Consider the following 121,896-nt stretch of genomic DNA (forward strand, 5'->3'; position numbering starts at 1 on the left):
CATGTATTGCAGATGCACTTTGAGACACTGGCATATAAACCCAATGATGCATTTAAAAGATAGTCTTTCCAGCTAATAAATTGCTAGTGGTCCCAGTGAGGCTTTCAAGCGGTATGTGTTTACAAGGCAATGATTAAAATGTATTTCAGGAGCTACACAACATGATTCAGCATATATTTATTCAGAAGAACTTCCTATACACTCCTGAATAAGGCTTTCCACAGAGTAATAACTACTGCTGAATTTCGGAGTTTTAGTAGGTAGTATTTTTTTTAGCAGTCTGACTCTTTTTTTCTTAAATTTCTGATTCAGGAATCTGTTCATCTGGTGATATATACAAATCCTATCCTTTGCTACTAACTACAGAAAAATATACAGGTATAGGTTTTCACACCAATAACTGTTTAGTGTTGAGCTTTGGGATTTAGCAATCATGGTCCAGACAACAGATTTCCGTAACCACGATTGCCAATGACATTTCAGGAAATCGGTTGTCTAGACCACAGTCACTAAACCCTGAAGCTGAACATTGCCCAAGCCACAGAAAAATCTATTAACACAGAGTAATTGTGTTGCATGAAAATCTGGGCATGGATTCAATTTATGCATATTAGAAGACTGTCTAAAGCATAGACAATCAGGTATTTTTGATCACATCTAGGGCTTCCAATGATACTATTTCTTCTTCATTCAGTTTCAAATACTTGGGAACAAAGTACAATGTTAATTGTTCACTTTCTGAAATAAACTCCATTTGTTTATACATTCATGCACCTGTGCATACCAAATCCAACTTAGTTAGCTGTCCAGGTTAAATCTGTATTCCAGAAGAATTGGGAGTGGGACATTCACTGCATGGTGTTTTATTCTACACAAATTTGGGCTGTCCAACTCTGTCATAGTGACTCTGGATGGCTTACAAAAATAAAACCCCAATACAAAATCCAGTAAACCCTCCCATCCCTTGTAACAACAAACTAATTGCTTGGTGGACTCCATATCACCTGGGGTCTCCAAGATTGTTAGCAGAATCATGTCTTCAGGACTTTTCAAAAGAATGTCAAAGTGGAGGTCAATCTTACTTCCACAGGGATGATGTTCTACAGGGTGGGAGCCACCTTCTTCTTGGTCTCTTTAAGAGAGATGATCTCTCTAAGAGAGACAAGATCACTAGATGATCTACTTAAGAGAGATGACCTGTAATATTCCATTTTCCCACTCTGGTGGATCAGGCAGATATGACTGGGAAAGGACGGTTCCTCAAATAACTTAGGGCCCAGGCTGGGTATATCTTTAAAGGTGACAACCAACACCTTGAACTGGAACCAGAAGCAAACTGGCAGCCAATGCAACTCCTGTAAGAAAAGTGACACATGTGCAAATCTAGAATTGCACAGAATCATGCAGGCTGTCACATTTTGAACCAATTGGCTTCCAGATACTTTTCAAAGGCAGCTTCAAGTAGAGTGCACTGCAATAGTCAGGACTATATCATAATTTTACACTGATTGACATTAATAAAAATATACTGACAAATATTCATATTTCATTATCTAATGTGGCTATAATAGGATTAATAAATTCTAATATCTTTAAGTTGTGATCAAAAATATTTGTACTATCCATAGTTTAACACAGGCATGTCAAACTCACGATGTCACGTGACATCGCACGACGTGTCGCGACTTTTTCCCCATTGCCGGCATTATTTTTTGTAATCCATGATTTCTATTTGATGTGCTGTGTGAACACTGCCTCTCCATGCAAAGCTTTTAAGAATATGATATCAAATAAGACAAATATTATACTGCAGTATTAATTTCTGACAATTCTAACATTCATTCTGTACTTTGGATTAGTAGTGAGGAGACTGTTGCACTGCTTTCAGTAGTGCTTCAAGGAAAAGGATCTCTATAGTCTTCTTGTTCAGCAGAAGTAAAAGACTCCCAAATGCACCAAGACAATTTAAATCAGGGGTGTCAAACTCAATTTCATTGAGGGCCGCATCAGCATTGCGGTTGCCCTCAGGGGGCCGGGTGGGTATGGCCAGGGTGGGCGTGGCCTACTGCGTGGGTGTGGCTAGAGTGCGTATGGCCTACTGGGTGGGCATGGCCAGCTCTACATAGTTCGCATCAAGGGTGCCTATGGGGGCCTGGGCAGGAGTGGGACAGATCTGGGGGTCTCTGGCAGAAGGAGGGCCAAGGCAGTGGGGGCCATTCCCTCACTGTTTCCAGGATGGCTTCGTGGGCCACATGAAACCACTTCGCGGGCCGGATCCGGCCCCTGGGCCTTGTGTTTGACATGTCTGATTTACATCATTGTGATATGATTGAAATTATGTGCAAATCATAAGCTTAAGATTATGTGTCTAAAACTATATATTGGTGCCACTCAGTTTCCAAATGATTTATGAGTCATACACCTAATGTTCAGAAATACTTTAAAGCATTTTTAGATAAAGTCTGCTTCTCCCAATAGAATAAACCAATTTAGTAATAAAATTGGGTTATGCATAAACATTTCTGTCATTTATTTATTCACTTGGTTTCCTATACCACTTCAGTCCAAAAGGATTTTGAACAGATTACATTCTCCTTTCAGTAAGAATATATTTTAAAGTATAGCAAAATAACCACTTACCATTACAACTAAAATTCCCAAAATGCTGAGAAACTCTCAAACATCAAAGCACAACTCATCGAGGGGGCTCACAGCTCATACTAGTTCCATTCCCAGCATTCTCTTAAAAAGCCCAGTTTTAATAGCTTTCCAGAAGCTCAGTGGAGTGAGAGCCAGTATGATCTGTGGTTGCAAAGATTTGTAGTGGGGTGCCTCAGGGCTCTGTTCTAGGCCCAGTGCTCTTCAACATCTTCATCAATGATTTGGATGAGGGGATAGATGGGGCACTCATCAAATTTGCAGACAACACCAAGCTGGCAGGAATAGCCAACACTCCAAAAGATAGGCTTAAGATACAGGAGGATCTGGACAGACTTGAACATTGGGCACTATCTAACAAAATGAAATTCAATGGTGAAAAAAGTAAGGTTCTACATTTAGGCAGAAAAAATCAAATGCACAGGTACAGTACAGGTGGTACCTTGCTCGATAGTAGTAACTGTGAGAGAGATCTCAGAGTCCTAGTGGACAATCACTTAAATATGAGCCAGCAGTGTGCTGCAGCTGCCAAAAAACCCAACACAGTGCTAGGCTCCATTAACAGAAGGAGAGAATCAAGATCACATGAAGTATTAATACTACTTTATAATGCCTTGGTAAGGCCACACTTGAAATACTACATCCAGTTTTGGTCACCTTGATGTAAAAAAAGATGTTGAGACTCTATAAGAGTATAGAGAAGAGCAACAAAGATGATTATGGGACTGGAGGCTAAAACATATAAGGAACGGTTGCTGGAATTGTTTATATCTAGTTTAATGAAGAGAAGGATGAGGGGTGACATGATAGCAGTGTTCCAATATCTCAGGGGCTGCCACAAAGAAGAGGGAGACAAGCTATTCTCCAAAGCGCCTGAAGGGAGGACAAGAAGCAATGGATGGAAACTAATCAAGGAGAGAAGCAACCTAGAACTGAGGAGAAACTTCCTGACAGTTAGAACAATTAACCAGTGGAACAACCTGCCTCTAGAAGCTGTGAATGCTCCAACACTGGAAGTTTTTAAGAAGAAACTGGACAATCATTCCTCAAGCAATTGCATTCTGGAAAAGTTGAGGTTCCTGGGTGGTCTTCCAGGGCAATCCAGTGTATTACTAATGCTGTTGAGTCTTACACATTGCTGGCACTTTAAGAAAATCGAATATCCTTCCAGACATTAATTTGCCACATAATTAATCCGACATTGATTTTTTTACTAGAAGAGCCTTTCACATAAAATATTATAACTCATCCATAAACTAAAAAATACCACAAATTTACAATCTAAACCACTTTTATTTTTTAAAGATCCATTAAATCCACATGATTTACTGCAGGTAAAAAAACCCCAGGTTGGGTGTCTTAACATAAAATACATCTTGCAAAAATGTAACTCATGGGATAACATTTGCCATCCACAAACACAGAGCATTTCATCTATTTCACAAAAAAGTGGGCCTTTTCATCCATATCTTCAGAAGGCTATGTCTTTGCCTCCTGCCCATCTCTTCCCTTTTTAAAGAACCAAGGAATATACTGCAGACCAGAACATGATACAGCAGCCATGAAGACCTTGGAGAAGATTTTCATCCATCCATCAACGCCGTGATGCATCTTTACTAACAAGGACCAGAATCATGCAAGCCATAGTATTCCCTACAACACTCTATCGAAGTGAAAGTTGAGACCTTAAAGAAGCAGAATAGGAAGAGTATTGACAGTTTTGAACTTTGCTGTTGGAGAAGATTCCAGAGTAGGGGTCCCCAACTCCCAGTCTGTGGACTGGTAGCAGGCTGCGGCACGCCAGCAATCGGTCCACACAAATAAGCAAAGCCCTATCCATGGAATGCAGGCAGAACACAAAACCACGCCCTCTACGGTCTGTGGAAAAACCTTTCTCCACAGAACTGGTCCCTGGTGCCCAAAAGGTTGTTGACCTCTGTTCCAGAGTATACTGTGGACAGCCAAGAAAACAAAGCAATGCACCCTTGAACAAATCAACCCAGAGTTCTCATTCAAGGCCTTAATGAGCAGACTCACATTAGCCTACTTAGGACATATTATGTGAAGACTTAGCTCTCTGGAGAAGGCTTTAATGCTGGGAAAGGTAGAACAGAGGATGACCAGCAGCAAGGCAGATGGACTCAATTACAATGACAATGAGTGCACCATTGGGAAACTTGAGGGAACAGGTTAAGTAAAAAGATTATTGGAGAAAATATATCTGGTCTCTAAGAGTCAAACATGACTTGATGGCACATATAGTGGCAAATATCTGTAGCTCAGGTATAGGATGAGGGTGAAGGTTCATTCTCGGAGCTTGAAGGTTGGTTTCCAAACGTTTTGTTACCAGGCTAGGTAACATCTTCAGAGGTGTTTAGTGGATGTCTGTGTCAGTGTTTTACTTATAGAAGGGTTTCAGGTGTGGGAGTGTCCAGTGAGGGTCCTCATCACAAGCCTCTCTCATGACTCACAACTGGTCCATCACAAGACCCTCACTGGACACTCCCACACCTGAAACCCTTCTATAAGTAAACAGTGCTGAAGATGTTACCTAGCCTGGTAACAAAACCTTCGGAAACCAATCCTCAAGTTCCGAGAACGAACCTTCACCCTCACCACCGTAAGATTTTGATAAAATCCAGCAAAGATCTTATAAATTGGCTTCATGCCCTAAGGTGGTTTGTTAGTACAAACCCAACTAAAGGTATTTAATTCTGCAAACCGGGATTAAGCAAATCATTGATCATGGCGCAATGTTACCAATAACACATCCCAAAGTAAACCTGTTCTACAGCCTAAAACAGGTTGAATTTCAATTCTACGTCAAATGACATTGCCACCAGACTTGGCACCTGATTTATCTGCACCAAGGCTGAACCGGCGCCCCAACCGAGCGCAGCAGGCGGAACGGAGGGGCGCCGCAGCCGAAACGGCCGTGGAGAGCAAGGGGAGGTAAGACGGGCGGAGGGATAGCAGCGGAATGAGGACGTTTCCAATAGAGTTGCAATACAAGCCGGTCATTCCGGGTTTTTCATACCTTCGCGGGCACGTTTGAATTCAAGAGTTGGCACAAAACACAGTTGCAAGAAACAAGGTAGGGGAACAACGACAGAGGGCGGGCAAGCCCCGCGCGAGCGAGCGAGCGCTGCAGCCACGAGCAAGGAATCGCAAACTCAATCCGGCGTTGATTTGGAAACAGGTCCCGATGCCTTACTCAAAAGTTCTGGCCCCGAGTAAGGATTACTACACAATTGCAAACAGGACAAACACTCGCAAGGTCGTCTTCCTCGTCTACGTGCAGAGGGTCAGGACGAGTACCCCCAACTAAGCACAACAACATCGAAGAAAGGCGCCGCGGAACGCGCGACGGAATCCCTTCCCCGGATAAACTTGCAACCAGGGAAAAGAGGGAGCCGCCGACGGACTCCGCGACCCACCGAGCAAGTTTTTATTAATTCTCCTCCGCAGCCCCGCGGCGCCGCCCCTCCCGAGCGGACCACGTGTCACAGGGGCTGCCGCGCAGGCTCCGTGATTGCTCCTCCTCTCCGCCCGCCCCCCCCCCGCCCTCCCGAGAAGTCTGGCCGGAGCGGTGGATGAAAATGGCGGCCGCGAAGGCGGCTGGGGCAGACGGCGGAGGAGGCGGTGGTGGTGGGAGCCGCTGAGTCGGGGCCGGGGTCGAGAGCCCAGTCGGGAGTGGCGGAGGCTCCGGGCGGCCGCGAGAGACTCGCGCGGTGAGTGGGAGGGTCGAAAGCACAAGAAGGGCTGGATGGGGAGGGGAGGCATCTGCGGGCTATGGCATTTTTCCCCCCCCTCCTTTGCACCCCACACCGTCCCCGGCCCTTTGGAGTCGCGCGATTGAACTCTTGTTTACCCGCTACCCTCGCCTCCCATCTGTAGTGGTGGCTTCTTGGCCGAGCGCTCTCGTCGCTTGTCGCGTTCGGTTTGCTCGGAGTTGTTCCTTTTCTTCTCCTTCCCGGCTGAAAACCCAAACAAAGCTCTGGGGCCACAGGCGGAGGGGACCCCGCTCTGCGGCTCCGCTGAGCCCCGGGCTGTCTTCTTCGGATGACTTCTCTACTTTAGCCCTTCTTTCACACCCCGATGGTTCACTTTGGGCAGCCTCTTGCATATGCACTTGTAAGAAACGTCCAGCCTTTTATCTCCTTCTTCTTGGTGGGTGACATACACGCGTGTGTCCCAAAGCTCGTCCTTCTCCTTCCTTCTCTCTCTCTCTCTCTCTCTCTCTCTCTCTCTCTCTCTCTCTCTCTCTCTCTCTCTCTCTCTCTCTCTCTCTCTCTCTCTCTCTCTCTCTCTCTCTCTCTCTCTCTCTCTCTCTCTCTCTCTCTCTCTCTCTCTCTCTCTCTCTCTCTCTCTCTCTCTCTCTCTCTCTCTCTCTCTCTCTCTCTCTCTCTCTCTCTCTCTCTCTCTCTCTCTCTCTCTCTCTCTCTCTCTCTCTCTCTCTCTCTCTCTCTCTCTCTCCCCCTTTTTTTTTAGCATTCTTCAGTTTGGCTCCCCTGCCTGGTTCCCATTCTCTACTTTGCAGCAAAAGATACTCCACACTTTGCTACTGTAAGCTGAATTGCTGTGTGCACCGTCTTTCTCTTTTTCTGCTCCTCTTTCTCCCCCCCTCCCCACCCCCCGCTACCTTTTAGGGTACCTTGCTATTTAGAATGTCTGAATGTGAGTCTTGGGGTTTCAGGGCTTTGAAATTTGTGCTTGTGCAAGAACTTTACACATCCTTCGAATTCATACTGAAGTGCTGAACAGAAGCAGAAGAAATCCTCTCGGATAGGTATGATTTATAAAGAGTCTTGAAAAACTGACCCAGCAGTGAGGATCCAGTGATCAGCATTCCTTGGCTTGTTTGACCAGAACCTATCCTGTGAACACTTCTGTGGGACTTGCTTCCAAGTAATTGTCCGGAAAATTGTGTTTTAAATCTGTCTATGCTGCCCCTGCTGGCTAAATAAGCAAAGAGTAACCTCAAGTCCCACAAAGGGTGTATGATTTGTGTATTGAGCAAGTGCATCCATGCTCACTCCAACCCCTATGTAATTTTTTGCATTCTAGTGGACTTGACTCAGATGCCCAGTTTTCTATTTGTAAATTATAGTTTCTGCTGATCTTTGCAGAGATATAAGAATGAAATTGCACACTGTATTTTTCACCTTGGGATGAATCTTGCAAAATTAAGTGTGGTTTTCCTGGTGAATCTGTATATTTTTTTTCTGCCTGTAGTACAATAAAAGCTTTTCTAACCAATCTTTGATATGGCCTGATTATTCTTTTCCTTTGGAGGCCCATTGCTTCTTTGGGGGTTTTGTGTGTGGTGGTTGGGGGGTCCCCCCCTTCAAATCAGTGTTAACTCTTAGTGACTGCCTGAAATAGTCCTGAAGTTTTCCTGGCAAGATTTGTAGATGTATTAGGAAAATGTAAATAATAGAACAGAATGGGTAAAGTAGCTTCAGCATCATTGAAAACTGCTGAAGAATGGGTGTACTGTACTGTCTTTAATATATAAATTGTCAGGCTTAGAATTATTAGCAGTTGTTAGCATCACTGATTAAAAGTTAAGACAGAGGCTGAATCAATAAACTTACTCATTTGAAAGGAACCACTAAACTCCATATCTGGAAATTTATGCCTAGCCACTTACAGTATTGTTTGCAAAGGGAGATTGTTTCTTGCTTTTGTCACATATTGGTTTTCTGAAGTCCCCAACTGAAGATTCTTGCATTTCTGGTTTTGGCCTCAACAGTTCCAGTTTCTTGCCATGGATCAACTAACTTTGTGTAGAAGATGCAATTAAATCTGTCTCCAGTATTCTGCAGGTACTTTCCCATTGACAAATATAGATATCTGTGAACTAGTTCCATATTTGTTTTAAGGATAGCTTTTTCTTTTGCTATTTTTGCACAAACTGTCAGATTCTCCTTGAAAAATAATATAGATAAGTGGACTATTATTCTCTTAGTTTCCAGAGGAGTTGCACACATGCGTGCTGGAGATGATAGATATTTGGAATATAATAGTGATGAGAGAGCTCATTTCTTGAACTAGATTTTTGTTGCAACCTATTTTTTCTGTAATTTGTCCAGTAATGGACACCATAATAAGTAGAATTTTTCATGTACTGTAACCAATTAATAGATTTGTCCTGTATCAAAAACTATTGCATGTGAGTAATTTGTACCAATTTCAAAGCATTTGTTTACTGATAGCAATTTCTTCTGTATTACAAATGTACTTTAAGAGATTTTTATATTAAAACTTGAAATAAAGTTATTATCTGAAGATATTTTTGCAAATATTAATCCTATTGCTTACATGTAAATAGTAATGATCCATTCAAAACAGGGAAGTTTTTATATATCTAGTATTTTTTTCACATTCTAGTTCTTGTTTATTAAAGTATAGTTAATATTTCCTAGAGTAGAATTTGGTGTCATGAAGTTTATAATAGTGGACTTCATATTGAAGAGAAACACTCAGTGCATCTTAAAAGCATTTAAAACCTTCGCTCAGTTCAGAAATGATACCAAACAGCTTCTTCTTAATTCTGCTGTGGTTTTTGGTCTGGGTTTTTTCCCCCCTATATGTTACAATTAGAATTCTTTAGGCTACACTAATAATTTAGTCAATTCAGTTTATGTGGCAACCCATCTCACCATTGTGACCCTGGATGGCTAACAGCAGTTAAAAAGACACAACCAAGAGTAAAAATAATTAAGAGGCATTCCCTTAAAACCCATGATTTTAAAAGAGACAAAACCGTTGATGCAAAACTTGTACTTTTGTACTTGTATCCTGATATCAGGGTTAGGGTTAGGGTATAGTATATGTCATGTTTTTGTGTTGTGATGTTACAATATATTTCATAACTTAACTTAACATTTGGGTGCCAATGGTTGTAACCATGGCTCAGAGTAAAGTAACATATTAATATTTAGAGGTCATAAAAAATCCTAACTGGCAAACTCTAGACTGTGTTTCCACTTATAATAAACTATGCACTAGGAAAGGTAGGAAACTAGAAAAGGAAAGAAGGAAAGGAGAGTAAGAAATTATAACAATTTTGGGAATTGATACATGTCAATTGGCATTCTTACTTCAAAAGTCTTCTGGATTTTCTGAAGCTTAAAATATGAAACTAGTTGTGATAGAATGGGATTGTCAACAGTTCATACTGTTGAAAAATGATGCCATATAATATGTTACTCCATTGCAATATTACATAATGCACCCTGCAATAAGGATAAGCAACTTGTTCAGTTAGTAGATTGCATTAGAAGATTTTGCATGAATAATATATGCCATTCTATATGTAGATTTTGTTTGCAATTCTGTAGATTAGAAATTTATTTTAAATACTTGTTTCCTTTTAGGATTTTAATCTCAGAGTAGGTAAGGCTACAAGTTATCTGTTGTTGGCCCAGCAAGCTCAAGGAATAATAATAAAGCTACACACTTGCCTTGAATAGCAGTTCTGATATCTGAATGAAATGCTGATGTCACTGAGCTGAGTGCAGAGGTGGGGTTCTTCATTTGTCTATATCAGGGGTGTCAAACTGCTGGCCCGCAGGCTGGATGCATCATGCCGAAGCCGCGCCCACCCCATTACCAGCAATGGGGAAAAAGTTGTGATACGTCGCGACATGTCACGTGATATTGTGGGTTTAACACCCCTGATCTTTTTTTTTTTATTGAAAAGTTTTAAAATACAGTTTTCCTTTAAGAATCTTAAACACCCCTGATCTATATAGAGTGCTGTTCCTAACAGTACAACTAATAGGTGATACTTTTCACATCTATAGCTTTCTGTCGTGGAGTAAAGTTCAGTAACAAGCAAGTGTGACAGTGAAAGGTACTTTTTAGTGATTCAAACTTCCTTCTGTAATAACTTTGCAACCTGCCAGAACTGTTCAAGGGAATTTTCATAATGTGACATTTTGAAGAAAGCATGCCTCATGATGTGACAATTTGCAATAGACATGTTGAAGCATAAGTGTGCAGTAAGTGAAAGCCAGGATGGTGAGCTTAGGCCAGTTACTCTCCATGGTTGTTGTGGGGAAAATAGGAGGAAGGTGGATAGGTTTGCTGCTTTGAGTTATTTGTTTTTAAAAAAAGGCAGGATACAAATAATTAAATAGATAAATATCCAGAATGATTCAAAATTATAATATGAGAAGAATTGAACCTGAAGTTTCATTGTTGATGAGAAAATGTGAACAGAACTGTCCCTTATATAAGTTATTACATTGGTTTAAATTATGCTTTAGGTCAATATCTTTTTTAAAAAATATTTTGTTTTTTCTACCATTCTGTTTTAATTGGAACAATCTGGACTTTGATGGGGAATTAATTTTAATTAATTACCTTATATATACATATACCATTGCAGTGTTGCAATTAGGCATGCCATTTGTTGCTAGTTGATTTTAAAGTTGATAGTGACACATGGAATATAAGACTTGTTTTCACAAGTGATCTCAGAATACATGTACCAACATGCTGCATTATTGTGTTGTCAGATCTGGAGCCTGTCTAGTTTTCTTGAAAATCAGTGTGTAGAAGTGAATAAAGTGTTTAGTCAGACAGCAGTTAATAGCCCAAGTTAACTTTATTTATGATTATGCTGCTCAGTAGAATGGTTAAATGCTGTTTGAAGTTACGACAGCCATGACCTGGATGACCGAGAATCTCCATGGACAGGAACTTACTTCTTCAGAAATGGTGATTATGGCCCATAAAATGTCATGCATTCCCCCTTCCTGCAATCAGATGACCACATTTCAGGTGCTTGGCAACTGACTCACACATTAATGACCACTTGCAGCATCCAACAGTCACATGATCAAAATTTGCAGCTTTTTTTTTTTTTTGCTATTTTGGGTCCCCCCCCCCCCGGTTTTCTGGCAAAATTCACCCATTTGGGAGAATGGATTCACTTAACAATCATGTGATTCAGACTTAATGGCCGCAGTAAAAATGGCTGAAAAATCTGGTTCTGTCAGGTGGGCACCTCGACTTGCAACCAGAATGACTTATAATAAAAATTGGGGTCCTAATTGTGGTTGTAAGTTGAGGTTAACTGTAGTGTGCTTTTAATGTATAACCTCTTCTGTAGTGATTATGTCAAATAAACCCCTTCTGCTGAATGTTTGCTGCCAACAGAATAGTAAAGTCGATTCCTCCAGCAATCTTGAGCATCTCAAAATCTTTGCTGTTGGCATGGGTAACATAGGCTTGAAAAAGCAAGGGAGATCCTTTTCCAGTATTCTGTTTTAAAAGAAAAGACAGTCTGATGGAGCATTATGTGATCAAGGAAACCCTTAGTAACCTTGAGTTAGTGAGAAGTTCTGGATTGTTAAAAATCTGCAGGATGATCTCTGATCTTTGTTTTTTTGTCCAGAATTGGAAAGTGGTTGAAAATTGCTATGCTTTTTATGGCAAATGAAAATCTCAGTGCCAATTTTTAAAGTACTTTTGTAAGACAGAGTTTTATAATTATTTTTGTTGCCTTCTGCTTCATTATCAATTTGTTTTCTTTCGGTTAATTGGAATCCCCAAGGTGATTTTTTTTCCTGCCTAAAAATCTGAAACACAAGAACTAATTAAAAAGGATTAAGGCCCTAAGTTCACATCACTTTTCCTGCTTTTCTAGCCGTTTTGTTTGATACCAATTGCCTGCAGCATAAGCTAAAACCCAATACCAATATAATTTAAAAACATTTGAGTTAAAATTTTGCAAATTTATCTGTAGCACATGTAGTATTTGACTTACTACCATTTGTTTAGCAATCATTTAAAGTTACAACAGCACTGAAAAAAGTGACTTACAACTGGTGCTCACACTTGCAACCATTGTGTGATCAAAATTTGGATGCTTGGCAACCAGCAAGTATTTATGACAGTTGCAGTGTCCTGGGGACTGTGAATACCATTTGCAACTAACTTCCCAGTAGGCTTCTGACAAGTAAAGCCAGTGGGGGAAGCTAGATTTTTTTTAACCACCATGTGATTCACTTAACCACCATGGCAAAAAAGGTCATAAAATTGGGCACAACTCATTTAACATCTGCCTTAATAGTGGAAATTCTGGTCAGATTTTGAGGACTACCTGTAAAATATTTAAGTTTAGTTGTATACTTGACATTAACAGTTGCAACTATTGTAAAGCTTTCTACCAAGAATGATCTGGTGTACCTTTACTTTCTCTTAGCTTCCTGGAAATAAACCAACTGTTCAAAAGTCGTCATTAAATTTAATAAAAATGTTCACTTAAGAAGTTGCAATTGCATTGGGTCTTCATTCTTCATATGTCTGTTCTTTCTTAATCACAGAAAATTTAATGCAGATAGTGAATTCTGAACTCCAGTGTTCCAAGTCAGAAGTTAGTTTTGCTGTCATATGGTATGCCACAAATAGTATGTTTAGGTGCAACTTGTACATTGTTTTCTTCTTTCAAATATATTACAGCAACCTGCTTCTCTGTTTCTGATAATAAATTACACTACTCATTTTTAATTATTTACAGTGAATGTGACCTGTAGGCAGCCATCTTGGGCATACCGGTTTTTTAGTTCCTACTCCTTGCTTGTGACAAGTGTTCTGGAGAGTTCTTTGGATCATATTTCTGTTCTTTCTAGTTCTGTGGATTACTGTAAGCCATGCTACCTACTATAGCAAACTTTTCATTAATCCAACCATTATTTATGTTCTGTTTTTAAAAGAGAAAGAATGGGGAGAGGGATAGGAAGGCAGTTGGTATCAATGATTTGATTGCTTCATTTATCAAGATTTCATTTTAAAGCAGCTGGAAACTCTGTCTATTGTAAGCATGAAATCTTATGTCTACTTTGTGTTGGAATGTAAAATGTAAGAAGAGCCCTATTAGATGAGGCCAAAGCCGAATTCTAGCCTGGTATTTTGTGTCACATAGTAGCCAATCTGATGTGTTCAGAACAAGAAGGCAATAGCTTTCTTCCACTTCTGGACCCTAGCAACTGATCTTTAAAACAGTGTTTTTCAACCTTGGCAGCTGTAAGATGTGTGGACTTCAACTCCAATAATTTCCCAGCCAATATGCTGGGGAAAATTGCCAAGATTGAAAAGCATCGTTTTAGAGTGTATTACTCATGATTTAGGAAGTACAATAGAACCGTGAAAATTAGTATCCAATTAAAGGCTAAATTGCCAACAATTTTTGTCATATTGCACTTTGATGTCAAATGGCATACGATTGTTTCGTAACAAACAAGCAAAGTTATCCATGTGTTAGGAAATTATTATCTTTAGAAAAATCCCTGTCCACATTATGGCTGCAAGTATGCTGAACGGATTCTGGTGTCTTTGCTGATTTTTTTTTAATGAATGCTCTCCCTCCAAGCATGTTCTGTTTTTCTTCTGTCAATAGTAATTGGTGCTGGCTGCAGCCCAAAGGACCTTTGCTCTGTAAGAATATTTTAATATATTTTTCCGACCTCCATCTTTAAAATATCTGAGGGCATTTCATCTGAAGCCTGAATAAGCCAAGGGCAATGCACAATTATGGCCGCAGCAGTCAGCACCAAAGCTGCAGGAAGTAGAGGCAAATAAATGCATTGGAGTTTTTCTGCTGTAGCACCTAAGCTTGCTGGGGAAATTTTTGCTGCATGTTGACAGAATGTGAACTGCCATGCCAGTTGCATGAGCTCTGGGATGTCATAGCTGGCAAGAAGCATTTGTAGTTGAGCACGAGTTTCCGAAATATTGAAGCAGAAGTGGTACTTCTACCCAATACTAAAAATCCACACTAGCTATTTTGCAAGATCACTTTCTACCTTTAGAACAGATATCAGAATATATTCTTCATGTCCAAGGGAATTGATGATAATAATAATGATGATGATATTGGAAGGGACCTTGGAGGTCATCTAGTCCAACCCCCTGCTCTGGCAGGAAACCCTATACCATTTCAGACAAATAGCTGTCTAGTCTCTTCTTAACAACTTCCAGGTTTGTGGCATTCACAACTTCTGGAGGCAGGTTGTTCCACTGATTAATTGTTCTAACTGTCAGGAAATTTCTGCTTAGTTCTAGGTTGTTTCTCCCTTTGATTAGTTTCCATCCGTTGCTTCTTGTCCTGCCTTCAGGTGCTTTGGAGAGATATTGGATGGCTCTTTGGTGTTAGGAGAGGAAAAAATATATCTCAAGAGGAAAATATGAAATATGTTTATGTTTTCCTTTCTAAAAGTGCCAGTGACAGCAGCTACAGCAATGTCTGGGATAACAACAGGCAGTCTTAGCAGAAAGAGTGATTCTGGTAATCTCTATCCAGGGTATACATGAAACATGCTGGTATAAGCGATGTGTGCATGTGTCGGGGACCAGTATAATATAAAATAAGGTAATGTCGGCTTTGATAAGTTTGCTGTTTTCCTCTTGCCTCATCATTCTATTCCCATGTATGTTATGTCTGTTAAATTTAATGTGTGAAAGAAGGTAATCTCTTGCCACAGTTTTTTGTAAGCCATTTTTGAGGATGTTCTAATTTAATTTAATTTATTGGATTTGAGTGCTGCCTGACTCCAAATGACTCCGGGTGGTTCACAATATAAGACAAATAAAATGCAACACAACTACAGGTAGTCATTGAATTACAACCATTCATTTAGTGACCATTTGAAGCTACAAGAGCCCTGAAAAAAGTTACTTATGGATGGTTTTCACACTTCCGACCGTTGCAGCATACCCTTGGTCACATAGTCAAAATTCAGGCACTTGGCAACTGTGTTTTTAACAGCTGCACTGTCCCAGGGTCATTTGTAACTTTCCCAGATGGCATCCGGCAAGCAGAGTCAACGGGGGATGCCAAATTTGCTTAACATGTGGATGAATCTCTTAACAACTGCAGTATTCACTTAACAATGTGGCAAAAAGGTCGTCAAATGGGGCGCAACTCACTGAACAACTGTCTTGCTTAGCCACAGAAATTTGGGACTCAGTTGTGGTTGTAAGTTGAAGACTAGATGTAATCCAGAAAAGGATGTCCCAGATAAAGTTGTACAAAGGCCTTCTGGCCGTGCCTGTCACCTGCGCATCAAGCAAGAGGTCTGAGTCTTAAGAAGATTCTCCCCCAGATTGCACCTCACCCTTGAGTGAGAAGTGCAGTCCAATATTAGAATATCCCCAGATCTAGGGGGCCCTAACAGTCGCAGCCTCTCAGTCTTGATAGGATGAGATTTAGTTACAGTAGTTGATTTTGTTATGTTGTTTTTATTCTGTTTTAACGATTACTTAAAATGGGCAGTCGTATAACTTCAGTATGAATAAATAGTGCACAGAACATATATAAGTACTCATCTTTTCTGACTGAATTAGTGTCTTCATCTGTTTCTAGTCTTTAAGAATGGACTCTGGTAAGAAGGAAACAGTTGGTTTTCTTTCTTTAAAATCCTGAAAGAAAATACAGACAGAATGAGACGTGTTTGTCAAAACAATCTAGTCTTGGCTGTGTGCTTTTAAAGCAGTTCTGTCAGATCTTTGCAGAACTGTATGTAGCTTGATCATAATTTGCCAAGCTTAGTTAATAAACTGGAAGTCCTTGATGTCTCTGGAGATCTCATCTGTTAGGTTTCTTCCTTTGTCTGCCCTTTATTTGTCTACAAAGTTGTTAATTTGTACTTAGAACTATTTCTCAAAATGACAGATCTGAATTAATAAACTGCACTCATATTGAGAGAAGTGAGGCAGTACATTAGGCAAAAGCACCATATTTATTCGGTTTTTCTCATCATAACTTTGAATAAATAAATTGCTGTCTGAACTTCAATAAGTTGCCATATTAAGGTGAGAATAGCCTGTCCCTTCTTATTTTCTTGTTGTAGTTGTATGATACAATTTAAAATAAAGAAACAAAAGCAATTTCACTAAGTAAGATATGAACCGGATTGTCTTTTTTTGTATGGAGAAAGGAATAAAACAAGACAATTATGAGCTTTTGGCAGATACATCACTCACTGCCCTAGTTAGAAGCTAACATTTTCCATTTTAATGGGAAGAGCAATAAGAAAAATAATGTTTTTAATCTCTTTCCTCCTTCAGCAGTGTATGTACATCAAGATAATCCATGAGAAATTCCTTTAAAGGAACGTAAGTAACTGTAATCCCAGGGCAACATGTGGCCATTGACAACTCTTGGAGCACCCTTTGGCCATGGCAGTTTCTTTCATTTTAAACTAGGAAACAGAAAAAAACGAAAAAGAAAACAAAATTGGCCGATTCACTGCTTCTGAAGGTCTACAGCAGACATTTCAGACTCGCGACGTCACGTGACGTTGCACAACATATCAGGAGAGTTTTGCCATTGCCGGCAATGGGGTGGGTGCGGCTTCCGGATGACGCGTGCGGCCTGCAGGCCGGCAGTTTGACATCCCTGGTCTACAGTGATTAGAGCCTTGGGTAGAATTAACTATACCACATAAGTCAGTAACCTTTTTTTAAAAAAAACATAGTTAAAGGAAATTGATGAAATTGATGTTAATCATTCAAGCTTTCTGTGGAAAAAATTAACTTGAATATTTTGACAAGGCAAACCAATGCAGGGTCACAAAGATTTTTTCTTTTGTTTGTAAACAAGTGTCATGTAACAACAAAAAAGCTTAATGTATATTGGACATCTCATGGAATGTTTTATAAAAGCTTAATGTATATTGGACATTGCATGGAATGTTTTATAAGGATTGATTGTCTTGTTAATGAAATGTAATTCATTAGACCATTTGGTTGGGGCTTGTCCTCTTGCTGCATGTGAGACTGAAGTAAGTAGGAATTGTAAAGACGGGTAGTGCTCGGTTAACAATCATATTCAGCATCTGTCTGAAGTTGCAACTCTGCTGAACAAGTGTTATTTATGACCAGTCCTTGAAGCTCTGGCCATCTCAGCACCCTTGATCACAATTTGGGTACTTGGCAATCAGCTTGCATTTACAACAGTTACAGTGTTACATGATCACTATTTGAGACCTTCCCTGCCAGCTTCCCACAAGCAAAATCGATGGGGAAGCTCACAGGGAAGGTTGCAAATTACTCCTACCACTTTTTCTCCTAAGGCAGGGGTAGGGAACCTTGGCTCTTTTATGACTCGTGGACTTCAACTTCCTGGCTCAGGAATTCTGGGAGTTGAAGTCCACGAGTCATAAAAGAGCCAAGGTTCCCTACCCCTGTCCTAAGGAGTCCCACTATGGAGTCTGAGATCCCAGCGATGCTTGGGCCACAGCACCCTTTCCCTGACCACCAACAATCCCCTTTCCAGCTTGCAAACACTTGCCATAGCATCCACGCCCACTTCACTCCGTAATACTCACCTGCACATCAATCTCTTTGTGAGCCACCCAGGACTTGTGATTTCCTACCAGCTTCCCTATTGACTTTGGCTGTGGAAGCCAGCGGGAAAATTGCAAGTTGTGATAATCTGAGATCCTTACTTAATGACCTGTGCTCCATACTTAATGATGGCAGTGGGGGCTGCTGGGATAGCTGTCATTCAGTAATGCGATATATATGACATTGCATTTAACGGCCCACTAATTCCAATTACTGTCATTAAGTGAGGACTACCTGTGAGACTCTTTGATATTATGGGATTTTTAGATAATGTGACTTGATGAAATATTCAACACTGAAAAGAAAAATACACATTTGATTTGCAGTAGATTTTCTAGAATAGTTGTATTTATAACCAAAGTCTTTATTTTCCTACCTTTCTACTTTTTTCCCTTTTTCTTTTGATTAGTATCATTACAGGTAGTCCTCAACGTATGACCACAATTGAGCCCAAACTTTATGTTGTTAAATGAGAAATTTGTTAAATGAGTTTTGCCCCATTTTACGACTTTTCTCGCCACATTTGTTAAGTGAATGACAGCAGTTTTTAAATTAGTAACACTGTTGTTAATCTGGTTTCTCCATTGACTTTGCTCATCAGAAGGTCACAAAAGGAGATCATGTGAGTCCAGGTCACTGCATCCGTCATAAATGTGAGTCAGTTATCAAGCATCCGAATGTAAATCTTGTGGCCATGGGGATGCTGCGACGGTCATAAGTGTGAAAAATGGTCATAAGTCATTTTTTTCAGTGTCGTAACTTTGGTCACTAAATGAACTGTTGTAAATCAAGGACTACCTATATTATTAATTTTAAGATGATGTTATGCTATTAATACTGCTAGTGTATAGTTTTCTTTTATTAAATGATTTAATGTATTAAAATGAAGACTAAAGCAGAAACGTGTTTTTGTTGAAATATAACTTTTTCATTCCCTCACATCCACTCTTTTCCCTACGCTGTAGTTTTTCTTATCCATCCCCCAAAAATGTTAAGCATAGCCTCTGGCAATTAAAAAGTTGCTCAGTTCTGTTTTCATGACACAAAGTATGATTGAGAGCAACAACAAACATTTTTGAAGAATGAATTTTGGGTGATCTAGGCTTGATGTTACTGTTATAGTTATGTGTTCTGCTGTACAAAATGTGTTTTGTACACAAAATACATTAGTAATGGTTTGAGAGTTTAAAGGAAATATTCATTCTTTTTGAAAATGACATTTAACTGGCCTTTTGCAGTCCCTTTTGCTGTGAAGGAGAGAGATATGGCATTGGGAAAATGAACTGAATTGAATAAATTGTCCCTGGGTATTTATATTGGGACCTATAGTTTTTAACATCTAAAAATGATTTAGAATTTGGGTGAGCCATTATTTAGGTAAGTTTGCAAATGACATCAAATTATGATGAAACCCCAGGTAGCTGGTAAAATGTTCTTTTCCATGGATTAAGTGTCCTATACCACACACTTAATGATATTTCATACTTGAGGCAGATAATGTTATTAGACATGGAAACTTGATAAAATAAAGCAGTCATGCATGTAATTAGAACAAAGTTATAAAAACAAATTATTTAGCTGGTCTTGCTAACAAGTTGCAACAATATTGGTTGTGTTAACATGAATTTGTAGCACAAGTTTTCAGAATACAATAATAAATATATTTTACCTTTCTCTCCACATCACTCTTAAAAGTAATTTGCATACTACTTTTAACCTTATTGTTCAGAATTAAAAAGTGGATACCAGAACACAATAATATTCCAACTATAGGTGAATAGATGCAGGCAGATTTATTTTGGGGTTTATTGTTTAATCTGTGCAAATGTTATACAGACTGAGATGAGGGAAGGATGAATGCTCTTTAAGATTCAAGAAAGGAACTGGTTATTGAGAAATTATCTAGCTTCCAGAGGAATATCTATGTACCTGATTTATTCTTGAGAGTTCCCCTTCCGTTTTCCCCAAAAGTTAGACTAATGTTTTTTTAAAATCTAGTTTTCATCTGTGGAGTCCTTGATATTCTCTGAGCTCAGTTGTTTGCTTGCAGACATTTCATTAACCATCTGGATAACATTAATGCTGGTGAGTGTGGGATTTGCAGTCTATTTATGTACAGTAGCTTACCCTTCCCGTGTTAGCAGGACTGTGGTTTTCTCCTTGATAGCTCTTTTTTGGTACTATCAATCTTTTTTGGCACTATCAATATTAACTTTTCACTGTTTCTTAAAACCAACCATGTCTTCATTCCTTATCTTCACCCCATTCTCTATAAACCAGTCTTTAAAATCTAATTTGTCCATTTTAATTAACAAAATTTTATTAAAGATTGCCAGTAATAATTATTTGTAAATTATATTTACTAAATCCAATTTGAACCCTTCCCTTTATAGTTATATCTCCCTTTCTATTTAAACGTACCCCCATTTTCTCTCTTCAGATAAGCAAAATCCTTGAATCATCATACAGTTCTAATCAGCAAAAATCCATTAAACATTCCCAAAAATAGCAACCCGTTTGTGTTAATCTTGATCAAACAAACCAATTTTGTATTAATTCTTCTTTCTCCCAACAATCTTTAGTTCTCTCAAACAAACTCCTAACCTCTGCTTTCTCATGGTCTCCCTGTTTCTTTTTTCAGAACCATTGGCATCTTTGTGAAGTCCCCTTTGTAATTCCAGTAGAAGAAAATTATCCACATCACTGTTCATATTCTGAGTCTCTCTTCTCACAAAGCTTCAACAAATTCTTTTTATAAATCCAACATAGAGAAGTTATTCACATCACTCTTGGTTTAATGTTGTATGTAGTTTGTATTAAATCATTGTCCAGTTTCATTTCTAAATCTGCTATTTCTATCTTTCTTATAGGCTATCATTTTAAATTCCACATTAAAATCAATTTCAGTTCGATTTGATAGAACTTGTTCCTCTTCAATAATACCTTTTAATTCTTTAATAGCATATAACTTTATGATTGCATTTTTGGCCCATTCATCATAGAACTCCCATAAAGTAGCCATTGATACATTAATTTCCTTTTGGTGCCCTCTAGTGTTCAACTTTCAAAGTTGTTTTGTCAGTTGTTTCCAGATACAAACATGAGACTTCCCATGGGAAAGATTCTTTTAATTAACTTCAAAGGCCTTTTTTAACTGAAGTCCAAGTCTGGAACTCTTAATCCGTTTAACATTATCTGAAATCAACACTGTAATCACCCTTTTTGTCATTTATTCCCTTCCATTTTGTTTCTTGCAAAATTTTAAACTCACAATTTCCTTATTCACATGATTAAAGCAGGACTCACCTAATGAATATGAGCAACTTGGGGTTCTGAAAATTTTCAATATTTAACAAAAAGTTTTAAACAAAGTAAACTCCAAAGTGATTTAAGAGTGAAGTTTGGTTAAACCTTAAGTCCGTAAAAGACTAGATTAACATCTCTGAGCTCAGTAAAAATCTCATGATTCCTATCTGTTTGCAAGAGACTGCAAAAACATCTGTATCTGCCTTCTATTCACAGTAAAAACAGCTGTCCAGAGTATGTATGGGCAATCTCAAGATCTCTCCTTTCTCCAGAGAGATTTTTGGTGGTCCACATCCAGCATCCAGCTGCCTTTTGGGCTGTAATCTCTCCCACTAACCAGGGAATATCAGTTTACCACTCCTCACTAGAAGCTTCTCTGCTGTGCTCTTAATTTATAGCGTAGGATTTTTTTCCCTTTTGACTCATATTACTAGAGCACATATTAACAATTCCTCTGTAGTTTAGGTTACTTTAGTACTTTGAGAGAATGTGTATGGTTGTAAAAAGAAAGTATAAAATACTTGGCTGTATAATAGGCATTTCTGCACTGTACCTTATCATTTAATCTCTTTGAAATACCATTGGAAAATTATATGAAAATGTTGGTGTTGAGAGAAAACTTGTTTTCAAAGGTGGCTGTTACCCAAGGCCCAGTTTGCACACATAGCTTTTGTTGAATTAAAGAGTTTGCTGTAAGCCTAAATGCCTCATGTTATTGTCAGTTTTTTGGAACTTTCTAAAATTGTCAGAAGTGGTAGGAACTCTCAAATTGAGATACTTGTATTAGGGACACATGTAGGAACTGACCTTACATCATGTTTCAGTTTTGATTTTAATTTGGGAAAAGCCTTTCATGCATTGTATAGTGCAATTATGTGCATTTATCCTGAAGGTGGCATTTATTTAAGAAGAGTTACCATTTCTCAATTCCTTAACTAATAGTATATAATGATGAATGGAAAACCGTAATCTTAAAAAACAGTGGAAAAATATTAGTGATTGGTTTATAGTCCTCTTCCAGAAATCAGAGATTATAAATTTTGAACGTGAACATCAGGACTAGAGAAATATTTTAGATTTTTAGGCTTTGGTTTTATATTTTAAAAAAAACTCATGAAGGTTTTCTGTTGAATTTTATAATGGCTATATATAAAAGGTTCAGAATCTGGATCTTACGTCTGGATAAGTATGCATAGAATTGAAACCTAAGGTCTTTTAAAAGTTGGGCTAGCCCCACCCAGTTTTTAATCAAACTTGGCTCTTGGAAATTTCATGTAGCAATCTCTGCAGTTTTTAAAAGCATTTTCAGTTGCTTTCTTCCAAAGACTGAGACAGAGTGATTGGCCCAAAATTGCCCAACTGGTTTCACGTTTAAGGTAAGACTAGAACTCGTATCTCTTGGTCTCTGGCTCATTGACTTTAACACTACACTATACTGGAAAAATAATTGCTAGAAAGGAAAATAATAAATAAATAATAAAATCTAAACTTTAGTCAGTATGCCTAGTTTCTAAAACAGCCCACCCAACCTCCTTTGTAAGTTGAATTAGGAGGACAGGAGGAGATTTGTTGCTTTCCAGATGTTTGATTTTAATTTCTATAATCTACAGCCAGTACAACCAAATCTGGGGCCCATAAGACAATTTAAAATGATTTCATTGCATCTTCCAAACTGAGCATAACTACAGGTAATCCTCATTTAATGACTGCCCATTTAGCAACCATTCACAGTTAGGACAGTGATTAAAAAGTTTATAACCAACCTTCGCAGGTCTATAAATGAAAGGAAAACTAAAGTAAGATCATAAGCCGTTTATGATCTTATGCCGTTTATGATCTTATGCCGTTTCATATAACAAATGTTTCACTTATCGACTAAATTGCCAGTTCTAATTGTGATTGCTAAATGAGGACTACCTATATGTGAGCAATCCTAAACTAGGTAGGATTGCTCACAACAAGGTTGCAGCAGTTGTTCTATTCATTCTTCATTGTTACATGGTTGACAGTGCTGGTGTGGGGGACACAATCCGCTGATCTAAATATTTTGCATTGTTTACCTTAATTGATGAATAATGTTTGACGTTACCTGAATACTTTTTGTTGTTTTCCTGTTTGACACAAACTACCTATTGAATGTATATTCTTTTCTACCCAGAATGAAAAAAACAACTAATAAGAAGGAAAAAATCCTGCTTGCATATTGTTGGATTTTGATCTTATCCAGCTAGGTCAGGGGTCCTCAAACTATGGCCTGTGGGTCAGATGTGGCCCGCCTTGCCTTTTTATCCAGCCCGCCATGTGAATGTTGGTAGTACAGTGCAGCGCAGGACTTGTGGGAGGAGGGAATGAGCCAAAGCGGCGTGGCGCAGGTCTTGCCTCGAGGGCTGCTGGGGCCAGACAAAGGCCCCAAGATCGGCACTTACGGCACACCCAGAAGAGAAAGGAGGAGGAGGGCGGAAATGGGAGGCTATAAAAGCAGGTGGTTTTGGCGGGAGAGGGAAAGAGAAAAAAGATGCAGCCTTGGGAAGAGTAGTCAGCTGGAGTTGCACCAAAGAGAAAAGAGGAGGGGAAGAGAGCAGAGGAGATTAAACAGGTCAGTGGGTAGCCGATCCATAACTTCATGGCAGCCATGCCCTTGCCCCCTTCTCCTGGCCTATCCTGGTGATCTCCATCCTATCGCTAAGGATGCTTTGGTTATAATCATTTTTTTTTCAAGCTGTGGTCCAGCCCCCCAACAATCTGAGGGACAATGAACTGGCCCCCTGTTTACAAAGTTTGAGGACCCCTGAGCTAGGTGATTATCTGAATCCTGGTGAAGGTCTTATAACAATGGAGATATAACAGTGTAATTATCATCATCTATCACAGAGCTCCCCAACCTTTCCAGCTTGGCAGTCTGGAAGGAAAGGGAGCAGCAGGGAAATGAGCACGTGCGCAGCCACACGCACACATACGTAAAAGGGTGTGCGCACGGTGGCAGTGCTAGCGTGTGCATGCATGCACAAGGAGGCCACGTGCACCCATGGCGCTTGCGCTGGCACCTGCATGCATGCGCAAATGGGCCATGCGCACCCATGATACACATGCTGGCGCACGCGCACAAGTGCATGATGCTGGCAGCAGTGCTAGCCTCATGATGCTGGCAGCAGTGCTAGCCTCCCTACACATGTGCAAATGGAGTCGCTAGTACCCATGTGGTGGTGCTACTGCGAGTGTGTGGGGGGCTGTACCAGACTGCGGACCATAGGTTGGGGACCCCTGATCTGTCAGGTTCTTTCAAAGAATGGCTAAGTGGATTTTATTTTTAAATTTTGGAGTATTTGGGCAATAGCTTTTTGATGAAATTGGCCTTTGCATTATGAGCTACCTCACTTCCAAATTCTCATATAAACGCACACATGTTGAACAAGCTATGACAATCTATCAAATAAATTAGAATCTATGTTGCACTTAATATTAATGTAAAAACACAGACAAAATAGAGATTTTATCCCCTCTTATAAAATGTCTTCTAATTGGTTTCTTAGGGGTTTGTTGTTTCCGGGTTTCTGCTGTTCCCATCCATTATCTAATTTTCCTTTAATTTTTTCCAGTGACTAAACCTCTTGCAATGGAATTTTCCCATATTCACTGGAGAAACTCATTGTGACTTAACTACACAAATGCATGGTATCTCCCTTGATTTTAGGACTTTTAGATAAAAAAATAAAAAGGAAAAAAAAACTTAGTATATTGTCACCTCTATGCTTGAGAACTTACAGCTAAACATGAGGAGAGAGAGAAAAATAGATTATTAACTTGTGTTTTCAGGAATGTGTGTACTCTCAGCCAAGTATAATAGATATAGAAGATTTCTTGATTGTGGAGGGATACTGGAGAACAATACAGTAGAACAAATAAGTAACCTCCAGATTGAGCAATTGTAAAGTCATGATTTGTACAAGAATAAAACATGATTTGGCGATGTATCTGACAGTTTTGTTTGTGAAATTGTATTCCAGCCCATTTGCTAATTTGAAACAATCTTTTATTTTGAAGTATGTTAAAGTGTTTGGATTTGTATAACATTTTTAATTCCTAGAAAGATCATTCGGTTTGTTGCATGCATAAATATAGCAATAGCACTTAAAGACTTCTATACTGCTTCATAGTGCTTTACAGCCATCTCTAAGTAGAGTCAGTATATTGCCCCCAACAATCTGGGTTCTCATTTTATCGGCCTCGGAAGGATGGAAGGCTGAGACAAACTTGAGCTATTCAGAATCGAACTCCTGGCAGTGAGCAGTGAGTTAGCCTGCAATACTACATGGCTTAGGCCCGGGATACTTGCAGGACCATCTGCTACCGGGAACAAATTCCCATCGTCCAGTACGCTCACACAGAGAAGGCCTCCTCAGGGTACCGTCAGCTAGGCAATGTCGGCTGGCGACCCCCAGGGGGAGGGCCTTCTCTGTGGGAGCGCCAGCCCTATGGAATCAGCTCCCCCCTGAGCTTCGGATGGCCCAAAACCTCCAATCCTTTCGCCGTGGCCTCAAAACACTCCTGTTCCACCAGGCTGACCTGGACTGACAGGCATTTTGATTAATTATATTTAGAATTTTAATTTATTTTTTAATCTTTAATTTTAATTTATTGCACAGATGATTTCAATTTTATTTTTATCTTGATTTCTGTACTTATTATATGTTTTGTTGTTAGCCGCCCTGAGTCCTTCGGGAGATAGGGCAGGATATAAATCCCATCAATAAATAAATAAATAAATAAATAAATAAATAAATACTGCATTCTAACAACTGCACCACCATGGTTCATATACATACTTGATAGCGACTAGAACAGGGGTGTCAAACTCGCAACATCATGTGATGTGTCACAATGTATCGCAACTTTTTTTTCCCATTGCCAGCAATGGACTGGGTGCGGTTTTGGCATGACGCATCCGGCCCACGGGCTGGCAGTTTGACACCCCTGGACTAGAATTCACAATTTCTCAGTTTCTGGGGCTGGTGCCTTAACCACTAGACCAAAGTGTCTCTCTTTAAACTTATAATAGCTATTATCCAGCTACTTTGTAGAACTGAACAATAAAACCCTGTCCCCTTTTTCTTTTAATTCTGAGAAATATCAAATCTTCCTCAATTCAAAAAGAAGCTTAACACAAAATTTAATTAGAATTTCTTGTAATAATAGCCAATTAACTATGGCCGTGTAACAGTATCAGCACTAAAAAAAATTGTTTTAATAGTATCTCCAACTTAATGACTGTAAATTAAGTTTTTCTATAGTCAGTAAACATTTGGTACCTCGCACAAATCCATGTTTCATTGCTGGTAAGAGAATGTTAGCTTGCCCATACATAATGTAAATTATATTTAAGTGCACCATACTAAAATCTGCACGTTATATAACTATCTTTTAGCTGTATTACCCATTCAGTCTTTGCTGTAAGCTTTTTGTTTTGGATCTTAATTTTTTGTGTTTTGTTCCTGCCTGCCTTCATAATCTGTTCATACATTTTGAAGGTTACATAATCTAGCTACTATATATTATATTGCAGTCAATGGCTTCTATGTATACTGTTTGTAGAGTATGTGTTTCTAAACCAACCTCTTTTATGTACTCATAAATTCTAGATATTAGGATTTCATATCTCACAAACCTTTATAGGTGAACGTTTAGTTCATTTGACAAAATAGGTGGATGCAAAATTAATTTTCAAAAATGATTAGATTATGCATGTTTACTTTTAGCTGCATTAATAAGAAAACTCACTACAAATAGTATATGGTCACTTAAATCATTACAGTGTTCATGTAACTACTTGGAAAGGTAGTAATATTATGTTTGCAATTTTTCAGAAATGGGGAAAAAGCTCCTACTTGAACTGTGTCTTAAGTTCTATCATGGGTTATGGAATTGTGCGCTGATGAGCCAGGAAGTGGAGTGCTCAAGTGACTAAAGAAGATGGGTGCTAATGCTTCAAACTATCCTCATTCGTGTTCCCCAAGGGTAGGGGGAATTTCTCAGGCGCAACAGACATTCATAGGTAAGTATTTCCGTTTCTCCATTTAAAATGTTTACATTGCTTATCCAGGCCGTATGTTGTCTGTAATCATGGCTAACTCGAAGGCACTTTTGATATAATTTATATTAAGCAGCAGTTCATTTGATAAATCTATCATACTATTACAAATTCTGTTCACTTGCAAAGGATACTTATGAACAGATGAGAGGAAATGGATAATTCTGTCTCATTTGTTAAACCTGAAAGTACCCAAATGCACGCTGGGAAAACCAACTTTTTTATATCAAGAGACAAAGTGAGAAAGGATGCATATTTTAGAAATAGCTAAGTCTTGAAGTTATCTAATGGGCAGCTTTTAAAATATAATTGGCTCAGAATAACGTAACATTAAAGGTGTTCAGAATTTCAGAGCTAATTCTTGCAAGGATCTTTTAAATTTCTGTCTGTTGCCACAAAAAGACAAACCAGAACAGATGGGGTGATATTTAACCACTGGAATTTTTCTTCTGTGGGTTCTAATTTTGATTTCAAATTTAGAATGATAGAATTCTATTTTCTTAGGATATGCTAGCAGTAAAAACTTGATATAAGTACATTTTTAACATAATGAAGTTAGCAGACCTAATGGTAGGTTTGCTAGAGATAAATCTTAAGCATTAATTAACTCTAAGCCCTGTCAGGGGTTCAACTGAAACCTCAATGACTTCAATATTTGCATCTTGTAATAAGTTATGTTCTGTGGTCCTTTTGTTCACTTTTTTTGGAATATTTTAAAATCTTCTGTCTTACTCATGTTAAAAACTGACCACTTGTGGTCAGGGTTTAAAATGTTTAACAAAATGGATCTTTTGGAATGCATAAGTTTATGGGTCTTGCTAAGCTAAACACCAAAAAGGATTTTACCATGTTTTCCCAAAAATAAGACGCGGTCTTATTTTTGGGGTGGGGACCAAAAGACCAAAGATCGGGGGACATCATATATTGTGGCCGCCCACCCACTCTGTCCACCATCTGGATGCTCATGTCCACAATGGGGTAGGAGAACGCACATCACATCAGTGCTGCTGCCACAAGGTGAGGCAAGGCAGGTGTGGGTGGAGCTGCCCCACAAGCCCCGCACCCACTTACCTCATGGCCCCCACAACCAGGCCACTCCCAGGCCATTATAACTTGACTTCACGACTAGATTAGCAAAAAGTTTCAACATTTATGTTGAGAAAGTGTGCCCGAGGTCATATAACACTTAATAGTAGCTTATAGGTTTAGGAGAGAGGAAGTCTTGTGCAACAAATCTTAAAAAAAGTATAGCTATGTCATAGCCTTTGCTAAATATAAATTCTGTGCATGTTTGGCCAGGTCTATAATCCATTTGCAAAATTACAAAAGAGTCAACAAGGAAAACTCAAGCAAAAATCGTCAAATATAAGGAACTGTATGGTGCTCATTTAGGTCAGACATTGCTGTGGTTGAAATAAATACAGTTAAATATACATCAGACTAGATTAAAAATAAGACTAAAAATTAATCTTTAGTTTTGCCACAGGACCAGAAATATTTCAAAATGCTAGATGCACAGCCATATACATTATATGCCAAATTTTCAAGAAGATCAAATAAAAAGAAAGAATAATCAAGATTTGGAAAATAATGACAGATGTGGGCAGAATTCAGTAATTGTGTAAGATGTCTTTTAATATGTTTTTCATGGCAAATCTTACAAGATATGTTAGTGTATTAGCTTTCCCCAACTGGCAAACAAGATTAATCCACAAAAATGGAAGAATGAAAGACATGGGATAGACAAAAATAGTAAAACCACAGGAATGCAACTAGGATTTTTCCAGTCAGTTACATATTCCAGATGAAAGATAAATGACCCCAGCCAATTTTTTTTCATATCTGTAAAAAGAGAAAAATTGTTTATTTTCTTAAAAATCTTTTCATATAACCATTTTGACTTAAAATCAGTTCCTAGAATACTGCCATCACTATTTTGTTTAAGAAAGGTAGAAAGAGAAAGAAGTAGGGTAAATAAATATTTCATTTTTCAAAATGTCCGTGTATTGCAAATTACAGCTAAATAAAAGTTTGGGGTCTTGACAGTTGAAAACTGCCAGGATTGATTCCTTTGTTGGATAGACCTGGGTAGTCAAATAAAAATAATAGCTTTTCCACTAGTTTTTTTTTGTATGCAAAATTTTGTACAACATTTTCTTTATAACTACATTTTGCTAAAGGTAAAGGTTCCCCCGCACATGCGTCCTAGTCGTTTCCGACTCTAGGGGCCGGTGCTCATCTCCGTTTCAAAGCCGAAGAGCCAGCGCTTGTTCGAGGACGTCTCCGTGGTCATGTGGCCGGCATGACTAGACGCCAAAGGCGCACGGAACGCTGTTACCTTCCCACCGGAGTGGTCCCTATTTTTCTACTTGCATTTTTACGTGCTTTCGAACTGCTAGGTGGGCAGAAGCTGGGACGAGTAACAGGCGCTCACTCTGTTACGCGGCACTCGGGATTTGACCCGCCAAACTGCCAACCTTCTGATCGACAAGCTCAGCGTCCTAACCCACTGAGCTAGTTTATTGTAAACTACTCTGAACATTTTCCATATAATAGTTTAAAACTCCTATCAGTGCATTTCACTCATTTTTACACCCTAACTTTGGGCTTCAGGCAGTTGTGTTTTTTTCCCTTTCTTTCAGGAACATCATCCTATTCCCATCAAGGTTATGGCTGTGAATCTAAACTTTATAGCCTTGAGCATGGCCATGAGAAACCTCAAGATAAGAAAAAGAAAAGCTCTGGCCTTGCTACCCTCAAAAAGAAGTTTATTAAGCGCCGAAAGTCCAACCGGTCTGCTGATCATGCCAAACAGATGCGTGAGCTACTCTCAGGCTGGGATGTCAGGGATGTCAATGCATTAGTGGAAGAGTATGAAGGCACGTCAGCCTTAAAAGAACTTTCTCTGCAAGCTAGTTTAGCGAGACCAGAAGCCAGGACGCTGCAGAAAGACATGGCTGAACTGTACGAGTTTAAATACTGCACAGATGTTGATCTGATATTTCAAGAGACTTGCTTCCCTGTGCATCGTGCAATTTTGGCTGCAAGGTGCCCGTTTTTTAAGACCCTACTTTCTTCCTCACCAGAATATGGTGCAGAGATTATAATGGATATCAATACAGCTGGCATTGACCTGCCCATGTTTTCTGCTTTGCTGCACTACCTATACACAGGTGAATTTGGGATGGAAGATTCGAGGTTTCAAAATGTTGACATTCTCATGCAGCTTAGTGAGGAATTTGGAACACCAAATTCTCTAGATGTTGATATGCGAGGGCTGTTGGATTACATGTGCTATTATGATGTGGTTCTCAGTTTTTCATCTGACTCTGAACTTGTTGAAGCTTATGGCGGAAGTCAGAGCTGCTTAGATGAGGAGCTCAGAGCACACAAAGCTATTATTTCATCGCGCTCACCTTTCTTCCGGCATTTACTACAAAGGAGGATAAGAACCGGAGAAGAAATTACAGATCGAACACTAAGGACTCCAACAAGGATTATACTAGATGAATCTATCATACCAAAAAAATACGTGAGGGTAATTTTAAACTGTATGTATACAGATTTGGTGGACCTCTCTATTTTGCACAGCAGTCCATCAGTAGGGAGTTTAAGTGAGGTCCAGGCTCTTGTAGCAGGAAAGCCAAGCATGACAAAGGCTGAAGAAGCTATGGAACTTTACCACATAGCACTTTTCCTGGAGTTCAGTATGCTTGCACAAGGTAAATAATTATTTTATCCTTTAAAAGCACACTGCAATGTTTAAATCTGAATGGATTTTTAAAATTTCTTTCTTTAAAATATATTTCTTGATAGTTCCTGCCCTTCTTTTCTAGGTGAGGTTTCTAAAATTATCCTGCTCTGGAATTATTATTAGTTTCATGTAATTTTAGTCAATTAACTATATGTTTTTCAGAATAAATTAACTGAACAGAGCTATATTTAATGAGGTTTATTTCCGTGTTGTGTGTGCTTGTGCGCGCACATATATGTGTGTGTGTGTGTGTGTGTGTGTGTGTGTGCACCATCTTTAAGTTGTAGAGGGGGAAAAACTTGGTTTTGATGCATGCGTGGCTATAATAGTCAGCGTACTAGAGATATTCCTCTTTTTGTAAGTTATGGTGGACATTATCAGCAATGTACTATTTTACAAACAGTTGGCTCCTAACTTGATCGATCTCTTCAAACAAGCAGAAGATAACTGTATTAGAAGTGATTAATTTATATAGCAGTATCTATATGAAACTGTTCTTTACAGTCAGATTATTGTTTGGTCTTGCAAACCAACCGATAGCAGCTTTCTGGGGTTTCAGGGAAAGGTTTTTCACACTTTTGTTTGGGAGATGTGGAAATTAAATATTGAATGTTTGATGTTCATTTATTACTTAAATAGAGCCTCTCCCAAATAACCAAGCAAGTGATTTAGCAGTTCTATGAAAGTTCACTACCCAATAAAGTATTTTCTTGCTAATTAATAGATTTATTTTAAAAGATTTGCTAGAAATCTGCTTTATTACATAGTTACAAAAAGGCACATTCCATCCTGCAAAATGGCTTTAATTTTGAAAGCCTATTATTGCTTCGCATATGAACCTACATTTCAAAACATATTATATAAATCAAAAGTATTTAGATGTCTCTGCATGGATTGGATACAAAAGTCCCTTCCAGGTGCACAGGAAGGAGATTTATACAAGCTATAGCAGGGGTGTCAAACTCAATTTCATTGAGGGCCGCATCAGCATTGCGGTTGCCCTCAGGGGGCCGGGTGGATATGGCCAGGGTGGGCGTGGCCTACTGGGTGGGCGTGGCTAGAGTGTGTATGGCCTACTGGGTGGGCATGGCCAGCTCTACATCGTTCACATCAAGGGTGCCTATGGGGGCCTGGGCAGGAATGGGACAGATCTGAGGGTCTCTGGCAGAAGGAGGGTCTCTGGGCCAGGGCCAAGGCAGTGGGGGCCGTTCCCTCACTGTTTCCAAGATGGCTTCGTGGGCCACATGAAACCACTTCGTGGGCCAGATCCGGCCCCCAGGCCTTGTGTTTGACATGTCTGAGCTAGAGCATTGCAAAAGAAATTCCAGAAATAAATTTGCATCTCTAGAACATGTATCTGTGAGGAAGCCTGTTTGAACATAATAAAGTTGTGAAAAATTGCAGGATTAATGCACAAGGAGTTCTTGGAATTATGGAAATTCTAGTTCCAATTGTGATTTTAAGTCAATGCAGCCATAAAGCGAGTCGTCCTTTGCTGATTTTACAACCAATTTTACCAGAGCCATTAAGTGAATTATGTAGTCATTGGCTTCCCCCATTGACTTTGCTTGTTTAAAGCCTGCTGGAAAGTCACAATAATGTTACCACAAAATGTTGCAGTTACCATAAATGTGAGCAGGATGCCAAGCTCCCAAATTGGGATCACATGACTGTGGGAGTGGTGCAATACTTGTAACTAGTCGTAAGCCAATATTCTGAGTCTTTTGTAACTTTAAATCACCATTAAATAAACCAGCATAAGGCAAGGACTACCTGCACTTACAGAAGTGAAAATACGTGACATGCAGTATCAGTTATGTTTCTCTATGGACACATTCCTTTCAATACTTTGAATTTCACTCAGATAATTGCTGCACTTTTAACCTGAAATGTGAGTTTGGAAAAACATTAATATCTATATATGATATGCAAATAATATAATTTAACATTTAGCTGGGGGTATAAACCAGGCTGATAGAATTTTGTCAAGAGAATACAATGGTCATAGCAAACACTCTTTTCCAACAACCCAAGAGACGGCTCTACACATGGACATCACCAGACGGTCAACACAGAAATCAGATTGACTATATGCTCTGCAGGCAAAGATGGAGGAGCTCTATACAGTCAGTAAAAACAAGACCAGGAGCTGACTGTGGTTCAGACCATGAGTTTCTCATTGCAAAGTTTAGGCTTAAACTGAAGAAAGTAGGAAAAAGCACTAGGCCACTCAGGTATGAATTAAATCATATCCCTGTTGAATATACAGTACAGGTGACAAATAGATTTAAGGAATTAGATCTGATAGACAGAGTGCCTGAAGAACTATGGACAGAGGTTCGCAACATTGTACAAGAGGTAGAAACCAAAACCATCCCAAAGAAAAAGAAATGCAAGAAAGCAAAATGGCTGTCTGAGGAAGCTTTGCAAATAGCTGAGGAAAGAAGGGAAGTGAAAGGCAAGGGAGAAAAAGGCCCAGTTGAATGCAGAATTCCAGAGAACAGCTAGAAGAGATAAGAATGCCTTCTTAAATGAACGGTGCAAAGAAATAGAAGAAAACAATAGAATAGGGAGGACCAGAGATCTTTTCAAGAAAATTGGAGAGATGAAGGGAACGTTTCATGCAAAAATGGGCATGATAAAAGACCAAAATGGCAGGGACCTAACAGAGGCAGAAGAGATTAAGAAGAGGTGGCAAAATTACACAGAAGAACTATACAAGAATGAGCTTAATGTCCCTGATAATCACAATGAGGTGGTCACTGACCTCGAGCCAGACATCCTAGAATGTGAAGTGAAGTGGGCCTTAGAAAAGCTGAGCAACAACAAAGCTAGTGGAGGTGATAGTATTCCAGCTGAGCTATTCAAAATCTTAAGACGATGCAGTAAAAGTGCTACACTCAATTTGCCAGCAAATTTGGAAAGCTCAACAGTGGCCACAGGATTGGAAAAGATCAGTTTACATTCCAATTCCAAAGAAAGGCAGTGCCAAAGAATGTTCAAACTACCGCACCATTGCATTCATTTCTCATGCTAGTAAAGTTATGCTTAAAATCCTACAAGCTAGACTCCAGCAGTATGTGGACCGAGAACTACCAGAAGTACAGGCAGGATTTCGAAGAGGCAGAGGAACTAGAGATCAAATTGCCAACATACGTTGGATCATGGAGAAAGCTAGGGAGTTCCAGAAAAACATCTACTTCTGCTTCATTGACTATGCTAAAGCCTTTGATTGTGTGGATCATAACAAACTGTGGCAAGTTCTTAAAGAGATGGGCGTACCAGACCATCTTATTTGTCTCTTGAGAAACCTATATGTGGGCCAAGAAGCAACAGTGAGAACTGTACATGGAACCACTGATTGGTTCAAAATTGGGAAAGGAGTCCGGCAAGGCTGTATACTGTCGCCCTGCCTATTTAACTTATATGCAGAGCACATCATGAGAAAGGCAGGGCTAGATGAATCAAAAGTTGGAATTAAGATTGCCGGAAGAAATATCAACAACCTAAGATATGCAGATGATACCACTCTAATGGCAGAAAGTGAAGAAGAACTAAAGAGCCTCTTGTTGCGGGTGAAGAAGGAGAGTGCAAAACTTGGGTTGAAACTTAACATTAAGGAAACCAAGATCATGGCATCCGGCCCTCTCAATTCCTGGCAAATAGATGGGGAAGAAATGGAGGTAGTGACAGATTTTATTTTCCTGGGCTCCAAGATCACTGCAGATGGGGACTGTAGCCAAGAAATTAAAAGACGCTTGCTCCTGGGGAGGAAAGCAATGGCAAATCTAGACAGCACACTAAAAAGCAGAGACATCACCCTGTCAACAAAAGTGCGTATAGTCAACGCTATGGTCTTCCCAGTTGCAATGTATGGCAGTGAAAGCTGGACCATAAAAAAGGCTGAGCACCAAAGAATTGAGGCCTTTGAACTACGGTGCTGGAGAAGACTCCTGCGAGTCCCTTGGACTGCAAGGCGATCAAACCGGTCAGTCCTAGAGGAGATCAACCCTGACTGCTCTTTCGAAGGCCAGATCCTGAAGCTAAAACTCAAATACTTTGGCCACCTAATGAGAAGGAAGGACTCACTGGAGAAGAGCCTAATGCTGGGAAAGATTGAGGGCAATAGAAGAAGGGGACGACATAGAATGAGGTGGCTGGATGGAGTCACTGAAGCAGTAGGCGTGAGCTTAAATGGACTCCAGAAGATGGTAGAGGACAGGAAGGCCTGGAGGAACATTGTCCATAGGGTCGTGATGAGTTGGACACGACTTCGCAGCTAACAACAACATAAACCAGGCAAACCAGGGAAAAACATGAACAATGACATATAGCTAAAAAGTGACAGAAACCAAATACTGTCTTTCACACAGAGTCCTGTATATTTTAGAATATCCAGAAGTATGCCTTATAAACTAGAACAGAGATTCTGATTCAGTTTCAAATTCTGGACTCATAAAATCACAAACACAACCTTTTTTAGGTCTAGCTAGGAAGTATATATCTGCATGAAAGCATGCTATGAAATGAGAGATTATAGCCAAAGGAGAGTTTTAAAGAAAACATTTGTTTTGTGGCCCTGTGAACCACAATATTAATTTTGGTAACTGGAGTATTACCTACTGTATCATGTTGCTGCTGTTCTCAGACATACAGTTCTTTAAAAGTTTCTTCTTGGATCTGTGGTTTTTGTTACTGGGAGAAAGAGGCAGATGTTTGCTGAGATCAGTGTAGTGATGTAACTTGTAAAAAGCCTTCTTTTTACTGTTTATAATTTTACTGGGTGAAATTGGAATATTGTGATACTCAGATATTATGCTTTTTTCCCAGCTGCTCAGCTGTTTTATCATGTGAAAATCTAGATACTCAGATACCACATTAGGAACAGTGTTAACTTCTTGATATAAGTGAATGTTTGTCACAGTTTACTACTGCCTGGGAACTTAAACTAAAATCTACTAGGAATAATAACTCAAATCCAATCCAGTCTAAATAAAAAAGAAATATACTTCAGGACCAGTTGAAAAATGAGGCTGATGAATTGCTTTTGAAATCAATAGATATTCCATATTGGACCTTTCTTTGATTATGGCAGTTTTCCCTTGGGGATGCAGTCATGTTTTTCTTACAACTTTTTTTGATAGCTGTTGGATCCTCTGCATTTCCATAAGGAAGCTTTCTGATTTCTGAAAGAACAGTGTATTTTTGTAAAAAAAAAGCAGATTATGCAAAAACATAACTTGACATAATTTCTTTGACATATTGAGGACATATTTGAGAAACTTAAGATCAGTAAGAAGCTTATAAAAAGGCATTGGATTATTATAATTGAAAATGTAACGCAGGAAGAACAATGCATGCATATTTGTAAACTGGCTGTGCTATTTGCCAAAAGAATGCATGCTCATTCCCTCCAACCTCTGAGAAAATAGGACAATTATACAGATTACAAATGGACACAGATTTTTTTCAATATTTATTTTATTCACAAAGTTAAAATACAACCCCCCCCAAAAGGAAAAAAAATACAAGACATAAAAAGCAAAACGTGACATAAAAATGTGTCAAAAAACCCACATACGTATAGATCCCCCCAATTGAATACTGATAAACATATTTCAAGAAACGGGCCCACAGTTTATGAACTTCTACAGTTCTGTTTACCAACCAGTTTGACCTGGCATTTATTTACTATATAAAAAATAGTTAACAGGTAAAGCCAATAACAAAGTTAAACTCCAGAGCTCCCTATTAACAATCTGTATTGTATTTATCTTATAGAAAGTCCACAACAGCTTCTGATCTATTATAAACCATTGCAGTCATTATCTCTGATCCATCCAGAATCAAATATCCTTAATTGATTCTTTAACAGTAAAACTTCCCCTTAAAGTTTTTATTGGGATTTTTTTCCCAACAATTGTATCTCACTCTCCAAAGTCATAAATCTCCGTTGTAAATATCTCCACAGCATTTGTTGTTCAAAGAATTTTCCTGCAAGTCAAAATGCAACATCTCTTGACAATTATTTTCTAATTGGATATAGTAAGTTCAACCCCCAATCTCCATCAATTTTTTTTAAAGAAAGTTCAGGCCATCATTCATCAATTCTGTCATCTCTTAAGTCTTTTGAATTCATGCCCCTTTTACCCTTCTCCAACAATCCTGCAATTCTCAAACCAGGCTCATTCTCCTTCAGATCTGCAAGCAACAAATCAAGATTCCAATCCATCCAATTTTAAGTCTTATTTAGCTGCTGTTAACCTCTGTAAATTTATCAAAACAAATTCTGAATTTTAAATTTTAAATTGTAAGTTAAAAATATTTTTATTTCAAAAGAGCTTTAACATTAAGATGATCAGATTCTCGACTTTCTTTTATATCTCTTTTTATGGACATTGGCAGGAATATATGATATATATACTGTATATATATTTTAAAAAAGTAAAAAAGGAGTCCCTGCAGATTTTACTCTGCTAGTCATTGCTGACTATAGGGGGCATCATCTCTGCTTCAAGATCACTGAGCCAGTGCTATCCAGAGACATTTCTGTGGTCTTGTGGCCAGCATGATGTCACAGAGTGCTATTACATTCCCACCAAAGTGATGCCTATTTATATACTCACATTTGCTTACTTTCGAATTGCTAGGTTGGCAAGAGCTGGGGCAAGGATGGGAACTCACCCTGTCACATGGAGCTCAGGTCTCAAACTTGGGTTACCGGCTTTCCAGCCGACAAGTTCAGCTGAGCCACCGCACTGCTCTATAATATTCAAAATCCTTAATTTATTGTTGTTTAATTTTCTAATCTAGCCCCTTGTAGCTGAGCTTTCACAACAAAACATAAACGTCTCATGGACAGGAGAAGTAGATGTACCATAACAGAATGACTGCAGAAAAAATTGAGGCAATAAAAAGTGAACAGAAAAGAAAGGGAAGTTCTCAATCAGAGGTTAAAAGAAATAAGACCAGCCAGAATTTTTAAAACTTAATAAAATGAAATAAAATAAATTACCAAACTAGTAAACCACTAAAACAAGGCTTTTCAACCAGTGGTACAGGTACCACCTGTGGTACATTGGCACCTGGCAGGTGGTACGTGACATCCTAGAAAAATGGTAATAGAGGAGGGGAATGAGCTGAACCGGTGGCAACACCGCACAAGCCTGAGCGAGAGATGGCTGGAGCTGCAGGGTAGTCAGGGCTCAGCGGAAGCGCCAGGATCAGCGCTTCTTCAGGGCTGTCAGGGCTCAGCGGAAGCGCCAGGATCAGCGCCAGGCTCCAGCTGGAGCTTGGTGTTGATCCTGGTGCCTTTGCTGATCCCAGAAGAAGCACCAATCAGTTGGAATGTTGCAGCATCTCCAGGGACTTGTGATTTACATTCAGATGCTTGACAACTGATTCATATTTATGACAGTCACAGTGTCCCAGGGTCATGTGAAATGACCAAAACCTGCTGCAACCACCCAGCACACGGGGGGAATAAAAACTAGACACCACCCCACACCACCCCTGCTGCCAATCCTCAACAGAAATGCTCACAACAATGAAAACCTCGGACAGGAGGAAGAGCGCCACCGGGCGGGCAGGCAGGTGACTTGCTCGGCTGTGGCTTGAGGGGCACTTTTTTCAGTGGCATTGTAACTTCGAACAGTCACTAAGCGAACTGTTGTAAGTTGAGGACTACCTGTACTTCATCACTTTTTTCCTTTTTTGGGGGGGTCATCAAGTTTTTGACACTTTGCTAGGCGACTGGTGATACTTGGATGTTGCCATATCCTAAAAGTGGTAGAATGGGTGAAAGAGTTGAAAAGCCCTGCGCTAAAATACTAAATCCCTGTAGTAAAAATCTGGTGTAAATGTAAATGAAATCAGACCACTTTCACTACCCAGGGAACAGTCCTCCCACCATCGACCTCCATATGGTGAAAGTGAAAGTGATTCACAATTCCAAAATAAAACAGTAAAAATGCACAAAAAATTAACATTAAAATCCTGCAAGGGGTTAGAGGAAATCAACATTTAGTCAGTCAATTAACAGTTGAAGATAAAAGTCACAAAGAAAAAGAAAACTAAAGCGTGCAGTCAAAACAGAGGCATATTTTTTAAAAAAAAAATCAACCAAAAGGAAAAGGGGTTAAAAAACATGGTATAACTGCAACTTCTTAATGCTCCTACCAAGAATTGCAGCCATTGAGATTCCAATTCCCAGCTAAAAGATCATCTGAGACGGTTGGTTATTCAAGGGTCATTTTGAGTCATTCCTAGTTGCTCCCATTTCAATCTGGAGAGCATACTGTCAAAGAACCGGCTTTAGCAGGAAAATTAGCTGTTTGTTTATTTATTTATTTATTTATTTATTCATTCATTCATTCATTCATTTATTTATTTAATTTGTATACCGCCCTTCTCCCGAAGGACTCAGGGCGGTGAACAGGGCAATACATAAAAACAAGATACAAAAATTAAAAATTTTTAAAAAGTAATTAAACAGTGCCCGTAATAAATTAATACAGATTAAAAGTTAAAATCCATTTATAAAATCCAACCCCGTCCCATCAGGCCAGGCCAGCTTGTTCAAAGAGATGGGTTTTAAGATCGCGCCGGAAGGAGCGGAGATCGGGCGCCATCCGGAGCTCGACCGGAAGATGGTTCCAAAGATCCGGTGCACCCACAGAGAACGCCCTCCCCCTGGGGGCCACCAGTCGGCATTCTTTGACCGGTGGCACCCTGAGGAGGCCCTCTCTGTGGGAGCGTACTGGGCGGAGGGAAGTTGTTGGCGGGAGGAAAAAGCAGCTGGCCACTCAGCATGCCATTTTTGGAGGACTCTATGGGCACAAAAATTCTGTATGCTGCCTATCTTCCCTGCTTTGTGAGCTTATGCTGTCAGCTTCTCTATTTTCTGAACTATTCCCTGCTTCTCACTGAAACTAATCCTGCCTAATTTTCCTCCAAAGGTATGTATGCATTTGACACAATTATATATGCACTGGCGAGAGGCCACACTGGAAAAAACAGAGCATTAAAAATTAATTTTAATGGAATTTATTAAAATTAATTGCCCCTCCCAAAGATTCCCCATTTGTAAACTAAATTGATTTCCCCCCCCCCCCCATTAACAGAAAATTTTATTTATATTTCACATTTCTAAGCCATCTCCCTCAAAGAGAGACTCTGGACAGTGTACAATAAAACATCAAAATATAAAACAATATATAACAATGTAAATGTTAAGCTTTAAATTTTGAGTTACAATTTTTAAAAGATCATAAAAATTTTTAAGGAGGTAAGAATAATTAACCCTGTTAAAAATTGGTTGACAAAGGCAAAGGGACGAGGGCTCTCATGGCATAAACCTACCCCAGGACTGCGCCTCCTTTGGGTTTTCCACACAAAGCCGCAGAACCATGTTTTTACCCCTTTTCGGAGAGGCATGGATATAAATAGATATGGTTTACTATGTAATAAATCCTGTTGAGTTCAGTGGCTATTATTCCTAGGTAGCCATGCTCTTAAGACGGCTGTCATGCTAGAAAAAGCTCTGCTTATCCCTACATACTTTACCTGATGGGAGAAATAGGAGAAGAGAACCTATGGATGTTTTCATTTTGTTTGCTGTTTTTTTTTTGTAGAATACAAAAATGCAACTTTATGCTGAGTTGCATATACAACAGACATGTCAAACACAAGGCCCGGGGGCCAGATCCGGCCCGTGAAGTGGTTTCATGTGGCCCACGAAGCCATCCTGGAAACAGTGAGGGAACGGCCCCCACTGCCTTGGCCCTGGACCAGAGACCCTCCTTCTGCCAGAGACCCTCAGATCTGTCCCACTCCTGCCCAGGCCTCCATAGGCACCCTTGATGCGAACGATGTAGAGCTGGCCACGCCCACCCAGTAGGCCATACGCACTCTAGCCACGCCCACCCAGGCCACACCCACCCGGCCCCTTTAGGGCAACCGCAATGCTGATGTGGCCCTCAATGAAATTGAGTTTGACACCCCTGATATACAAGGAAACTTTAATATGTAAAGTACTATAATCAATCCCCCCAGTGAGTTCAACATATCTTATACCCAGATAAGTATATTTACAATTTTACTTCTGGTGATTCTGTTTTAGTTGTCTTTTGTGTCTGTCTTTACCTGTCCAGTGTTTTCTTGTTTTAATTTATGACTTAAACCTTACTGCTAACTGTTTGAAGATTGCCCAGAAACTGAGTTGGCAAGAATGTAGAGGTACAGATGGTGCCTCTGAAAGGTGGCACATAGCCCTTACAGATTTAAATGTTGATGGTTGGTTGCTTTCCAAGCATATTCATGGTGCTTACCTTGATTTACAAAGACATACTTGCTCTGGGCTCAACTTACCTGCCCTGCATTATTATAACCTCAAAGGGACAACTTTTATAATCCTGCCACAAATATATACTAACAATGACAATTCTGCTTTACCTTTCATAGAGTTACTACAAAGGAATAAACTGCTGTTGGAAGATGAGGTTTTCCCCTTTGTTCGTTACAGTTAAAAAGACAGTCAAAATTCTTAATTTTTATCAATGCTCTTTAGTGTCAGTTTTAAACCAGGAAGAAATTTTGTTTAATATAGTCCTTAACAGTGTTAGGTTACATCAAGAAAGTAGACATCAAGTATTATGTGGTGATTACATCTTCAGGGGTGGAGAAAGGGGGAGATGTTATGCTGAATTAAGGAACACATTAATATTTGTATTGTTAGGTCTAGCAGGCCTTGTTAGTGGGGTTCTTAAAGGGTCAGCATGAGTCATTGTTCTGCTTCAGGTATTCATTTCATATGCCATTGTACTGAGCAAATGTTTTCTTAACATAGGAGGATGCCCAGAGTTCATACATAATAAAAAAGCAATCTGCAACCAAAATGGTCTATGAAAAGGTATAAATAATGAAATATTTTTTTTAAAAAAAATGCAATTATAGATCTAAAAAGACTAAAATAATCCTGAATATGATTAGTTCATAATGAAAAAGCATGTTCATTCATTTGCCTCTTCCTAGCAATTGGAATCGGGCTACTGAAAAAGTGAGAATTAATTAGCTATGAATGTCTTGGAAGCAAAACTGGAATTTAGTGGAAAATCAAGAGTGCTGATTTAGCTATAGCTGAAGAATTATTTCCCTTCCAATTTAAAGATAGTTAACGAGTTAGCCACCTGTCCCTTTCTGATTATTAGGCTATAATTAAAAATACGATAGCCTTCTGAACTTTTATGCATCGAGTTTATTTGTGTTTCTTGGTGTAGGATAGACAAATTCCACTGAAGCAGAATGTTATCTGATCATATGTGCTGAATGTAGACTGAGTCAGGTCTAGACACATCATACTAAGTTTACTATGGCTTTGGTTTAATGTGTTATACAAACCCATTTCCCAAAAAAAGAGAAGAAAATGTGTGGTTTTAATATTTTTTTAGATATTGGGTTTTATAAATGAAGATTTTAAATTGAAGTTGATATCACCATTATATAGTAACTGAAGTTTTAACAAAATTTGTTCAGATTGGTATACTTTACATGTATTTTGCTATTCAGTTTAAACATAATTTGGGACAGTGGTAGAAGAAATAACTTTAAACCTCTCCTGTCTAGAGATTCTCTTTGGGAAATACCTTATTTTATAACCTACGAGTAACCTTCCTAGATGTTTCAATGGGATGCAACAATGAACACTGAGGTTTTTCTAACCTTAGGGGGAAAAAACTGCATAAGCTTGCAAGTGTAAATTTCTGTGTTTCATTTAAGACTGGAAATCACCTAAAACAGACATGTCAAACTCGCGATGTCACGTGACATCGCACAATGTATCGGGACGATTTTGCCATCGCCGGCAATGGGGTGGGCGTGGCTTCCGGATGACGCATCCGGCCCGTGGGCCGGCAGTTTGACACCCCTGACCTAAAACAAAACACACAAATTTTAAAAAAAAGTAGTTTAAATATTTTGTTGACTTCTCTAGAAAGATAAAATTGGAACCGCTATGGAAACTATGGTAGCAAACAAACTTGAAATACTTGAAATTTGACCTCAGTCTTTGGTGTTCAAATAAATACTGCTGAAAGCTTGTTGTATTTCTTTAGCTCTGTTCTTCATCATCTTTGTTACTTATCCTCTGTCTTGCCTATTCCTTTTCCATTCCATCAACCAGACATCAAAACAGTTTTTGGAAGGCTGTATTTTTGGCATTAAACATGTTTGCCATCTGTTAGTAGTCCTCTTAGACTACTCACTTTATATACTGTTTACCAGTTAGATTCCTGCCTAAGAATCTGTTAAAAGTGATGCCATTTGAGCCAATTGATTTTTAGTTCAGTAATATGTATATTCCTAAATTACTGCAAGGATTTAATCTTTTTTTAAGGTAAGGTTTTGAATAGTTATGCATTATATTTGTATATTGCAATCTCCAAATTCTCTCAGCATTTAACAGAATATTAAAATATCCAAAGAAGTATACAGTCCTTGAAGATCAGGAACAGGCTGTAATAATAAAATAATAACATGGAGTATTAAAAACTTTAGGCAATGTTACCTAAATTATTCTTACCCCAGAAATAAAGGGAAAAGAGAGGAGGCTAATCCAACATTCTGAAGAGTAGATCCCATTAGTAAGAAACAACATCTCTGAATTGCAGTTGACCTTATTTCATGAAAGCAAGGCACTGGAAGCAACTTTTCTATAGAAGCATGTATTGGGTAGATTGATGCCATTTGAAAGTAAAGTCATTTGAAAGTCTACAGTATAGTTACAACCATCATTTTGAATTACAACCAGAAACATATTTATAGCCAAAACAGGGCACAATATCAAAGTAATATGATGATATGCATCTTCAAGTAGGCTGCTACATTTTGCACCAGTTGGAGTTTCCTAATGGTCTTCAGAGGCAGCTCTATGTGGAGCATACAGCAGTAGTACAACGAAGAGGTGATGAGGGCACAAGTTCCTGCTTGCAAGATCCTTCTATTTCGTGTCAGGCCAAAAATAGCACACCGTTTAGAGCTGGAAATACTGTATTCTACTTCATATCGCTTTCTTTAACTAGCAATTGGTGCTTATAGCACATTACAATTAATTCTGGAGATATCAGATAGATGTTAGGACTAGCATAAATTGCCAAACCTTTTTTATTAATTTGTCTGGTCTTGAAACTGTTTAAATTGATGGACATAACCACATCTGGAGGCAGTGAATTCTGAGTAAGAAATTTCAAAGTAACCTTCGATTAGTACAATACTGAGTATAAAGGTGATCTTTTATGAATTTAGTAATTTTAGTTCAAGCGTATGTTTAGTGTTGTCTATTTCTTGTTTCCCTAATAGCAATAAAGGATCACAGATTTTGCTATATATAATCTTTTATTCAGATGGTATACTTCTGGCATTTGAAGAAGCTGCCAATCATAGTTTCCCAGATGACTTAAAGTCAAGAGAACCTGAGAAGCATGTTCAAGTAATGCTAAGGAAAACAGCAATATTGAAAATAATTTAGCTTAGAATGGCATTTCAGTTGAGGTTCTTGGCTCAGAATAACATCTCACTTCCAGTTCTAATTCTGCAGGTGTTCCGAATTTTTCTGTAGTCATCAAATTGCTGCTTTTATGAAAAGCAGTTTCTAAATCAGTAGTACATCAGTAATTTGAAGAAATGCTTCTTATACTAACAACCTTGGAATTTTGAAATTAGTCTACAAATAGTAACAATTGAGATTATTGTAAACACGGCATCTATTCCATTCTTATTTTATTCACCTGCTAGATATTTGTTTAAAAACCCATACCAAGATGATGGGGATGGAAGGATTTTGGTTTCATTTCTATAAAATAGCCAAATAAAATACAAAGTTTTCTGATTTGCTAAAGAAGAAGGGATGTGTTAACTGGAATAGTCAATCTGATATTAAACTGCTTATGTGAATAGACAGTTGATTTCATACAAAGCTAATTTCAGGGTACTGCATTTAGGAGAGGAGGAAGATTGTTCCGTAAAAGTAATCGCAATCGGGGGGAAACTGGATTTGATCCATTGAGAGCTCAGTACGTAGCAGCGGCCACACGTGAGACTGTTTTGGGGCAGTTGTGTGATGGTCTGAGAGTGGAGGCTATTACCTTCAACCTCCAGCATAGTCAGATTACTTGCTGCTTTCTCCCCCCTTAAAGAAATATGACCCACTTGATTGGACTATCCCAGAGACTAATGGACCCTGTGAAGTTTCAGTAGTAGCTCGGTGTTTTTTCTTGAGGATCCAATAGGGATTTAGCTGAGTCACTTGGTGCTGTCTGAAATGGGCATTGACAAAGGCCCTGGATCGCATTGTTTCTATGCAATCTCTTTCTGCATCACACAACTGCACAGTCATTGAACATCATACCTTACAACTGCATCACTTAATGATGGAGTTCCTGGTCCCAATTATCATTGGTAAGTGAGGATTTCCTGTACATTTTTGAAAAGCACAGATGCAGGTGTTTAAGGAGCTCTAACTCATGCTACAACCTTCAGAATCTCTTGGTTTCTTCCTGTGTCAGAATATTTATCAATATATTTCTCAATAGAAAAGATAGGAGGTAGTTTTATATGTATGCAGCATTTGCTTCTGAAGTTGCATTGGAAACTCTTTCTTTTTGAACTAGAAGTTCAGTGAACTGAAAGTAAATTTTCTCATAAGGCCAGTGGTAGCTGCCTGCAGAGATACTGGCCGTGCTTGAGAATACAAGGTAAAATTCTCTCAGATTGTTTTTTTAATGAATTTAACTACCTGAGTAGCAAATTATTTTTGGAAACACTGTCATGGTATCTTTCCTTGCCAGTAATATACCGGACCAATCAGGATTTTGCACATAGCAAAATTAATAGACAGTATTATATATACAAGGGACGTGCTGGCTCAGTGGGTTAGGATGCTGAGCTTGTCAATCAGAAGATCAGCAGTTTGGCAGGTCGAATCCCGAGTGCTGCGTAGCAGAGTGAGCGCCTGTTACTCGTCCCAGCTTTTGCCAACCTAGCAGTTCGAAAGCACGTAAAAATGCAAGTAGAAAAATAGGGACCACTACGGTGGGAAGGTAACAGCATTCTGTGCGCCTTTGGCGTCTAGTCATGCCGGCCACATGACCACGGAGACGTCCTCGGACAAGCGCTGGCTCTTCGGCTTTGAAACGGAGATGAGCACGCATGTGCGGGGGAACCTTTACCTTACCCTTATTATATACACAAGACAACAGTATAGCAAATCAAAGGCAGGCCTGCCTATATCATATGACTTTCTAATCAAAACCTATCATAATATATTTCCTTCATAATATTTTTTATGTAATTGCTTAATATCCATATAGTATGCTTATGGCTTGCAGTGTAGAAATACTGTTTTAATTTCACAATTTAAGGCTGTTTGTCTTTAAAAGCAAAACACCTATAACTGCTTTCCATTTATCTGATTATAGCTCTCAGTTTATGTCTATTTGTTCATTTTGTTTTTCCTTTGTCATTGCTTGGTATCATGGCTTAAGAATCTGGTTCTGCAGAGAGTCTCTGAGTCAGAGGCATTTCCTTACTTGTATTTACACATACAAGTTCATTTATGTGGATGAATGCAGGATACAGGATAACTCAGCTTTTCTTCCATTTTCAGTGAATTTTTTCTGCAGACATTGAGGCTGAGTAATGCAAGACGTTGGATGAGAAATTGATCTAAATTGTGTAATCTTAAGGGTGTTTAGACCGAGTAAGTCCCCTTAATTTCAAGCAGTTCCAGATGAAAGTGCATTTAGTACTGTATCCTTTAGTATTCCTTTGAGAAGGTCATTTGAATGTTTTGTTCTTATACCTAGCATAAGAACTTCAAAATAAGATGGGTAGCAAAGTAATTTAATTAAATAAATAGCATATATTTATTTATATATTCATATATTACTGCTAAGCTTGTAAGCCGCCCTGAGTCTTCGGAGAAGGGCGGGATATAAATGGAATTAAAATAAAATAAATAAATAAATAAATATATAATTCAGTATTTATTTTACTGATACCCCTGTCACAGGCAAATGATTCTTAATCATTAACGTTATATAAAGAAAAATAATTGAAAATCTCAATGGTAAATAGAAAAATTAACAGTAAAATAACAACTCAAATATTAAATACTAAAGAGACAGCTCAATCTGTTTGTTTGTTTAAATATATATGCTGCCCATTTCACTAACAAGCAACTTTACACATTCTTCACAACAGTTCTGTTTTCAGCATCTGTTTTTGCACTCAGTCAGGGAAGAACTGGTTGACCCTGGGGAGCGGGTTTTCAGAAAACGTGCTACTACCAAGAAGCAGAGCCATCTCTCGTCAACTCCTCTTGCCTTCTGAAAATAAACTTTAGTGAAATATTCTTCATGATGACATAATAGGCCAGGTTGATTCTGATCAGAGAATATGGCCCTGTGGATACCTAGGTACCCAGTCAGCTATAACTAGCCTGATCTGTAAAGTATTTGCATTAGGCTATATTTTGACCCTTTTCTGAACATGGCTTGATACTTTTGGTAGAGTCCTGTAACTGTTGCACATTCACACTTGTGCAGAGTAGTACAGCAGAGCAAGGATTTATATACATGAAACAGTGGGTAAGACAGTGGGTCAAAATAATTACAGTGATGATTGTCACAATTACTATATCTTTCTTTGGAAGAAATCCTGAAAATACTGTGTGTTATGAGAAGATTATGCTTTAAAATAGTAGCAAGAGTATATAAATTATGGAAAGTGCCAGTTTCTCGACTATCGACCACAACTTAGTACTTTTGTTTATATTTCCTAGTTCTATTGGGGGATGCAGATAAGAATATTTTTAGCACATTAAGTTAATTTAATTTGTATCCCGAGCATTTATTTCAACATTATTTCATTCTTAAAATCAAAATTCAAATTATCTTGTCACATTCTGACCGAAGAACGCCTGGAACATCTGATCAAGAAAATAAAAAAATGAGAATTTTGGCCTCTTTCTGAACATCAAAAAGACCAAGCTCATAACCACTGCAAGGAATGGAAACATCAAAATAGAAATGGATGGTGAAGAAATAGAATGCGTGCAAAAATTCACTTTCCTAGGATCGCAGATCACTCAAAGTGGTGAATGCAGCCGAGAAATAAAACATTGGATTGCACTGAATTGTACAGCAATGAACATGAGCAGAATATGAAAATGCAAGAACACCAGCCTGGCAACCAAATGTAGATTAGTCTGCTCTATTGTGTTCTCCATAGCTACCTATGGTTGTGAAAGTTGGACAGACAAGAAAGGAAGAAAATCGACTTGTTTGAGCTGTGCTGGAGAAGGCTCCTGCATCTTCCTTGCACAGCAAAGGTGATTAACAAGCAAGTCCTGGAGCGCATAACATCAGATATTTCACTGGAAGGCAAAATCACAAAACTGTGTTTCACTTATTTTGGCCATGTCATGCGGGGGAATTCACTGGAGAAAGCAATTATCTTTGGAAGCATTTGTGGTAAAAGGAAACCAGACCACCAAAGAACACGGTGGCTGTACACCATCAAAGTTGACACCAGTCAGCGCATAGAAAAATTCAGAACAGTAGTGCAAGGTCAGAAGATGTGGAGAAATGAAGAGTCGGACACGGCTGAATGGATCACATCATCATGTCACATTCTATTACATTGCAAGTTTTTTTTTTATTTCACCTATACAAGGAGAACCTTAAAATTATTTCTGTTTTGCAATTCAAGATGCTCTTCTAGTGGCAACTCCACAACTTCTCTAAATTGTCTATGCCTTCTGTATAGAAGTTGGAATCAGGAATAGGGTATTTCTTAAACTAATAATTTGCAGATTATGAAGTCAAATATAGAAGAATAAGTACCTGCAGACAAGCAGTCTTCTCTTATTCTTTTTCCTTATTGATCCTTTCTGCCTCATTCAATCTTGATATCATGTAATTAAAAAAAGAAAAAAGTCTGATACTTATTGGCCAAATTGCAATAGCCTCTTTTCATGGCATGAAAATGAATTGCACATTTGGGTGGGCTATAAATATTAATATTTGAGAAATGATCATTTTAAGCCCTTTCAATTACATAAGACTAAATCTTTCATTTATGGGGTTCACCTACATATAAAATTCAGCAAGTAATAGTAATCAGTTAAAAGTTTAATCTCATTCAGTCTTCATTTCAATTAATGTTAAAAGTAATGTTAACATAACTGGAAATGACACCACTGTTTATAATTAATCCTTTCCAGAAAAAGCCATGTTTTTACCTGTCTTTGGAAGATCGTAAGAGTGGACACCATCCTTGTGTCAGAAAATTGTGTTCAGAAGGAAGGGAAGACTATGTATGTGATTTAATTAAAATCCTGACTTTTTTTCAGTAGAAATCAGTAATCAGACTAAAATAATAGATTCATATTATTATAAGGGCTCAAATTCTTTTTAGTATCCCAAACATTTAGAAATGAAATGAAAAATGAACTTAATCATTATTTAAGCTATTTAAAAGGAGCTTTCCCCCCCTACATATATGCTTCTTTTAAGTTAAGAATTTTATTTGCAGATAATTATATTTATCTACCCATGTGGGGGAAAGGAGGCCGGACACAACAACCCATCGAGACCAGGATAAGGGAACAGGTGAGGAGTGAGTCTGCAATAACTCCCGACAGCCGAACGCGAAAGGGGTGGGGACAGAGCGGATTGCATCCAGTACACTCATGTGAGAACGGAGATCGACTGGAAAGAGTGGAATCGGTCAGACGAAGAGAGGAGAAACAGGAACAACTGGGAGGCGAGGCAGTCATACGGGCATGCCCTACCCGAAGTCCGGAGGGGATATGACAGATCGGTGAGGGTGGAGCAATGCAGGGACCCCTGGAGGAAAAACAATGAGTAGAGGAGGATGGCGCGATCTGCAGAAAGGAGAAGCAAGATAAACAACAGCCGATTAAATGCGGACAGTGGAACAAGATCAGGAATGACCCTGCAAACACTCCAGTCAACCGAACACGGATGAGACAGGGAGGGAGGATGCCACAACACGTGTGCACACCTACGCACGAGGAGCAACCTGCTGAGGGCAGAAAGCACAAGAAGACAGAAAATGATCCAGCAGCCACTCTGATCCACTGCATGCGGACGAGGCAGGGGGGAAGGACATCACAGCATGTGCATATACCCACACGCGATGAATGATCGGAGGGGATGAGATCGACAGGATTGAATGGCAGAGGGCGTAAACAATGGACAGATGCAGTAGAGAAGGAAGGTGGGAATGACAATAGAGGGGCGTATACAGCGCCAGCCCAGGACACGCAACCTATGATGATTGCGGGAGGGGGGCGCTTGGAAGATGGAATAACAATAGCATCACATGGCTGGATGCAGGGAGGGCAGGTTGAGAGGATAAAAAAGGCAGGGGAGGAGATACAACAACAAAGGATAAGATTGACAGGTAGAATGGGCAAAGAAAGGAACAACAGGAAGAACGAAAGCAATAGGACTGGAACACGCACAAGGAGATGCGGAACAGCTAGGATATTTATGGTTAGTTAGGACGGGCGGCCCTATCACACGATCAATGGGCAGGGCACTGAGTCAACAAGGCTTATAAACAAACTCCCCACCCCCTAGCATTTACCCTGATGATGCTGGCAGTACCAGCAAAAGCTAGGTTGTTTTAGGTTTGTAAATAGTTGTTTTTATTGTTTTTACTATTTTAACAACAAACAGCTGTTTTATATTCTTCCCGGAGTTCGAGAACTTCATATTGCTACACATAATTATATTTGTATTTAAATATTATTAGTACCCAAACAATTTATCTCCCAAGGCCAAAAATGCCCCCCCATTTTTTGGTACACGCCCTTTTTCTACTACTACCAGTTTACAATAAATAACCAAAGCTTAGTAAGCTTTGAGACAAATTATGTATCTAGTTTCTGGATTGGCATCATCTGCTATTCTTTCTTCACATACCATCTTCAATCAAAGGACAGTATATGAAGAAAGCATAGTGGACGATGCCAATTTTTATGTATGCATTAAGACATACATAAAAACAAATATGCCTGAATTAAAGTAGTGCTTTTCAAGCAGTTGTGTAATTGAAGACCAGTAGGGCTCGAATATTGAAATAAAAAACAATTCAGGGATTGAAAAACCATTGCTCTTCTCATTGTTGTTCACTCAGGCTCAAGCTGTTGTTTCTGACTTATTTGTGTTACTTTTGATGTTCAGCAGTAAGCATGATGTAGAATAAATATATTTGTGTGCTGGAAACAAGGATTTGTCCTGTTACACCATTAAGCTATAATTGACATTTCAAAGGAATTGAACTCCAGCAGAAAGCCATTTGAAAGCAGTGACCTATTTTTCCCCCTGAAACAGCCTGTTTGTTTTCCAGGAATGCAGCGTTTCAAACAAATACTAATGAATATTGGCAGATTTTGTCCCTGCTTGCAAATTCTGCTGCTGCTTTCTCTACCCACTTTTAACACACATTCTGAATGGTAGCTCTTGCTAGTTTTAATTTGGTTTGATGGTGCTGTGTCTTTTACCCTAGAGCTGTGTCTTAGCATCCTAGAATCATAGAGCTGGAAGGAGCCATTTGGACTTCCATGTCGCCACCCCGCCTCCACCAGTGCAGGAATCAATACTAAAACATGTTTCATAGATGACCATTGAGATTCCTTGTCAACACATCCAGTGAAAGAGAACTCATTATCTTCCTGGATAATTGGTTCTGTTGTTGAATTCTTCTTGGTATTGGGAAGGGTTTTTTTTAACATTCAATCAAAATCTATCTTTCTGTAAATGTGATTTCCGTATTCCATGTCCTGCAGTCTGGAAGGAAAAAAAAATGCTGCATGGCATTACCAATAACTGCCCTGGCCCTATCCAAAAATGTTAATTCTGGCCTCTCAACATCGAAAGATTTCCCACCTTCACAAAAGGTATATTTATACTTGCAAAAATAGGTAAGCCCAACATACTACTTAGTCCAATTGTATTATTACCAGGGACCCTAATTTATAACATAGCCAAATAACTCACAAAACAGCTTGGGCTTCTCATAGAGAGGAGCGAATATTCTGTCAATTTTCTAGTGCCTCCAGAAAATCTAAAGACCTAAGAATAGATTAAATTATAATTTCATTTGATGACATAGCACTCTTCATGTTCATAGATCCAAAACTAGTGAAAGAATTCAGTACAGCTGTACCCGCAAAAAGTGGGGAACAGATGAAAAGGTTAGTGATTTGCTAACTTTTAATAGAAATGATCCATGTGAAAAAGCATTTCTGCAGCTTGACAAGCTTATTTATTAAAGGTCTGTAGGGGCTTGGCATATTTCTGTATTCTGCACTGGCTTAATTTGTGTAGAATGCAATATGTATGACAAGGATGAGACTGAATTTGATTTAAAGCCTACAAGTTTATTATTAGTCTTCATATTTTCTTCCAATATGCTGATAACACATTGGTAAAAGATGAATTAAAAATAATGCACTATATTGATTTTTGGATGATTTGAATTGAAATTTAAATGTTGAAATGTGTTTGTGCTGTATATACAAAATATTTAGTGATTTTCGCTAGCCTTCAGGGACATTTAAGTAATCAGTAGGGATGGTTTTAAAACAAAACATAAGGTTTTGACTGACAAGGCACAAACGATTAACCTAAATTTGTATCTGCTTCTAAATAATTTTGAATGCTGTACATTTACATAGATTTGGTGTAGAATTTTTAAAATATTTATGTTCATCTGTTCCCTGTGTAAAGCTATTGCCTGAAAACATTAGTAAACCTTTTTTGAGGAATCATTACTTTACTCTATAAGGCAGTGATGGCGAACCTTTTAGAGACCGAGTGCCCAAACTGCAACCCAAAACCCACTTATGTATCATCGGGTGCTGGGTGGGTGTGGCCCATTGGGTGGGCGTGGCTGCAATGGTAGCTGCAGACTGGGTGGGACTAAAAAGTTCAATCAATCAATTCCAACTTTGCGAGAACTTTTTTTCCCCCACGAGAAGTTGAAATTGATTAATTGAACCTCTTCTCTTTTTTGGTACATGGCGGAAGCCTAAAGCGAAAAGGTTTTATAAAACCCAGCTGAAGGCCTAGGACTGGGGCGACGGCATGCGTGCCCACAGACAGGGCTCTGTGTGCCACCTGTCGCACACGTGACATAGGTTCGCCACCACAGGTATAAGGAATAATTTCAAGAGCCCAAAGTATTCTATTTCCATATTCAGAAGAAGGGGGCAAAAGGATTCTCTGCTGCCTCTTCTTGTTCTGCCAACTTGACTAAATCTCAAGGCCAAGATGCAATAGAGCGAAAAACAGTCCATATTATTTGTATAGAATAGAAACAAGGACATGATTGTCTTGCTGGTTTGTAGAGGTAAAATCTGAAGATTGTGGAATTATTTTTCCCCCCTAAGCCATGTGTCCACCCTGTGATATACAAAAGAATAGAGCAACATGAGGGAATGAAAGAAGGCACTTTTCATTTAACAATTCTGCATTCATTATATTAAATTGATTTATTAGCATATTTACATAAGTTATGTCAATTGTAATTGAATTCTTTTGAATATATCAATCAACTGCACATTGATTCGTGCCTCACTTTTTTCAGGACCATTGTAACTTTCAATGCTTACAAACAAATAGTTTTAAGTCAAGGACTCCTTATATTGTAAACTATATTAACAGAATCCTGCAGGTCTGAAAGAACAAACTTAATGTAATTATTTTTAATGGCTTGATTTATTAGGATTTCCTACGTTTCTTTCTCTGACTGTTAAGCAACTAAGGGCTCCTACATCTCTTGTCTGATTGTGTGGTAGGTAGCATCTCTTCCTTTTGTTCTCCAAGGTCATCCACTATTTCCATTACAAAAAGAAAGTATGCAAACCCAATGTCCTTTTGAAGGCGCCAACTGTGGTTTGGTTTGTTTCCTTTGTTTCCTCTAAACCCACCAGAGACCTCTCTGCCTTATGTTCTCCTTACAAGAAGCAATTGTATGGGACAATCTCAAATTGGGCAATCTCAAATCCTCCTTATCCAGAGAGGAATTACAAAGAGCTGATCTACTTACCAGCTCTTCATTCTGCTGCAGTCAATAATTCTGCTTCTTGAGTTCACCATGTCTTCCCTGGATGTCTCCCTAGCCAGTTAAATTTCCATAGAGTAATTTTTCCTCCTGTGAAGCAGTGAAAGGGGAGAAGATACTGGGAGGAAAATACAGCCCTTGACTTACAACAATAATGGAGCCTGGAATTTTCATTGTGTGTTATGATGGTTGTAAGTCAAGGCACCCATGTGACTGAACTGATTTTTGTGGCAGTTCTAAGCAAATCCATTGTGTGCAATCAGTGGTTTTTGCCAAAATCAGGCAAAAACATTATAAATCTTGGTCATGTGAACGGGTCTCTACACATGGCTGTAAATGTGAGCCAGTTCCCGAGTGCCCAAAATTCGATCTTGTGACCATGAGGGAAGAATCTCAAATCCAGATTGTAAATACATTTTAGGGGTTCCATTGTAACTTCTAACTGTTGCTAAGTGAACTGTTATAAGCTGAAGACTACCTGTAAGTTTTCAGTTGAATGGGATTATTCAAATCAAATTGAAACATAAGAAATTTGCAAGAGCCTTAGGGCTGGCTTATCATCTAATTCCACACCCAGCCTGTTGTAAACCTTACCAGAACATTCCCTTGGCAACCTATAAATCTATCCTCAAGATGCCAATGAATGAAATCTTCTTGCTAACATTTGGCACCCTAAATTTTGATTTGTTTCTTCTGGCTAAGACAATTGTTTCCTTTGAAGATAGTAGACAGCAGAATGATATTAGGTAACCTGAAATTTATTAGTTTATTACTTATATATATATTTATCCATGCATCATTTCCCCTTTTTCTGAAATATATAAATATCAGTGCATCTCTTTGGTTTAGGGGGCACTCTGAGGTTTAGAGGGGCAGCTCTCATTATCCTTTTAGTGAGGTCTCCTCCAGCACAGTACTATTTATATAGTAAAGCACTGCAGTGAACCTTGACTTTTTTTTGCTTTGTGACCCATGTTTTGATTTCCCCAGAAAAAGTGGTGATTTATTCCATATTGGTATAGCTGAGGATCCAAAATTAGGTTCTTTATGGAGAAATGGACCAATCTGCCTCTTGCAGCTAATGGTGGGAACATATGTGTTGGAGGCAGAGCTCAGCTTGACTGTAGAAGATGCTTCTCCTGGCAATAGAGGCAAATCTGTGGAGGATTACATCTGCCAAATCCTAAAGTCTAGACAGGCAGCATGTGGGAAATGGGGAGGTTAGATTGCTGAATTAAATAGCTAAGAAAACATTAACTTTCTTTGTTCTGTTTCTTATTGATTCTACTGGACATGTTTTCTGCCGTAACAAATCCTAGCTCTACTCAAGCGTTAAGTGGGCATTAAAATGTACTTTTACTATTCAACAGCAAATTGGGTCATTGTTTCAGAGATACTTCCTTAGCTAAACAGAGAAACACAACCTCTGCAGGCAGGCAAAAAAACTCAGTAGCAATGGGAGCAATGTTCAACTTCCTGTTGGCTTCCCCATTGAATTTCCTTGTGGGAAGCGGGCAATGAACATTGGGAATCTTCCTTCCTTCCTTCCTTCCTTCCTTCCTTCCTTCCTTCCTTCCTTCCTTCCTTCCTTCCTTCCTTCCTTCCTTCCTTCCTTCCTTCCTTCCTTCCTTCCTTCCCTCCCATTGAGTCATCGTTTCAAGGGTGCTTCCTTACTGGATTCCTCCGTGTCTTCAACAGTGACACAGCTTCTAATATACAGCCTTCACTGGAAAAGTTGGGATACATTCAGATATATGTCTGCCTTGAAAATAACTCATGCTGAACTGTATATCATAGTCAAACATCAGCACAGGAAATGTTTTATGACATTTTATATTATGTCATAAACTGCTTTATAATACTATTTATATCATAGAATGTTTTATAAAATTTGACAACTTTCATTTCCGGAGGAATCATGGGCTCTGGATTTTGGATACATTTTGGAAGCTAGCCCATTTGAAGTACCTCAGTTGAAAATGTGTTACACTATATAGTGTACCATTTCACCCAGTTCAAGATTACAGGAATCAAGAGTTCAGTAATATATAGATTGTACATAATAATCTACTAAGCACATTTACCCAAAACAACTCTTTAATTATGTTTACTGGTTAATATGGTTTTGTGAAAAACAAACTGTTATGTGGATGATTTGGCTTATTTGGAATCCTGGAAAAATGTGTGTGTGTGTGTGTGTGCACATGTGTGTACACGTGTGGATGGAGATGGATATTTTAAATTGCCCCATAGGAGGCACAGTCATTATATTTACTCCATTTGTGTGGAATCTGGATTTAGTTTTAACTTCCTTGGTTACATGATCTCTGATAGTAATTGGGGGGGGGGGAAATCCTTACAAAGTTACTAAACTGCTGTTTCTAGAATATTATTTTGACTACAGGAAGTCCTCATTAAGCGTAGGGTGACCATTTGTAGTTATAACAGTGATGAAAAAGTAACTCTGCAGTTCTCACATTAACAACCTAGGCAGGCCTTCAAAGCAACAGAAAGCTGAAGTAAAATCATAAGCACAGTCACAGTTTCACTTAATGACCACCTCACTTAAGTGAGTTGCTGGTCCCAATTGTGGTGGAGGACTACCTGTAGTTACTTTTGAGACACTGTGCCTATTGCAGCTATATAAGTAACAGATATTGGCAGGCCAGTTTTTAAAAGAACTTTGCTTAAAAAGACAGTTGTGGTTTTACTTACAACTTCTGCTGAATAATGGCAGTTCTTGAACATGTAAACCTCATTAAACGGCATGTGTTCTTTGTGTAGGCTGTGAGGATATTATTGCCGAGAGCATCTCACTGGAAACCTTAATTGCCATTCTCAAGTGGAGCTCCCAGCCTTATGGCTCCAAGTGGGTACACCGCCAAGCACTGCATTTCCTCTGTGAGGAGTTTTCCCAAGTCATGACTTCAGATGTCTTTTATGAACTTTGCAAAGACCACTTGCAAACTGCTATCCAGTCAGACTACTTACAGGTAATTGTTTCTTCCTATTCGATTGTTTTATTAAGTGCCAAATCATGCTTTCTTACTAGTGGTATGGAACAGAAGCATGCAGATCGCAAAGCTTTTGACCACTGGAGAGAAACAGAAGAAGCAGCAAAACCTTGCTTGAATTATTATGTGCAGAACGGGTTCTTCCTCTTCCCTTCTTCTGGTATTTATACACACAAGTTGCTTGCAGAGGTAGTGATTAAGGAAAGCATTTGCCTTTGCTGGCATATAACCCAGCCCAAACTGACAATATAAACTATTGCTTGAAAGCTTAATAATAGCCTAGAAGCAGTTGCAAATTATTTTAAGTGAAACTCTTTTAGGCTTTAATTTTGGTCTTGCCTTTTCAGAGGTTTATAGAAATTATATAGTAGATTCACAACTAACAACATATATTTGTGGCAAGAGAATGGGAAACCCAGGCTCCTCATTGAAATACACTTTTCTTGTTAGAAAGGTACTAAATCTCCTTAATTTTGACCACTTTTCATTCGACCACACTCCTGTTCTAGTTCAGTAAATTAAGAAAACTCCATTGATAATTGTTACCTAGTTCAAAAAAAGCCTCTCATCTGCATTAAATATTACCTTGAAAAATTCATCTTTGTATGCTTTTTTGCTCTGATTATATAGCATGGAAATTGGAAACTTTGGTTCATATACTTGTCTATGGAGATTCTCAGTCATCCAGGTCATAATTATCCCAAAGGTGCTTTTTCACGAGGCAGCTGTGGAGTTTCTTGTTTTTCTTTGAAGACATTTCACTTCTCATCCAAGAAGCTTCTTTAGCTCTGATTGGATGGTGGGGAATGGAAGGATTTATACTTCTTGTGGACAGCTGGTCTTTTGCATTCTTTTAGAGAGTTGTTGAGGCCGCCTGGAGGTTTATCTGTGTCATCAGAGTCACCTGAGTAGAAAGATGATATCATATCCCTCCCCTTCTGTTGAGAGAGGGCTGTGCAATTTTGACATGGATGGCCTCTTTAACCCCTCTTTCAAACCAGTGGTCTGTCCAAAATGTGGACTTCGCTGTCCTCAAAAGAGTGGCCTTTGTGTTTTAAATGCCTTTGTCTTTTAAATTCCTCAATATTGGAGAAACAAAAGAATCACTTCATAAATATATAGGAGAACAAACCAATCAGGACAAAATTCAGCAGCCCATCTGCATTTAAAGACACACAATTTACACACACATACACGTAATGAAAAGTAGAATACTGTAACAAATTTCCTTTATAGAATTAGCAGTACTAGTAATAAAAACTAGGAATTTGACTGAAATGCAGTGAGCAACATAGAATATTGTGTTATAAATCTTTGAAATTAAGGAGCTTAATTGGCTGTAATTTATTATTAATCTAAACTTCATTAAAATAAGCACTTTTTGGCCTAAAAGTTAATTTGATGGTTCTGTGGATTGGCCTCAGACTATGTGTTTTTATGCTTTTAAATCCCTCTTCAACAGGCAAGTGAACAAGATATCTTGAAATACCTTGTGAAATGGGGTGAACATCAGTTAATAAAAAGAATTGCAGATCGAGGTAGGTGTTTAATAGATACTATGTTTCATTGTTAAGGAAATTCTCATATTTAATTTTTAAATGCTGACTGTAACATGCTTTTTAGTATGAAATGCAGTGCTTAGGAAGCTGACATTCATTCATCATTCATTCATTCATTCATTCATTCATTCATTCATTCATTCATTCTATCCCCTTTGTCTACAATACTACTAATACTTGTATGTCAGAAGCACCGAAGTGCTTTCGTAGTGAAATGATTTGCTGGTGATATCACCATTGCCTAGGGGAGTACCCTGTCTATTAAGAGCAGCAGAACTTAGCCGGGCCTTTTGGCACATTGATATATGTTGCAGTGAAATTCTTTATATTTTCATCTGTTTATGTTTTGTATGTGTGTGTTTTGCTAGCTAGTTTAACTAGCTAATAAGTGTGTGTACAGTAGTGCGCAATTTACAACCACAGTTGGTACTAGAATTTTGGTCATAAGTCACTGCGATCATAAGTTGAGGCACCACCTGACTGGACTCAATTTTGTACTTTTTTATGATCATCGTTAAGCAGGTCACAGCAGCTGTTAAACAAACCATGTGTTCATTAAGTGAACCACAAGTTCATAAGTGTGAATCCATTTTATCTAATTAGTGTTTTTTTGCCAGAAAATAGCAAAAAAGTCAGAAAACATAAGCATCTAGCTGTGGGATGTTGCAAGCTGGTTGCTAAGCACCCAAAATGGGATTACATTATCATGGGTATGGTCCGGCAGTCATAACTTAGAGGACATGTCATAAATAACTTTTTTCCAGTATGTCATAATGTTAAATGACCAGTTTTAAGTCGAGGACTACTTGTACCATGCTTTTTCTTTAAATTAGAATATTGAAGGAAAAATCTCAGTACATACCTGACAGTCCAGTTTACCAAACCACCACATTTAAATGTAGTCCATATATTTGACCGGTGTACTGTACATTGCGATGATGATGATGATGATGATGATATCCATTCAGTCATGTCAGACTCTTGGAAATTCTATGGGCCATGTCTTCCCACATCTTCCAATCTTGCACTGCTTCTTTGAGTTTTTCGATGTTCTGGATGGTGTCAGCTTTGAACGTATATTGCAGTGATGACAAAACAATTCTAAGATGTTATGACATTAAAATCCTAAATAAAGTATAAATCAGCATGGGTCTCCCAGACCTCCTTTTCTGGTCAGCAGAGCTTCCACTCATTCAGAAGTCAGAAAAACTGTACGATGAGCATTAAAATAAGCTTAATAAAGCTTTTCAAACAAAAGAAAAACAATACTGTTCCAAAAATCAAAGGGCAAAAAAGTAGAAAACTCCAGTCCCTATGGTTACCTCAATTTTAGCTTCTAGCATCTCTGTTTTAGGAACATGCTTATATGTAAGTAACGGTAATGTTACTTATATGACAATAGGTCTCAGATCATCTTACAGTAAAAATTAACCCAAATTAAAAAAAAACTAAAGCCATTAAGAAAAACTTTAACAATAGCATTTTTAAAAAATATATAGAAGTTCTTTTATTTGGGTTAATTTTACGATAAGCTAGTCCGAGATCTGAATTTCATATACAGTAGTGGCCAAAATTGTGGAAACCTTTTGGGAAACGTACATTTGAGGTTTGATGGCTAATAACACCACTTTTGGGGGGGGGCAGTAGTACCATAAAATTATATATCAGTGGAAAGATAATTTAATCAAGAATGTAATGCAACAAAGTTTGTTCAGTTATCTGTATTCTATGAAAAGTTATAGCCAAATAATCAGAAAATAGGAAGCACAACTTGCTTAGGTTGATATCAGGTAGCTTTCCTTCATCTGATTGTAGCCAGTGAGCATGAGTGTTTAGAGAGCCAATCAGGTGTCATCTTGTTTTGCAGTGAGCCAATCAGATCACAGTAGGATTCAGTTATTGATGTCATGTATTAAAGCTGAGAGGAGGACATTTGTCAGTGTGTTATGTGATCACTATCAAGTTGGTTGGATTTTTTTGTGTGTTCTTTCATTTGGTGAGCTTGTAAAACATAATAAAATTAAAGTAATGGTGCAAAGAGTTGACTGGTTGCCCAGAAAGCGATATAAAATAGTATTATTAAGTGAACAAGGCTACAGTTATAAAGAAATTAGAAGAAAAATTGGTGGAAACTTAACCAAAGGTGGCATTTCTAAGTTTTGAAGAGGTAAAAGGAGACTCAGTCACTACAAAACCACACTGGTAAAGGCAGGAAAAGGTGCTCAACAGCAAGTGATGATAGAATAATTAAGAGACTGTGCCTACGTGACAGAAGAAAATCATCTGTGTGTATGCAAGATGAAATGGCACAATGCAATGTGAAGTTGAGTGCAAGGACTGTTCGGCGCAGAATGCAGGAATTTGGCCTAAACTCTAGAATTCCATGAAAAAAGCCACTTCTATCTCTCAAACAAAGGTTGAAAAGACTAAACTGGGCTAAAACCCATGTTACCTGGACAGAGGAACAATGGGACAGTGTTATTTGGAGTGATGAGACCAAGATCTCCCTGTTTTGTAGTGATAGCATAAAATACATAAGGAGAAGAATCGGAGAAGATTTGCATCCTGATTGCATTACGTGTACCGTGAAACACCCAGTCAGTGTTATGATCTGGGGTTGTATGACATCAAAAGGTGTGGGCAGAATTTGTGTGATTAATGGGAATATAAGTGGCCAAAATACATTAATGCAATACTTGAGCCCAAACTGAAGCCTTCTGCACATGATATTTTCCAAGACAATGAAGCATTTATATTTCAACAGGATTCAGCTCCATGTCATGTTGCTGCTGTGTGCAAAAAGTGGTTTCAAGATAATAATATTCCACTGCTGGAATGGCCTGGGAATAGCCCAGACCTTAACCCAGTGATGGCGAACCTATGGCACGGGTGGCAACTGTCTCTCTTCAACCAGCCGCCTGTTAATTTGCTGAAATCCCATGTGGCTGAATGCATCCCGGCACGGCTGGTTTCCCTTCTCCCGTCCCGTCCCTCCTGGCCTCGCATGCTCTCCTTTTCCAAGGCACGACCCACTGCATCACCTCCTCAGCTATTGGCCAACCATCCATCTCAGAGGCGGCTTCTTTGAACTGCTGGTGACGGGCTGCGGAGCCCCAGAGTGCACCTGTCAAGGGGCCGGCAGGCTGTGGCTACTGATGGACACCGTTGGCCCCCATGCGGTCGCTGGCCTCTGTGTGCGGGGGCCGATGGTGTCAGGCAGCAGCTGCTCCAGCCCTTGCCTTGCCCCATGGCAATGGCACCCCCACTCTGCCTCGCCTCACCTCCTGATTCTCCTGCCTATCACCCCACCTGCCAGAGACCTCCTGCAGCTCCCCAACCCTGCCCAACCCCACAGGTGTCCCTCCCCACGAGCAACATTGAGGTGACCATACCCACCTTGGCCACACCCACCCAGGCCATACCCACCACAGCCACACCCACCCAGTGGGCCACGCCCACCTGGCACCCAGCAATAAATAAGTGGGTTTTGGATTGCAGTTTGGGCACTCGGTCTCTAAAAGGTTCGCCACCACTTCCTTAACCCAATTGAAAATCTATGGAGCCAACTAAAGAAACTTGTTAATTAGAAGCAACCCAGCAATAAAACACAGTTTAGAAGCAATCATTCAATCTTGGTTTTACATTATAACAGCTGCAGAACTAAAGGACTTGGTTCACTCCATGGGAAGACGTTGTAAGGCCGTAATTCATGCTAAAGGTTACCCAACTAAGTATTAACTGTCATGGTGATTATTTTTGTATATCTCATTTTTTCTATGGTAATAATTTTTGTATATCTTGTTTTTTCTACATGTTTCACTTTTCTTCTTTATAACTGCTATTCTAATAGCAAATCCTTCATAAAAGTTATTGCATTACATTCTTGATTGAATTATCTTTCCATTAATATATAATTTTATGGTACTGCTCCAAAAAAAGTGGTGTTATTAGCCATCAAACTTCAAATGTATACTTTTCCCAAAAGGTTTCCACAATTTTGGCCACTACTGTAAGTAATGTTCATAAGTAAAAAATAACAAAAATTTAGAATAAATATGCCTTTAATCATTCTTTTAAAAAATATTAGAACACATAAGTAAAACAATTTATTCAATTTGTCAGAACCCAATTTATTGAGTGGCACGGCTCATAGTGTGAACAAGCGTGGTGTAAAGAGGCGAGATCTTGATATTGAGGAATTAAAAGAAATCCTTTCCCCTCTCTTACCGTTCGTCCGCACTGAGCACATCCTGCCTATGAGTAGCGAAGTACTGACAGATTCAGTAAGTATATTTTAAAGTTTCCTTTGAATCCTGCTGCAGCTTTTTATGCTGCTGTCCATGAGAAAAGTACAGAAAAAAATGGGCTGGGAAGAGTTCAATCAGGTTCAGGGGGCTTGTTCATTTGGTGATATCTAACAGATCACCAGATCACCACCAAAGAACAGATCTCTCACCCCTGATTTAGATCATTATATAAAATTTATTGTGGTTTTGGAAGCTTTGGGCTACATGCTGTGATTCTCGGGTTTTTTTAAATTTGTATAGGTACAGTTCAATTCTTTACTGGTGACTATCATCAAGCCCTACATGGTTTGTTCTTTTATACTTAAAAATAATTGTTACCTTTCTGATGTGATGTTTCCTTTTAAAGATGAAGAGAGGTCTCATTAGTACACCTCCTTCGGACATGCTGCCAACAGCAGAAGGTGGGAAGTCAAATGTGTGGCTGCGACAAAAAAATGCCGGAATTTATGTGAGGCCAAGGCTGTTCTCACCGTATGTGGAGGAGGCTAAGGTAAAATGATGTATTAATGCTGCCATCCATCTCATAGCTTGCGGTTTACCTAGCCTGCCGTGTAACTCATCTTGCAGTTTACCCAGCCTGCCATGTAACTCATCTGTTTTATATTCAGAATGGTATTTAAAATTTATTATGAGTTGGAAGTGCAAAAGTACCTAGGTTAATATGACTTTGAAAGCTTTAACAGACATCTGCAGGCAGACGTCAATATTGCTGAATACTAAGTCTTCCTTTTTCCAGGTTCTCATCCTGGATTCACTAAGGATTCTTTACAGTATATGACTATCTGATAAATTAGAGCAGAGGTCCCCAAACCTTTGGGCACCAGGGACCGGTTCCGTGGAGAAACGTTTTTCCACGGACCGGAGTGTGTGTGGGTTTGTGTGCTGCCTGCATCTCACGGATGGGGCTTTGCTTTTTTTGTACAGACTGGTTGCTGGCATGCAGTCCACGGTACCAGTCCACGGAACAGGGATTGGGGACCTCTGAATTAGAGGGTAGACAAGCTTCCATCTCTTTATTGCTGGTATCTCCAAAACAACAACAACAGGATTTCAGATTTTTTCTTCCACTCTACCCGCTGAACACATTTGAAAGATTGATTTAATCTCTTCTCATCTCTTTGAGTTTTCCCTGAGCATGCTCCATCCCCTTCACCCCCATACACATATACACATTTGCAGAGACTTTCCAGCTTGTCTGGACAGAGGAAGACATCCTCTTCCTAAACAGAACTGAGCCGTGACTCTCAGCCTCCTTCTGCGTGTACAGGAAGCGACTGCGTACTTTTATTTACAAGAGAAAGAACTGCACACTCCTTGTGAACGTCTTCTTCTACAGACAGCTTTGAAGGAGAAAGGCTTCCCAGCCGCTTTCTGCTCACCAGAGGTGCAAGGGAAGATAGTCCAGATCTTTGATGCAATTCAGTTTCCCAGAATGGTCGTACAATCTGAAATTTGATGCCGTTTTCTGTTTGTGTGTTACTTATTCAAGACAGTTTGTACTGTAATGCAAATTTTGTATGAAGAGTTGTTGTTTTTTTGCAACCTTTGTTCTTTGTACAGTGAAATCCTTTGATATTTTTGGTTATCAGCAGTATTTCAGGTAATGTGCAGGTGGTTTGTGTTTGTAAGATTGATGAATTAAGACCCACGTTAGCAAAGTAGCTTCTTTGAATATTAGTGAGCCCATTCAAAGTCATCTGAATGATGTGCATGAAACAGAAAGGATTGGTGAGTCATAACAGTAGAAGCTGCCCATGTTTAATGTCAAGAATATATAAAATTATATGTAAAGGAAATAAAACTATACTTCCTGAAATGTAACATTTTATTATCTATTCTTATCTACCATTATAGGGTCACTTTTTAAAAAAAAGAAGGCTATATCTAGTATTTATATCAGTACATTAGAGCAAAACATTTCTTTTACCTTTGTTGTTTCAGTCACTTCTGGATGAGATGATGGTAGAACAAACTGACCTTGTCCGTTTACGGATGGTTAGAATGTCCAATGTACCAGATACCCTCTACATGGTGAACAATGCTGTTCCACAGTGTTGTCATATGATAAATCACCAGCAGATGACCAGTAATCAGTCCAGTCCTCCTTCAGTTGTAGCCAATGAAATTCCAGGTATGTTTATAAACCCAATTCATAAATACATTGTTACTGGTTGCAAAATTCTTTAACACTGAAATACCAGAGTCGACATGATTAGAGTTTCATGAAAAAATAAAAACAGGAGGACAAGTGTATGATAATGAATATAAGGTCATAATACCCTGATAATTTTTAACGAGGCATTTCTAGATCTCTTCATTGCAAAGAAAAAAAAATGCATGTGGGAATTTTGTCCTGTGCAAGCTGGTCCAACGTAAATATGTTGATAGAAAAAATATTTCTCCCTTTTCCCATTTCTGTAAGTTTAGACAGAAGTAAAATGTATTAGTTCATCCATAATGCATGCTTGCATAATTCATAAATTCATATTAGTTTGTTATTTTTGATGAATGTAAGACTCACTTTAAAAATACATTTCTGCATAATCAAAAAAGAAAGTCGTGGATGTTTATGTTTGACACAATATATTCGTATTAAGAAGTACAACAGAGATTGTTGATATAAAACAAGATGTAGCCATGGTTGCTTCAAGTTTGGGGTACAGCATGTGTATTAGAACATGCATAAATGGTGGATGGTGTTCAAAGGTTCTTGTGATGCCAGATATTTTTATGGGCATTCTTCATTTAAAGTTTATATATAAGAGAAAGACTTTTATAAAGCAGTCGTCCAAGTGCTGACCTTCATTGAAGCTAATCCAAGAACTAAGCTTAAATGAACTGCCAAAAGTGAATTTCAGGAGAACAAGTGTGGTGCCAGCACTCAAGAATTAGCTTTTTTGCCAGCTGCCAATATGGTGTTGGAGGTACAGGTATTTGATCCTGTCCCATGCTTTGCTACTCACAGCAATCCACCAGTGGTAAGAGAGAAGAAAACGGGATGCCCAGATTTGGCTAGAAAACTGCTTTTTATTACATGCATTCCTCCGCATGCAAAAAAAATCCTTGGGAGTTGTGAGCAGCATAATAAAAACTGAGCTGCATAGCTACTACAGTTATCTTGCGGTTACGATCAAGAAAATTGTTGTTGGAACACAAACTGTCAACCCTTGAAATTAATTCCAGTCACTAGATTGATATAGGATTATCAGCTGGTGATGATCAGCCTTGATCAGTGACCAGAATATTTGAAGACACTGGGCCAAGTTGGATAGCACTTGTAAGGACAAATAAATTTGTGATGGGTCGGGTGACTTTGAAAGCTTTGGGGGGGGAAAGGCCACAGTGGGCAACATTGATTCATAAAGATAAATGAAGCTGGAATATTTCAGGAGGATTTTTTTTCTGCTTTGGGAGGTAGTTGGATCCTTTAAAAAAAACCTATAGAAAGCTTGTCTTACATAGCAGTTTTCATTTATTTCCCCAATTCAAAATAACAAAAAAAAATGCAATCGAAGAGGGAACTTCTGGAAATTAAATCAGACCGATTTGGAAGCTGCAACAAAACTCTATTAAAAATTATCTTACAATGTATTTAAGGGACAGAGGACAGTACAGCTGAATTTCCTTCATTTCCATATTATAGTAAACCCAACTGAAAACTTTACCATTTCAGACCACCTGAATTCAGTATAAGCACCAGAGGGCAGGACCAAGAAACATCGAATGGAAACTAATCAAGGAGAGAACCAATCTAGAACTAAGGAGAAACTTCCTGACAGTTAGAACAATTAATCAGTGAAACGATTTGCCTCCAGAAATTGTAAGTGGTCCAACACTGGAAGTGTTTAAGAAGAGGTTGGACAATTTGTTTCTTGCCTGTGCCGGGGGTTGGACTAGAAGACCTCCAAGGTCCATTCCAATTCTGTTATTCTGTTACTCATATTGGCTAAACTAATGGAAAGAGGTAGAAGAGATTTACTGGAAAATATTAGTGGGGAAATACTGTAAAAGGAGTTAGACCTTAGTTGTACCGGCAGCTCGACTGCATAGCATTAGATAGGATTCCCACATGTGTCTGCAGAGTGCCTCTCAACCCATAGAGCAAATTTGGAAATACTTAGGAGGATGGGTAGTGTTGATGGTCCATTTTGCATAAGGAACATCCGGGAAAGATAACAGAATTGGAAGGGATCTTGGAGGTCTTTCTTCTGGTCCAATCCCCTGCTCAAGCAGGAAACTATACCATTTCAGACAAATTGTTGTCTGATTTCTTCTTAAAAATCACCCACAATTTCTGGAGGCAAGCCGTTCCACTGGTTAATTTTGCTGTCAAGAAATTTCTCCTTAGTTCTAGGTTTTTTATTTTTATTTTTTTATTTTAATTCCATTTATATCCCGCCCTTCTCCGAAGACTCAGGGCGGCTTACAAGTTTAGCAGTAGCCTTCATTCTATGTATATGCCTGCTTATTAGGGCTTTCACACACCCCCCAAGCGGCATTATTACAAAGTCAGCTTAATTGCCCCCAACAATCTGGGTCCTCATTTTACCTACCTCGGAAGGATGGAAGGCTGAGTCAACCTTGAGCCTGGTGGGACGCGAACCTGCACTAATTGCAGGCAGCTGGTGTTACTTAAGGAGGCATTAGCCCACTGCTCCACCAAGGCTCAATAGGTTGCTTCTCTCCTTGATTAATTTCCATCCATTGCTTCTTGCCCTGCCTTCAGGTGCTTATACTGAATTCAGGTGGGAAAACTGATCGGAATGGTAAAGTTTTCAGTGGGTTTCACTATAAGATGGAAATGCAGGAAATTCATCTGTACTGTTCTCTGCCCAACTTTGTAGCCTGAGTCAGTGTTGCTGACACATGTCTTTCTGAACAGTTGCTTTTGGATAAGTTCTTTCTTAGCGTAGATATCTGCCTTAAATAAACCTGGGCTCTGTTGAAGCTCATTACAAGGATGAGGAACAAATTTCAATTCGGATTGTTTTCGGTTTGTTTTTTCCTCAGTTCCTCATCTCTCTGTTGTTAAAGAAATGGTCAGACGGCTGCAAGAGCTCCGCCATACTGAGCAAGTCCAGCGAGCTTATGCTCTGAACTGTGGAGAAGGAGCCACGGTCAGTTATGAGATTCAGATCCGTGTATTGAGGGAATTTGGACTTTCTGATTCTGCTGCTGAGTTACTGCAGGTATGAAGCGATGAAGGCAGCATGCAAGTAAGCTGGTGGAACCTGCATGCATTCAATGCCAGAAGTAACCAGCATGTGCAAAAGTGTTGAAGAGTGCGTTCATTCACGGAGGAAAGCTTAAAGGGAACATTGCAGTTACATATTGTAATGTCAAAAAAGAATGGGTCAGATTACCTGGTTTCTAACTGATGAGCAAGAAAGTATTCCCATTGCTTTTTTCTACTGCTCTGTTCTAAATATGAGTTATCTACCATGCAAAACAATGAGAATGCTTAATAAAAATTATAGCCATCTAAAGCTTTAGATTCAAATATGCTGATAAAACCATGTTAAGAACCCTAGACTAGAGCCCATACAGTACAGAGCCACCCTATGGTGATTTACAGGATGAGAATTTATGTAGTTTTATGCTTAAGGTGGAATAGGAAGAGTTACTGTATTTTGCCCATTTGTCCACTCTGTAATTAGATATATATATTGATCCCATTGTGCTGGCATGTTATGTTTGTTTTGCCCAGGCAAAGTAATTGTAATGCAAACATATCATGTTTCCATATTGTTGGCATGGAGGAAAAAGTACGACCATACGTTTATCTGTATTAGTAGAAGGGTTGAAATGCAGAAGTTTGTGTGATCTCTCCCTGCATTTCTTGTTCTGTCTTTCTGCTGCAGAATCCTCACAAGTTCTTCCCTGACGAGCACTTTGGAGACGAAAGCCCACTTCTGAGCTTGAGACAGTCAGGCCGATGTCGTGTGAACAGCACGCCCACTGCAGAAACAATGTTTACAGACCTAGACTCTTTTGTGGCCTTCCATCCACCACTCCCTCCCCCTCCCCCTCCTTACCATCCACCAGCAACTCCAGTTCACACTCAGTTCAAAGTTGGATGGAAGCAAAGAGCCCAGAGTCAGCATCCCTCACGTTCTTTTTCTTACCCTTGTAACCATTCACTCTTCCATGCCAGAACAGCTCCCAAAGCTGCCCTGCCCAATTATTTCTCCAGTGTGAAAGGCACACCTCCAGATTGCACTAACACTACAGGCCTGGGAAGACAGACAGTTGCAGCTGCAGCAGCTGTGGTGGCTGCTGAAAAGCAAGTGGTAAGAGCGTCTTTTTATTTTATGCACACAATACATTTTTAAATTTAACAGATTTTTTTTAAAGTTGTATATATTTTGTTAGGACGCTGAGCTTGTCGATCAGAAGGTCGGCGGTTTGGCAGGTCGAATCCCGAGTGCCGCGTAGCAGAGTGAGCGCCTGTTACTTGTCCCAGCTTCTGCCAACCTAGCAGTTCGAAAGCACGTAAAAATGCAAGTAGAAAAATAGGGACCACTACGGTGGGAAGGTAACAGCGTTCTGTGCGCCTTTGCCGGCCACATGACCATGGAGACGTCCTCGGACAAGCACTGGCTCTTCGGCTTTGAAACGGAGATGAGCACCGGCCCCTAGAGTTGGAAACAACTAGCACGCATGTGCGGGGGAATCTTTACCTTTACCTTTAAGTTACCCAGAGTCATAAATATGAGATGGGTGGTATATATAAAGTAGATAAATAAATATATCAGTATTAATTTACTACTGCAGGGTGCTGCCAATAAGACTTGGCATTTTAAGTTTACCATTATAACTGTTGGAAATGGAGCAGGCTTCATTTTGACACCGTTGATTGTGATCAAGCACTGTGGCATTGAATTGTTCTACAGAAGATGGTACAAGCTGTTATATAATTTCCCTGTGGTCTAGGTTGATAACCAATGACTCTAACAAGCCCTCCAGATAGATTTATGTGACAAAGCAGATTGGTTTAATAAATTGACAATGAAGATGCCAAGATTGCTATGTAGCATTAGCGTACAAAAAATAAAGCAAATGTTTGTATGGTGTGAAGAAGAGGTAATCCAGTGAAGGTTGAAATGAAGCAGGAGGAGAAGCTAACACAATGGGCAGCAAACCAAGTTCTTGTTCAAGGATTCATTTTGCTCCAAAGGCCATCAAAGGAACATATCGAGAGGTTAAAAATGGTAAACCAGAATAAGCGAATGTAGTAGCTGGGAATTTTACTCACTTATTAAATCATTTCCTATAGATTGCATCCAAATTTTCTGTGAAGAGTTTTCCCTTACACTTTTGTTAGTTTATGCATAAGATACTAATTTTGGTTCTTCTGTGTTTTTATCAAAGAAGAAAATGAAGAAAGTGTATACTTTATTTTTTAAATCCCATTGCCCATTTTCAGCCAACAGCTGATGAAAAAACTTTATAAGGTAGCCATTCAATGTATAAATATTTATTTATTTATTTTTCACATATTTATACTGCCCATTTTTTCACTTAAGTGACTACAGGTAGTTTACAATAAAAACATATCACAAGATATAAAAGCATAAATAAGAACAGTTAAAAACAGAATTATGCACACAATACATTTTTAAATTTAACAGCCTAGCAAGGTAATCTAAATAGTTAACAAACATTTAACACATATCTCCCTTGCTTCTCAGCTAACAAAGTGAGATAGAGCTTGAGGTTAAAACAACTGCCTAATGTGCAATCAGCCCAGGTTCGAATCTCAGAAGGGTATGGCTGACTGATGAAAACAAATAAGTTTGAAATGCATATCAGTCTCACTTTAATTCTTTGTTAGCAATCTAAAATTTACACACACACACACACACACACACACACACACACACACACACACACATATTCAAGATTGTTTAAATTATTTACAATGGATTTACTTTTAAATGAAAAAGTGCTATCAGAGTGTCATAGAATCATAGGATTGGAAGGGATCTTAAGAGGTCTTTTAATCCAACCTCCTGATCAGGGAAGGAATCCTAGTAGACTTTGTTCAGTAATTGTAATAAAAAAAACAGGTACAGGAGTCCCTGCGTATTTTACTCCTCTAGTCCTTGTCAACTCTGTGCTCATCTCCGTTTCAAGGCCATTGAGTCAGCGCTGTGCGAAGACATTTCCATCATCATGTAGCCAGCATGATGTCACAGAGTGCTGTTATCTTCCAACCAAAGTAGTACCTATTTATCTACTAATAATTGTAATAATTGGGTTACAAATAATTAACGATAGTAAAAATATACTAGCATAATGTCATTATTTGAACATGAATAATAATAAAGATATAGTCACAAGCACAAGTAACTATGATAGAAAAAAAACACCTATTGGAATAGGTGCTTAGAACACCTATTCCAATCTGTGATAGATTTGTTGCTGACCAGTGTTACCTCTATTATCAACAAATCATAAAGCATTCTATGTACAGTTATTACTTCTTAGAATCTGCCTATTGAATTAATGAATTCAGTAGGAGCTTCCCATTAATAAGCAATCCAAAATGCATCTCTACAGGAAACACACAAAATTGACAGGCCTGCACATAGGACTATACAAAAGTTCTGCTTTTGGTAAGATTTTGGGCTATTTCACTTTTTCTACATTAATACAACTATGTTTGTGTCATGTGTGAATTTTTAACTAGTTTGCTTAGAAAGCCTCAATTCTTTGTGCTCAAATCAGAGCCTTTGATTTCAAAAGCTAACGTCTTATATAAACATTAGTATAAAGTACTATATAGTTTATGAATAATTATTTCTTATTAGCTTTGAAAAAGCAAATACAATATGATGTATAAAACAGGGCAAGTTGAATGTCAGACTTTAAACTGTGTAATGTTGGATTTTTGTAGGGCAATGCAGTCCTGGCACAGCAAGATGACAGCACAAGTTGAAATTGATTTTCTCTTTTTCAGGGTATTCAGCCTGTTCTCAATGAGCTAATGCCGGATATTGCAATGGGTGTGTCAACTATGTCTCTGAAGGACAGGAGGCTGCCAGAGCTTACAGTGGACACAGAGCCTGTTCCGGAAGTTACACCAGGACCACCTCAGCACATTTCATGCATTCAGACAAGGCACATACATAGTTCACGGAAGAAACATTCAGCTGAGCAAAAACTGGATCCTAGAGAGAATCAACAGGAATATCCTGATTTCTATGATTTCTCAAATGCTGCATGCAGGCCTTCTACTCCTTCCCTTGCCAGGCACATCCCTTCACCTTCCCAAGGTATCTATTTTGGCCCAGATTTATATAGCCACAATAAAGCATCACCCAACGGCTTAAAAACCACTCAGTTACCTAATCACATCTCTCCTAAAAACCTAGAAGATCCTAGGAGAGACTATGCACTTTCTCAAGAAGGGCATTCACACAGACAAAAAAATGAAACGATACACCTCAATGTCTTAGAACAACCTCCCCAGCGGTTGGACTTGGCTTTGGCTGCCCAGGAGAACCCTGGGAATATATCCGTTCATGCAAGGGGACGAACAAAAATGGAAACGGATTTAACGTACGGCCTAACCTCTAGCAGACCTTCCCTGCCTTTGTACAGGGAAGAAATCCATAATGAACCATCGAGCAGGAGATTGGCCAACACGGAGCCTCTGGAGAGTGAAGTCCAGAGAAATGCAGATCTGGAAAGAGAAGAGGCTGCGAGTAGAGGAAGAAAGTCTCCGGACTTCCTATACAAAAAATCTGCCCTCTGAAAACCTTCCACCTCCACTTCTTCTCCGTGCCTAAGACTTGTGAAAGATCAGTCTTTGAAGTCCTTGGCCTGAAATTTTCTCCGGCCAGTTGTTTTTTTTCCAATGCCAGCCCCTATATCATTTTTTTAATTATTATTTTTGTATATACATGGCTTCATTAAGAAATGGCATGCTCCCAGTTTTTTTGGAATGCTGCTTCAGGGTTTATGTTTTCAACAGATTTTGCTAAAATTCTCAAAAATATATTTTAACTGGCACCTTTAAAAAGGAAAATAAAAGGTAGCCTTTTGCACCTGTACATTAATTTTATTAATTTTTATATTGGTATGTTAAACTTCTACTGTCATATTTTATAGGACTGTATGTTCATACTATTTTGAGTGTCTTTTTTTTTTAAAGAAATCATTTCCCAGTATTCAGTGTGCATTAGGCTGCATACTTGCATACTTAAGATGTATTTTCTTACAAGATGATGAAAATATCTGTCTTTATTTTTTAATGACAATAGGAATTCCAAAGAACAGCACACTTACAAAACTGCTCTGGTTAGGTTTGTAACCTTTCTGCTTTACCACTAATACAAGAAATCCAGTCTAATGTGTAAGCTCTGTTTACCAAGTTTCAGGCTGTTGATGTAGCAAGTGCTCAATAATATCTGTGGCCAGGATTTTCTTTAAAAGTGAGGAGTACAAGTCCCTTCACAATTTCTGAAAATATTCTTTTCCTTTTGGAACGGGAACACTTTGAAGACTTTGCCCCTTGGTGATAGTGCAACTAGTGCTTCAAATTTGTGAGTTCTGTAGATGTGCTTTTCTGATTCTTCATTTTAGAAAGACACATAGAGGGTAAGTATAAGAAGGCGAGAAAATAATTGTTTTACCATTTGACATGGATGTTAATGCTACATTTTGGTAGAACAGCCCTCCTCAGCGGAGAAGTCAAGAGGAATGCTTACTGCCTTTTTTCTGCCTCTGAAGAAATCAAGGGCTGCGGTTTTAGTAAGGTTATATATACTTCGTTTTGTGGACAGAAAGCTTATTGAAGAGTAATGTCTACAACTTAATGAGCTATAAACAGTTTAGCACTTAATTTCTTCATTCCTCTCTTGAATAGTTTGGAGTTGAAGTTGGTTAAAAGGTATTGAAATAGAGGTTCTTTGGGGTTTTACGAATACAAAGTAGATATGCTGGGCTGATAGATTATTGCCACTAAGAATGGCCATTTCAGCAGTCCATTGTTTCAGGTACTTGCCACGTATTTCTCTTTCATGGACTGGAAAAATTTCAGTACCACTGTGTGGTAATACCTAGCAAAGGCTTGACTTGATATGGTGGTTGATTCTAAAATACAGCTCTTCCATCACTTGAACCTTAGCAACGTTGAATCTTTTTTAACATTGTAAGCTAACCTTAAATCTATTTTTAAATACCATACTTGAGACTGTTGAAATGTACATTTTGTTTAAGTGTTTTTAATTTTTTCTGAGCTCCTTTTTAAAAGTCTCCACTAATCTTTTATTTCCCAGTCTTGACCCTTTAAGGGGAAACACTATTTAAAGAGGAATGAGAATGAATACCCTGTCCAGATAGTTTACATTACATTAATTTCAACATTGTGTTACATCTTTGTGAACTGAAAAAAATACATTCTGTGAGAAGTTAAATAATAAGACAGCACTCCGAGGATAAAATAATCATTTATTGTCACTTGTCAAGCATCTTGTTAATAATCTGGAATTTAAACATGTTTTCTGTCAAACTTGTTTCAAGAATGATACTTTGCTTCAGTTTGGGCACTGTTAAAAATAAGAGTCCATTATTTTGTCATCTCCAGTAGCAGCACTCTCTCTCTCTCTCTCTCTCTCTCTCTCTCTCTCTCACACACACACACACACACACACACACACACACAGACACACACCAATCTTATGATTTCTGAAAAACTTTCCTTTTTCAAAAATGAAATTCAATCTATGTACAGTATATTGGCTTTGCTTGTAGAGATCATGGATAGGGCTGCTTTGATAGTTTCCTGGATTTGGGTACACTCCCAAATCAAACTATAGAAAAGTCTATTTAAGAAGAGACTGGACAGCCATTTGTCTGAAATGGTATAGGGTTTGCTGCCTGAGCAGGGGGTTGGAGTAGATGACCTCCAAGGTCCCTTCCAACTTGACTATTATGATTATGATTATATTAACATTCTATTTCAAATAGCTTTTTTTCCAACTCTACACCAAGCCAATTTACTAGTAAAATGTGATGTAGCAATAGCACTTAGACTTATATACCGCTTCACAGTGCATTACAGCCCTCTTTAAGTGGTTTACAGAGTCAGCATATTGTCCCCAACAATCTGGGTCCTCATGTATGTATGAGAAACTCGCACAAATTTTCACTCTCAAGAGTAGCTATTGAATTGATTCATATAATTCATTTGGATTGTTTACTTTTTCTTACTATGGAATAGCTTATGAGCATAAAAACATACACTCCATAAATGAAGTAAGCTATCATTTGTAAGAAATGTTTAAGATAAAGGTAATTCTGTAGTAGACTGTTGTACTACTTTAACAACCTAAGCTTAAATATTCCCATTTGAGCAGAAGACCTAGAGTTTGGAGAGGCTGCAGAATTCGGGCTTATTGTCTTTTCCTCGGGGCCACATATAAATGGAATATTAATCTCTATCAACATTTGAGCTTTGTTAATTACTAGTGTGTTTTAATTACATCTAATTATCTGTGGTCCTCCAGGTAACTCTTCTGACTTTGCATAAAGAATTTCATCCTACCTACCCCTCCCTTTTTTAAAGTCATCTTGATTTTATCCTGTGTTTGCAAAAAGCAAAAAAACATTTTTTAAAAATATCTGACCCAATAAATCACAGGAACGCAAGTTTCCTCCCCCCTCAATTTTGCCTAATAACAAATTAGTAAAAGAAATTGTGTCATAATTGAAATTATTTTTACATTCTGGTGAACAGGTAATTTACCATGAGATGTATTTAAAGCTTTTGTCTTCAAAATGCAGGAGGCACAATCAACAAAATCTCAGCTCTTCCATGTTACTGTAATAAATGATTCTGTACCATTTTTCAAAGCACAGTACATTTTTTGAAAAAATCTTAATGAAGTATTGGAATAAATCCATCTGGAGTCATTTCGATATGAGATGGGTGGCAAATAAATTTAATAACTAGATAAATTTGTTAGAAGTCCCAACTATTCTGTAATCACATATGTATGGCAGAGATAGTAGCTGAACTAACATAAAGTAGCTTCAGATAATTGTTAATATTGTTTTGAATGCATCCTGCAAATGAAAAATGGGTTTTAAACTGTAGCTGGGATCCATTTCCATGCATGTACAATATTTGAGAATGTTTAAATCTTTCATAGGTACAAGGAGCTGATGCTGCGTTACCAGTATGTGGTCAGCTGCATTTTTCAGAAGACAAAGGGCTGCTATTGTAAAGTGCCACACAAGGCATTTTGACATTAACCCAATGTGTTTTACAATTTTTGTTTTTTGCAATACTACAAAGCTACTTCTTGTAGTAGTCCTGCAAGCTTAAAGTAAAATTGCCCTGCTAGCCGTTTAGTATATCTTGTATTTAAGCTTGTCTTCAGTCTTTTTCTGCCTGTTAAGGAATGGAAAAGGGCTAATATCTTCTCTTTCAATACTTTTTTTTTAACCTTTAAATATAAACCATTTCCAGCTGTTAGGTAAGTTATTTTGAAAAGTTCCGGAGATACCACTTTTACTCTAGTTACTTCCAATGACTGTGTGTTTGTTTATATGGTGGATGGATATTTGTGGAATGTTGGGGAGGCTGAAGGATTAAAACTGATGTTTCTATACTTGTATGTATTTCTGAAAGATGTTAAGTGTCCATGATAAAATTCTCGTGCTGTTACTGGTATAAAAAGTGCCTTCAATGCTAAAGGCTCAGAAATTTTCTTAAACCCACTTCATGTCCTATGCAAGTGTTTTTTCTACAACCTGCATAACCAGTACTTTGTAAAATTTGTTTACGCTTCAATTGTACATAATTATTTTTAAGAAAAATAGAATTTTTATTTAGGTACCGCCTAGAATTGAATTCTAGTCTTGTGTGATGCATTGTAAAACAATACATTTCTCTTTTGAGTACCATTATAATTGTAAAAAGGTTTTCACCTATTTTTCTACTGTTGCTGAGAAGCATGTTAACACTGACTTTATCCTACATATAGTTGGTATTTCGAATAAATGGCTTGTCTAGAAAAATGCAAGTGTAACATACTTTTCATTACCAAGTTCTGCTTCTGTGAAACTAAGTTTTCGAAACTTTTTGAGTATGACACATATTAATTTGAATGGGCCAAACATATTGCGATAATATTCATGACCTGCATGCTTTAAAAGTACCAATAAAACACTGAATTACAGTAGGCAATATCTTTATTTGAAACAATTCAAGTGCCATATAATGAGCATTAAAGGTAGAAGCAGGGAAAAGAAAAAGCAGACGTGTTCTGAAATAATTGGGAAGGTTATGGAGGTAGGTGTGCCACAGAATATAGATAAAGAAACAACCTAAGCTTTTCAGTATATTCATAAAACTCTCATCTGAAATTTCAGGATTTTTCTTTAAAGTCCACTTTTCATCTTTTGCACTAGTCGTTTAACTTTCAGGTTGAGTTCTGAAGAAAACTTAACTCAGTGCCCCGTATTTTTGTTGGTTCTAATTCTATATGCTGGCTGACAGATTTGTTTTCTAGCCTGAGACCATTCATTTCACTTTTAAGCAAGATGATTAAAAGGGGTTTCTCTTTGTGAGTCATTACTTACTGCATGACACGAAGCTAACTATTCTACACTCCAGCAATTAATGGCTACTCTGCCTTTTAGTGACTTTACAATATTCAAACTAATTGAATTGCCTTAAGAATCATGGACTATCAAAGCTGCCTTAATGAAATGTATTCTTTATCCTGTTCAAGTGTTTATTATGGAGCTCGCTTGATTTCTGGCCAGTCATTAAGTCAAGCCACTTACAGGATTGTAGTAATATAGATGCATATTTTTTTTTCAAGTAATCCATATCCAAACTGAAGCACGCTTTGGCCCATATGTGAAACAAAATGGATGGTTTTGTTCTGAGATGAAGTGATACAGGGCGGGGAAAAAGAGCTAAGGATATTGGAAGCAGTAATTGAAGGGAAAGCACTGGGAAGATTTGGAGAAGTAGGTGGGATATGCCATACTGGGAACTGCTGGAAACGATGCACACCAGCCTTACCCTACTTTCCTTGTAGAATCATTCTGTATATTTGAATTTTGTTTTAGCCCAAACTCATACATTATTCAGTCTTTTGTCCCTGGTCAACTGCAGCTGATCTCAAAGGCTTGGCAGAATTAATGGAATGTGATGGTTTGTTCCTGATCTGAAACAAAGCATTTTCCTTTCCATGAATGATCCTACTATTATGCCATTACTGGTTATACTTCACCTCAAGAAAGGATGACATAACAAATTAGCATATCCAGGATTTAAACAGTCTCACAGACAGTAGTAAATTTTGCAAAGGATGTCATGGTAGGCATTCCAGCCTGCATTGCTTGCATTTGAGATGACTCTAGAGTACCAAACATTCCCCTCATTACTGCATTCTACTCAAAGCTTATAATCAAAACAGTAACATGAGGAGTGTCCAAATACAAAAATAGGAAAGAAGAACCTGTAACGATAAATCTTTTGAGACAACTAAGAAAAGACATATTTGTTCATGAAAATTTTGTATGTGCTGGTGCAGGTTATTCTGTAGAAAAGTGATTACCTATTTGTAACATCAAACGGTTACAAATCTGTAATTGATGAATTTAATTGAATTATATTACAGTTTGCTTAGATCTAATGGTTGATTTATGTGTGGACTTTAGATTTCTTACTGGATAGAGTAGAAAAAATAATCATTTGGCACTTTAATATCCTAAACCAGTCATAATTCAGGTTTATTGGGGTAATTTCTGTTTGGTATTGCTCTCCAGCAAGGATAGATTTTTATTTCCTTCTGTCCTATTATGTTTGTCAGGAGTAAAAAAAAATGCAATAAATTGCAGTTTGGCAATACTTGGAGGGCTCTCCTTATGTCAACAAAGACTGCTGAAATTGAAACATTCTGTCCGCTAGCGCTTCTTCAATGCATACTTACCATACTGGGTCACTTACTCTTAAAAAATTCTCTGTAATTATGTAAGACAATTGCTTATTAATTCTAATCTGGCATGTACAGTAGCATTCATGAAAATCATGTTTCTTATTTTTCATACCATTCTAAGAGCAATATAAAACCACCCTGCACTCAAGAGGCTATCTTATGGCTATGGCAGTGACTCTTAAATTTAAAATATGAGAAAAATCATAACCAATGAGCTTTCTGTGATGATAGGAATTGGATTGAAATATCCTACTAGATGAGCAAATGCATAATGTGCTTTCAAGTTTTAATGTTTAGAACTAGCCTTTGCTATTACAACACTCACCAACTTAAAACATTAAAATACCATTTTATTGAGGTACTGGTATACAGCATGTGATTGCTGTGAATTTCTAGTAGTTAGGTGATAAATTTAACCAAGAGAAAACAGACGCACTTAAATGATGTTTTAAACATTCTCTGCAGTATTAAGGGCTTGTGTTCTCTGACATAATTACAAAAGATCATGGCCATATTTTAAAATTTGGTAAATAGTTTTGTGGGCTGCTCTTCCTAAACATTTACAATTACATTATGTCAGTTTCAGATACTCCTTTCATTCTTAAAAAGTCAGTACGTAACCTGATAATTGTGACCTACCCAAAAGCAATTTACACATTCTGTGTTGGCAGTCAAAACATATTGGTGATAATATCACTAAGCCTCTGCACTACCATTGCCTACCAGTTAACCGCTGTTTATAATACATACTCTGGCCTCAGTCATATTCATTCAACAGTCATGAATGTCTAATTATAGCTAAAAGTTGTACTTCAACTATTTCAGCAAGCCATAAATGATCCAAATTGGCCTTTTAATAGCAACAGCTAGCAGAATATATCATAATGAATGCCCTAAAACCAAGCAGAAATCTTGCATTGAAATAAGTCTTTGAGAAAGGAATACCGTGACCCTGAATGCTAATCCATTAAGACCTCTATCTAGATTTTTCCTTTAAGTCATAAAAATATTGTTACCTATACTGTCTCAAAAGGTGATCAGTATAGTTTCTAAATAAGTATCTTCTGAAAACTAACCAGCTCTTTCTTTGACACAAGTGACATTCTGTGAATCCATAATTTCACTTCTCAGTATAGTTACTAGGAATTGATGTACGCATGTGGCTACAAATAATAAATGCTGCCTTCTAGGAGACAAATCAAGATGAACAAGAAGTTAGATTTAAATTGGGAGAGAAAACCCAGAATTTAGCAGAGACAGCCATATATGTAGTCTTTTAAGACTTTCAATCTAGTCTAGCTACAGTAGTACTGCATTTGATCTACCCTCCTCCTCTTTCGCGATTGAAATTCCTCGAAAAATTGCTGAATGTCCTCTCGTTTAACAACCTGTTGACAAAAAATAAATAAATAAAACAGGACAGTAGTATGAATGTTAAACTATAAAACATTTCACTGATGTTTCAATAGTTATATTTAGATGTTTAAGAATACAAACTCAAATGCACCAATCTAACCAAAACAAGAAATGTTCAAAATTTATCAATATCAAAATTCAAAAATTTTCAAAGAATCATAGGGGTGGGGAAACTTGTCAAATTTCCAGTGCATTATGTGATATTTAAAGTGGCTATAGTTTAGTCAAATACCTTCAATAGGATGCTGCAATATAGAATTTTTGAACTTGAATCATTAAAAACTCAATTCTACTGTGTCACTTAGAACAGGATACAGGATTTTTTCTAAGCATCCTTCAGATTTTAATTTATCAATGTCGGTTGATTCAACTTTATTCAAAATTCTGTTGGTGCAATACACTTAAAATCATCTTACTACCTTTTATATATAGTCATTTCATTTATATTAATTTTCAAATTTATTTCAAATCTACTACAACAGAAGCAGGAAGAGGAAACTAAGCAGCAAACTAAAGTAATGAGAATGGATACCTTTTTACTATTTATATTTCCACCATTCCCTTTCTTGGAGTTCCAAGAAAATTTGGAAGCTCTGAGATTTTACAAGACTTCTGCACCTCAGATACTTGAGGTATTTTATCAAAAAGACAAACAGCAGGTCTCTCCATTTCAACTGCTAGATTTAAAAACAGTAAGCCTCAATGTTCCAATTCTGCTATCCTCATGAACACAGAACTAGCAACTCAAATAACAAATTTTGAATATCTTCTATAATCATAAGTTTACTTATCAAATAGTACTTAATTGCTACAAAGTCTGTTACATTTGTTTCTAATTTGCAAATAAGTCTTCTGATTTTAATTTAAATCTGTATACTTTCATAATCATCTATGGCTAATTGAGAGAAGTTCAAGCTTCTCTTCCCCATTTTCAGACCACTGCTCTAACAAAGGACACAGCTAGGCATATTCAGACCAAACTACCATGAATCTGATATTGATTAGCAACAGCATTATACCAAACAGAATTGTAGAATATTTCTAAAACTGGGCAGATTGACAAAAGGTCATCCAAAATACTGATTGGTCAGCTTAATGTTCCCTCTTTGGAAGCTACTCCAAGGTCTTGGAACATTTGCTCAATGATCCTGCTTTGGCTTCAAGCAGTTAACAGAGAGCGAAGACCAGAAGATGCTGTGGAATTATGGAATCACCCTGTAAGAATGCCTAAATATGTTTGATAGACCTCAAGTAATAAAAACAATGTTTCTGTGTTATTTTATTTAGTAACTGACCATTTCTTACTCTTCCCTATAGAATTCTTTATTGAAGTGTATTGAGGTGAAAATCTAATCTTTTTGCCTAGCTTGGAATACATTTTATCCACGCTCTAGAGATACTGGTAGTACATTCCTGCTTGGCTCTTAAGGGGGAAAAGAGGGGAAAGCACTGGAAATACAGTTTATCTAAAGAGCGTAAGATGTGCATTTTCCAGATGATTATTATTAATCCAAATTATATGGGTAACAGCAGCATATTTATTTCTCAAATATGAAAAAGGGCCCTAACAGTCTCACTTATCTTATACAGCTGGAGATCCATATATGCAGTTTGTCAAAGTGTCACAGATAACGACGGCTATATTTTTAAACCATTCAAAGAATATCTTAATAGTATTAAATGATATTGTATACTTACTGTTCCTTCATCTGCAAATCTTCTCAAATAGTCTGTCAATTCTGTTTTCAAATCATTGTACTCTGAACCAAATAAAAATGATTTTATTGTAGCTGTGTATTTATATTAGACTTTTTTTTCCTCCTTTGTGGCATGTCAATCAGCTTTAAAAATGTCCCCCCCCCCACAAAGTATTGCTTTAGTTATACTACAATTATACTGCCCCTCTACTTCCCTGTACGTTTGTGGGGTATTTATTATTTATAAATAAAAAATTCTCCATACTCCTTATTGCTGAAGGACACTTAGCTTATCTAAGTTAAGCATTTCTGATAGATTGCTGCTGACAGTATACTACAAGGACAATCTTATAAATTCTTACTCAAGAGTAAGACTTGGTAAAGTCAGCAGAATTTTCTTCTGACTCAATAGCCCTAAACCAATATTCTTAGTCAACTACCATGAACAATATTGTATTAGGTTTTTGTGGGCTGATTTTTTTAAATTAACAAAAATGTGGCTGGAGATTCATTCTCTGAGCTTATGGGTTGGTTTTCGAATGTTTCGTTACCAGGCTGGGTAACATCTTCAGTGGAACTTATGGAATGTCTGAGTTGGTATTCTTCTGCTTATAAGGGCTTTGTATGGTCAGTAGATCTTGTGATGGGAGGGTCACATCAAGTGAGGGTCTTGTGATGGGTCTAGTGATGGGTCAGGTGTGGAACACATCAGGTGAGTGTTTTGTAATGGATTTTGTAAGGGTTCAGATGTGGGTCATATCAGTTGAGGTGATGGGGAGGTCACTTCAGGTGAGGGTCATTGGCAGGTGAAGTGCTGGTGATGGGCGTTGCGTGAGTTGGTTGAAGGACATTGATGTTGCTGGTTAGCTGTACGGTTGATTTGAATTCTCAGGGATTCAGAGGTTGGTTGTAGGTTTATCGATGAAATTGCTTGTAGAGTGCCAGGCTTCGATAAACTCACACGCGTGGCGGGTGGTAATGTGGCTAATGATTCTTGTATTGCTCCAATATAATTGATACTGCTTGGTGTCAGTGTGGGTAACAATTAGGGATTGGGGATTGTGGCAAATGATTGCCAGCCAATGTTAATGGATTCTGGTTCACAAAACCCTCACTTGAAATGACCCACACCTGACCCATCACAAGATCCTCACCTGACATGATCCTTCCATCACAAGACCTACTGACCACACAAAGCCTTTATAAGCAAAAGAACACCAACTCTCACATTCCCTAAATTCTGATGAAGATGTTATTAGCCTGGTAACAAAACATTAGGAAACCAACCCACAAGGTCAGAGAACAAACCTCCAACCTCATCCTATATCCAAGCTACAGATATTCACCACTATCACTAACAAAAATGTTTTAGAGCATCAACCTCTTTCCCAATTCTATTTTCCTACAAAAAGTGAAAGCCTATCCAGACTATTTCTCATTTAATTACTTACCACAGATGAGCTCTACCTGCTGTACTCTGTTCATGCTGTTAAGTGTGTCCATTAGAGGATCTCTTCTATCTGCTTCTTGGTCATTTGTCCCTTTATTCTCATAAGCCAAGACAGTATCACATTCATCCGTTAGGAATGGGACTTCCATATCAGAATACATTTTCTGAAGAATAAGAAATTACTCTCACTGTACATGTTAATTTATAAAATATTTTATGAATCCAAAATAGAAGCAAATTCATTTTTTCAAATTCATTTTTTTAAAAAAAGTAGCAATAGATATAGGAATATAGCCAGCCGTACCAACAGGCTGAAAAATACTTTTTATCCGTGGGCTATTAGGCTTTTAAATGAGACATAATCTTATGCAGAATTGATTTGGGAGGCCGGTGTGTGGTGTAGTTGGTTCACATAGTGTGGTGGGATGGAGGGTTTGTTGTCACTGTGTGTTGGGGGGAGAGAGCACGGGGGGGGGGAGGCTCAATGTACACATGTTGTACTTTGACAATAAAGGTTTATTTATTATTATTATTATTAATAGCACATATGAGAGCATATAAATAGCTTTAAAATAGTGTAAAAGGAAGTGAGATGGGGGAAAAATAACTTTGTGATAAGCAAACATACGGTAAGCAGTTCAAAACAACTCTAGCAAGCTTATGAATGGAGAAACAAACAACTGTGGCTCTACAATAAATGTATAAATTCTAACAGCAAAGTCAAAAATCCCTACACACAATACTTCTTTACCCCCACCTTTTCATAAAATTTTACATGAGACAAATCTCTAAAAGTGATTGGTTATGTAGATTTTCAAATGACAGAACAAAACATAAACACTCATATGTTTCTAATGTACTATGTTTTAAAGACATATTTCTACCATGTGAAATCTTTTACAAGGTTTCAGTTTTTACTGCCAGGTGTTTTTTTTATCTTCCAAAAAGGAAGACAATGAATTTAAGATGAACTGAGAGAACCAGCTGGGTCTAGTGTTAAGGTGCTGACCTAGAAACCAGGAGATGGTGAGTTCTAGTTCCTCCTTAGGCATGAAAGTCAGCTGGGTGACTTGGAACAGTCACTCTCTCTCAGCCCAGTCCATCTCACAAGGTTGTTCTTGTGGAGAAAATATTTTTATTTATAAAAATAATAAAGGTGGCATTTAAAAATCTTTTTAAAATGGTAGACATAAAATTACAAACATATACTAGCCTCTCCTCCTCAAGCAGAAACAGCCCCCCCCTGGAAAAAAAATGAAAAAGCAGTCCCATTTAGGTGTTGAAAAAAGAATAAATTCAACCAGATCAGCACAGATCATACACTTATTTCCCAGGCAATTGTTTCAGAAAAGAACTATATATTCTTCAACAGCTCATATAAGATACGGCAATTTAAAAATTCATACCACACATTCTTTGCAGGTGCACAATTTGCTTCGCCAGTTGTGTGGCCAGAAGGTGGCTGTATTTTGTTTCAGATTCTGCTTGGCTTGAAGTTCTTGCAGCTTGCACACCAATATTTTCTTAATTGGCTGCAGTAAAATAAAAGTTACCAGTGCTATTTAATTTCCTTATCCTTTGCTCATTCCAGTCTGTTTAGCACTCCAAATTTATTGTTTATAGTATAATACTATGCAGTTCTTCACCTGCACATTGATATAGCTAATTTTAGAAAGGCATATTCCATATCAGAAGAGTTTGGTAAATGTATTCAACTAATTAACAGAAACCTTCTCATAGTTTTAAGTTAAATGCATGAAAACAAAAAAAGACAGATAATGTATGGGGTGGGATTTATGAACTCAAATGCTATAGTTCTATCCACTTCCAGGCAGCATTAGGTATTTGTGTGAATTAGATTTTTTTGGGAGGGGGGGGTGCCTTCAAGTCAGTCTTGCCTCCTAACGACATTGAACTATCCTTGCAGTTTCCTTGGCAAGATTTTCAACAATCATTTGCCACTGCCTGCTTCCTAGGGCTCAGAGACTTACCCAAGATCACTCAGCTGGCTTTATGCCCAAGGCAGGATTAGATCTCATGATCTTCCAGTTTCTACTCCCGTGCCTTAACTACTACACCAAACTCTCATAAATTAGATTAGGCTACATGACTCTACTTAATATATATCATGGCAACGACGCAGCCAGGAATATCATGAGGTCAGAATTACAGCTTTTAATAATATGGTGCAAAACAAGAAATACAGGACCTACCATTGAACATTCATTGCCAGAACTGGTAGATGGTTCATTAATTTGTATTGTTTTATCTTCAGTCTTCATTTGATCTACACTGTTTTCATTTTTGATTATTTCAGTTTCTTCAACATTCAGCACAGTTCCATTATCAGCTGCAGCAATAACTTTGGTCACAGTTGGAACTACAAGAAATAGACACCTTGACCTATTAGAATAACTATAGTAAGTGCTATTTCTACCTCAATTAGCTAAAATAACTTTGCATAATTAAATATCAGTGTAAACAATGAAACTAACATTGCTAAAAAGGAAACAATGTCACATGATAACACGATCATTTATTTATATTCTATCTCCAAAAAGACATTTTTAATGAAAGTATTGCAATTACAAATAATAATCCACATCTTTTAATGAAGTGTAGACTACTGCTCTTATAGAGTGATGTTTAAAAGTTTGCAAAACCTTTTGAATTTTCAGTATCGTATATCCAAATATTTGAGTATCCAATATATAGTTTTTGATCATTTTTCTCAATAACAAACTTAGTTATATAAATTTATATTCCATTAGTTTAATGCTATGTCCTCAAGACCCTGTATCATCTTCACTGACATTATGAAAAATAATGAAACAGGTGCTTCTTTGAATTATATCTGATTATTTTCATGCTTTATTTTAACAATAGTGTCCAATTTCTCAATACAATTTTCCCTCAGAATAACATATAACTAAACTATTGTATTGGATAACTACCTCACCTCTTCACCTTCTCATGTTTTTATGCAGTAATAATATTTAAGCTACGTTTTCAAGTCTTTCTCTTGCAACATTCTAATGACATAAAAATTGTCAAAATACAGCTAATTAACTTGAAATGTAATTTTTTAATAAAAAATTAAATGTTGTCATTTAATAAGCCTGTACCTAATATTTTACAACATGGTACTAGGCACCTATATTCAGAACCATCAGAAAGCAGTAAAACCTGTCATAGCTGTTGTGATTCAGGGTCAGCCTGTGGGTTCGGCAGTTGGGTCGGACGACTCAGAGGAGGAGGAGGAGGGGGGTGTTGAAGAGCTTGCTGAGGGGGTTGGACAGCTTGATGAGAGCCCTCAGCCAGGCCCCTCTCACCTGGTCACAACACAGACCCAGCCGTGTGAGCCTGACAGCGTGGATGAAGATGACCCACAGCTGGCCCTGTTCAAGGACGCCCGACGCAGGAAGCAGTCAATCAGGAGTAAACAGAGGAAGGCAATGGGGCTCCTCGGAAGGAGGCAGAGAGAAGCCACGCCCTGAACTGTATTTAAGGGGGAATGCGTGGGAGGGCTGGTTTGCTGAAGGCATCCGCTTGAAAAGCTCCTGTTTCTTGGTTCGTGTCTTGTTCTATTTGTTTTTGTAGCAATAAATTTGGCAGGCATAATTCCAGCCTCTTGCCTTCTTGTAAAAGGGGTTGTCCCTGCCTTTTCTGCAGGGCCGGTAGCAGGCTGGTACAGAACAATAGCTGTGATCTAATATCACAGGGCCTTAGAAAAAAATATTTCTTCAGTAATATATATTTTGCTGAATTATAAAGACTAAGGACTATCTGCTGGACCATAGTAGAGAAGCCCAAATGCTTATCTTTATTTTCTTCCAACAAACCAATCCTTATTACGCCAAAGTTACTCGAGTAAGTGACGTACTCACATAGAGTCATGTGAAAAAGAAAGTACATATACAGAAAGCAATAATTATTTCAGATTATTGCTGCTACAGACGGTTCTACAAGCTATTCATCATAAGCAATACTTAGCTTTTTTACACATGGCTTCTCCATTTTGGCTTTCTTTTTGTAAAATAAATGATGACACGGTATAATGTGTCATGTGTTGCTGTACCTTTGAGGCTGTATTTATCTACTTTTGAGAACGGCTAAGGACGAGATTTTTTTATTATGTTCTGAACTCGGAGGGTGTACTTTCTTTTTCACATGACTGCAGATACCATTAGGTGAGAATACAATCTCTTACAAGATTGTTTCTCCCTAACCATAAACTGAAAATTTTCAAAACAAAATTACAAAAGATAAAATAGAAGTTTGAGCAAAATATTTGCCAGCTAAATAGTTTCTTGGTCTCTGCCCCATTTCAACTCCCAGTAAGCAGCTGACTAATTGGTCAGATTTAACTTTCAGGGCAGAATTCTTTTCCATGCAGGCATGTTTAGTATTAAAATTTTAGTTTGAATATCATAAAAACTTTGATATTTAACCCCAAACAATGCATTAAATTAATAAACTACAACAAGATGAATGCATATTTCACTCATGCCAATTAAATTAAAGCATCTAATCAAAAATCTTCCACTTCACTGAGTTGTGATACTTGGTCAGGATTAAACATTAACTCAACAACAACTGTTATTTTTCCTCACCTGCTAACCGCGAGGCATATGCCCACAAGAAAGGGCAATGATCCATGCAAGACTGACATATCATTTCATGAAAATCCCCACTATCTGGAGGGACAACACCAAGATGCTGAGGAGAAGCAAATGGAAATGCAGAACAATTGTGTATTACTGACAAACAGTAGGACTCTTCATTAAAATTAGAACAAGGGATCTAATATCACAGAATTAGGGCTCTTGTTTTTCGTCTTAAGTTTTTATAATCCATGCAGTGTATATGGCATAAACTATAGACACTTGCTGGAATATTAGCTTTATTTTCAAAGCTATCACTCCCTGAAAAGGCTGTAATTCATACATATTATTAAATGTTTCTCAAACTAAAAGATTTCAGTGCCCAAATTGTTTTTAATGCAGATATTAAGGACACCTTGTATGGCTTTGAAATTCTGAATTCACTTATTTAAGGATCTATGCAACTATTTTCTGAAACATTCAAGACTGCAAGAAAAATCTGGTTTTTACAAGTTACATATTTCCAATCCTTTTCATTTATGATACAATTTTGTTACATTTGCTTACCCTTCCATGAAACCAATCTTCACAAACTATGCACTGGATCATTTCATCTGGAATCTAAAGATAGAGTCATAGTACTATATTATAAAATATACTATTACTTTTACTTGAGAAACGGGTCTTTGAAATTACAGAGAACATGTAATAATTATCTATATTGTCAACACACTTCAGTTCACACTTCACTCCAGTTCAAAGGGCTTATTTTATATCATTAAAGCTCCATGTCACTGAAGAATATTCATTCCACTTTTAACTTTCAACACTGAAAAAGTGAATGTGGAGCAAACCCAACTCACCACAAAAAAAATCTAATTACTGTTTCTTTCTAACCTTGTAAATACTTGCATTTATATTAATTTGAAATGTATTTATAACAGCTCTAAATTTTTAAAATAACTTTTGATGGTTACACAGATTGGGAAAAAGACATACATTTCTATGTCACATGCAGCTTATTCAATATTTCTGGGACAAAGTACACGTAACAGATATTCAAACCACCGGGTGATTAATTTAATGAAAATAAAATTCCTGAGAGATAGTATCTGTCTTATCTTATTACAGCCTCAGAACAGGAATATAAGCTAGGCTCCTGGATCTAATTTCTCTAAGAATGGCTTATTTCTAATATCCAAAACATAAAACTACAGTGGTCTTTTATTTTTCAATTGTACATGTAAAAATCCTGTTTTTCACTTGAAAAGGAATAATAAAAAAAAAATTCATTACATCTTATGATCTGCATTTGCACAAAATGTATTTCCATCTTTTACATATCATTGCAATACAATTTACCTCATCATCAGGGTCTGGGTAAGGTCTTTTACAAACACAATATAATCCATAAAAATTATCATTGTATTTATTTGCTGGATTCACTGTTGCCTTTTCCTAAAAAAAAATGTAAGACAGGTACCTTAAATAGAAGATAAATCAAAAAGAAATTGTATAGAAAGCATTTTATTTACTCTGTGCATCCTACCTCAATCATCTCAGAGAAAGACAATAACCCTTATCAATTGTCCTTGATGAAGGCAGATTCAAATATTGTATAAAATAAAATTAGGTCTTCTTACTAAATGAGTCAAGGTGGCAAACATATACAACATACCTTCCTCTTCCTATTTTCTCCATAATAACAACTCTGTGATGTGGATTGGGCTGAGAAGGATGACTGGCCCAAAGTCAACTGTAGTACCGGTATGTATTAAGAAAAACATACAGCAACTTTTTGAATTAGCTTTCGTTTACTCTTTTACTAGGCTGATATGGTACTCTAATTATCATTTGACTGAGTGGCTTACAATTCTGCCACACATAAACATGTTTAAACAGTAAAGCAAGGGGCCAAACAATAAATATTACACAATGTATTATTCCTATACAATTGACTCATAAATCCACATAATTTATACTCTTACATAGGAAGAATTCTGAAACCAACTCCCTCTAAAAGGCCTGTTGAAATAACCATGGTTTTATTGAGTTCCAGTAATTTAAGGCAAGGCAATTCTCTGGGGGATCTATCTATTAGAGAGAGAGGGGGGGGGAGGGAGGGAGGGAGGGGGAGAGAGAGAGAGAGAGAGAGAGAGAGAGAGAGAGAGAGAGAGAGAGAGAGAGAGAGAGAGAGAGAGAGAGAGAGAGAGAGAGAGAGAGAGAGAGAAGGGCTGCCTCTGAGAATCCTATAGATGATACTTTTTGAAAGAGGGAATCTGGAAGGAGCCCATTTTTTCCTGTTTTAACTGGGCCAGCATAAATTATTGGGGGTAGGAGATCCCAAGCCCCAGAAATCAAGTGATAACCTGTGCAGAGCTTGAAGTAGCTGTTACCTGAATGAACCAAGGCATGCCCATAATTACTCAACTGCTGCATTCCAAAGTAACTACAGCTTCAAGGGCTGTAGTTTATAGTCACTGCTACAGTTTATTTGGGAAGTGAAAAGGACATCTCTATGTTCTTGCTTTGGCAGTAATTCCAGCTGCTCGGATTCCTCTTGCAGCCTCCGACTTCTCTTACATTAGGGTTAAGATTTTATAATTTAAATCAGATAAATAATAAGTTTCGCCACCATTTTTTTCTCAAATGTAAACCTAACATTTATACTTACAGGATGTAGTTTGCATTTCAGATTTTTGAACTTGCTGTTTCCACAATCACAACAGAAGTTTCTGGGGGGGGGGAGAAAGGGCAAATTCTGAAAGACGGTGTCATAATCTCCATATACTTAAGCAAGCTATTTACAAACTATGTTCATAATACATGGAAAACATCTTCAAAAATTATTAATTATAATTATTAAATTGTATTTACCATCCATTTTTTTCAAACCAAAATAAATGTCTCTTTAAGTATTTACACAGCTAATTTCAGTTATAATCCTAAAGATGTCATGAAGCTTTCAAAACAACTTTTTAACTCATAGAACTATAGATTGTGATTATATTTTGTAGTGAAGTAGCACTCTTCTCTAGCTGGAAATTAGGAACTTGAAAATTATATCTATTTACTTAAGCATTTCACTTTTAAAATACAGATGTAATAATGCCCTGAGTCCAATAAATCTCTAATAAAAAGTGTCACAAAATTATGTTTTTCCTTCTGTTAAAAAACGCAATTGTATTCTATAGGCAATCCTCAACTAACAATCATTCACCAAACATTTGTTGCAGCATCCCCAAGGTCACATGATCAAAATTCAGGCCTAACTGCACTTCAACTCCCCCTCCCACCTGTTTTCCCTCCATCTCTGCCCTTTTGGGTGCCTTGCGTTCCACCACGTATTCCTGCACTCTGTGTTTTGCATCCTTCCCCTCTTTCCTCTTAGAAAAATTGTCTTTTCTTCACAAATACCTACAAGGAAAAATGAAGAAATCCCCCTGTGTGTATGGCAGAGCCTGCAAGGAAGATGGAGCACAGCTGCAGGCTTTTAAGCCTTGATTGAGGTATATAAGAAGAGACCATCTGTCTAGGAATCCCAGCACCCAAGTGCATGTGGCAGCATGTGGGCATCTTTGTGGGCACTAAGATATCTAAGTTGCAAGGGGCCTCTTGCATGATGCCTAGGAACAGAAGCTATTCAGAATCCTGGTGGAAGCAGATGGGCAAGGAAGCAGGTCTCCCACCCCCAATCAAGATTTAAAAACATAGGTCCATGCCCTTCTCATCTCATGGCCACTAGCACTTCCCCTGCCATCTGTGCTGAGGATTGCTCCAGTAGAACCCATCCATACATGCTGGCTTAGAGCATAAGCTATACTGTCTTGGCTGGCAATACTTGTGGTCAGTGACCAATCCACCACCACTAGGCCTACTGAAGGGCAGCTGGCTCCAGAGGCCACACAAGAGGAACTGAGTTGCTTAGAAATCCCAGGCCTACTGCATGTGGCAGTGTGAGTATTTTTCAGGGTGCTTGGACACCAAACCGCTAGGCTCCTCTTGTATGCCTCAGTCATGGCTTAAAAAGCCTCCACTTGTGCACCATCTTCCTTGTGGCTCCTAGCACACACGGGGGGGGGGGGATTCATTTTTCCTAGTCAGTATTTTCAAATAAAAGACTAAATATTTATAAGCAAGAACAAGGAAAGATACAAAATGCAACATAGAATGCAGGGCTGATGCAGAAATTCTGCATTGGGGGAATATATTGTTTTCTTCTCTGCAATGCCTAACTCAAATGCTTATCCACTGGTTGCTCTCATATAGATAAACAAGCAGTGAAGTTGGGGAGAGTTCTCAAGCACCTCTCCTTAAATGGCTACATCATGTGCTATTCGCCTTCTGATTGGCTGAATCATTCATATATATATGATTGATTTTATATATATAAATATATATATATATATATATATATATATATATATATATAAATCCTTCTCCACCCAGGGAACTGCCATCACCTCTTCCTTCTCTCCCTGTGTGCATCCCCGGCTGCACTTTCACCCAGCACTTGGCCATCCACAGAAGATAGCAAAGGCCATTTGCGGGCAGTGGGTGACCACGGTGGCACCAGGGATATGAAACAGAGTGTGAGGCACCCAAAGGGATAGAATGAGGGGGCAAGATTAGCTGGTGGGACGAACTGAAGTGAAGGCAAGTGTGGCAGGGCAGAAGTATGAGATCCTCACCTAACAGTACTACTGTCCTAGCCTAACAAGTGTTAATGGAACTGCCATTGCTAAACATGCAGTCATCTAACATTTCACATAATGACTATAGTGATCAAAGTTCCAGTCCCAACTATTGTTATAAGTTGAGGACTAATTTAAATAGCTGAAGACTGATAAATTGGCCTAAAAATGATGAATTTATTTTCTCTTGGCTTACCTTTTCGTATATAATTCAAATAACTTGTGAGAGCCATGGCATTCATAGCTGCATGCTAAACAAATCCCTGCTGGTTCTTCACCTGGTGGTGTACATGTACTGCAGGCATATAACGCCTGCCTCTTTACAGCACCCTAAAGACAACAGCATAATAATGAAAACAATCAGGAAAAGTACCATGTTAAGATTTTGCTTTTACAGAGAAATCCTAAGACAACAAACCTGAATCCTAGAAGTTAAATAGTTTTATTCTTACTGGAAATTTAAAAGAATTCTTCAGTAACCATGTCCTAAAACGTAGGTCACTATACTTATATTACACCTAATTCAACCAGGAGTAAGTGATTATAACTAATTTTCATTTAGACAAGTAGATGAACAGCAAGTAACAATACTCTGTTAGATAATCATGGAAATTGGTTATCTGACAGAGATAACTCAGCTTTTACTCCTACTGTTAAGGAAGGAGCTATGCAAAAAACCTCCCAATATGCAATACTTAATTACCTGTCAACTCTTTGTGAGGCACATCATTAAAATATACTCTATTGTCCACTTGTTATATATTATATAAACAGTTTACAATTAATATTTAATTTCCCCATTCTCAGTACCAAGCTATTGATGTAAAAACACAGGAAATATTAGTGTTGTATATACTGAGTGTTTGTTAGGACAGATGTGACTTTATTATTTGGCTTTTTCCTTTTTTTATACCAAAAAGTTTTTGTATGGTAGAATCCATCTGTTTATATAGCCCATTATACATTGGTAATTTTAACTTATAACTTCTTTTGTTGAAAATAATTTAAAAAGATTGGCATTTACTTTTTTTAAAAAAAGTCTGAAAACTGTAATTAAAAGTACAAATACAGAAATTTAGCATATTTCAGTTATTGTTGGAGCGAATAATAATTGGTTGATTATATTAACAAAACAAAACCCACAGATCAAAAAGGTGACAATATCTTCTTGGCTGATCTGAGCTTTAAAGAGCCAATTTTGTGCAATGTTAAGACACAAGGTTAGAAATTGGAAGGCTATGAACTCTAGTCTTGCCTTAAGCACCAGCCAGCTGGGTGACCTTGGGTTAGTCATTCCTTCTCAGCCCTAAAAAAGAGGCAATGGTATCTTACTTCCCAAATTTTACAAAAAAACCTGAAGAGACTAGTACAGCAGTTTGCATGTCAACAATGACTCAAAGGCATGCCCCTGCACACACGCACACACACAAATATATGGTTATCTTCCCTTTTTCATTAGACTGCTGTTTATTACTAATAGCTTGCGAACTTATCTTTTAAATTTACCACAATACTCACCATCGCCAATAAGCCAAAAATAAATTATAGTACTGTCAGCAGCAGCAGCAGCTAGTCAAGTTTTTTTTAAAAATCCCATTTATATGGGATCGAATTTAATTATTTTTAATTGGTTTTTAATTTTTGTATTGTATTGATGTTTTAAACACCTTGTAAACCGCCCTGAGTCCTACGGGAAAAGGGCGGTATATAAATCTAATAAAATCTAAATATCCTGCCCTTCTCGGAAGACTCAGGGCGGCTTACAATCTAAGAAGCACAAATCAATGTGCTTAGCAATAGCCTTCATTCTTTTTTTTTTAATCCCATTTATATCCCGCCCTTCTCCGAAGACTCAGGGCGGCTTACAATTTAAAGCACAAATCAACGTGCTTAGCAGTAGCCTTCATTCTATGTATATGCCTGCTTATTAGGGCTTTGGCCCCCCCCAAGCGGCATTATTACAAAGTCAGCTTATTGCCCCCAACAATCTGGGTCCTCATTTTACCTACCTCGGAAGGATGGAAGGCTGAGTCAACCTTGAGCCTGGTGGGATGCGAACCTGCACTAATTGCAGGCAGCTGGTGTTACTTAAGGAGGCATTAGCCCACTGCTCCACCAAGGCTCTTCTATGTATATGCCTGCTTATTAGGGCTTTGGGACACACACACACACACACTGGCATTTTTACAAAGTCAGCTTATTGCCCCCAACAATCTGGACCTCTTACTTCCATGGCCCCTAAAATTGTTAATGTTAATGTTAATTTTATTTGTATACCGCCCTTCTCCCGAAGGACTCAGGGCAGTGAACAGGGCACATATAAAAATACAGGATACAAAAGTTAAAAAGAATTAAATACAAGGCCCAAGCTAAAACAATAAATAATAAGATATAAGAACAACAATAAAATCCCAACCCATCCCCCATCAGGCCAGGCCGGCTTGTTCGAATAAATAGGTCTTCAGATCCTACCCTGAGCTCCCCAGATCTTATGGTCTGCAGTTCCCATCCTCCACTGTCAACAAACACTGACTTTAAGGGCTAAGAATAAGAGAGTGGTAGTCCACCAGTAGTCCGTGTTGCTGTAGCGATCAAGAAGACCTCAGGCTACAAAGCCGGAGACAGCGAGTTCCAGCCCCACCTTAGACACAAAGCCACCTGGGTGACCTTGGGCCAGTCACGCTCTTTCAGCCCTAGGAAGGCGCAATGGCAAGCCAAACCCTGCCATTCTCCCCATGAATTTCCCCGCTCTCAGTTACCAAGCTACGGTAATACGTGCAGGGAGCTGTCCGGACAGTCTTCGAAAATCTGACAGGGCTAAAAATGGGAGGGGAAAAAAAAGTTTTTTAAGTCCGACATAACTGAAGGCAAGAGGTTAAAGGCAGCTTTCTCAAGCGCCTTGGACAGGGGTAGGCAACCTCGGCTCTTTTATGACTCATGGACTTCAACTCCCAGAATTCCTGAGCCAGCTTGGCTGGCTCAGGAATTCTGGGAGTTGAAGTCCATGAGTCATAAAAGAGCCGAGGTTGCCTACCCCTGGCCTTGGAGAAGCGAGCCTTCCACCAGGCCGGCCTTAGCCAGCCCCGCCCTCCTCTCACCTGAGAGTAACTGCAGCGCTCGTGATCGCTCCCGCCTAGCACGGCGCGCGCTTCGTTCTCCAACTCCTCGTTTTCGGCCAGCACCTCGGCTAGCGACACGACGGGCTCCTCGGCGTTCCTGTCCCCGTCTTCGCCGCCGCCGTCCTCTTCTGACGAGCTAGAAGCAACCGTCGCCCTTTCCATCCCCCTGACGTAGCCGCTTCTCTGGCTCCGTCGTCAAAAGCCCGAGGCGGAGGAGGAAAAGGCGGGAAAACGCCAAGCCCGCCGCCAGGCGACGGTTCCGCGCATACCGGAAGCGGAAAAAACCAGTCGCGACGAAGAAACAAACGGGGAGGGAGGGAGGGGCGGGGCCCTCCGCGCGTCAGCGGCGACAGCCAATCACGAAGGGGAAACGGAGGCGGAGGCCAAGGCACGCCGAGACGCGCTCCTCCTCTGACGGTCGGATCAACAACAAAAGCCCGCGGGATGGGTGACGCGCATGCGCTGAATTAAGAGAGGAGAACTGGAAGAGCGACCTCTCCTCCCCCCTCCCGTTTCCTGACGTGTGTCTGCGGGGGGGGCGTTTTTTTTTTCTTCCCCCTGACAGTTTCGTCAGAGGCGATACGCTGAAAGCCGATTGGTTCCTCGTTGGCGCCGGGAGCCGAGGGATGGAGTTGCGGGCGGAGCTGAGCGGCCGCGATGGCTTGAAACGAGCGTGGCGAGTCCGGTGTGACCCTCCGGGAGAGCTGCGGGGGCTGCTGGCGGGCTTGTCTCAGCTGCGGGAGGAAGTCGCCGCTCGGCTTGGCCCTCTGGTGCAACAGGAGAGCCTCGCTGCCACCGGGGACCGAGATGAGCGTGGAGGTGAGGGCCGGATGTTTGGAACCGGGTTTTTGTCCTTGATATTATGATGGTCGTTCGTACTCTGTGCCAGAGGTCTTCAAACTTGGCCCTTTTATGACTTGTGGACTTCAACTCCCAGAATTCCTCAGCCAGCGTGCCTGGCTGAGGAATTGTGGGAATTGAAGTCCACAAGTCATAAAAGGGCCGAGTTTGAAGACCCCTGCTCTGTGCGGTAACCTGTGAGGACAGATTCGATTGCTCTATTTCAGCTCCCAAATGAAGGAGGACGCTTTGGGAATACTGCGTCCTCTGAGTGAGGATAAAATTGGACTTGGATGGTGGTTGGGGCATACTAATCCAAACTGACCGGTGTAATCCTTATTGTTAGCAGGGGAGGTTGCGTTTGGCACGGATGGGATTAAGGCTTGGTAACCTATACCCCATCTTTCTATCTTACCAAAGAGAATCATCTGAAAGCCTTGTCTAACATGGATACGTAGACTTCAGTAAGGCATTTGATAAAGTAGACCACAACCTACTCCTTGGTATGCTAGAAAAAGGTGGAATAATAATAATAATAATAATAATAATAATAATAATAATAATAATAATAATAATAATAATAATAATTTTATTTATATACCGCCCTTCTCCCGAAGGACTCAGGGCGGTGAACAGGGCAAACATATAAAAAATACAAAAGTTAAAAAAGAATTAAACATATGCCCAAACTAAAACAGTAAATACATATATTAAAAACAACAGTAAAAACCCAACCCATCCCCCATCAGGCCAAGCCGGCTTGTTTTTTTTTTTGCCGGCTCCGAAGATGGCGGACGCGCTGGGGAGAGCTCCGTAGCCCCCAACAGTAAGGCGTCCCCCCAGGAGCCCCCCAGGGACGTCAATGGACCCCTGGGGTGGGGCAAGAATTTCGGGCAAAACAGCTGGGTAACTATGCCGCCCGCTGCCTCCCGGAACAACTGCAGGGGTGCCAGGACACCCCTGCCCCGCCGCCTGGGCCGCTGGCGACCGTTATAACGGAGCCAGCACCCTCCGCCCTGCCTCTGCCGCTGTCAACTGCTGAGCAAGGGCGGCGCCTCCGCCGATCAGCTGTGCGGCGGAGGCCCCGGCGGGAAGGATGGCAGCGGCTGCGGCAACGATTTTTTTTTTCAAGCCCCCAGGCTGGTCGTGGATCCAGGGACGCTGGCAACGGCGATGGCGGTGGCGGCGGGGCGCCTCCAGGCCCCCCCCCCTGGCCATCGAGGAGGGGCCGGAGGCTCTGCTCTGCCCCGGCCCCCCCACAGGCTCCCGGGCGACGGCGGCGTCTCCAGGTTATCAGCGGAGACGCCGCGGACCAGCTGGACCAGCTGGGTGGCGGAGGCGAAGGCATCGGCGGCGCCGGAGGTGAGAGACCCGCCCCTGGACCACGGCAGCCGTCGCAGCCATCCAGGAGGGGCCGGAGGCTCTGCTCTGCCCCGGCCCCCCCCCCCACCGGCTCCCGGGCGACGGCGGCACCAGCTGGACCAGCTGGGTGGCGGAGGCGAAGGCATCGGCGGCGCCGGAGGTGAGAGACCCGCCCCTGGACCACGGCAGCCGTCGCAGCCATCCAGGAGGGGCCGGAGGCTCTGCTCTGCCCCGGCCCCCCCCCACCGGCTCCCGGGCGACGGCGGCACCAGCTGGACCAGCTGGGTGGCGGAGGCGAAGGCATCGGCGGCGCCGGAGGTGAGAGACCCGCCCCTGGACCACGGCAGCCGTCGCAGCCATCCAGGAGGGGCCGGAGGCGGTGCCTCCGAAAGATGCGCACCAAAGGAGACGCTGGACAATGGAGGCGACGGCCCGACCCACCTCCTCGAAACATCTTGATCGGAGACGGCAACACCAGGGGCATGACACCAGGGACTCCCGTACCTCTGAGATGCCACGCTCTGGACGGTCCCCAACCAATAGGGGCCATGGAACTGCGGCCGGGAACAACGCCCAGAGGATCAGGGAGGGAACTGTTTGGGGCGGCTGAACCACCGGAGCTGACGCCAGTTAATGGATCCCTCCATCCTGCCTTCTGCCCATTCTCACCCATCTTTGCCCATTCTCTCCCCACAGGACATAACGGGCCTGGGTGCTAGCCACGGTGGCAGAGTGGCTGGGCCATACACCTGCTACCCCATAGTGGTGAGAGCTCTATGGGGTATGCCTCACCCAGAGTACGTTCTGGACCACCTCCGGAAGCAGAGACACAACCCATCGTGAGAGGATGAGGAGTGGCCTGCTTCTGGGGGTTCGCCCGGCCAAGTGGCAGTGGCAGGGCGACGATCCAGATACGCACCTACCCGGCTCGACCCTCCTGCAAATTCACCATCCAGGGGACAGCCTTCCCGGAACCACCTGTGACTATGCCCGTTCAATACTCTAGCATAGCACTGCACGCCCTCAGGGGTTCCCCACTCTCCTGGGTGCGACCCGCCTTCATCACATCCAATCTTGATGACGGGCCCAACCACTGGGCCTCTGAGAGATGGCCGGGCAGGGTCAGGGGCCTCCAGCACATTCCCATCAAGAGGCCCCTGATTAAGTTCTTAGCTAAGTTTTTTGTGGGGTTAGGGAGGGGGGAGGGAGGAGACTATGGTTGCGCGGGAAAGGCACACCTTCCAGCCACCATAACGCATGCCAGGCCCACGGCCGTTCGCGACGGCGTACAACGAGGGCCAGTCGCCGATACCCAGTGGCGTACTGACGAACGTCCCATCCCTAGGATGGTGGGGAATGGCAGAAGGTGCACAGACAGAGGGCCGTATCGTCACCGGGAGTGTCATCTCCGCTCTGTAAAGGCGGTGAGACGCTCCGACCCTCTGTTCTCCCCCGGAGGACCCGGGAGCAAAGGTGCGCACCCTCCCATGCTGAGGCTGGTCTACCTGAATGCAAGGTCCGCAGCCAACAAAGCTCACCTCATTCGTGACCTATTGGAGAGTGAGCATGCGGACCTGGCCTGCATCACGGAAACCTGGCTGGGCCCAGAGGGGGGTGTTCCTCTGGTTGACCTCTGCCCGCCAGGTTTCCAGGTACTGCACCAGCCCCGGGCTCATGGGAGGGGCGGGGGAGTGGCAGTTATCATCAGGGAATCCCTTAGCCCGCGAGAGACCACCGTCCCTCAGATGGTCGGGTGTGAGTCTCTCCTACTGAGATTCGGCCCAGGGGCGCAGCTGGGTCTGCTGCTGGCGTACCTACCACCTAATCGTGCAGCGGCGGCCCTACCCGAGCTACTCGATGTCCTCTCAGAGTTGGTGGTTGAATTCCCAAGACTCATGGTCTTGGGCGACTTTAATCTACCGTCCCTGGGAGGATCGTCCGAACTGGCTCGGGAGTTCATGGCTTCCATGACGGCCATGGACCTGTTGCAAATAATTTCTGGGCCGACTCATGAGAGAGGCCACAACCCAGACTTGGTGTTCTTGTCTGGACGGTGGCGTGATGATGTCGGTGGGGGTGCCACAACTGTTACGCCCCTGTCATGGACCGATCACCACCTCCTGCGGCTAGACTTCCCCCTTGCCACCCCCCACCGTGGGTGCACGGTGCCAGTCAGATGGTACCGCCCTAGGCGCCTAATGGACCCTGATAAGTTCCAGGCAGCGCTTAGGGACTCGCATGCACCCCCTGCTCACAGCTCGGCGGAAGCCTTAGTGGAAGCCTGGGAAAAGGCAGCCACGGAGGCTCTGGACCGAGTTGTACCCTTGCGGCCTCTGACCCGGCGCAGATCCCAGCGAGCCCCATGGTTCACCGAGGAGCTCCGGGAGATGAAGCGTCGGAGACGGGGCCTAGAGAGCCGTTGGAGGTCCAGTCGATCCGAATCCGACCGATTGCGACTAAGAATCCTCACCAGGTCTTATCTCGCTGCGATAAGGGTGGCAAAATCCAACTACTTTTCCACCCTCATCGCGTCCGCAGATAATCGCCCAGCTGCCTTGTTCAGGGTGACTCGCTCCCTATTAAACCAAGAGGTGAGGGAGGAACCCTTGCAGGGTCGAGCCGAGGAATTTGGTCAATATCTGCTGGATAAAATCGCTCGGATTCGAACTGGTCTGGACTCCAACTGGGCTGAGATGGAAGAACAAGACATGGACAGTCTTGTCGACGTCATCTGGGAAGAATTTGATCCTGTAACTCCTAAGGAAGTGGACAGGATTATGAGAAGGTTAAGCTCCTCCACATGCTTACTGGACCCGTGCCCTTCCTGGCTGGCCTATGCAGCTCGAGAGGCGACACGAGGCTGGTTCCTAGCGGTCATCTCTGCTTCTCTGAGTGAGGGTCACTTCCCCACCGCCTTGAAGGAGGCGGTGGTGAGACCTCTCCTCAAGAAGCCCACCTTGGACCCATCCTCTTTGAATAACTTTCGTCCAGTCTCCAATCTTCGCTTCCTTGCGAAGGTTGTTGAGAGCGTGGTGGCGCACCAACTTCCTCAGATCCTGGATGAAGCGGTTTATCTAGACCCGTACCAATCGGGTTTCAGGCCGGGCTACAGCACGGAGACGGCATTGGTCGCTCTGATGAATGATCTCTGGAGAGCCCGGGACAGGGGCCATTCCTCTGTCCTAGTCTTATTAGACCTCTCGGCGGCTTTCGATACCATCGACCATGGTATCTTGCTGCGACGCCTCAGGGGACTGGGAGTGGGAGGCACGGTTCTGCGTTGGTTCTCCTCCTTTCTCCAGGGTCGCTCGCAGTCGGTGCTGACAGGGGGACAGAGGTCGACCCCGAGGCCTCTCGCTTGCGGAGTCCCTCAGGGGTCGGTCCTCTCGCCTCTCCTGTTCAACATCTACATGAAACCGCTGGGTGAGATCATTCGCAGTTTTGGAGTAGGGTACCATCAGTATGCTGATGACACCCAGCTTTTTATCTCAACTCCAAACAATATCAGTGATGCCCTAGACGTGATGTCCCGCTGCCTGAAAGCGGTCCGGGAATGGATGGGGAGAAACAGGCTTCAACTGAACCCGGACAAGACTGAATGGCTGTACGTACCGGGAAACCAGGAGATTCAGAACGTCCCACTGCTTAACATTGGGGACAAGTTACTTCCCCCTGTTGATAGGGCCCGCAACCTGGGTGTCCTCCTAGACTCGCAGCTCTCCCTGGAAGACCACATTGGAGCTGTGACCAAGGGGGCCTTCTCCCGGGTTCGACTAATTCGCCAACTACGGCCTTATCTGGACCTGGATTCCTTACGTACAGTCACCCATGCCCTTGTGACATCTCGCCTAGACTATTGTAACGCTCTCTACATGGGGCTGCCCTTGAGATCCACTCGGAAGCTTCAACTGGTGCAAAGTGCGGCGGCACGGACACTCTTGGGAGCCTCCCGATACTCCCATATCACACCTCTCCTCCGTGCGCTGCACTGGCTTCCGGCTGCCTTCCGTGTGAAGTTCAAGGTGCTAACGATGACTTACAAAGCCCTACATGGCATGGGTCCGGACTACCTTCGGGAGCACCTTCTGCCGATGTCAGCACCCCACCGTCCTGTGCGCTCCCACAGAGAGGGCCTCCTCAGGGTGCCACCGCTCAAGGAATGTCGGCTGGTGGCCCCCAGGGGGAGGGCATTCTCAGTGGGTGCGCCAGCCCTCTGGAACACCTTACCAACAGAAATCCGGATGGCCCCTGACCTCCGTACCTTCCGTCGCGACTTAAAAACTTTCCTGTTTCAGCAGGCTGGCCTGGCATGATAGCGTTAATTGGGGTCCCAGTTTGTGTTCATTAGTGTTTCTTATTATTTTTATTGTTCGATCTGTATACCTTCCTTCCTCTGTACACCGCCCCGAGTCCCTCGGGAGAAGGGCGGTTTATAAAAACTAATAAATAAATAAATAAATAAATATAGACAACATCACCTCCAGATGGATCTGTAGCTGGCTGGCAAACTGTATTCAGCGGCACTACATGGAGAGAAGTAAGCAGTGGGGTACCACAAGGTTCTGTCTTAGCCCCAGTACTCTTCAATATCTTCATCAATGACTTAGATTAGGGAATTGAAGGGGAACTCATCAAATTTGCAGATGACACCAAACTGGCAGGAGTAACCAACACACTGTAGAAGACAAACCCGGGACCCAAAAAAACCTTTACAAACTTGAACAATGTGGAGAAAAGCAAAGTCTTACATTTAGGCAGGAAAAAACCAAAGACACAAATACAGATTGGGCAAGACCTGGCTTAAAAACAGTAACTGCGAGAGGGACCTTTGAATCCTAGTGGATGGTCACTTAACCATGAACCAGCAGTGTGCAGCAGCAGCCAAGAAAGCTAATACAATCCTGGGTTGTATAAACAGGCATAGAATCAAGATCACGCAAGGTATTAATACCACTATATAAAACCCTAGTAAAACCTGGAATACTGCAGCCAATTTTGGTCACCATATCACAAAAAAGATGTTGATAGTTTGGAAAAATTCAGAGAAGAGCAACTAAGATGATCGATGGCCTGGAGACTAAAATATACGAAGAACAGCTGCAGGACTTGCGTTTGGCCAGTCTAAAGAAAAGAAGAAATAGGGGAGACATGATAGTATTCCAGTACTTGAGGGACTGCCCCAAAGAAGATGGGGTCATGTTATTCACCAAAGCACCAAAGAGCAGGACAAGAAACAATGGTTGGAAACTGATCAAAGAGAGAAGCAACCTGGAATTAAGGAGAAACTTGCTGACAGTTAGGACAATCAACCAGTGGAACAGCTTGCCTCCAGAAATCATGGACACTCCATCACTGGATATTTTAAAGAAGAGACTAGACAATCACCTGTCTGAGATGGTATAGGTTCTCCTGCTTGAGCAGTGGGCTGGACTGGAAGACCTCCAAGGTCCCTTCCAGCTCTATTCTATTCAATATCTGGCGGCCCAAAAGGTCATCCGAATGACCTATGTAAGAAACTGCAACTTGGAATGTAAAAGGAGTAAAAAGTAAAGGCCATAAATTAAAAACATAATAAAAAGAAAATGTCTGTCAGTGATTCTAAGAGAAAGAGGAAGGGTGTAACAGAGCTGAATGAAATTGCCTGATCTTACGGAATAGAACTGCTGAATACATGCAGAAAAATTAACTTGTAGATTTAATTATGAATGAAAGGGCTAAAGTGTATGTCAGAAAATATAAATTGGTGTCATCTAATTGTGAGTATATGAAAGTAGGAATCCATAGGTTAGTGACAGACCCATTCATTAAACCAAGAATGAATGATATCTGATTGTTTTATTGAATTGAATTGAGATCCTCAGAAGGAGAGATGAGAGAATCATGTATCTTTGGGACAGGTTGTGATGCCACCTGTTTTGAAGACAGGAGTAATGCACCCTCACTAAAGCCCTCCCTGGAGCAATTCATTTTTTAACACTTTCACTCAGTTTCCAACCTGCCCTTTTTAGAGAGTTTTGTTGAGCATGGGTGACTTAGAGCCAATCACTCTCAGCCCAACTTGCCTCACAGGATGGTGGTGGTGGTTGAGAAAATAGGAAGAAGGTGTGTTGGATATGTTCGCTATCTTGACGTATTTGTAAAAATAAAGGTGGGATACAGATAAATAATAAAATGATTTATCTAGGTCACTATCATACTTAATTTTTCAGCTGTTTTTCCTTTTACAAAGACATTACTATTAATTGGTAAAAGCTGACTGAGCACTACCAATTTATCCAACATCAGTGAATCTGGCTACTGTTGATGCAAAATCAGATAACTAGGTTTTTGAACTCATGCACTTGTTCATTTCGCTCATTTCTAAAGGCCATGTTAATTTCTGAGTCATGAGGTGACATAGTCATGTTTTGTTTAGTCCAAACCTCTCTGCTCCTTTATGACACCTAATAGTTCCTGTGCCTTCTGTTCTGATTCCTCTGTGAAAACAGTCATCGGTTTATGTTGCATCTGTGAAATTCAGTTTATCTGCCTTACATTGAGTTCTTGTATTTCTGACTTTTCTCCATTATCCAATCTATCACCTCATTGAACAACAATGGTTACAATTTACTTGCCTGATGGTGAAAGTCTGGCATACACAGCCACGGTTTTGTTCTTTCTTGGTGGAAATTCTCTTATCCGCTATATGTGTCAGGACCCACCACAATCCACAATCCACATCTTAGGAATTCTGACAATATGTATTTTTTGATAACTTGCACAAGGGCCTTTCCAACTATGGTCAGGGGTCTAATTCAGCAATAGCTTTCACATCATGGCTTTTCAGCCTTTTTATACACAAGCACAATATCATCATGTGTAAATATCCTTATGAAAAACCATTCAAAACTGTCAAGAGAAAATCATAACTAGTTTTTAAGGCTCAACAGGAACACAAGCCCATGGCATAATTAACAGCAGCAGAGGAGCGTCAGAAAAGTCAGCATCAATTCTTAACCGACATTGAGGACTACAGTAATGTCTCTGGTTATGTTGTTCAAACAAGAACAGGGGAGTTAACAGATGATTAATTTTTACATGTTACAGAAATCTAGATGGGCCCTTCAAAAGTAAGTCTGCTCTGGGAAAACTGGCTCTGTGATTTTCATAGTTCATCCCCACTAGCCCAACTGTAAAAGGGAGTTAGAAAAGCATTGGGAAGGCTGAATTTCTATCTGTGGTGATGCTGACTGCAGATTAGTAGAGTTTTTATTCTGAATTTTCTGAAAGATTTTATAAAAAAAAATTCAAAATGATGACTTCCTGGTCATCTGTAAGTAACTAGGCGGACACTGATCATTCAAACTCACAATTCAGTCAGGAGAATGGTTACCCTGCATTGCTAGTGTATATTGGTATGGATGTATTCTGGGGAAGTAGCTGAGTGCATCAGTTGTCATTCAAACACAGTGTAAAAGTACAACTAATCAACTATACCTAACGATATATCTAATTATTTCTAAAGTATAAAAGCACATAATCTTTTGCTCACATGTATTTTGAACTTGAACTAGCAGAGAAAAATTGAATTCTATTATGGAAATAAGTTTATCACAAGTAGAATGATACTTTAGGAGACACTTGTTAATAGAAAAAATAGTTCTATGTGATGATTAATATTTTTGTAGGTGATAGTGGAGATGAAGATGAGGAGGAAGAGGAAAATGAAGAAGGGAAGCATATCAACACCAAAGGATATTCAGATGAACCACCATTAAAACGGACAAAACCACACTCCTGATGGAAACTATAAAACTTTTTTAATTAAAGTTCCTATATACTATGAAAATTTATCTTTAAAACAAATCAAAGGCTGTTTTGATTGGATGTTGATTTAAAATTGTTCATAAAGTTTTGTATCTGTTATTTGAAATTATTCAACAAGAAGATTGTCTGTATGAGCAAGTAAAAGAGAAGCAAAGTTGAAAGTGCCCTTTGTGATTGGGAAAGGCAGCACTGAAAAACGCTTGACTGGAGCAACTACTGCCAGGCAGAAATACCCTCACTTCCCAACAAGGCTAGGCTCAGCTAATTCCCCCCAAGTTTTATAGCCCAGATATCAAAAAACCTCATGGGGAAGCACTGGGTTGCTCTCCAATCTGCTGAAAAAGAGGGAAACTGACCAGCACATCATCCATCAATTCACAGTTGGCCAACCCTAGGTTTTGACGTGCATTACATCTACAGCTGGCAAGTTTAGCCAGTTTTTTTTCAAGGTCCTTAGAAAGCCAGGTTAACATACTTCACCCCACCAAGCTTTCGAACTAGAAAAACGAAAGCCAAACTAGAGGGGGTGTGTGAGCTGGAGAACTAGAAGAGAGGGCAAGCAGATGGAAGAAGAGGGTAAACATACTGAGACTGCCAAGACTGTTATAGCCCTTCAAGGTAGACCACAGGCTTGGAAACCAAGAATCTGCATGCTAATACTCCTTTTGCTATAAGATTATAGTAGCAGAATCTTAAAAGTCTGAATGTACTTCCCCCTTTGTCTTCATGAGAACTAGAGTGGATTTTTTCTGAGATACTTATTCAGTTTGCGGTTCTGGCCTCTGTTTTTTTTTACTTGCCTTATTTCTTTTTTGTTCATACCTGGAGGTGGGTGGTCTTTTTTGTTTATTGATGTATTTTTCTTGTTTTTAATATTTTATTTGTAACCTCTCAAGAGTTGGGAGTCAGGAAGCACACGTATTTTAGTAGTAGTAATTTTGAATAGTATAAATGTATGTTGTTATTTGCAAGGATTAAAAACTGATAATGGGGAACTTTCTGTTGTTGCACTCCAATTTCTATTTATCCAAGTTATTAGAAATAGAATTTGTAGATATTATCTGAAGATCCATTGTTTCCCCATTTCTGCACCCAAATAACCTTCCCAATGGTGCGTCTGTGAGTTTACAGTTCTCAGAAATAGTCAGTATTCAGAATATTGCCACTGAGACCTGTAGACTGGATTTTAGTTTGGTTCCAGTTATTTTGTATAAAATGCATTTTATTATCTTTGTAATGATTCAGGTACTTGATTAGAGAATGGAATATTAACTTGTTTTTGAAACATGAGTAGCGTTACATTTTAAAGAAATTATGCAGAAGTAAAATATATGATCAAAAAGATAATTTTCTTTTAAACACGTGTGCAAAAGGAATCTCGTTTTATTTAGTGCAACATCATCAAAGAAGAAAGGACAATGTCTCAATGCCACTTTTATAATAATTCCAAAGTTTACACATAAACATAGGCCAAGTCAATTTTCAGCAATTCCCTTATAGGAAATTTGACGTTTTGAAGGATGCACAGTGAATTAGGGTTTCAAATATATATTTACTCTAAAATCTTCAGATGGAGTGTAGAAATTCTGCTTTGTAAGGCAAATATGAAGAATGTTACCCTCTGTTCTCAAAGAACTTTTCACCAAATAGAATACCCCCTCAGTTAAAAATCATCTTGTTAAAAAAAAAATAGAAGGTTGGTAGGTGCTCTGTCCAGAGGTTAATGCTGAGAGGGAAAAAATTCAAGTTCCTTTCAGATATTCAATAGATCTTCAACTTATCAAAAACTAGCCACTGGGGAAGGGGAGAGAGCAAGCCACATTGATTTCCTTACGTGTCAATAAGCTGCAGTCTGCTGATTTGATTGGAGGCCTTTGCAAATGTTTGATGACGATTGCAAACCACAGCCAAGCAGATAGGAATTATGCAGTAGCCCACTGTTTTAGGATCAGCCCTTGTACACGAGTAAAGAAATAAGAACATTTGTAAATAAGGTATTAAAAAGACAATGGTCCATAGCCAAAAGGGTACAGAGAGAAGACGTGTTTTTAAGGAATGCATCCAACTGATTTCTTGTTTAAATTTCTCTGGGGGTTGCTGAATGTGTTCCAGTGCTAGTCGATTGTAAGTCTCATTGATTTCGAAGACATAGTAAAATGCTGCAGCACTTGCTATTAGATACAGTCCCACACCAATCCATCCCATCCTCTGACGGAAATTCATCATTCTCCATGCTCTGCACCTTAAAAACAAAAAATAATAATTAGCCACTGTGAGGAAAAGTAACATACAATAGTACACAATAATAAGAGTTGCTCAGTATAAGGCAGTGTTTTGCAACCTTAGCAATTTTAAGAACCCTGGAACAATTCCCCAAATTCCCCAGCCAGCCAGGAAATTCTGGGAATTAAAAGTCATAGTATTAAAGTTGAAAAATATAGGCATAATAAGCAATTTTTGGCTTTTTGATTTTAAGATCTGTTGACAGTAACAAGGTATCTGATCTTAGGATTGCCTGCAATATGCTAACTATAAAATGTTTTAATAAACCCCAGGAGAGTGTTAGGCTTCAGGGTTTAGTGACCATGGACTAAAGAAGGGGTTCCCAATCTTGGCAACTTATAAGATGTGTGGACTTCCAACTCTGTTTCCCAGCCAGCCCATGCTAGCCACCTCCCCTAACTTCTAATTGCCCTTTAGCTGAGCTGATTTCTCAGTGGGGCAGATTGATGAGAGTTTTTTTCTTTTTTGTCTGAAATTCGTTCAGTTTTTCCTACTTGCCCTTACTATTTTCTAGTAATTTTTTCCTATGGAATATTTTTATTCTATATGCATAAAGGTAAAGGGTTCCCTTGTCCAGTTCTAATCCAACTCTATAGGGCAGTGCTGATCTCCGTTTCTTAGTCAAGGGAACCAGCCTTGTCCGGAGATACTTTCATGATTATGTGGCCAGTATGACTATATTGCCAAGTCACACGGAATCCTATTACCTTCCCACTGAAATGGTACCTAATCTCTACTCGCATTTGCATGTTTTTGTACCGCTAGATTGGCGGGAGCTAGAGCCAGTAACTGGAGTTCACCCTGTTGCACAGTGTTTGGCTCTCGAAACCAGCCTCTCCATTTTCCAGCTGACAAGCCCAGCAAGTTTAATTGCTGAACCACTGTGCCCTCTTTCTATATGCATATGTGGTTCTTATGTAAGTGTGTGGTGGCTTTAAGGTAACTAGGCCTGGTTCTGGCAAACTCGAATGTCATGGTTCCGACAGACAGACAGACAAATAAAGCAGATCTCCAAGGCTTGCAAATTCCTCCAAGAACATGTTTATTGATACAAAGTATTGGCACTTCAAAAGTGAAACCAAGTCTGAAGAGATGCATAACAATTCCCCAATACAAAGTTAAGAAATCCCACCCCTATGTCAATGCAAGCAACTATGTTTCCCCACTCAGCTTGTTGGCAGGCTTTTCATGAAACGCCCAGCCCGCAGTCTCAGGAGCAGCCAATGACCTTGGTTCCCATGAGAGAAAGTCCTAGAGATAAAGTCTGTTTTGTCCAGTGCAACATATGACAACCCCCCTCCCTGCTATGTGTCAACCCCCCTCCCTGCTATGTGTCAACTAGAAATGAGAAGGAAAAAATGGCTGCAGCCATGCTCATTCTAAAGTTGACATCAATTTCATTCAACTATAGAGCTGACTGGACGATTTTGGACTTGTCCTTCACTCTCAGCCCAACCAACCTCACACGTAATGGTGAAAAGTTTATATAAGTAGGTAGATAGCAGTATAAACACAGAGATACATAAAACCTCTTTCAATATGAAGAGAGTGTATGTGTAGGAATTGAGTAATTCACTAGGAATTCACATTTATTTTCGGCCTTTGTTTAAAGATCCCTTAGATCTTTAAGACAACAATGGTAAACTTTGTTTAAAGATCCTTTAGCAAATTAGCAGATAACCTCAAGTTTCAACTACACTCCTACACATTATTTGATAGCAATGCCCCCATCACAGCACATAGATAACATGTTCAGAGCTGGCAACTATAAGACTAATGCCTTCAATGAATTTTATTATGATACATACTCCTGTTTCATTACAACAGGATTACAGGACTGAATTATCTCTATTTTATGCAAGATATTGATCACTTTCCAACATAGACTAGTATCAGAATTATGTCTGATTATTATAAGCATTTAAAAGGGTCCCCAAGCAATGAATGGATGCTTATGGCATTCATTACTTGATTATTAAAGTTCCATTTGTTTTGTATGGAGGGTGGGATATGAGACATCTTCCATCTAGTATGAAAAGCAAGGAATTGTGTGTAAAAAAAATTTCCACAGAAATGGCTGCCTTTTTCTGAAGTTAGCAAAAACTGAAGAACTGGGATGCAATGATTAAAGCAAAACTAACAAAAAACAACTAGGGACATCAGAGTCCCTTCTTTGAAGAAAACCACTCTATAATTCTGATCATTTATCAAACACATACCAATATTGAAGTATATTTAAGTTCTATAAGCAATGACATTTGATTAAAATTATAACCTTCTCTACTTTCAACACACAAAGAGGCATGTTATTCCCAACTAGGAACTGTATAACTATCAGTACCACTCATCCCAGTATGATTATGAGAGCTCTAGGCACATATTGCTCAGAAGAGGAAGATGTCAAACCAACTTTTATTCCTGCCATGAATCATCTCAACATCCTAAATTAATTGCAGAACTTTAGGCATTAGCAATACATGATTTTGTAGCTGTTAAAAAACCCTTTTCTTTTGGTTTCAATACATAAAGGCATAGGGGCCTTAGTTAATGATCAAAGAAAGTTTGAACTTTTCTCCAAACTAGGAACATACTGAATTTAGAATGGTGAAAATGAATGAATGAAATACACACACACACACACACACACTTGTTTTCATCTTTCAGAAAAAAGCCACAATTACACAATATATCAAAGGAAATATCAATAATTTAAAGCAAATCTGTTTTAAAACACTATTTAAATACAGACGTGGATATAGCACTAATTGCTACATAGACTCCTTCCTTTAATTTAGTATTATTTTTGTGAACATACTTTAATGATCCTAATTCTGAATTTCCAGAAAAATAGACCAATGTTTTTTTAGCAATAATAGCTATGAAAAATAACAGGAAATACCATGTTCCACTTCTGAGCTCCCTGAAGTATTTGATTAGTTACTTGAAATAATTTGAGTGTGGTCTAAACATACATTGGCCTGTTTCAAAATACAGTACTGACATTTTCATGTTTGCAATAAACATTATTTATAACAGGTTTATAATAAATTGCTGTATATAGTTCACTGTTCTCAAACTTGGACATTGTTTTTCAAAATGGCTACATGAGATTTCAGGTTAACCATCTTTGCTTTACAGTCATTATCTCAAGATACTAAGTAGCCAAGAAACCAATCCATCAGATTTACCTGATTTTGCTTACATAGGAGAAAGGGCTACTTATATTTTAAAACAATTTAAAAATGTTTGAAGGACAATTCTGAAGTCCAAACAGTACCTTCAGGCCAACTGATCTGTATTGCAACTTATCTGCACTGCAGTTCTAGGCAATCATTTCACTATGAAGTTTATGTACTTATGAACAACTTAATATAAACTGTGGATACGTTTTAAAGTCACAGAACTGAGTTGTAATACCACAGTAATTAACTTAGAAAATCCCTACTTCAATATTTACTGCAGTCACACACCCTATAGCATAGAGAGTCTCTTGTACATGACACTGTAGTTTCTGTTTACTGCTATAATTGAGACTGAGGGGCAAACTGAGCATTAAAATTACCCTAAACGTTGAACTATTTCATCAGCACAAACACCAAATAATCATCTCAAGGCAACACTACAGGAACTTTATTCCAGTTCTACAACATACTTTTACTTGAAGCATGTAGCAATTAGAACAATCTGTCCAGAGCTTGATTTACAGATTATTTTGCTGCCAATGTAATGACAATATTGTTTTAAAAAGTGTAATACTGTATCAGGATTCACTAGAAGGTTCTGACTATAGAAAGCAAAGAAAGTACAGAATATAATAGCTTTCTGACTAAATTTGGATTAATTCTCTTCACTTCTCTACTGATCCCCCTGAATCTATCACCTCTATTCACACTAAGGAAGAGATGCATACTTTGAAATTTTGGTGTTCTCTTATTACATATATATTAATCCCAATTTTCTTCCAAATAATTGGAGACTTAATTAATATGAAGATAACAGTCTTGTAAAAGCTTCACTGCATGCTTTTCATTTTACCTATAGCAAATGGATACCATAAAAGTATCACTTTCTATACAATATCTATAGTTCATGGATAGCTTTTATATTCTGTAAGAGTGACACAGAGCCAGTTCGGTGAACTGGCTAGGGCATCACACTAGAACAGGCATATTCAACCTTTTGGTTTGCCTGAGCCACGTTGAGTAAAGAAGAATTGTCTTGGTTTATATAAAATATATATTTAATTTGTTTTGATAATTTACATAGCCACCCACTCACTTTCAGTGACTCTAGGCAGCTTACAAAAAATAAAAATCCAATATACAATTACTGTGTGTGTGTGTGTGTGTGTGTGTGTGTGTGTGTGTCTTGCCAAGAAAACTCAGAAACTTGTTCAGGCAGTCCCAGGGATCAATGTTGACTCAAAGGCATACACAGACACAGACACAGACACACACACACACACACACACACACAAACGAACGACATGGTAGCTATAATTTTCCAAACTATTTTAAAACGACATTATTTCCAAAGTTAATAATGTAGATAGTATTGGAAAACTTATGATGAAAAGTTAAGTTATATTTCCACTGTTTATCATTTGCATCTTTTGTAACAACTGGTTTTCATTTGTCTTATCTGCCATATGGTTATTCGGTTAAACCACATTAATGGATCTTTCTCCGACATATTGATCTTTATCTACCCTGCTTGTCTGATTTTCTAAACATAGCACACTTTGACAGAACTATTCAAAGATCAAATCTATTTTAAATATACTGCTTGAGAGAGATGTACTGTATTCATTCAATACAAAAGGACACACATTTCCACTGAAAGTGGTGGCAAGGAAGTCAGTTATTAAAATCATTAATACCAGGGAACTACAAACAAAATTCAGTCTAAAAGACAACTTTTTTCTCACCCTTCCATAAACTGTAGACAATTTTCTCTCTTTACAGCAAACCTCTTCAAAGTAAGTGGATTATCAAGTCTCCTTGAGATTGAACTCCCTTCCCTCTGGTGATTTTATGGATGTAACTTACATGTTTTCTTGGCAGCAGTACAGAAATAATTGGCCATGCCTTCTGGGATTTTCTTTAAAAAAAAATTCCCACGCAAGTTTATAATCTGAAGGCTTCTTGGTGGTCTCCAATCCCAATAGTAACTTTCAACGGATCCTTGATTTTTATTTTAAAGATTAGCCAAGCTCAGATCCCTGTCTATCTTCCCTAAGTTTATAATCTGAAGGCTTCTTGGTGGTCTCCAATCCCAATAGTAACTTTCAACGGATCCTTGATTTTTATTTTAAAGATTAGCCAAGCTCAGATCCCTGTCTATCTTCCCCGTCTACCATGTTTTAACTACCTCTCCAAAAACAGAGGTCTACATTGAACAATCAAACTCCTTCCAAGGGCTGGGCAAAGAGATCCCACCTCCGGGAGAAAAAATGCGAGAGATCCCACCTTCCAGGATGAAACTTTCAAGAGCAGAAGCCCAAGACTCCAGGATTTCCAGCGCCTTGGTTGCTTCCCTCGCGGTCCCTCTCCCACCCACCCACCCACCCAAATTCAACCAGACCAAGGGCTGGCCTCTGGCACTTCCTCTCCGAGAAGCCACGCAGCAGGCATCGAGCGTGCCCCGAAGCGAGCGCAGACCACCAGCTTCCCCCCCCCCCAACACACACACACACACACACACACACACACACACACACACACACTGGGGTTTCAAGGGGAGACAAAAGTTGCCAGATGCCAAGGGGAGGGGAGGGACTCCTAGGCAACGCGGAGCATCAATCCCGAGAAATGAAACCCCAGCCCCTTACTCGGGGAGAGGCTCCGCCATCGGACTTTCCCTCCCGACCCTCGGCGGCGAGGCTGCCGCATTCCGACTCCGCTCCCTCCCACCGGCGTTACCTTCCTCCGCTAGGAAACCCGGGAGCAAACAAGCCGGAGGCGGAGGGCAGGCGAGGGAATCCGTGGAAGGGACCGCCCGCCCGCCCAATCACGTCGCGCTCTCTGCGCCAGGTCCAGCGGAGGAAGCGCGACGCTCGGCCACCCAAGCCACGCTCCGAATCCCTCCGGAGCCGGGCCCCCCCCCTCCATCCGTTTTGTCTCCGGCCGAAGACCCGCCCTCGACTCCCTCTGCTTCCGGGTAGTGCACGAGGACTGTCTGCTGCCTCGGCTCGCAGCTCTGGAGTCACGAGCGTCAGCCCGGCGGGGGGGGCTCCTTTTTTTTTTTTGTAGAGAGACGAGAGAGCGAGCCAGGCTTCCTTCTTACGTAGGGGCAGGGGAGATGGTTGATATCTCTCCCACCTCTTTGTGTTAGAGGAGTGGGCGAAAGATCAGTAGAGAAGCGCAGGGTTTAGATCAGGGGTAGTCAACCTCGGCTCTTTTATGACTCATGGACTTCAACTCCCAGAATTCCTGAGCCAGCTTGGCTGGCTCAGGAATTCTGGGAGTTGAAGTCCATGAGTCATAAAAGAGCCGAGGTTGCCTACCCCTGGTTTAGATGCTGCAGCAGGAGAAGAAGAAAAAAACATTTCGCTCTTTAGACCAAGAAGATTTGATTTTGTAAAAAAAAAAAGGTTGATTGCTCTGCGAATGGCTAATGTGAGTTTTATAGGTAAAGAATTTTTTTTTTGGCATTTTCCCCAAGGATTGGACAAAAAAGGGAGCCTCTTATCTAGAGATAGTTTCCACCCAGTGATACAGCAATGTGATGTAGTGTCAGGTAGTCCTCAACTTACGACCACAATTGAACCCCAAAATTTCTGTTGCTAAGTGAGAAATTTGTTAAGTGAGTTTTCGGCCCATTTTGTGATTTCTTGGCACATTTGTTAAGTGAATCACTTGCAAGTTGCTATATTAGTTAAGTAACCCGGTGGTTCAAAGAATCTGGTTTCCCCATTGACTTCCCTTGTGAGAAGGTTGCAAAAGGTGATCACATGACCCTGGGAGACTGAGTGACTGGAGTTGTCAAGCATCAGAATGTAAATCATGTTATTATGACTACGTCAATTGAAGGCTATAGCAGAGGTCCCCAATCTTTTGGGCACCAGGGACTGGTTCTATGGAGAGAGGTTTTTCCGTGGACCGGAAGGGATGTGGTTTTGTGTGCTGCTTGCTGGGGCTTGTTTGTTTGTGCAGACCAGTTGCTGGCATGCTGCGGCCCAGTACTAGTCCACGGACCTGAGATTGGGGACCCCTGGGCTATAGTATTCATACTGGGGTTTCTGGACCACTTCGTGTTATATGACTTAACAACTCCTGATCACTATATAGGGCCTGCCCACTTCCCAGGCGCTGATGAACCTGTGTTAAACTTGTCATGTTGAACTAGTTCTGTCATGCTCAGAGAAACTTGCCGTGGTGAGAGTGTCAGCATGCTGATTGCAAATGCAGTTGACATGTCACATGACACTGCCACAGTGGGATACATGAACAGGAAATACAAGGCAAAGAACCCAAGCAGCAGCAGCAGCTTCATTAACATTTAGACAGAGACATACCCCAATCAAGGGATATACCATATGTATTATGTATAGATACAACGAAGCGTAAACCAACACGTCAGGCTTGAGAATACTGAAAGACTAGACGACAACAGTGTTAGCACTGTCATCTGAGGAAATGATATGAAAATGACAATAGAGGTGGCACTTTTAAAATAATTTTGCTACCAGAATTGATTGGGTGTATTAAAGATCAGTAAGAGCAATAAGAATGTCAAATCTTTAGTTGTTGTAAGTTTATAAACTCATTAACACCTAAGAAATATTTGGGACCAAGAAAAAACTATCTTTGAACTCTCATGTCCAGCCAGTTAAAATCACAATAGGACTAGGAGACCTTGTCTTGGATATCTTTGTTGCCCTGGATTATTTGTGTAAACAATAGAAATAATAAATAATATGATAAAAATATAGCCTGGAGCACCCACACTTCACAGGCTCAACTCATGAAGAGAATTTGATAAATAAGTCCAAAAGCTTTCACACAAGCCAGTCTACTGTTTCAGACAAAAATATCTATATTTTAAAAACTAGTTAGGATTGCCAACTTTGCAGCCTGTCAAATCAACAAGACTCATCACTTAAGTAGATCTGGGGGTGGTCTTGATGAGAGGAACTGCTTTGGGAAATGCATTCTTGTCATCTATTTCAGGCAAAAAGTATTTTGAAAAAGCCATTTTCCAAAGCCAGCTAATCAGATCACACAGCAATAGAATATATAAAGTAATCATGTTACAAAATTTTTCCTTAAAACAAGTGGAATTCTATGAACATGGCAGAATATAATGTACCACGAAAAGGATATTAACTATACTGAATGCTTGTAAAAAAAATCCCTGGGTCATTGCTCCATGTCTACGGATAAATCACCTTTGCTAGGATTGTTGTAGTAAAAACCTCTTGGAATAATTTGCACAGCTGGGGCTTTTGAGGAGTTAATAAAAGTGTTATTTAAACGTTATTCCTAAGATAATGGAGGTCCTTTACTCAACTTTATGTTGTATACCAGTTACACACTTTCCTGGATAGGAAGGCTCTCTCTTGGCCACTGACATCCTGATCATCTCCCATTTGGACTATTGCAATGCATTGGGGCTATCTTTGAAAAATATCCGGAAACTTCAGCTGATACAAAATGTGGTCACACAGGCAATCTTGGGCACCCAAAGAATGGCACATATAACACTTGTGCTGAGTGAACTCCACTGATGCCAGTTTGCTTCTGGGTCCAATTAAGGTGTTTATGGTGATCTTTAAAGCCCTACATGGCAGCATGGGGCCAGGTTACCTATAGAACTAGCTTTGGTTTGCCCCATCAAATTAGCCCATCCCACTCAGTCATGCAGAGAAGGTATGTTGTGGACTGTGTCAGTTAACGAATTCCAATTGGAACAGTCTCTCCACCTCTACCCCGCTACCCTGCCTCCCTGCCCACCCCACAGTGAGGCAGGCCCCAAGTCTCCTGGCCTTTCAATAATATCTAAAGGCCTGGCTCTGGCACTTGGGGTTCAGAAGGGGGGCCATGCAGCCCTGAGGCTGGTTTGCAACCTGAAGCCCCTCACCCACCTTTTAATTAATATTTATTATTTAGTTTTAAATCCTTGGCTCAATTTTAAAATTTTTATATTCAGTTTTTAAGTTTTTAAACTTTTATTTGTAGAGCTCCCAGAGACCCTTTGAAGGAGATGGGCAATTTCTAAAGGGAATGAATGAATGAATGTATATTCTCATTTGTTTCTAATATTATGCTGGTTTCAGAGACTCAGCTGAACAATTTTTAATTGTATGAACCCAGCATAGTCTAGTCTGTTTGGACAGATTCTAATTAAATTGTGGCCTATGTATATAAAAGTCATTGGTTTTATTCATACAGGACATCATTACAGTGTGGTTTGATTGTGCTTAACGTGTTATTAAAATCCAGCCTTGCGATTGAGTTAATAAGTGGAGAGTAAACAAACCATGACATTATGTTAGGTGAATCAAACCAGATTCTTTATTCATGTCAGAAGCACCTTCACATTATAAACATATAACATTCAACATTGACCAAATAAAATAGTTATAAAATAGGTCATAAAATATAACACATGTTAAAAGTATGTAAAATAAGTAGGATTAAAACTAAATGATATTCGCCCAAGATCGGGCCATGTCAGCACCATTTTCTCTCACCAGTATGAGATCTTCTTCCATATATGTGGAAGGAATTGTACACAATGTAGCATATGTGACATGGATTGTTTTTTCTCACAGTCACACAGAGAATCTTCTTTTTTAAAAAAAAAGTTTTATTGGTTTCCAGTTTAACACCTATATTTTTAGAAAGCATCATGGTGACTGGGTAATCAAAAATTCAGTAACAGAGTTTTTAATACATGATTCAGGTTGCATTATCAAAACATCCTTCTCTATTCCCCTTAACATTTAAACATGTTTAAACTAATAAATTTTCAAGAATAACGTGGTCAGTTAAAAAAATTGTCAGTCCAATTTTAGTTAAACATATCCATGTCCTGTTTTCAAATTTTACCTAATTTTTGATTTTGGTTATAGTATTCAAGTTTAGCCTTTAACATCCAAAATGATATTCACAACCCAAATTTCCCTTATTTCACTACACCAAAAATTGTAACATCTAACATACACACAATAGCTGAATAACTAAACTCTAGGTAATAAACATTTTCTATTTCTCATCCTGATACATCACGTTACCAATAGAGCAACTTATATTTAGCAATCTACTTCTTATACATAACCAAATTCTGTTTTAATTTTTATCTAATTCTTAGTTCTTAGTTAAAATATTCAAACATCTTTTAACATCAACCGTAGGATCCATAAGCCAAATTTCCATTATTTCAGTACACAAATTATAATATCTAAAATAAGCCTGGTAAATACAACACAGAGAATCTTCTGTTGGGAAGCCCAGGATGGTTGAAAGTGACTATCATTTTTTCCTGTGTTTGAAATTCTGTTGAAGCCCACTAGATGGAGCACAATAGCTTAAAGAAAACCAATTTTGATGAATAAATCCCTAAAGTGCTGCAGTAATTCTAAAATAAGTTTGATAAATTTGATTGTGGAGATTTTAGAAAAAAAACAGCTTGTTCCATAGACTTAACAGAATAACCTTTCAAATTGCAAAAGTACCGATTACTGTGCCAGAGATTCTTAATAATCAGTATTCACATTTTAGGATAAATATGCTTGTTTGGTTATCATATGAAGATGTTGCTTTTCCATGCATTTTTGCTAAACCAACAATAATTGTATTCTCCACGATTTCTTCTGTGTAGAAGGGAGCAGTGACAATGAACCTTTGACCCAGTTTCTGAGAGGTGTTAGGATGTTGTGAGAAAGAAGCATAAATTCATGTGGAGTTGGAGTTCCTGCCCAAAAAGTAATACAGGTAGTCCCCAATTTACAACCACAACTGAGCCCAAAAGGTCTGTTGTTACGTGAGACATTTGTTAAGTGAGTTTTGCTCCATTTTACGACTTTTCTTGCCTCAGTTGTTAAGTGAAGCACTGCAGTTGATCAGTTAGTAGCCCTGTTAAGTGATTCAGGCTTCCCCGTTGACTTTGCTTGTTAGAAGGTTGCAAAAGGGGATCACAGGATCCTGGGACACCGCAACTTGTCATAACTATGAGTCAGTTTCCAAAGGTCTGTTTTTTGATCACATGACTATGGGGATGCTGCAATGGTCGTAAGTGTGAAAAAAGGTCATAAGTCACATTTTTCTGTGCCATTATAACATTGAATGGTCACTAAACGAACTGTTGTAAGTTGAGGACTACCTATATTGCAAAATCATTCAGGAAAGATAAAATCAGAAAGACTTTTGTATTGCACTTGCCTGGTACCCTTTCCTTCTTCTCTTCAGATTCTAATGACAGTGTAATAAATAATTACTACTAAGTATAAGTATGGCTATACATTTTAATTTAGCCTGACTTGCTTGTGCACCAGAGGATAAGAATCAGATGGATTCAGGACATAATCATATACAACAGCCACAACAATCCACTTTTTAAAATACAAGCCACAGAGTTCCTATGAAAAAGAGCGACTGGAAAAGGCAAGGATAATCTCAAAATTAAAGTAAAGCACAAATTATACAGAATTTTTGTGCAAAACCTTCTTGGAAGGCTTTTCTCCTTATGTGGATTTTTATTTCCGGTCAGAAATCTCCTTTACCCAGAAGAAAAAAATGCCAGGAAAAACAATTCATTTCAGTAGAATAGAGGGCCATTGATAGACTTTAAAATGTCATTTTCCACCTAATATTTTGATTGATCATTTTGGAGATATATCATAGAAATCTTTTGCTGTGAAATACAGTTAGAACTACATGGTAAAACAAATGACTTTCAGAGATCTTGTGTATGTTTCAGAACATTATGTGGAATAGAATTGAATGAAAGTCTGATCTAGTAGAGTGGAATTGATAAGTAGTGTTGTGCAGATTTATTAGATCTGTATTAGATCTGATGCAAGAAATGAATATTTACTGAATATTTACACTGGCACATAAGCGTGAGCATTTATCCACCATATATTATGGAGGTGAAAGTTGGAGTAAGGAGAAATATAAATGTAAATTGTATGCAAGGGGAATAGACTACTTGAGAACTATGAGTTGTACAACAGCACTAACACTTAGACTCGTATACCACTTCATCGTGCTTTACAGCCCTCTCTAAGCAGTTTACAGAGTCAGCATATTGCCCCCAACAATCTGGGTCCTCATTTTACCAACCTCTGAAGGATGGAAGGCTGAGTCAACCTTGAGCCCCATCAGGATTGAATGAGTTGTACAAGAAGTGATAGCAAAAATGAATCAGTACTAAATATGAATATGAATTGAATAAAAAAGTAACTGAGCAGTACAAAATACATTGAAGTAGTTTGATCAGAAATGTGGATCAAATTGTAGATCAGCTACATGAAGGAAGGATGAATGGATTGAGAGCGGAAGGTTGAGAAGATCCTTGCTGAATGGATTTTGTGAGATTTTTGAAATGAGAAAGACGATAAATACCGTAGTATTGGGGTAAACTAGATGTAGCTATGTTTCCTTCCTTTCTTATATCATAACTTTAATTGTTTGCCTTTCCCTTTCTTACTCTCTTTCTATGCTTTCTATAATCTTGCTTACCTCTAAAGGAAATAGGTGATGGATATGCATTTAGGTCCTTTTACTGTATGAGCTAATCAAGATTACATGAGGTAGTTGTAGCAAATATTGAAATTGCTGTATGAACTAATTGTCTTTTTTCATTGACTAAATCTGGTTTGTTTTCATTTGTGTTGTTTATGGAAAAAGGACCCAGAAACACTATACAGCTATGCTAACCACTTTTGCAGACGAGATTTGTTGGTCCCAGTATTTTTATATAAATTTAACATCATGAATGTAACAAAGCATTGCTGGTGCTGTTTGTCTCTAAGACCATATTAAAATGGTGTACTAGTTCTCATTACTTACTAAGAGTGCAGCAAAGTTCCTCATTTCCTGAACCTAAATTTATTTTAGCTAAGGCCCTAGTCTATCTTGTTGTGTAAACCTAAAAGTGGATTGTGTTTGCATAAGATAACCCAAAGTGTGGATTGTTGGGTTGTCCAGATCAGAACTGACATATATTTTTAGGCATGTCATCTGAACCAGACTACATCTAACCACCCATTACACCTTCTGGGAAGTGGCACATACACTAGTACAGAAGCAACAGCAAGGAAAGCTAGCGCTGCAGCTGCACATTTCCTTCATCGTTGTTCTTCCTTTCAGAAAGCAAAGGGACTAGGAGAAGGATTCAACTTTCCCTTCCTCTCCATTTATGGTTCTGATCCTCAGCAGGTCACTAGGGGTGTTTTTGCAAGAATAGTTTTTTAAAAGAAGGACTAATCAATACAACAATTGCTGGAATATCTACCT

At 39.4% G+C, this 121,896-nt stretch overlaps 4 protein-coding genes across 7 annotated transcripts; 2 read left to right on the forward strand and 2 right to left on the reverse strand.

Annotated features, from left to right (window-relative positions):
- Positions 1-6,254: 6,254 nt before the first annotated feature.
- On the forward strand, positions 6,255-77,389 carry BTBD7 (BTB domain containing 7). Of its 2 annotated transcripts, XM_081344683.1 has the most exons (11): positions 6,255-6,389; positions 27,189-27,376; positions 30,055-31,134; positions 57,102-57,310; positions 58,794-58,869; positions 63,013-63,173; positions 63,544-63,687; positions 65,139-65,328; positions 68,208-68,386; positions 69,059-69,487; positions 72,160-77,389. In XM_081344683.1, the coding sequence occupies exons 2-11, from the start codon at positions 27,295-27,297 to the stop codon at positions 72,955-72,957; spliced, it is 3,348 nt and encodes a 1,115-aa protein (XP_081200809.1). In that variant the 5' UTR covers positions 6,255-6,389; positions 27,189-27,294; the 3' UTR covers positions 72,958-77,389. The 2 variants fall into 2 exon arrangements, with proteins under 2 accessions (XP_081200809.1, XP_081200810.1); XM_081344684.1 differs by lacking the exon at positions 6,255-6,389 and having other exon boundaries at positions 26,981-27,376.
- UBR7 (ubiquitin protein ligase E3 component n-recognin 7) lies at positions 74,635-96,442 on the reverse strand. The gene is made up of 11 exons (XM_081344750.1): positions 96,122-96,442; positions 93,220-93,353; positions 91,004-91,064; positions 89,692-89,787; positions 88,897-88,950; positions 88,339-88,444; positions 85,939-86,105; positions 85,132-85,257; positions 83,727-83,889; positions 82,277-82,338; positions 74,635-80,550 (listed from the first exon to the last, which is right to left on the reverse strand). Exons 1-11 carry the CDS (start codon positions 96,302-96,304, stop codon positions 80,458-80,460), a joined length of 1,245 nt encoding a protein of 414 aa, XP_081200876.1. The 5' UTR covers positions 96,305-96,442; the 3' UTR covers positions 74,635-80,457.
- A 209-nt stretch (positions 96,443-96,651) lies between these two features.
- On the forward strand, positions 96,652-107,145 carry GON7 (GON7 subunit of KEOPS complex). Its single transcript, XM_081313119.1, has 2 exons — positions 96,652-96,961; positions 106,012-107,145. Exons 1-2 carry the CDS (start codon positions 96,769-96,771, stop codon positions 106,122-106,124), a joined length of 306 nt encoding a protein of 101 aa, XP_081169245.1. The 5' UTR covers positions 96,652-96,768; the 3' UTR covers positions 106,125-107,145.
- A 370-nt stretch (positions 107,146-107,515) lies between these two features.
- On the reverse strand, positions 107,516-114,563 carry LYSET (lysosomal enzyme trafficking factor). 3 transcript variants are annotated; one of them, XM_081313117.1, is made up of 2 exons: positions 114,355-114,563; positions 107,516-108,392 (listed from the first exon to the last, which is right to left on the reverse strand). In XM_081313117.1, the coding sequence occupies exon 2, from the start codon at positions 108,374-108,376 to the stop codon at positions 107,981-107,983; it is 396 nt and encodes a 131-aa protein (XP_081169243.1). In that variant the 5' UTR covers positions 108,377-108,392; positions 114,355-114,563; the 3' UTR covers positions 107,516-107,980. The 3 variants fall into 3 exon arrangements, with proteins under 3 accessions (XP_081169243.1, XP_081169244.1, XP_081169242.1); XM_081313118.1 differs by lacking the exon at positions 114,355-114,563 and adding an exon at positions 113,902-113,922; XM_081313116.1 differs by lacking the exon at positions 114,355-114,563 and adding an exon at positions 113,361-113,789.
- Between the last annotated feature and the right edge of the window lie 7,333 nt (positions 114,564-121,896).

Source organism: Vipera berus (assembly GCF_964194415.1).
Source record: "Vipera berus genome assembly, chromosome: 1".
Lineage (NCBI taxonomy): Eukaryota > Metazoa > Chordata > Lepidosauria > Squamata > Viperidae > Vipera > Vipera berus.

Coding starts and splice junctions, on each gene's coding strand:
- BTBD7 (XM_081344683.1), top strand. CDS start 27,295: ATGGGTGCTAATGCTTCAAACTATCCTCATTCGTGTTCCCCAAGGGTA. Junction 63,688..65,138: donor CGTATGTGGAGGAGGCTAAG/GTAAAATGATGT, acceptor TTGTTGTTTCAG/TCACTTCTGGATGAGATGAT. Junction 68,387..69,058: donor CTGCTGCTGAGTTACTGCAG/GTATGAAGCGAT, acceptor TTTCTGCTGCAG/AATCCTCACAAGTTCTTCCC.
- UBR7 (XM_081344750.1), bottom strand. CDS start 96,304: ATGGAAAGGGCGACGGTTGCTTCTAGCTCGTCAGAAGAGGACGGCGGC. Junction 88,951..89,691: donor ACCCAGACCCTGATGATGAG/GTAAATTGTATT, acceptor CTCTATCTTTAG/ATTCCAGATGAAATGATCCA. Junction 80,551..82,276: donor GATTTGCAGATGAAGGAACA/GTAAGTATACAA, acceptor TTTTGTCAACAG/GTTGTTAAACGAGAGGACAT.
- GON7 (XM_081313119.1), top strand. CDS start 96,769: ATGGAGTTGCGGGCGGAGCTGAGCGGCCGCGATGGCTTGAAACGAGCG. Junction 96,962..106,011: donor GGACCGAGATGAGCGTGGAG/GTGAGGGCCGGA, acceptor ATATTTTTGTAG/GTGATAGTGGAGATGAAGAT.